The sequence below is a fragment of the Lissotriton vulgaris genome, chromosome 12 (genome assembly GCF_964263255.1).
Source record: "Lissotriton vulgaris chromosome 12, aLisVul1.2, whole genome shotgun sequence".
In the NCBI taxonomy this organism is placed as follows: Eukaryota; Metazoa; Chordata; class Amphibia; order Caudata; family Salamandridae; genus Lissotriton; species Lissotriton vulgaris.
This window is the reverse complement of record NC_141700.1, coordinates 726,003,432-726,147,610: the sequence shown is the minus strand read 5'-3', so window position 1 is coordinate 726,147,610 and position 144,179 is coordinate 726,003,432. Positions and strand designations below refer to the sequence as shown.

The 144,179-nt window shown below is 43.9% G+C and overlaps 1 protein-coding gene and 1 pseudogene across 1 annotated transcript; one reads left to right on the top strand and one right to left on the bottom strand.

The window, feature by feature from the left end:
* Positions 1-6,683: 6,683 nt before the first annotated feature.
* On the bottom strand, positions 6,684-6,777 carry LOC147678391 (U6 spliceosomal RNA; annotated as a pseudogene).
* Positions 6,778-32,382: 25,605 nt separating this feature from the next.
* Positions 32,383-142,637, top strand: LOC147678390 (beta-galactoside alpha-2,6-sialyltransferase 1-like). The gene is made up of 6 exons (XM_086945985.1): positions 32,383-32,460; positions 59,154-60,001; positions 60,731-60,828; positions 91,672-91,773; positions 92,779-92,953; positions 138,237-142,637. Exons 2-6 carry the CDS (start codon positions 59,191-59,193, stop codon positions 138,491-138,493), a joined length of 1,443 nt encoding a protein of 480 aa, XP_086802111.1. The 5' UTR covers positions 32,383-32,460; positions 59,154-59,190; the 3' UTR covers positions 138,494-142,637.
* The last annotated feature ends 1,542 nt before the right edge of the window (positions 142,638-144,179 follow it).

Genomic DNA, 144,179 nt, shown 5'->3' with positions numbered 1-144,179 from the left:
CTGTGCGATTCTCTGGCCTCTGCATTTGAGGAGAAAATCAGGACAATTTTGAATGGACTTTTGGCTTCCGGTCAGCCTGGCCCGTTACTGCCTTTCTCCTCAGAATCTTTCTATTCTTTGGATTCTGAGTGGGCCGACGACAAGGAAGGGCAACCTCAGCTGTCCTGTTTTCCCATCCCCTCTTTGAAGGAATTTTGCGTACTGGCCAATGGCGTCTCCTCAGGTTCACCACTTGACCCAATGCCACATAAGATCTGGAAGCCATTCCAGGCAGAGCTGTTTCCTCCGCTTTACACCATCTGCTGTCAGTCGTTGGCTACAGCTTCAGTCCCAGACAGTTGGAAGTTGGCCGTAGTAACACCTTTGCTAAAAAAGGCTTCTTTGGACCCTCTATGTCCGGCCAATTACAGGCCCATTTCGCTTTTACCATTACCGATAAAAATCATAGAGAATCTGGTCACAAGAGCCTTATCCAACTTCCTTGAAATCTACTCTTGTCTGGATGTAGCCCAATTTGGCTTTAGGCCGGCCCATGGTACTGAGAACGCCTTGGTCGCCGTGTTGGATGATCTGCGAACGCGTGTCGACATGGGTAAGGCAGCATTTTAGGTGCTGCTTGACATGTCGGCCGTGTTCGACACGGTGGACCACGCTGTTTTACTGGGCCGCCTTCGGAGAGCAGGTGTAACCGGCCTGGCTTTAAGCTGGTTAACATCCTATCTCTGCAACAGACAGCAAGCTGTGGCGTTGCCACCGTTTCGATTAGCCGTGCATCAGGTGAATCAGGGTGTACCTCAGGGGTCAGCGATCAGTCCGATCCTCTTCAACCTATACCTCCGACCCATAATAAGTTTGATAAAGTAATTCGGCATATCAGTCATCAATTATGCCGATGACACTCAACTGATCTTTTCATTTGAGGGCAAAGAGACAGTCTCGATGGACACCTTTCACCGGTGCATGTCGGCAACAGCAGAATGGCTACAACTCAATTCGCTTCAATTCAACGGGTCGAAAACCGAGGTTCTTCACTGCTCCCTGGATCGGCTTCCTCGCCCGCTGCCGGACGACTTTTGGCCAGCCTCTATCTTGGGCACGGTGACCGCTGCCGAGTCGGCTCGCAACTTAGGGGCCTTTTTTGAGCCTAGCATGCAGCTTGACGCCTCTGTCAACAGGACCATGGCGACTTGTATGGGCTTGCTTCGAGCCTTACGGAAAATCTTGCCGTTACTTCCTCTAGGAGCCAGGGCAGAAGTGGTGCGTAGTACCATCCTCAGTAAGTTAGACCACTGCAACGCACTGCTTCTGGGGGCTCCCAATATCCTGGAATCAAAGTTACAGAGGATTCAAAATATGGCAGCCAAATTGGCTTTATCTCACCCACGTTCTGCATCATCATCAGCAGCACTCTCTGATCTCCACTGGCTACCTGTCCAGCAGCGGATTCTTTTTAAGGCCTCATGCCTTGTTTTCAGGGCTTTGCATGGACTGGGACCAACGCTGCTTCAATATCTTTTCTCCTGGTACCAAGCCGCTAGACCCCTGAGGTCTTCTTCGGCGTTCCTGGTGATGGTCCCCAAGATCAACAGAGTGAGGATGGGCGGCCGTGCCTTCAGCTTTGCGGCCGCCAAATTGTGGAACACCTTACCTCTGTCGCTGAGGAGTAGGCAAGATCTGATTTCCTTCAAGAAGGATCTTAAAACCCACCTCTTTCCAAGAGCAATGTAGTGTATCACATCTGATGGATTGTTATGGTCACAGCGCCAGGATACCCTTTGGGTGGCAGTTGCGCTTAACAAGTATACATACATACATACATACATACATAGCGGGGATTTGTACGCCCTGTAATGTTATGAGTTCGATTATTCTTGAGGCCCCTGGCAGCGCCTTTAGGGGGGGCTGCCCTGCCTCGGTGTGTTTGTGGCATGCATGGCTGAGCGCGATGCAGCGGAGGAACAGGAAAGAGTGGCACACTTGCTTTTCCCCTGCATTCTTATTCATGAGCCTCAGTAGCAAGAATGATCATGCCGACAGTGACAAGGAAATCAGTTATGACTCTGAAATCGGCTTATTTGCAAAGGGTTAGCTGCAATGCCCAGTGACGACGAGTGAGCAGTCTCTTGAATGGGTTAGCACACATCTTAACGCTGCGTGAGGGCACCCAGGAGACACATTGTCTAGCTACTGGATTAGTGACGGCCTTAGTGTCAGTGAGGCTTGTTTGTTTTGGGATTTGTCCCCAGTCACCACCTGCTTTTCTACTGGATGATCTGCGTGATGCGTCTGGGCGCCGCTAGGCACACGAGGTGGTAATTGTAATCGCAGAAGGGTCTGTGGGGCCATGCGTTATGTAATTGGTGATGCCTCAGTTGGGCATGAGGTACTTATGATATGCGCCCTGCCACAAGTGTTAGTAGGGTACACTGCTGATTGAGTGGATGCATAAGGTGTTATGCTAAGTACAGTTCCTACCAGCAACTACGGGGTTGTTAAATGAGCTGTAGGTCATTGGCCCGATTGACCCAGTGAGTTAGGTAATCCCTGTGATGTCATGAAGGGTTTGGTAGAACAGGGTAATAGGGACAGATGGAACTAATTTTCCCTTACATGGACGATACGATGGGTAATTAAAATAACCTGGTATGGAGTCTCTTCGGTAGGGTGCATAGTGTGTCACTATAGGAGTGCGGTTGGCACATTACATTGGCGTGGCCTCTAGGATAAGCCGAAGTCTCTACCTAACCACCTACGGGGTGGCATGTGTCAGCTTAAGTGTGTACTCCCTCCTCCTATCTAAGCGGCGGGTTCAGCCAGGCTTAGGTGCATACCCTAGCCAGCCAGAAACTCCATTTACAACATTGGTAGAGAATGCCTAGGAGTTGTTTGCAGTCCATTCGCAGACGCCCCACAGGGAGATGTTTTAGGCCACTAGGTTTGTGTAGGGCTCTGGTGTGGGAGCCTGGTGAAGAGCTAAGGTCAGGCTAGGATGTCTTGTGTTTTCACCACACTGTTGAGTCCCAGCCATGAGGGAATTGTATCAGGGTGAGCTAGCTGTGGGTCAGGAAGCTCCTAAGCATCAGTGGCACTGAGCAGCTGACAGCCAGATCTGGTATCCTATGCAAAGGGCATCTGTTGGATTAGAGCCCTACTCCGAGGTACTGCCTTAACTGCTTGGAGGTCTGTTTGGCACCACCTTTTTATGGAAACCATGGTCTAGCGGGCTGCTCTGAGCTGAGCGTTTGCAGGCGTTCAAACATGCATTTGCCACTAATTTACTCAGATAACTGGGACAAGAAGTAAGGCGGGCTGGATAACTTTCTTCTACCTGCATTGGCACATCATGTTCCCTTTTTCTTGTCTGCTCCCTGGTATACTAGCAGAAGTTTTGTAGGGCAAGACCTCACTAGGGGGGTGACTGGCTTTATGTATTGGACAAATCCAATATGTTTCACATTTACTAACGTGGGAAAGTTTTCAGCTGCTGGTGCATAGTTTATTCATATGCACAGTATTATTAATTAAATTAATCTCTGTACGTAGTAGTGCAACTACCAGGCGTTTACGCACCAAGGCATAGTGCAGTGGTGAGAGTTGCCATGCTGTAGGATATAAAGTTTAAATACGACTGCCAGGTCCCGCGGGAATGTCCGCGATTTGGCCCCTTTCGGGTTTCAATCAACCTTCCTTCCTCTGTGGTTGGTAAAATGTATATCAGGAGCAGGGTAAGAAAGATCTCTGATCTAGCTGCAACATACCTGCGGGAACACTTGCTCTTCAAAAATACACAAGCTTCATGCTCCAACAAGCGCTATACACAGATAGCTGGGAAAGGAAGTAAGGCGGGCTGGATAATTTTGACTTCTCCCTTCAGTGGCACATCTTGTCAGGAGTCAAAGGTATTGCACTTCAGCCAGGCAATGTTAACACCCAGCCACTCCAAGCTGATTATTTAAGGTCATCTTGTGCCTCATATACACAGCCCAGTATTAGGCCCCTGGGTTGGTCAGCGTCATTAATCACTCAATTCAACTGAACAAGAGGTGTGACCATGGTTTACACTAGCAGAAGTTTGGGAATGCAAACTCCACCTAGGGGGGTGGCTGGCTGATTTTGATGGACTAGTCCAAAAGGTTTCACAGCAACTGCACGTAGAGAGTGTCAGTTACCTGTACATAGTTCTCGCAGATACACTGTATCATATTAATTTGAATCGCTTTAGTTGCAAGCAGTGGCGGTTCGTCCATTATGGGCGTTGGGGCGTTGCCCCACTAGCCAGATGACCGTCACTGTGCATTCGTGCACGCACCAAAGTACAAATATGAATCTTCTCAATCATGACACAATACCGGGAATACCGACAGTCATAATGATTTGGGTCGGACTCGGAGTCACAACAATAGTGTGACGTCATCGCGATCGTGGAAGGTGTGGGGGGCGGGCCTGTGGCAGGCTGGCAGCAGCAGCGTGGCAGGGAGGGCAGCAGCAGTGTGCACATTTAGGACAAGTCATTTTTATGACTTGCCCACGCCTGTGCACACACGCAGTAGCCCCTTCCCTCCTCCTCCTCCCCTAGCCGTCACACAGGCAGAGACCCGGGGGAGCCGGGTCTCATTATGGGCAGTATTAGCCCTGCTCTTTAGCCAATCCTGACGCAGTGGCGATGTTAATGCTGCACCAGGATTGGCTGAGTTACCGCGCTCTAGGATGGTGGTGCCGCCACGCGTGGGTGGGTGGCTGTGCTCAAAAGGGGGCGGGCTCTAGGAGGGGTGCTGCCAGATTATGTCCTCATTCCTCGTGTTTTCATGTGCTTTCACTTTTGGAACGTTACTCATGAAGCGGAAGCTGTGACTGAGCCCTTTCTCTGTGGACACCACTGATCTGGCGGATGTTAATGAGTCCTTAATAGTGAGTGAGAAGCTGGCCGACGTCACTGTGTACGGCAGCGGTGAGTGTAATGGCACAGCGAGTATCTGTAATTAACAGCCTGTCCCTTGCACTGCAGCAGGGGGCGGCAGGCGAGGGCCTGGGGTGGGGGTTCATACAGAAAAACAACGTCGTGCACACAGTCCGCTCCGCTCTGTATGTGCATATCACTATGGATAAGCGTGCGTGCAGAACGCACCCCCAATGTGTGCAAGTGTCTACAATTACCATCTGCCCCGCACTGCAGCTGGATTAGGGAAGGGAGGGGAGACTTCATACAGAAACAGCCGACCCCCCCCCAACCCCCACTGTGTGTGCGCCTGTTTGAGATCACATCTGTGAGTGCACGTGTCTGTAATTACAACCACCCCTGCACTGTAGCTATGGTATGGAGTAGTGCAGAGGGGGCCTTCATACAGTAGTACAGCCCGCGCAAGCCCCCTCTGCACGTCTGTATCAGACCGTGTGTCCTGCAGCTGTTATGACGTGTGTACGGGTCTAAAAAGTGCATGTTCTCGCGCGCCTCCATTCTCTGTAGATGTACATATGTATGTTTGTCTCCTTACACAGTAGATTATGGGTCCTATCACAATGCATATTTCGTTTGTGTGCGCTGTGTAGCTCTATCAAAATGTGTCTGCAAAACATATAGCGGTGTGTTCATAGGTAACCTATGTCATCTTGTTCGATGCAACACAGGCCCAAACGAATACAGGTTGGCACCTATGTTCACTTTAACTGCATTTACATGAGCCCCCTGGCTAGATTGGAGAGTTCCGCTATTTTCAGGCATCAAGTTAAGTGATAGAGTCGGCGCCAAGACTCGAGCAGCACATTGTGCCTTTTTTTCTCTCTCTAACCTCTGTTGCACTGCGTGCACAGTCTGTGTTTTTTACTTTCGGCAGTGCACATCCTATGCCCGTGTCTCGTGGTGTTTACCCCATGTCTGTCTCTGTCTCTTCAAAGCACATTGCGCACCTTCCTGCAGCGTGGCAGCCGGTAGCTGTCTCTTGGTACTTGTATTATCAGAAGGAGCTGCAAAGTGACGATATAATAAAACCATGGGGAGGAATCACACGTGGGCCTCTGTGGACACCAAAAGCGGTACAAAAGGGGGTGGTAATGGACGGAGCATCTGAACCAATCAAACACTCACACCCAGTCAAAAGATCTGGGTTTGATCCATCACCGTTCTTTAGCCCACTCTGCCACCCCAGTTCAGACATGGCTAGATGCAAATCAGTCTGACCCTGTGCCTCATGGGAACAGTCCAACCCGAACTGCCAAGCCATGCCTTTCCTGGACCGGAAACAAGCTTCCGAGGACCGGTTTCTGGGATTCCAGCCGTCTTCAGCCACCAGGCGCGCACAAACACTGAACATGGCACACATTCACCCCAGGGCAGCGCAATCAGCAGATCAGCAGAACATCTCCAACCTCCCGCCTTTGAAAACATCCTGCGTCAGTCAATAGTAGTACCTAAAAACACACAGATGGGAATATGAAAATACATTTACCTTGGTGACACTGTCGACCAAAACTATTTGTTCAATTAAAAAAAAAGCATTCCGTATCAGTCATGAAATAACTTCTCTAGTTCTATTCTTATGTTACATCTCGTCTGTGCAAGTGTCAAAATACCATAAACAAATATTTAAAAAGGAAAGTTATAGCTCCTTTTTTCGTGTCAAAAGAAGGACGTAATTATATTGGACGGCCGTTATGCAGCTCAGCCATACAGTGATAATTAATTGATGATAAATATTGAAAAATTTTCAGGATTTTGGTGTCATCCTTAGGCAGGGGCCATGCCAATCTCTATGGTTCCAATAAAGTAATTTTCAAACAATTCCTTACTAAGAGTGTCCATATCAAAGTAAAAACTGTGGGTATTACGCTTGTGGTACTTTCCTATCGAAAAAAACTAAGATTCTTAAAAGAAAATGTGGACGTAGGAAAAAACCTGCTTTACATCAATTGCATCGCAGGTGCACTATGTGTATGCAAGTTTTTAAAATGACATCCCTGCCCAGGCTGGTCGTACTGCTCAGCTGGCAAAACACGTGTGACTGCAAGACCTATAGGAACTACTATGGAGGAGATGAACTTCTGTTTAATTGCCATGGTGATGTTTAATACATTCGTAGGAAAGCAGTTAAAAGTGTCTCACTGAACTGGTTAATGTCTCATTCTGTGGTTAATTGTACCTCCTGAATCTAGTTCATAGTGTCTCAGGGAACTGGTTAATAGTTACTACTTCTTAATAGTGATTCTCTAGAAACTGTTTAATAGTGCCTCAAGAAATTGATTAATGGTGACTCAATTAACTGGTTAATAGATTCTAATTGAACTGGTTAAAAGTACAACTAAGTGTCTCAAGAAACTGGGTGACTGTTTCTGAGATATCTTGCTAATAGTGTCTCACAGAATATACAAAGTCCTGCAGAACTGGTTATTAGAATATCAAGCAATTATTTACGGGGAATAGTTTAATAGTGTGTCATGGTTTCGTTCGCTACTTAACACTCATTATCAACTTTTACGCCCTACCACTTTTAAATGTCACCAGCCGCCACTGTTAAAACCTCTGGCCATTTAAAAACGAGCCAGTGTCATCCAAGACATTCACATCTTTCTTACTGAAGTGGACTGAAGATGAAGGAGACGGCCCATCAAAACACCGGCCAGAGTTCACACAGCCGCCAGCCGCTGCCCAAGCCCACCTCGCCGCATTCGTGTGGTTGGCTATCGGCCCTCGAATGTCTGTGTGCGCGCCATGTCTATTCATATAGCGGGAAACGACCCGAAGGTGTAGGAGCGCTTGTTGCTTACACATTCAGGTACGGAGAAAATTGAATATTGTTTTATTTCTCACGTTGCTAAGGATGAATATTTAGGAATATATGACGTTACAACGAATTCCGTTGCAACGCATGCCTTTGCCACGCATGCGTTACAACGGAATTCGTTTACCACGCATAACATTTACCACAATTACTAGCGTGGTGACGTCATACGTCGTTAAGAGAAAGCGGAAGTTTATTTTCCGTTTTCTCTTAAACGACGCTGATACCCGACGTGACTTCAGGTGAGTTTCTTTTTTTGGGGGGAGACCCCCCCAAGCCCCCCTTTTTTTACTTTTTACCTTTACCACATATACCTTTACTACAAACCTCGTAGTAAAGGTATGCGTGGTAAAGGCTTTTGTGTTAACCACGCATGCGTTGTACTGCATGCGTGGTTAACGATTTCGTTGTAAAGGCTTCGTTGTAATGGCCGTTTCCCAATAGTCAATAAACGGCTTCTGCTGAAACCCAGGATAGAACCGGGAACCTCTAGCCTAACGCGCTCCGAACTGAGCTATCTCGGGCACTTTGATTTGCATTCCAATGATTGTCTATTCATATAGCGCGAGCTCGACCTGAAGGTCTTGGCGCGCTTTACATGCGCACCGGTTGCTTACACCTTCAGGCACGGGGGTATTACGTTGTTTACATTCATTTAATTGCCTATTTATATGACGCGAACTACACCGGAAGTCCTTGGAGCGCTTTACATGAGCACCGGTTGCCTGCGCATTCAGGCACGGGCAAAAGTGTATATTGTTTTATTAGGGAAACATCATTAACAACGAAGGCATTACCACGTGTAACGTTTACAACGAGGCATTTACCACGTAAACGTCTTTTCAACGCGTATGCCTACAACGATAGTCTTAACCACGAAAAAAAAAACCCATAGGATTAAAAAGGGGGGTTGGGGGGGTCTCCCCCCCCATAAAAAAACGATCCCGCCGTGCCATAGAAATCAGCGTCGAAAGAGAGGAAGCGGAATAAACTTCCGCTTCCTCTTTAGAACGTAACAACGACGTGGAAAAGATGATGAGGGGAAAACGAATTCCGTGGTAACGCATGCGTGGAAAAGGCATGCGTTGCAACGGAATTCGTGGTAACGACATATAACCGTTTTATTATTCACGCTTTGTAAGAGTGTTAAGGATGGTTATTTAGTCCCCAAACGGATTCTGCCGAAACACAGGCTCGAACCGGAAACCCTGTGGATCATCAGTCTAACGCTCTCCGCACTGAGCTTTTTCGGGCACTTTAATTGGCATTCCAAATATTTTTATAGCGCGAACTCGACCCGTAGTTCTTGGAGCGCTTTACATGGGCACCAGTTGCTTATACATTCATCTCTCACAGGATTACAAGCAGCTATGAGCGACCGTAATTCAGCCTGTGATCTCATCATTCACGTTAAGGCTCCAAGTGGTCCCTACTGCCCGGCGGGACAAAGGGGAGGGGGGACACCACGCACACCACCCCGCAGAGAACGAATCCCCAGATGGAGAGCCCCCGCAACAGCGTTAACTGCACTGCTGCCAAAAAACTCATCCCCTGCGCCCAGCCAAGGAAAGGAATGCACACAAACTGGCCTCCTGGAACCAAGTCCCCTGAGGGGAGACCCACACCGCTAAAGGTTCTTTGCCGCAGCCCCTCCACCGGGGCTGCAACCACTGCCGAATGCATTGCAGCTGGAGATGGGGTCGGGCGACAGCGCCGGAGCTGTGGGCTTCCGAGGCCCCCGGACCATGCTTTGCAGCTTTATATGGCGCAAACTCGACCCAAAGGGCATTAAAAGGCTTTACAGGAGAAGCGGATTACTTTACATTTTACAAAAGCTGATTAAGTTATTATTTTTTTTTTTCAGAGGCAGAATATCAGTGTGTAACCAAGGCCGGTACTCGAACCTAATCTCACAACCCAAGATTTGGGGGGGGGGGCATGTAAATTGATACTTGCATAGCGCACTACTCGCCCGCAAGGGTCTCAAGGCGCTTGTACGAATACCTTCGCGGCCTTGTCGGCCCTGCCCCAGGGCTGCGAGGCCTGTCCGGCCCTGCCCCAGGGCTGCGAGGCCTGTCCGGCCCTGCCCCAGGGCTGCGAGGCCTGTCCGGCCTTGCCCCAGGGCTGCGAGGCCTGTCCGGCCCTGCCCCAGGGCTGCGAGGCCTGTCCGGCCCTGCCCCAGGGCTGCGAGGCCTGTCCGGCCCTGCCCCAGGGCTGCGAGGCCTGTCCGGCCCTGCCCCAGGGCTGCGAGGCCTGTCCGGCCCTGCCCCAGGGCTACGAGGCCTGTCCGGCCCTGCCCTAGGGCTGCGAGGCCTGTCCGGCCCTGCTCCGGGGCTGCGAGGCCGGTCCGGCCCTGCCCCAGGGCTGCGAGGCCTGTCCGGCCCTGCTCCAGGGCTGCGTTGCCTGTCCGGCCCTGCTCCAGGGCTGTGTTGCAGGTCCGGCCCTGCTCCAGGGCTGCGAGGCCTGTCCGGCCCTGCCCCAGGGCTGCGAGGCCTGAGGGTTCCTTGGTCCTCAGCCCTCCCGGCAGTCTTGAGGGAGCTGCCACAATGTGCACCAGGGAGATAACGTCCCTGGGAGCCGTGCCAGCCACTCGAGCCATAGATATAGGTCGTGGGTTTCTCTACAGTAACACGTGTGCTGTTTTAACCAATGCAAATGGAAGGTCGTGACCTGCAATGAACTCTTTGACACCATTAAATATGAGATCTCTGTCTGAGGGCAGCTGCCCAGCTCCCGCAGAGGGGCTCAGACCTGCTGGCTTGGTACAACTGGGGATTGGCATCGAGCCCTTTACCAGGCCTGACTTGAGCTCCTGGTGAAGCCCTACAGAGGGCAGAAGAGCGGGCGCCGTGCCCGGTCTGTGGCCCCCGCTGGGCCCCGGGTCCAGTGCCGCTGCAGCCGTGCGTGTCAGCGTCAAAGAGGTATTTCATTACTGCTCCCGGCGGCAGTCTGTCTTCTCTGTCATCTCCCGGGACATTTATTACAGATGTGTATTTTATGTCTATTTTCCTTCGCTTGTAAAGATGTTTTTTTGAGTAAATGTGCATATCAGAATAAGCACACATTTTATTTAACTTGCCCATTAGATCGGTCCCATGAACAAGACGATGTCGGGCGGAGGAAAGAAACTCCACCCGACATCGTAAAAGGGCCCCTGGCGTGCGAGAGAGGGAGGGCTGGAAAGAAGAGTGGAAGGAAGGGCCCATGACAAGAAGAAAGACACTCAGACATGAAGGAGGGGCCAAAAGCATTAAAAGGTGGGTGCAAGGGAGAAAGGGCTGATGGATGGTAGCGTGAAACATCATCATTTACGTGGGTGGGTGGGTGAAAGAATGGCTGGAATGATTAAAGGCTGGATGAATGGGTGAATGGAAGTCTGGACGGATGGGTACATTGATAAATGGAGAGTGAAATGATAGACGGATGAAAACGAATGGATGTCTTAATAGGAAAAGGATGGATGAATCATTGGAACTGTGAGTGGAAAGATACAAGGATGCAGGGGCGCAGGAGACACTAAAATTCTGGGGGGGGGCAGGGACAACCTTGTGGATTTTCCATTGACCCTATACAAATCACCACCCGTTAAACAAATACATTTGCATCATTTTGAAGTGAAATATTGAAAAAAGCAGGCATGTAGTCACAGTTTGCATGTATGCTTTATTGTTGTTTACATTCACATAATCAGACCAAATGTTAAAAAAAAAATGTATATGAATCTTGCATCTTCATGCACCAAGCAAAAAAGAATGCTGACTTCGGGTGAGGGCGTCATGGTTGCAAGTGCATTATGGCTTGAAAAGTACCTGCTGCTGCATTCCTGGTCTCCAGAAATTTTCAGGCAACAATAAAAATGTGAAGATAACTTCGGTGAGTCTTTATTGAGAGACATCAGAGGTCTGAGTACTGGAAGTTTTGACTCATGGTAAGGTAGCCACAGTGGGGTAATATGCCCGCTACAAAGATCGTGTACCATGCAGATCACAAAATGCATATAATGTAAATAGGTCAGTGAGTTACTGCTTTTGTCTGAGAGATTCTTTTGCTATTTGCAGTTTATAAGTTAAAATCCTAACACTGAAAAGTGAGCTATTACCCTTCATCAAAGAGCTGCATGAAAACTGCAAGGTATAGATTAGAACGTTATAATTTTTACCCAGTCTTTCTTTATCCTAAAGTTTGAAAATAGGTTCATTAGGATGGAAATCAATTCTGATTATTAAAGAGAACCCCCAACCATGGTGTTATGTTTTAAATTCTGGGTTTGTGCTTCTCTAGTGTTGCAAAGCCATCTGTGCCCTGGGCACTCCCCAACTTTTTGCTGACTGGTACTGTTGGTACCTGACTCTGACTGACCCTGGCCTCTGAATAACCAGGCCCAGGGCCAGTGCTATGTTGAAAGAGACTCTTACAAATACAGGAAAAACACCTACATACAATAGGGTGCACTATGGGTTAGGGTACCTCCATGATTGACATGACCTCTCCTATACGGCCCTAGTACATAATAGGGCATGGGGATTGAAACTACCTTTAAGTCCCTAGTATATATTAGGGCATAGTGGTTTAGAGGCCAGCAGCCCTTCCTGCTCTTGCATGTGTGCTCTGCTGCAGCCTGAGGTCAGTTTAAAAGCAGACCCGTGTTGGAGGATTGCTTTTAAAATGCAAATTGTGCCCAATCTTGACTTTTGGGTTTAGGGCACTTACAAATTGATAAACTACAATGTTGGGGCATATTAGGTATCCGCAGGGGTTCCCCTAGGTGTCATAGGGGTTAGAGGTTAGGTACCTACAAGGAGGGCCCTTATAAAATGAGTGTCATATGCCCTGGGTTTAGTGAAATTGCACATTTTACTGCCTACATTTTTGCATAGTGCTTCCCAAAATCGGCTCTTGTGCTAGGAGCACTGTGAAGTGAGGATCTGCAATATTTTGATGTAATCAGAACCTCTAAAGTTTTTCCTATGTATTCTAGGGCTGGGGGTCCTGTAGGTATAAGGAGGATCCTTATACAGGCCCTGGTATTGGAGAAATTGGCCAGTTAATTTTTCCATTGCAGATCCCCAGCCCATAGGTCAACATTGCAAGAGGTTATTAATTAATAACTGGAGAAAGGAAAGCCATACAACTAGGATTAATGCGCTCAGAAGAATGTTAATGATAAATGCAACAATGTGGTATTGTTGAATTTATTCTAAAATGTACAGACAAGAAGTTATAAGATTTTCTTGTCTGCAAGCCACAATTCAGCCCTCTAGTGCCCTGCCTTGATTTGTCAGAGGTAAATAGATTGGCCTGGCTGTTTGAAGAGGTGATAAATGACCCCTGGAGTTAGGTGGCCTGTCTGAGAGTAGAGGTTGCTGGGCATAGGAATGCCAGAGCCAGGGGGCGTGGTAGTAAACAATGCTCTTCAAGAGAAGGAGACAAGCTGGAAAAATCACTTTCATTTACACCTCTCCCACAGCCGGATGGGGGGATTAAGGAGGAATTCCCATATGTAAGGGGAGTGGACCTAGGTATATGAAGCCATCCTGTAGGCTGGTTGAGTTAGATCTGCTCCCTCTGCTGGAAAATCAGCCATGATGAATTTTGGAGAAATGATGCTCTCTTTGGGAAAATTATGCCCGACTTTAGAGGATGTGGTCATAGCCTGGAGCATTGCCGTGCACCTCATTGGACAGGAGTGTCCTCCTTCTTGACCCAGAGAACTTGGAATAAGTATCTGAAAGGGACAAAGAATCTCAGATGATGCTGCTTCAAACTTGGAAGAAGAAGGGTCCCTGCTGAGGAATTTGATTTGAACCAACCAGGCTCTGGACTGAAGATTGTGCCTGTTGCACAATCTGGAATTACAATCCTATGGACTACCTTGCTTCAAAAGGACTAAAGAGTGGACTCCCTGCAAGCTGAAGGTTAACAGAGCTAACCTGGCCCACCAAGAATCCCCAGCCTGGAGAACTACCAGTGAATTTGAAAGGGTTTTGTCCAAGTGGATTGTGTTAACTGAAGTCCGTTTCAAGGACCATCTTGGAGATTCCAGACCCGTGGAGTAAGTTTTGAACACTTTGAGACCCTTTGGAAAACTTCAGGATGAAGTTCCAGAGGTTTGGAGAAGTTTGGAGCAACTTTGGTAAAAAGCTCTATAAGTGGACCGACTCACTCTGACCAGCCAAGCCGACAACCATCAACCATGAGTTGGCCTGCCGCCCAGGTTCTTCCGACTGAAAAGCTCCAGGGGTCCGACTTCTAGAGTTTGATCGGGCGTAGGTAGAAACCCAAGCTGGCGAACCCTCACCGAATCTGGCCTAGTGAAAAGCATTGAGGGACCCTGCAAGAAAAAGCTCTGCAAACATTTCTAATTCTGAACTTAGAAAAGGTGACCGGGCCAACCATGAGAGACAAGCCACCCACCATCAACTGTGTGCCAGCCTGCATCCCCGGCTCGTACCGCTGGAAAGCTCTGCAGGTTGGACTTCCATAAGTTTGACTGGGAGTTCGTTGCAAGGTAAGCTGGCGAACCCTCACCGAATCAGGGGTGGCTGAGAGCTTTGACGGACCCCGTGAAGAAAATCTTCAGAAAAGTTTCTAAGTCAGAACGTAAAAACTTTGACGAGACCTACCGCAAGGAGTAGCCCCTGCAGGGCTTCATCGTGGTCGGCCTGAAACTTTGACTTTGAGCAGGTCCAGCATGACCAGATGTACCAAAAGGGGATATACGTTTCTATGTGCTATATCGTGCAAAAAATGTTAAAAGTCATATTCCTGTTTTCCTGCATTGGATTTTTTTCATTTTAAAGAAAAAAATATTTTTTAATTTTATAAATTGGTGTTGGATTTTTATTGTGTTGTGTCTTAATTATCTACTGAATTGGTGTTTTTTAAATGCTTTACATACCTGCTAACAGCCAAGCTAGCAAGGGTTGAGCATGAGAATAATTTTCAAAGACTGGTATGGAGCTATATATTGAGGTAGTGTCCTTATTGCCGGGGACAGATCTACATTTGCCCCTACTATTAACCCACTTTCCAACATCCAGACCAAGCACTCTTAAACAATACTGTCTACAAGCATGGATGTAATGTGACTCCTACACCCTGTAGTTTTATTTAACATTTCCTATACACAGATTTACACACCTATGATTGACTGCCTCTGTGTAGTGTGAATGATGTAAAGTGTTGACACCCTGCACTGGTATGAGTGGCGCTATATAACTAATTGAATGCTTCTGAGGGAGTAGGTATGGAGATTTGGGCAGCACTATTAAAGGGTGGTAGTGAGGGAATTTGTTTCGGAGCTGGGTTGTTGAATACCAAGGCTGTCTATCTGATTTAAGCTCTTGCCTCCTTTATCCACCAACATACTCTCCCTCCACATTATCTCACTCTTCCAGGTTCTTTCTCATCTTTGCTTTCTCCTTTTTCTCTGTTTTCCATATTTCCCTTCCTCCTTCTGCCAACAACTCTTGATGCTTTTCCCTTGTTCAGTTTTGCAGTCTGATGGTTTAAATAATGTACCGGTCTCTAACAAAGAATACAGTTCGCCTCACCTGCAGACACCAAATTAAATTAAGCATCATTAGTTTGCAGCCCACAAAGTAAATACCAGAGTGGCTATTCTGGCCCTTTCTGCATTATATATCCTTCCTGAAGAGCAGATACACCCTTTTCTCTCCTTTCTGCAAGACACAAGGATCCTAGCCTTTTCCCTTCCCTATGGAAGGGAGAAGTGTGCGTGGCGATCGGTCTCTCCGAGTGCCAGGGAACCGCCCGCCATTGGAATATGGCGGGCAGTAATACAGTCATCAATGGTGTTGGGACTGTCAACGATGCGGTGATGTGGCAGTCCCACCACCATTATAATCACCCCCTGAGTTTAATGTGCATGCAAATCCAACATTACCAACCCCTGGTAAGTTGCACTACTACTGCTGAAAAAGTCCAATGAAGGTACCAATGGGCGAGATGGACTGGCCTCAGGGGTCTTGTGACCTCAGTGACAGAGTCACTGTCGCTCTAGTGTGTGCTTCTTCGTATGCCTGCTCGCAAGACTGGAGGTGAACTGCATGGATTGTGGTGGACAGGCCTTCAAGGTTAACCCACACTTGCCAACGTTAGGGTCCACCTGCTGGTGCTAAGACACCAGGGCTTCTAAGGTCTATCGGGCCTTCTAAGGTGTAGCATCGGAATGAGCTCTGTCAGGAGTGTGGTCTGGTGGACTGGTCATGAAGGCTGAAAATGGTGCTCCAGTTCCAAATTTGGCAGCTCTGGCCAGAGTGCCACATCCTACACCATACTGCCCCACTGGGTTAAACTGGGACTGCCTTCAGCTACAACCCAATTGTGCTGAGACTCAATTCAAATTATGCATTGGACAAGAGTAAAATGCTGCCTGAAAAAAAGTAACAACACCCTGTAAAAAGCAAACACCGAATGCAAGGATGAGCAAAGCATGTGAAATGTAAGCAGGAACAACAAGGTTACCTTAAATGTTTTAAACTCATTATTCAAAAATCAGTAAGTGATTTTGCCTGAAAAGTTCTGGACATGACTACAGGACTAGGAAGAGCTGTTTCAATGTCCATTGCTTATATCATTATAAAATATAAGCAGTTTGGTTTAAAAAAGACCAAATCCATCAACACAGAGCTGTGGTACACATTTTATATGCTAAAATAATTAAAACAGCTGAAAACGCTCATATTAAACGTTTTCCAGTCGACCCCTCAACCAGGTATTGCAGTCCCTTTATGAATGGTGCACTTCCCCACCCTGGGAAAACAATGTTGTTCAAAGAAAGAAGATAAAAAGAAAGTAGAGCTTCACTGGAAAACTCTGTAAAACAGCGCTAAGGTGCATGGGTGTAAATAACAATCTGGCCTGTCTGCTGACCACTCTTTATTGGCTATTTAATAATTTTTCTTATTTTGATACTTTGTTCTCTCCGTCCCGAGGTTGTACTTTGGAATAGAACCCTGTCAGAAAATTAGGACATTTCCAGCTAAAGTGTTCTGCTCATTTTTGGATCCATTTCACGGGGGAACGAATAAAGAAAATGAGAGGCAAGAGAGAGTATGTAACAGCTGTCTTTTGAAATCTGCACATAAAGATAAGCGAGACAGCGACAGAAAGAAATGGAGGAATAAGGAGAGAGAGGGGGGGGGGGGAAGGGAAGCTACCAGAGGCTGAGCAGGAGAACCGGACACTGCCCTTGCCTTCTCTGGGAATGACGGACAAGAGTTTTTTTCCCTTCTCTGCCCTTCCCAGACAGGCCAAGACTTGCGGCAGAATAACAAAGGGTAGAGGGTGGGTGGCCTATTTGACTGCAGGCTGGTGAATCACACGTCAAGTACAGGGCCATTAGGTAGCGCTTTCGCGCGCTAATGGCCCTGTGCATAACAGAAGGGAGAGGAGAAATTCTTTTGTCCCCTCGTCCCCCCCACCCTTGTCCCCTGTGTCCCCCCCACTCCAAAATCTGGGGGGGATATGTCCCCCACAGTTCCTACGCCCATGCAAGGATGGATGAAAGAGTGTAACGGTGAAAGGGTGATTCAATGGAATGCTAAAGGATGGATGAAATGGTGAGTGGATAGATAGTAGCATGAAAAGATGGAAAGATAGATGAATGCATGAAAGGCTGAAAGGATGGCGAGATAGATGGACAAACGGTGGGATGAAGGACCTCATCTAAGGTGGGTGTGGCTTAGTCTGTTCGCTCCCCTGATGGTATTCTATAGATGGATCAAAGTATGTGAGTGAGTTAATTTTTTGGCTACTCCCTTAAACGAAGCCTTTCACTCACGGATGTGAACACATGCAGACGGATAGCAGGCGAACTGGCAATGTGTTTCACTAGGGGGATAGCTAACTTTTAGCTAGGGGTGGGCGGAATCAGCGGAGCTCTACTCCATGAAATTCTGCAGAGATATCGAAAAACTCATTGAAATTCCGCGGAGTTCCGCATGTGCTGGGATGCCACTGGCTGGTCCTACTTGCATGGTGCAGCAATTAACACTGTTTGTGATGGCTGGTTGTGATTGCAAAAGTAACGTGTATGACACTCTGCAATATGCCTAAAACACATAAACAATCCTAGACAGAATAGAGTGCTGGTCCGGTTCAGCACATGATAAAACACAGAGGCCCAATTTACTAAGGAAATAGTGGCATGCCTAATTGTAAGAACGTATGAGAGCAGGGTTGGATTGGAATAAAAAAATCGGCCCAGTCACTGCTTTGGTGAAATTTTATTTAAAAAAAGGGGGGGGAGGGGGGAGATACAAAAAAATGCACAGATTCGTTTACACTGGTGACTGAAAACAAGTGAGTCCACTTCTGCTCAGGCCCCCTGCCCTGCTAGGTATGCATACAATAATGGGCCGGCTCTGCGAGGGAAAGAAAGTGACAGCTCTGCCTGTTGCTAAACGTGAGGTAATGAGCGCCCATCTGCCTCCAGAAAGGCCACTCAGACACCCACTGGGCCGTGGGCTGTATCTGAACAACAGCGGCACCGCCCAAATCTGCCCCCCAGACTGCTCCAAAAAGCAGCCCACAGTTGGAACTCGGCACCGGCCCCTCAGGCATTGCCCGAGTGCCCGCATTACCAATCCGACGCTGTATGAGGGCTTAAGTGAGGTCTCCACTCTCGCACTATAAAAGTCTCAAAGCAGCGGCGCAACGCATATTCATGCCACCAACAGAAAGTGATGAGGGTCCCCTCTCTACATCACATCACTAACGTTAGACATTAGACAGAAAGGGCACACCCTAAAGGAAATACCCCCTGACCCTCAGAGGCCTGCTTACGCCTTGTCTCGAAATCAGAAATCATCAAAAATGGATCTAAAATATTAACTTTGTGATTGAGGTCGCAGAATCCGTGAGCATTGACCAGTGAAGCTACGTAGGAATAAACTACAACTGGCCAGAAACAAAAGCGTAAACATCACAAGTTATTGGAGCAGGTCCATCTGAAATAAAATGAAATATGTTCCAACAGGACAACAGCGATCAGGTGCAGGGTACCTGTAGACTTGCACTTCCCTTTTGTACCTTTGCACCATCAGACAGGTATTTATTACTTGGAGCCCGGTTCCTTAGTATTACAGTTCACCTAGGGTACTTTACATGGCCAATATGGATGTATGTGATTTAATGCAAAAATGAAAACTGAAAAATCACTTTGGAGGAAACCATATCATGAAAAAAAATATTTTAAAGATATGCCATTTCAAGGAAATACAAATAAAGAAAATATTAAAGTGATTTATTTTGAAGGACAGATCATTTTAAGGAAACACAGTTAAATAGAGAATTACATAAAAAAACTGGAATACCTAAACGTCATTTTACTTGGAAATTCGAAATTATAATAAATCTACAATCGAATATGCATCAACAATTTTTTGGTTTGCTTATAACTTTAGAGCCATTTGATTTGATGAAACTTCAGAAATCTTTTTTTCATCTTCCTAAGCTTCTGCCTGGAGAGTTTCAGGATAATCCATCAAGTGGTGACCAAGAAAAATGGTGGCAGGGTCCAAAAACATAGGCATGCTCTCAGCTTCTTCAGGGACCAAACCACGGAAAATGCTTCCATCTCAATGACTCTCCAACACTTCTCTCTGGGGAGGAGCCTCATGCTAATGAAAGTAACAGGTTTTCCTTGACCATCATCATTGTTCTGGGATAGGACCAGTTCTTTCCTATGTTCAGAGGCATCTGCCACATGAACTGCTTGGTTTAATCTGGAGCTTTCAGAATGGGTGCTGAGCAGAATGTTAATTTCAGGGTGTCAAAAGAGTTTTGACAGCTCACTATCCAGTTAATGTTTATGGGCATATTCTTGGAAGTCAGTTCTATGAGTGGGCCACAATGGACCCATATCCCTTTCCAAACCTCCTGTAGTACCCAGTCAAGCCAACAACATCCCTTGGCTTGAGTCTGGGTGGTTGGAGCTACCCAGATCACAATGGTCTGGATCTCCGGTTGTAGGGGTTAAACCTGACCTCCGCCTACAAGGTGGCCCGAGTATTCAACTGTGCCCTGCACCTTTTGGCACTTGCTTGCCTAGACGGTGATGCCTGAACTCTGCAGAGCCCTCAGGTCCTCCCCAAGGTGGATCAGTCCATCCTGCCAGGCGAAGCTAAAGACAGAAATATAATCAAGCTCTGCTGCACTAAAGGATTCCAGCCCAGCAAGCACTTTGTTCACCAACCGTTGTGATGTCCAAAGGGTATAACAGTAAACTGATAGTGCCCATCTGGGATTGAAAATGCAGATTTTTCTTTGGCTCCAGGGACCAGACCTATCTGCCAGTACCCTGTACTCGTAATGCGATATTTGGCTGCCCCATACCTGTCAATTAGTTCATCAGCCATAGGAATTGGGTGTACATACGTTTTTGTCAGAGCATTGAGCCCCTGTAGTCCACACAAAACCTAATTTCTTTCTTTTCACCCTTGGAATGAGGCGTGGGGGCTAAAATAACTGGACTGGCCAAGGGATTATCTGAGTGTTCAATGACACCCAATTCCAGCATTTTGCTTACTTCAGCCTTAATGTTCCCCTTGACATGATCAGACTGCCTGCATATTTTATTTTTGACAGGTAGGCTGTCACTTGTGTCCACATCATGTGTACACCAGTTAGTCTGACCAGGGGTCAGGGAGAAGAGCTCAGCAAACTGATTTCGGACTTGCCTGCAATCAGTCTGCTGTTGGGCAGAGAGGGTATCCAACAAGACGACACCTTCAACTGACCCATCTTTAGGGTTGTTTGAGAGTTGGTCAGGGAGAGGTTTACTCTCTACTTCCTCATCCTCATCTGTGACCATCAGCATGGTCACTTCATCCCTGTCATGATAGAGTTAAAGGCGGTTTCCATGTATGACCCTCTTGGGGTTCCTGCATGTGTCAAAGTCCAGCAAATAGGTGACCTCCCCTTTTCTCTCAACGATAAAGTAGGGCCCAGTCTATTTCTCCTAGAGGGCCCTAGGGGCCTGAAGCAGCAAAAAACATACCCTTTGCACTGGTTGAAACTCCACCATGGCAGCCTTCTAGTCATACCAGAGCTTCTGGGGCTCTTGGCTGGCCTCAAGGTTTTTGTTTGCTTTTTTTCATGTACTCAGCCATCCTGGAACGAAGGACAAGCAGATAATCCACAATATCCTGCGTAGGTTTTTTGAGATGTCTCTCCTATTCTTCCTTCACCAGACACAATGGTCCCCTTACCGGGTGACCAAACAGACGTTCAAAGAGGGAAAAGGAAAACCCTACTGCCTTGTGTGGCACCTCTCTGTAAGGAAAAAGTATGCATGGTAGCAAGACATCCCATTTCCTTCTGAACTTTTTAGGGGGTCCACCAATCATACATTTCAAGGTCTTGTTAAACCTTTCAACAAGCCCATTCATATGCAGATGGTATGGGGTAGTTACATGCAGAGGATCTAATTGTTACGTCCTTGGCTGTGGTGCTGCTGTGCCAAGGACGTAACTATTACGTTCTCTACCCAGCAGTCAGAAATTCCTCTGCTGTAAACAGCAGAGGATTCCCTTTTTCTGTCAGGTTCGGGAGCTGGAGAAGAGCTTCTCAAGCTGCCAGAGGTATTTATTTTTCAGTGTAGTGACGAATGGCACGCATAGTGGCTTATGTCATTACACTGAAAGTGAAAGCGAAAGGAGCTGCACAACTAATTTCACTTTCACTGGCTATGTGCTCTCGGGGCTATCTCCGCCCAAGCATGTTGGCAAATAGGAGATGGTACCCTTCCTTAGTGGGTCCCTGCTTGGGGATCGCCGCAGGAGGATAATCCCCAATCAGTGATCCATCTACTAGGTACCAGGGAGGGTGAAGCAGCCCCTTGGCCAAGGGCTTTTGCTTCCCCCCACGTTTCTGGCATTATTCAGTTTTTCTGCCCCCCCCCCGGGGAAAGCACAGTAGACACCAGTGATTATTTTTTTGTTGGAAATTTAGGGATGGGGCTGCCCTAATTGGGCATTATAATCCCTCAACCACTCCCAAAATTGGCACAGTCTTTCTGCCCCTCCCCAGTGTAGATGGGTGCAATAGCCCCGGGTCTGCCCCCTGGGGGGCAGAAAAGCCCACTAGGCACCAGGGATTATTTATTTTTAATAATAGAGGGGTGGGGGCTTCCCACAATGGGCATGCCAAAGCCCTCACCCCCAACACAAAAGAACAGTCTTCTTTCCCCCGTGAGGCAGTTGGGGGTTAGCACCCCAATCTGTCCCGGGAAGGGGGGGGTAGAAAGCCCACTAGACACCAGGGATTATTTTTGTTTTAGATGTTAGTGGTAGGGGCTTCCCTAAATGTGCACTATAATGCACCCACCTCTGTGAATAATGTCCACAGTCCTTCTGCCCCCCCGGGGAGCAGATGGGGAAATAGCTCCTGATCTGCCCCCCAGAGGCAGAAATCCCACTAGGCACCAGGAATTAATATTTTTTAATAAAAGAGGGGTGGGTGCTGCCTACAATGAGAATGCCAATGCCCCCATCCCCCAACACAAAAGTGACAGTCCTTCTGCACCCCCAGGAGGCAGATGAGGGCAATTACCCCTGATTTCCCCCCTGAGGGGGCAGCAAGCCCACTAGGCACCAGAGATTATTTGTTTTGAATATGTAAGGGTGAGGGCTGCCCAAAATGGTCATGCCAATGCCCCACCCCCAAACAAAAAAGGGGCAGTCTTTCTGCCTGCCCTAGAGGGCAGATGGAGGTTATTACCCCCAATCTGCCCTTGTGGGGCAGACAACCCACTAGACACCAGGCATATTTGGCAATAGCCCCCAATCTGCCGCCTCGGGGGGAGGCGAAAGCCCACTAGGCACCAGAGATAGGTTTATGGGCATGTCAGGGAGCGACCCCTTAGGCAACTGTTGCTCCCCTTTTTTTGTGAACACATTTTGGCTTCTTCTGCTGCCGTTGGTGTAGATCAGCAATATGTTTAGGAACATCTGCTCCCAAGGGGGCAGAAAACCATTAGACACTAACAAAAGTTTCTGTGTGTGTGTGTGAACTGGAGTTCGGCTGATGGTCTGCGTTTACTGGCTTTTGGCTGGCTGTGTGTGAACCCGCATTTTACTGGCAGTATGCGTGGACTTGTGCTTAGCTGGTAGTGTGTGTGGACTTGCGCTTGGCTAGCCGTGTGCATGGACTGTTGTTTGGCTAGCAGTCTGCGTAAATGGCACATGTCTGGCGGTATACGTGGACTGTTACTTGGCTGGCAATGTGCGTGGACTTTTGCTTGGCTAGCGTTGTGCTTGGATGGTGTTTGGCTGGCGGTGTACGTGGATGGCACTTGGCTGGTGGTGTGCGTGAATGGTGCTTGGCTGATGGTGTGGCTTGCGTGGTTCCTCAAGCATTTTATTACTCAGAATTCCCCACAAACCTCACATTTTGCTAACAATTCACTCTTTCCTCTCTTTTCTGTGTGGAAAATTTGTCGGATCACTGCGATGGCACAAAGTTTGTACCACCCAGCTTTTCCCTTACTCTCCTAAAAAAAATAATACCTCACTTGTATGGGTGCCCAAAGCAGAGAACCTAACAACCTATACAATGAAAAACTGAGAGGGAACCAAAGTGAGTCCAATAGGGCAGTTTTTTTCATACCTTTTTAGGCTGACATAGCTTTGGGCAACCATATAAGTGAGGTAACATTTTTATTGGGAAACTGAGGGGAATGCTGGCTGGTGGGGAAATTTGTGCTGGTGCAGTGATCTCACAACCTTACAACACAGCACTGCAAACAAAATTGGACTTTTTTAGCTAAATTTGAGGTTTGCAGGGGATTTTTGGTAGAAAAGCATTGGGGGATCCATGCAAGGCACACCTCCCTGGACTCCCCTTTGTGTCTAGCTTTGAGAAATGTCTGGGTTTGGTAGGTTTCCCAAAATGGCTGCCTAGCCCGGGACCAGTAATGGAGATGCCCCCCTTGCAAAACAAGGTTGTTTTGTGATAGATAATTCTGATGACTCCATAATATGTTTTGGACCTTTCCCTGTCACAGGTACTTGGCCCACCCACACAAGTGAGGTAGCATTTTCATCAGGAGACCTGGAGGAACACTGGGTGGTAGGAAATTTGTGTTGTCCCATTGATCCCACAAATTTCCCACACAGAAATGTGAGGAAAATGTGATTGCTTTAGCAATATTTCAGGTTAGCAGGTGATTCTGGGTAAGAAAATGTTGGTTGATCCATGCAAACCATACCTCCCTGAACTCCCCCGGGTGTCTAGTTTTCAGAAATGTCTGGGTTTGGGAGGTTACCCTAGATTACGCCTAGCCAGAGACCAAGAATGCAGGTGCCCCCCCTGCAAAACCAGGTTGTTTGATGATAGGTAATTCTGATGTCTCCACAATATATTTTGAGCCCTTTCCTGTCACAGGTACTTGGCCCAACCACATAAGCGAGGTACCATTATCAGGAGACCTGAGAGGTATGGTTTGCATGAATCCCCCAATGTTTTCTGACCCAGAATCACCTGCAAACCTCAAATTTAGCTAAAGAAATCACATTTTCCTCATGTTTCTGTGTGCACACATTTCCTACCACCCAGCGTTCCCCTCAGTCTCCAGAGTAAAATGATACCTCACTTGAGTGGGTGGGCCAAGGGCCTGCTACTGGGAAAGGCAAAAACATAGAGATCGAGAGGATAGCACAGCGAGCTCAAAGCGCTATTTTTTTTTTAAAAAAATGAATTTTTAGGGGATTTAGCATTGGTCACCCAAACAAGTGCGGTATCATTTTTATCAGGAGAACAATGTGTGGTAAGAAATGTGTGCCGCTGCGTTGATCCCAGCCAGAAATGTAAGGGAACTGTGATTTTTTTCAGCTAAATTTCAGTTTTACAGAGGATTCTGAGCAGGAAAACGTTGTAAGATCTACTCAAATCACACCTCTCTGGACTCCCCCACATCTCTAGTTTTAAGGAATGTCTGGGACCTGTAGATTTCTCTAGATGGCCTTCGAGCCCAGGACCAAAAACGCAGGTGACTCCCTTTCAGAACCAGGTTGTTTCATGAAAAATAATTTTGATATCTCCTCAATAAGTATTGGGCCATTTCCTGTTGCAGGCACTAGGCCTATCCACACAAGTGAAGTACTGTTTTTATTGGGATATTGGGGGAATGTTGGGTGGGTGAAGTTTGTGGCTTCCTGCAGACTCCAGAGCTTCCCATCACAGAAATGTGAGGAAAATGTGGGTATTCTTTTTACAACATTTGAGGTTTGCAAGGGAATGTGGGTAACAGTACCTGGTGAGAGCCACAAAAGGTACCCCATCATGGACTCCTTAGGTGTCTAGTTTTAAAATATTGTCAGGTTTGCTAAGTTTCCCTAGATGCTAGCTGAGCTATAGCCCAAAATCCACAGCCAGGGACATTGCAAAAAAAAAGGGTAAGTTTGCACCGGAAAAATGTGATTTGTCCACCTTGCATTTGGACCCATCCCTGACACGGGCACAAGGCCCACCCACACAAGTGAGGTACCATTTATATCGAGAGGGGTGGGGGAATGCTGGGTGGGTGGAGGCTTGTGACTCCTCATGGATTCCAGAACTTTTCATCACAGAAATGTGAGGAAAATGTGCTTTTTCTTTACAAAGTTTGAGGTTTGGAAGGGATTCTGGGTAACTGAACCTGGTGAGAGCCACAAAGCCACCCCATCCTGGATTCACCTGGGTGTCTAGTTTTAAAAAATGTACAGGTTTTCTAGGTTTCCCCAGGTGCCGACCAAGGTGGGGCCCAAAATTCACAGCTGGGCACATTGCAAAAAAAGTGTCTGTTTTTACTGGAAAAATGTTATGTGTCCATGCTGTGTTTTGGGCCGTTTCGTGTCACGGGCTTTAGGCCTACCCACACAAGTGATGTACCATTTATATCGGCAGACTTAAGGGAATGCTAGGTGGGTGGAAGTTTGTGGCTCCCCACAGATTCCAGAACTTTCAATCACAGAAAAATGAGGAAAATGTGTTTGTTTTGATTTGCAAGGAATTCTCGGTAACAGAACCTGGTGAAAGCCACACCAGTTACACCATCCTGGATTCCCCTGGGTGTCTAGTTAAAAAAATGTATAGGTTTGCTATGTTTCCCTGGGTGCCGGCTAAACTAGGGCCCAAAATCCACAGCTAGGCACATTGAAAAAAAAGGATCAGTTTTCACCCCAAAAATATGATGTGCCCACCTTGCGTTTTGGACCTGTCCCTGTCGTGGGCACGAGGCCTACCCACACAAGTGAGGTACCATTTTTATTGTGAGACTAGGGAGAATGCTGGGTGGGTTGAAGTTTGTGACTCTCCACAGATTCCAGAACTTTCCATCACAAAAATGTGAGGAAGATGATTTTTTTTTAACAACATTTCAGGCTTTGCAAGAGATTCTGGCTAACAAACCCTGGTGAGAGCCACACAAGTCACCCCATCCTGGATTTCCGTGGGCATCTAGATTAAAAAAATATAGTTTTTTTTTAGGTTTCTCAGGGTTTTGACTGAGCTAGGGCCCAAAATCCACAGCTAGGCACTTTGTAAAAAAGGGTCAGTTTTCACTGGAAAAATGTTATGTGTCCATGTTGTGTTGTGGACCATTTCCTGTTGCGGGCACTAAGCCTACCCACACATGTGAGGTATCATTTCTATCAGCAGACTTGGGGAATGCTGGGTGGCTGGAAGTTTGTGGATCCCCACAGATTCCAGAACGTTTTATCACAGAAATTTGAGGAAACTGTTTTTCTTTAAAACGTTTGAGCTTTGCAAGGGATTCTGGGTAACAGAACCTGGTGAAAATCATACCAGTCACCCCATCTTGGATTTCCCCGGGTGTCTAGTTTTAAAAAATGTACAGGTTTGCTGTGTTTCTCTAGGTGCCCATGTTGTGTTTTGGACCGTTTTCTGTTACGGGCACTAAGCCTACCCACACAAGTGAGGTAACATTTAAATTGGCAGACTTTTCATCACTGAAATGTGAAAAAAATGTGCCTTTCCTTTACAAGGTTTGAGCTTTGCAAGGGATTCTAGGTAACTGAACCAGGTGAAAGCCACACCAGTCACCCCATCCTGGATTTCCCTGGTTGTCTAGTTTAAAAAAATGTATAGGCTTGCTAGCTTTCCCTAGGTGCCGACTGAGCTAGGGCCCGAAATCCACAGCTGGGCACTTTGTACAAAAAAGGGTCAGTTTTCACTGGAAAAATGTGATGTGTCCATGTTGTGTTGTGGACCGTATCCTGTTGCGGGCACTAGGCCTACCCACACAAGTGAGGTATCATTTCTATCAGCAGACTTGGGGGAATGCTGGGTGGCTGGAAGTTTGTGGATCCCCACAGATTCCAGAACGTTTTATCACAGAAATTTGAGGAAACTGTTTTTCTTTCAAATGTTTGAGCTTTGCAAGGGTTTCTGGGTAACAGAACCTGGTGAAAACCATACCAGTCACCCCATCTTGGATTTCCCTGGGTGTCTAGTTTTAAAAAATGTACAGGTTTGCTGTGTTTCTCTAGGTGTCCATGTTGTGTAAACGTTTTGCCTCATAAGAAACAGTTTAACACCTGAATACCACAAAAACTCAACTTCCTTTGCAAATGGTCTGTACTGCATGATACCGCCTGTGGCACGCTTAAACAACCTTTGATCCGTTTAAGTCACAGATTAGTTACAGCTGATATCTGCAAATTATGCAGTAGCTGGTAGATTCGATGGCAAACGTGGCAAATCCATAATTATACAGAACACACGCAGCGGCAGAATTGCCTAATTTCCGTAGCCCTACACAAAATGCCCAGGCCTCTCGAATTCATCATAAACATGGATAATGGCCTCATAAGTGTATGCCAGTAGACGAATGTGGAAAAAGTCTGACAATTCTAACTACTCTACTATTTGATATTTCACAGTAAGAACTCCACACTCGAACATGGATGCACTTTTCACAACTATTTACTTCCCTTGCGAAAGACTGACAAAAAGTTTACCACAAACCAGGAAAACAACCATGCAGTCCGAGCTCTCCCTATCACTGCTACTGCAAAGCTGGGAGTCAATCACTGTTGCTCCAGGTAACATGACGTGCTGAAACTGACGCATGAGTCACGGTCTTCGCCACCAACATGTTGTCTTAGCTATCATAGGGGCAGGATTCCCAGCTGTTTCTGCCACAAACACAATTGTGTTTATCAGGCAGACAATCTTTCATTTACATGTGTAAAATGCGTTTTACTCAATGCAGCAAATTCCTCCCATTAAACGAAGCTGCAAAGATCCAGTGAAAAAGTGTTCAGTTAACACTGTCCAAAAAACTGCAAGTATTAAAAGCGTCAAAAGCCATGCTGTTCACACCGCAACACACCTACTGGTTTCATAAACAACCATGTAAAGACTACATCTTGCGCCCACTACAGATTATGGCTAGATTTTGACATGTTTTTTTTTTAGAATTTTTTATAGTGCTACTCTACCCAAGGGGGTGTCAGAGCGCTAAATAAGCAAACCGAGAAACTCTAGTCTCGAGAAACCCATTTTAACAAGGGAAAAGCCGTGTCTCAAGAAATGCACGTAACAGGAGAACAGCAGCAAACCAGCAAGGAACATCATTTCACAAAATGAAACAAACAGCAAAAAGGAGGAGTGAGGCGACACAGTAGACAAGTAGGGGGGAGGGTGGAGCGGCCGAGAGCAGGCAGTGTTTCCCTTGCGGGAGCGTGCTACCATATGGCGCCGCGCACTCCCGCAAGGAAATCGCCAAACGGGCACGCGTTGCCATTGGAAGCAATGCAACGCATGCACGTTTTTGCCAGAAAAGCTCTCCCGATGGCTAAAGGTCTCCTTCCTATGCAGCGCATGCGTGCTGCGTAGGTGAGACCTAAAAAAGCATTTCACATGTATCAAACCCAAATTGCGATTCGGTAACCTGTTACCGAATCGCAAAATGGGTTTTGCGATTCGGTATTATATTAGGAAGGGTCATGTTTAGGGCATCCCTTCCTAATAACGAATCGCATCGGTATGTATGAATGTTATGCGACCAAAATGTGGTTGCAAAACATTTGCAAATGAGACCTCTTCACCTTTGTGAATGTTTGTAAAAACATTGTTAAGAGCAGGCAGTGGTCCCACAGACCGCTTCCCACTATTAAAAAAATGAAAAGAAAACTTTTCATTTTTTTTCTAAACTCAACCCGTTTTCCTTTAAGGAAAATGTGCTGCTTTACAGGAAAAAAATGCTTTATTTAAAAGCAATCACAAACATGGTGGTCTACTGACCTCAGCAGGCCACCATCCCTGTGTTTTTGGGCGATTCCTAGGTGGTTGCCAATTGCGATCTACCTCATTAATATTAATGAGGTAGGTTGGTTTGCGACCCACTACGAATCAGTATATGAAACTCTTGGAGTTTCACACATTGGACATTGAGATAACCTAATTGCGATTCTCAGGGAATCGCAATTAGGTCATCGCAATTTCCTATTTTGATACATGTGGCCCTTAGCCTCCACACATAAAAATTGGAAACCCTCTCTCTGCAGGCAGTGCTGGGGTTTCCAGCTCAGTGTGAAATAGACGGTTCGCTGGGTGAAGAGAGACATTATAGTGTGGCACATGATGGCATTGTTTCAGTTGGCAAATTTGCTTCTGCTGACGATCTGTATCTAATAGAAACATGCATGGGCAAAGCCAATAGGTCGGGCTATTTCAAAAGAGAACATACGTCTTTATTGTTTGCAGTTTACTGGTGTTATTGCATGAACAGGTGAGTGGATGAATGTGAAAATTAATGTAGGAAATAGTCAATGGTTTAATGGGAAAGTGATTGTAAGGACAAATGAGTGACTGACTCCAGACATTGATAATTGATGGGAATGAGTGCTAGAACGCCCTATATATATATATATATATATATATATATATATATATATATGTATGTATGTATGTATGTATGTATGTGTATATATATATATATATATGTGTGTATATATATATATATATATGTGTATATATATATATATATATATATATATATATATATATATATATATATATATATATATATATATATATATATATATATATAATTATCCCCGTCGTGGCAGTTCAGGAGGTGAGCACAGTCCAGGCAAGAGTGTCTAAGAAGTACCACAGTGGTGTTTTGGGTCCTTTCCCATAGATCCTCCAATATGATGATGGCAGTATTAGGACACATCTGTCACTACACACTGCCACCGCTTATGTTCAGTATGGAATTGGTTAGAATTGAAAACTTTCAATAAAGAACCCATAAAAAAAACATCTAACCATAATACACACTAGGGTTTGCCCCATCACTCAGCAATCCGCAGCACAGCATATGAAAAGGTCAACAGCTGCTGCAGATGGATCTTAACAGTGCTACTTGAGCTGATTCCACAGACTGGAACATGGAGGTGGCCCTCGGAACTGCAGGATAACGGTAGCTGTAATGTTAAAAACCTATCCACAATGTGGGGTAGACTTATGTGTGGCAAGCCACTTTTTGGATAGCCTACTGTGGTGTCCCTGCTTACATCTCTATGCCTCTCTTGTCTTTAGATGCTTTCTGAGAGGGAGCTGTGGAATCTGGTAACAGGAAAGACAGACCAGGTCCAGGTGATCTTTTCAGATGGGTTTCTTAAGAGACATGGAGATCCCAATCAAATGCTCCAAAGGTCTCAAGCCTTCTCCTCATACATTTGAATACCCACATTCCAATATCATTGCATTCCAAAGAAACATAAACATAGGAGAAATGCAAGTAATATAATGTGAAGGGTGCCAGTATTGCTATATATAATTACCACACACCTCACCTCTACAACAACAAGTTAACCTTTTCCATGCGTCACATGACCCACGGTGGGCGTGTGCGTCCGATATGCGCACGCGTCAAATTCTTGTACCGAAAGCGGTTAAAAAAGATATAAACATAACACATTGGTTGGAAGAATAACGAAACAAAGTCCCACTGTTTCTTGTTACATCAAACCATAAATAGTCAAATGAATCAATGATATGATGTACTAGATCACATCACTTCATCTCTCAAGTACTCAGGAACTCATATAGCTCTGTGCAACTTTCTCCTTGTGAATCCCTTGCTAGTTTTAGTTTCATTGGTTTTTGTCATTCCACTGTATATACCACTTAATCACATGCCTTCCCTCTGTACATAACTACTCCATTGAAGTTCCATACTCGATGACCTTCTGTCTCGACAGTATTGGTGAAGAGCTTAATAACCCAAAGAGGTTTTGTAAGTTTACCACTTCCATCCTTGCCCACTGCTGTTTTGATCAACATCCAATCACCAATGGAAATGTTAGTCTTTTTCACAGAATTCCTTTAATCAAAGTGTCTCTTTCTGTCTCTAATTTCTCATACACCAGTCTTCTTGCATTACATTTTACCATAACCTAAACTCATATTCAGTCACCCATGTCGCTTCCACAACTGTGCTAGGAGACCTGCCATGGAACAACTCAAAATGAGTGGTATGTGGTGTAATTCTGTATGTCTTAACTCTTTTATGTATCTCATCCCTCCAATTCATGATGTTCGCCTTAGCCAAGACGATGGTTTCCTTTAACACTCGATTAAATCTTTCCACCATCCTATTAGTCTCGGGATGATAGAGCTCACATTTCTTGTGCTTTATACAATGATCTTCAAGGAATGTTTTCATCTCCTTGGAAACCATTGGCACACCAATATCCATGAGTAACGTTTCAAGAAGACATTCCCTACTAGTGAGTTCCTTCAGAAATGTTGACAAATGCATGGTTTCTATACCCCTTGTGACACATATCTCTGGCCACTTAGAAAACATGTCTTTAACCACTATAATATACATGTATTGACCTTCAGCATAAACTGGTCCCACAATATCTAGAGGAATCTCTTTCCAAGGACCTGTGGGACACTCCCTGATTACCATGGGCTGAACTCTAGGTTTCCCCGCCTTTTCGCTTACTGCACACTGCATGCTGCACACAATCTCTCAATTTTTAGATTCATACCTGGCACCCAATACGAGGATCTTAACCTCTCTTTAGTCTTGGATATTCCCTGATGGCAAGTGTGAGCTAAATTAATAAATTACTCCATGAGAGTGATAGGTGGAACTAATCTTGTCCCTCTAAACCTCAGACAATTATTGGATGATAACTCATCCTTCACCGACCACTTTTTCTCACCACCTCACTGCCTTTTTTTCTGGGAAACCCAGCCCTTACAGATCAGACACATAACTTTTTTAAGAATCTCATCTGACCCCAATTCCACTTTTTTCCACCTCTCTTCTGAAATGATTTTATCTGCCCGAGATCCCAACTGAAAAGCACATTTTTTATTAGAAATTCACACCATCATGACTACAATATGCTAAAAACGATGTATCAGTTAAGATCACAGAAACAACAATTTCAGCCTTGAAAAGAAAAAGAAACTTTCCCTTTAAGACCAAGTAGTAATCACGGTTCTTTCCTTGGTAACACACTTCCCCTTTACTGAATAGTCAAAACACTTCCCCTTTAAGATTGAGAGGGGAAGTGGTCTTTTGCTTATTTTCTCAATCTGGCAAAAGACACGTAGGACAAGAAGCTCCAACCAGAACATGGGACAGCGCGTTGTTCATTGCAAAAGGAGGATGTAAGACTTAACTTCAACAGTAAGTGTTGAAAGTGTGCCTTTATTCTACTCCAGAAATTAGTGTGAAATTGTCTCTGATGTGATTAGTATCTTCTTGACTTTTGATCCTTCTGAAAGGCAGACATGTTGATGATTCTGCTTTTGTTGATGAAAAATGGCAGACTCCATTGTCAAAGATAGCTGCCTTCATGGTCTAAGATGGTGACTTCCATTACCTAGGATGGATTTGAGGGCAAAGGTAAACATGCTGGACAGGCTAACTTAAATGGATACTATAGCTAAAATGGAACCTGTCCTATATGTGTTTAAAATCCTAAAACTAAAAGAAAGAAGCGTAAAAGCAAGTGATTAAAATAATAGAACTATGGAGGAAAACAGTCATAACATTTCTGACATTCCTGGAACAATTTCTAAGCCAAATAGTTAAAAAATGATCACTGGATGTGTTTTTGGTTGATCTTGCTGATGTGACATATTCATTATACATTTACAGATAAAAGCACATGCCATGAATGTGCATTTGATGAAATATCAATTCATCACTTGTTACATGTTCAATAATACATGTCTTCAACCTGAAATTAAAACAGGGTCTCTGTGCCGAAAGACATAAGCCTTACAACATGGAGAAGCGGTAGATTCACACATATCATCAAAATGTTGTATTTGGAACATGAGGTGATAGTGAAGTGCAATATTGTGACATCGCAGCAGGCCATAAAGGAGGAGGGAATCTCTTCGATCTGGAGTGGATTCTGCTGGAAGGTGTAAGCCAACTCTATGGAGACCCTGCCTCAAACCACATTTCACTGGGCCCACAGGAGCTCAACAAAGCTCTTGGTCTCCCGCCTCTAGGAGAAGGGCCCATCAGCCCACAGATGAAGGACACTGGTGGCACCAACCAGTGCCTAAAGCATCCCAACCTGTTTCAGGCTTGCAGGAAGAGGTGGCCCTGTGGACTAAGCTACAAACTGAGCCTCTTCAGCACTTTTTATATCTCATGCGAAGAGGAGATGATAACAATGCTCTGACGCATTGCCTTGGCCCATCAACATCATGGCTGCTATTTTTAAATGGGCAACTCGACTTAGGGGGACCAGCCCAATGGTAATGCTGTGCTCTGACTGCCCCAAAAGCAACCTGGACTACATCCCACCTCTGTATTAGGGATTTGCTGAGAGAAGGAGCTGTTTTCCAGCATCCCAAAGGAATGGAAATGTTGTTATGGCTGTTGGGCAGCTATTAAATATCTCTAGAAGCATTTGTTGAATGATGAATAATGAAAGCTTCTATTCTTTCGGTGTCAAATGCATCCAAATTGTTATTTTTAAAGATGAAAAATGAATATATATATTAAACTCTATTATCAAACTTACTAACATGAAGGCAGCAGGTGAGGGAATACAGGGGCATCTTGATCCTTTGTATGTATCAAGGGCTAATTTTCCCTGCTCTCCTGAAGAAGGGTTTCTGAGGACCACAAGACCTCGCTGGGCTGCAGCAGCAGCACCCCTTCTGATAGAAAGCCTGGAGCCCCTCAGATTTATACATTTCTGATTTCCATCTTCAATGCCAGGGATGGCCCAGGGGAACTTCCTGCTTTCTCTCTCACATGGGGACAGGCTACCTGCCTTCTGCAGTGCGTCATGATCCCAGAGATTGTTGATGTGGAACTGTTGTTTTTAAGCACAGTCAAAGGTATGCAGTTCCTAAGAAAGGAAAGGGGTGGAAAGGTCGGGAGCAACTGAGGAGTCAGATCAGGGGATCTGATCCACCAGGAGCAATCGCCCTCACACACCCCGAGGCGTGTCATGCTTCATCATCGGGCAGCTCCTCGCTGGGCCGGCACTGCAATGCCCAAAGGGCCCCAGAGGTGGCTCTTTGCTAGAGTTCTTTTCGGTTGCTGATGTAAAGAGTGAGGTGCAGGGTACGTGTGATAAAGTGAGTAGGCTGATGTATAATTTGGTTTTATTGATACCTGGTATATATATGGTGGCTGTTTTATGGATATTACTGTTTTATAATGAATTTTATACTAATTTATTGTAAATTTGTATAACTGGATTATGTAACTTTGGATCATTTTGTGGGGTTCTTGTTGTAATGATAAACTCCAAATGCTTTATGGTTATTATTTTAAATTGTAAATGTCTTTTATGATTATGTGATCGAATAAAGACTATTATGACTTGACTTGGGTAGGCTGATGTGAAGTGAGGCTAAAAATAACTAAAGCTAATCTAAAAGTAAATGTAATATCTAGAATGCTTTGTTATATTAAAATAAAGTAATGGCCAGGAGTAATGGCAAGACATTGGGTCCCCAGTAAAAGTATGCTGAATTTGACCCGGTGTAGGTTTTATGCACCCCGGACACTTTCAGCAGTGCCTGCATGTTGTATACTTCCATTACGAGCATAAACTTGCAGGCGGAGAGGAGGCTTTCTTATTTTAAATTCCAGCTAACCCAAAACAAAGGCCAAAATAGCAAAGCAGCTTCAAGAGCTTGGACCTGAAGCATCAGTTACTCCCAGAGTGATGACCTTCGTGGAAGCATGAGAGGCAAAGGAAGGAAACAGTCACTAATTAAGATATCATCACGGTGCAACCAATGTGGCCACACAGGAATCCACTCGACAACTGAGTTTAGCAAGTTTTAATTATACATTTAGAAATAGGTCAATGTAACTCAATCTCAATATAATCATACAGAAATACAGAAATATCAGAACAAGTCTAAATCTCCCGAAGAGATGTACACTATATGGTACAAAGCAAATTACTAACTCTAAAATTATGGTGGAAACGATCTGGGGAAAAATAATTGTCCATTAAATGTCATCAGACGGTTCTCTGTAAGAAGCATGAACAATCTATCTTTCCCTACACTATTCTAAAGTGGCATCCTTATTCTGAAGAAATCCGTTAAAGGTACGTAAAATAAGGAAAGAAATGTGCCAGCAGTCAGAGTCTTTAGCAGAAGTACTCACACAATGGGTCTAGTAGCTTAAAGCCACTCAAACAGACGCATAGGTCTGTTCTCCATAAAAATATAAGATGGACTCTCTCTCCCTCACTAAGTACAGCACATAACATCAACTGCAGTCGAGCTGACACTCCCACGTGGCTTCTTCTTTGGTAATTTTCCAAAGCTCTGGCACAACTGGATACTTTCACACCTTTCCCACGTCGATAAGTTGTAATCTTCTCTCGTCCTTGGTCATTCCTCTCCTCTCCCATGAGAACTCCTCTCCTCGCTCGTTTATGTGAATCCCTCGGCTGACTCCTTCTCATACCTTGTTATCTAATGAGAAAAAACTTCTTTACTCTAAATAATGAAGCTTATACACACCTGCAGTGGAAACAAAATGAGACGAAGCATTCCACCGCGATGATTCATTCTATTTATACGTATGAACGCCAAATACTCGTTTGCACACATCCTAGTTAATAATCTCACAATGAGACATTTCATGTTAATTTCTTCCATCACATCAATATGTAAATTGTCATGTAATCTTTGTTAATCACATTCTATGCATGAATGTTTAATGTGGGGCACCTTACATATGCAATATCCCACTCCCATTAGTAGCATTAATTACACTGAAGATATTTGAGTGCTCCTAAGTTATTTCAGAAAGGCTCAATATTACACTTCCGTAGGGTCATTAGTCTTCCTTTTGTTGGAGTATCCTGGCTGAGAGCTATCTGGAGCCTCACACCTCAATGAAATGGAGGGTAAACAAAGTCACACAGCTTGTTATCACTTCACAGGTACTTAAGAGAGTTATACTTTTGGCTTTGTTCAGTCCCTGGAAATAACAGATATGTAAGACTGTAAGAATGTCAGATTTGTTGCTCTGTCGCAGTATGTACACAAATAACAATTTAAATACCTCTGTTTTGTTTTATATCTTTTGGATCACTGACATAATATCGATGTCAAAAATATAGAACTACAAAAATATCGAGTAAAAAATATAGAATACAAAAATATCAAATCCCTATCTCCAAACAGGTAAGTACAAAAATATCGTTGTCAAAAATATAGTTAGTCAAAATATCGAATTTTTTTAATGTCTTAAAAGTAATTTAAATGTAATATAATAATAAATATAATTAACTTAAACATACTTAAAATACTTTAATAACCTTAAAATTAATAAATAATGAATGTAACTTAAAAAAAAATTAATACATATAAACTATGGAACAATTACAAGCAAAATCCATAATAAATCTAAGCTTGAGTCTGGGTCTAAGCTTTTGCCCTGAATCGAACTTCTCATATACAAGGACAAGGGCTGATATCTATCAATATATACGGAAACTAAAATTAAAAAAAGCAATTTGTGCACAAAACAGTTGGCCCAAATATGGCACCATCAAAATCTGGGACAAGCACCTCAGAACTGGCAGTTAGCGATTTAAACCTGTTCCATGATATGTGTCAGCTAGGGAGTGAGGAAAATATGGGGACACAAGAAATAGTGGCGTTAAGTGGACAAAAGAAGCCAAGTACCCCATTTAAGCCTAAATCTAAGTATATTCCCCTTGCTGCACGGGATGGGCTTGATGCTTTCAGTGACGCAATGGTGCGACAAATTAAAAAGCTGGCTCAAAACAACAACGATAATAAGCGACAATACACAAACCAAGAGAGAAAACTGAACCAACTGGCAACAAAGTTAAAGGATGCTGAAGTGATAGTTCGGAATTCCGATAAAGGCGGGAATATTGTTCTGTGGCCCATCAAAAATTATCTTGAGGAGGCGCACAGACAACTGGATGACATCCAATGTTATGTAAAAAGCAACCCACAGAAATATAGGACCATGTTGGAAAATCTATGCAGGAATCTGGTGGCATGGAAGGGACTTGGTATGCTAAGTGGGGATGAGTTTAAGTACATAAAGAAGGACCACCCACTGGTCCCATACATATACTTTATACCTAAGGTCCATAAAAACATTACTGTACCGCCGGGAAGGCCAATTATTGCGGCATGTGGCGGTCCTCTGGAAAACCTCTCAAGGTATATTAACTACTTTCTACAGCCGCACATGAAATCCTTGAAATCCTACGTAAAGGACTCAAGTGACTTTTCGCGTAAATTAGAGGAGATCGTGTGGACACCAGACCTGCTGCTAGTAACATTGGATGTCAGCTCTTTATATACATGCATAAAGCATAGGGATGGCCTGCGTGCATGTGAGTACTATCTTAGCAGCAGGCCAATGGAATTAGCCCATCATACAAAAATGCTTTTGGAAATGTTGTCTTTCTGCCTTGACAATAATTACTTCATGTTTAATGGACAAATGTTCCAACAGGTTCAGGGTGTGGCAATGGGGGCCAGTTTCTCCCCAAGTTATGCGTGCCTGTTCATGGGGTGGTGGGAGGAACTGGTCCTCAGACGCAAATTTGAGCAGTATTGCACATCAAATATAATCTCATGGCTTCGTTTTATTGATGATCTTTTTATTGTGTGGCATGGTTCTGAAGAAAGCATTTTAACTTTCATACAGGAAATTAATGAAAATGATCTTAACTTGAATTTTACCTCTAGCATAAGTAAGGAATCGGTGACATTCTTAGATGTGCAGGTTTTTTTAATCAAATAGTGTTCTTAGTACTACCCTTTTTAGAAAACCGACGGCGGGGAACACTCTTTTACATGCAACGAGTGCCCATCCACAGCATTTGATCAAATCTATACCGTATGGTGAGATGCTTTGCATCCGCCGTATTTGTAGTAATAATGAAGATATGGTCATCAAGCAAAAAGAAAGCTTAATGAGATTTGTGGATAGGGGTTATAGTATAAAGACAATACAAACCGCCATAAGAAAGTCACGGCTAAAAGCAAGAGGAGAATTGTTAAAATACAACCAGAAACCAAGTCTATCACAAAGCGGAAATGCCAGTCCAGTAAGATTAATAATGACGTACTCAAAGCAGGAAAAAGAACTTAGGAGTATTGTCAGAAGAAATTGGCATTTTGTTCAAGATGACCCACTAATTGGAGAATTGATGCCCTCAAATCCGTCAATAACTTACCATAAAGGCTTGAGTATGGGCCCTATTCTTTCCAAAAATAGTGAGGAACATCTTGGCAAAGAACCATGGCGGCCAATCAGCAGGGGTTTCTATAAGTGTTTGGCATGCAAGGCGTGCCAACATGGTGTGAACACCAAGAAATACACTACTGTAATTCCAAAGACTACTAGGGAAATTAAACAACATCTTACCTGTAGAACTGAGTATTGTGTTTACATATTGGAATGTGATTGTCAACTCAAGTACATAGGACGTAGCAAGCTGCAGATCCATAAGAGGATTTTACAGCACCTACGCGCTATCACGAACAAAGATCAAAGCTACCCAGTTGCCAGGCACTTTGAGGCATGTCACAACAGTAGACCTCAGTGCCTAAAATATTATGCAATTGAATCTGTCCCGGTTACAAAAAGAGGTGGAGACAGAGAGGCCTGTATGCGTAGGTTGGAGACCAAATATATTCTTGAGTTCAATTCCAAATGGCCTGGAGGCCTCAATAGCACGGAGGACCTCCACACATATCTATAAATTGGACCAGGCACACCATAGTAAGATGCATGAGTAATAGACATATACTAACAGCACTTTAGTCAGATCGGAAAGAGGAATTGGATTATACATAGCATAATTTGCACATTTTTGTATTTATACTGTGTAAACTATATTGCTTTTTTTATTGAAAGGATATTTATATTTGCGATGTATAATATTGACGCAATTGATTTTAGCCGTCTTTTAGATATTAGGGTAGTTTTATCCAAGTGTCTTTTATGATTGCTGGTTTTAGTTGTGTCACCGTTTTCCTTTTTTATATTAGGTCGATTTTATGGTGTTGTTTTAATTCATTTTAATGGCTTGATTAATTGGATGCCATTTAGTGAATTTTAATGTATTGTTTATTACATCATGTACTGTATGAATTTAGCACTTTAAACTGTGTCTTGAAATGGATTTTATTGACATCTATGAAAATGTCCTTTTCCTTCTCCCCCAGCCGTAGATCCCTACAATTTTTTCCCCACTGTCAAGTCTTTGAAATCTCTATGCACCAGTCACTTTGAATATATTGCACTATAACATGAGGTCACTTTATAAGCTACTTAATGTATACTATCCCTGTGGCAATACAGGACATGCAAAATAGATATAGAAGCTAAATATGGCTATATGAATACTGAGACAATGATGATTGTTTGTAATACGCATTGTCAAGTATACCCAGTGACTGGACAATATTTCACAGTTGACCATATCTTCTGTATGGTTCTACGATATTAGTTGATCACTTTATGACTTTATCTATTATTATGCAATAATAGAAATGTATTGGTTTTTCCGCAGTTATGATTTTGAACACTTTCGGTGAGCACCTGTTTTAGTTTGAATTCTAAGACATTTAATGTCAGATGGATGAGATTAAAAGAATTTAGATGTGTTTTGGAGGTTGGAACCAGCGTTTATGCAGGTATTATCAATAGCGCTATGTGATTGTAATACGCTATTTTTTATTCCAAAACACTTTATAGACATTTTTAGTTACAATGTCTAAAATCAATATAAAGTCTTTTATTTATTTATACAGTTAGCAATGTAATTACAATTATAAAAGATATGTATTTATACTGATAGTATTTTTTCTATATCCATCAATTGACATGTGACTGCATTTTGCACTTCAAATAGGGTTGGGCACTTTGTAACGCCATGTGACCAAGGCCGCTGGGACGGCCGAAACGCGTCATGGCAGTCTGTCTGTTTGACAAATAAATGTATGCTGGTAAAAAGTTGGTCCTTGCCTCGTAATTCGTAATGGGGAGCGCAGCTGCTGCAAGGTATTGCAGATATATATATATATATATATATATATTCACTGAAAAAACCATAGGTTATAGACCATATATAGTTAGGAATTCGCATTTACAAAACCTTATTTTACTCACACAAAACCATTGAAATTCAATATATAGTTAGTTGCACTAACTATATATCGCGCACCCGCAATCCACTGCTGATGATGTCACATATTACATCATTCATGACATGGTCAGTGACATCACTGATGACATCACTGATGACATCTCAAATGACATCACTGATGACATCACTGATGACATCTCATTTGACATTACTGATCACATCACTGATGATATCATTAATGTGATAATACGATGAACCTCTTCAGAATCTAATATAACCTTAGATACAATCAGTGTAAACAGACACTCACAGACTGTCACTCATCCATGGAGTTACTCACACACCTAGTCAGTCATGCAAAGAATCAATCGCACCTCCATTTCCTCAACTATACAGTTATACAAACTTTACTTATTCAAACATATACTAACACATATTTACTCTCTTATACAATCCCTGATACAAGTTCACAATGATCCATACAGCCACTCACACATTCACTGGCTCTTATGCACAGTTATTTATATATGTCAACTCTCACATGTACTGTGTTTTACATATGTACTTACTTTGACATGTAGCACTGAGATACCCATTCACTCACCAATACACTCATGCACACAGTCAACCATCCATACAGCTGTTTCCACATGCACTTTTGAAACCATACATCTAGTGAATCAACTGCTCACACATCTATGCACAGAGTCATACACCTCCCAGCCACCCACACACACACTCAGTCTCCCATACAAATACTTGGGCAACCAATCAATAACCCATATAGTTACTCATATAGCTACTTATCAACACATGCAACAGTTTACAGAACAACAGACATAATGATGCACAAATTAAGACAGTTTAGTCACTAACCCATGCACTCAGTGAGACACATTTAATCACTCACTCATACAGTCAGTCAGGCACCTACTAAATCCTTCATCCAGACACTTATACATCCACTCATTCTTCAATATGTAAGACATATTTTAACTTTACAGAAACATACAGTCACTGGATGTTGTCATCAGTGATGTCATCAGTGATGTCATTTGAGATGTCATCAGTGATGTCATCAGTGATGTCACTGACCATGTCATGAATGATGTAATATGTGACATCATCAGCAGTGGATTGCGGGTGCGCGATATATAGTTAGTGCAACTAACTATATATGGAATTTCAATGGTTTTGTGTGAGTAAAATAAGGTTTTGTAAATGCGAATTCCTAACTATATATGGTCTATAACCTATGTTTTTTCAGTGAATTTTCAAGGTTTTGTAAATGCTAATTCCTAACTATATATGGTCTATAACCTATGGTTTTTTCAGTGAATTTTCAAGGTTTTGTAAATGCTAATTCCTAACTATATATGGTCTAAAGCCTATGGTTTTTTCAGTGAATATATATAGATATATATATATATACATACATATATAAACATATATCATCTGTATATCTATATAAATACAAACATAAATGCATGCATACATATACTTATATGCATACAGATGCATGTTATTTACATGAAAGTTGAAAAAACACTAATAAAAGCAAAGCTAAAAAGCCACCTCATTACAAACAGAATGGCTTTAACTTAAACGAGGGCGAGATCTATTGCATTTTCAATGCTTGTTTACTTTGGTTCCATCAAGAAGGCATTCAGATGTGTCACACATTTGCCATAAATTCTGAATGTTAGCACTCTAGTTGCACATTAGATCACTGTAGTAAAGCTACTGCTCACCAGGGACGTCTGCTGCTGGTATTCAAAGTGCATGTTTCAGTCTGCATGTCACAATTTTTTTAATGAAATAGAAGAGGATTTGAGAAGTCACTCAAAATGATCCCTAATTTTTCTTTCTGAAGCATTAATCATACTTTCTATGGCAAAATTAACCCCCTCATGTTGTTCCTTTTTAAATTGAGTGTTTTCAGACTTACCACTTCATTCCAATCAAGATGGCTTCTGGTGTGCCATACTTTTGTCATAAGTAAGACTGTTAGCGCTCTAGTTGTTCTTTAGAACACTCTGGGACATTCTGTCATTGGGCTATACTTGGGGTACATCTGGGTGATATTTGGGCTACATTTAGGCTCTTTTGTCTCTGGTGGCCATCTTGGGAGACTGTATGTCAGAATTTTTTAATGAAATTGAAGAGGGTTTGAGAAGTCACTCAAAATGTGCCCTAATTTTTCTTTCTGCAGCACTAATCATAATTCATATGGCAAAATATACCCCCTCATTTTGTTCCTTTTTAAATTAAATGTTTTAAGAGTTACCACTTTATTCCAATCAAGATGGCTTCAGGTGTGCCATACCTTTGTAATAAGTAGGACTGTTAGCGCTCTAGTTGTTCTTTAGAACACTCTGGGACATTCTGTCATTGGGCTATACTTGGGCTACATCTGGGTGATATTTGGGCTACATTTGGGCTCTTTTGTCTCTGGTGGCCATTTTGGGAGACTGCATGTCAGAATTTTTTAATGAAATAGAAGAGGATTTGAAAAGTCACTCAAAATGTGCCCTAATTTTTCTTTCTGCAGCACTAATAATACCTTCTATTGCATAATATACCCCCTCATTTTGTTCCTTTTTAAATTAAATGTTTTAAGAGTTACCACTTTATTCCCATCACGATGGCTCCAGGTGTGCTATACCTTTGTAATAAGTAGGACTGTTAGCGCTCTAGTTGTTCTTTAGAACACTCTGGGACATTCTGTCATTTGGGCTATACTTGGGCTACATCTGGGTGATATTTGGGCTACATTTGGGCTCTTTTGTCTCTGGTGGCCATTTTGGGAGACTGCATGTCAGAATGTTTTAATGAAATAGAAAAGGATTTGAGAAGTCACTCAAAATGTGCCCTAATTTTTCATTCTGAAGCACTAATCATACTTTCTATGGCAAAATATACCCCCTCATGTTGTTTCTTTTTAAATTAAATGTTTTAAGAGTTACCACTTTATTCCAATCAAGATGGCTTCAGGTGTGCCATACCTTTGTAATAAGTAGGACTGTTAGCGCTCTAGTTGTTCTTTAGAACACTCTAGGAGGCTGCAGTAGAACACAAAGGAATCAACTGACAGTCTCTGTCCTTGTTGGATGTACATGTTTTACTGAGAATGTCAGACTTCATTTTCACATGACTGAGAAAGATAATGTGAATTTACAGAAAATATGCTTTCAGTTTAGCTTATAGATCCCCTTCCAAACCACTGTGGGAAAATCATGAGATATTAGTTTTCTTTCAAACAATATTCATGATATCACAGCAGAAGGTTTTTTCACATGGTAAAATCACCTTAGAACCCACCACAATTCCTAAAACGAGTATGGTACCATCAACAAATGATTTATAATGTAACTAAAGTCCTAAAACCCTCTATTAACTACAATGCTTTTTAATGAGGTGCTATCATGTATATTGGTCCCAAGATGGCTGCCAACACTTCTTGGATGAAGTGCTGACAGCCAATCAGATCAGATGTGTGGTTAGGCTCCGCCCAGATATATATCTTTTTTTGAACCTAAATTACTCAAAATCCACTGGAGCACATATATTGAGACCTAGCAAAGGCACATCGGGCTAACAGTCCCTACAATTTTGCCAAGTTTCGTGCAAATCCATTCAGCCGTTCGAGCTAAAAGTGAGGCCAACCGCCCTATGGAAATTAACATGGGAAAAACGCGTTTTGGGACCCCCCTTTTTTCTCGCCCCCCCCTTGATGAAACCCCCCCAAATTGTCAGGGGCTGCTCAGAAACAAAATGTTCCATTTTCCTGAAAATTTCAGCCAATTCCGTCCACAAACGCCAAAGTTATTAGACATAGAATTTTCAAAAATCCCATAGAGAAAAAATCCTAACTATATATACCTACTGGCGACCGCCAGTAGGTAATATAAACATATTAACCAAAAATATACAATATTTTTACCGTAGGATAGCGAGAGGGTTAGTGCAACAGTAGAGAAAACATTGGATAGCGTAGGGGTAAAAATGACTATTCCCACTCCACAGAGAGCAACAGTAGGGAAAGCGTTGGATAGCGTAGGGGTAAAAATGACTATTTCCACTCAGGCACGGCCGGTAGTAGGTGTAACTGCAGGGCGGTGACGTAGGGAGGGGGAGGGGCAGGGTGGGGGATTGTAAAGTATGGATTACGGACTATAACAGGTAAGTAAACAAATAAATAAATAAAACGAATTTCGTTGTGTGCACTGCAACGCATTTGGTTATGCAGTGCAAGCAACTAAATTTTATTTATTTATTTATATGTTTACTTACCTGTTATAGTCCGTAATCCATACATTACAACCCCCCACCCTGCCCCTCCCCCTCCTTACGTCACCGCCCTGCAGTTACACCTACTACCGGCCGTGCCTGTTCCCACTCCAGTGAGTGCAACAGTAGGGAAAGCGTTGGATAGCGTAGAGGTAAAAATGACTATTCCCACTCCAGAGAGTACAACAGTAGGGAAAGTGTTGGCTAGCTTACTCATAAAATTTACTATTCCCACTCCAGTGAGTGCAACAGTAGGAAAAGCATTGGATAGCGGGAGGGTAAAAATTACTATTCCCACTACAGAGAGTGCAACAGTAGGGAAAGCATTGGATAGCGTAGAGGTAAAAATTACTATTCCCACTCCAGAGAGTGCAACAGTAGGGAAAGCATTGGATAGCGTAGGGGTAAAAATTACTATTCCCACTCCAGTGAGTGCAACAGTAGGGAAAGCATTGGATAGCGTAGGGGTAAAAATTACTATTCCCACTCCAGAGAGTGCAACAGTAGAGAAAGCGTTGGATAGCGTAGGCATAAAATTTACTATTCCCACTCCACTGAATGCAACAGTAGGGAAAGTGTTGGATAGCGGGAAGGTAGAAATTACTATTCCCACTCCAGAGAGTGCAACAGTAGGGAAAGCGTTGGATAGCATAAAGGTACAAATTACTATTCCCACTCCAGTGAGTGCAACAGTAGGGAAACCATTGGATAGCGTAGGGGTAAAAATTACTATTCCCACTCCAATGAGTGCAACAGTAGGGAAAGCGTTGGATAGCGGGAGAGTAAAAATTACTATTCCCACTCCAGAGAGTGCAACAGTAGGGAAAGGATTGGATAGTGTAGGGGTAAAGTTTACTATTCCCACTCCAGTGAGGGCAACAGTAGGGAAAACGTTGGATAGCAGAGGGGTAAAAATTACTATTCCCACTCCAGAGAGTGCAACAGTAGGGAAAGCGTTGGATAGCGTAGGCGTAAAATTTACTATTCCCACTCCAGTGAGTGCAACAGTAGGGAAAGCGTTGGATAGCGGGAGGGTAAATATTACTATTCCCACTCCAGAGAGTGAAACAGTAGGGAAAGCGTTGGATATCATAGAGGTACAAATTATTATTCCCACTCCAGTGAGTGCAACAGTAGGGAAAGCATTGGATAGCGGAAGGGTAAAAATTACTATTCCCACTCCAGAGAGTGCAACAGTAGGGAAAGCGTTGGATAGTATAGAGGTACAAATTACTATTCCCACTCCAGTGAGTGCAACAGTAGGGAAAGCATTGGATAGTGTAGGGGTAAAAATTACTATTCCCACTCCAATGAGTGCAACAGTAGGGAAAGCGTTGGATAGCGGGAGAGTAAAAATTACTATTCCCACTCCAGAGAGTGCAACAGTAGGGAAAGCATTGGATAGCGTAGGGGTAAAAATTACTATTCCCACTCCAGTGAGTGCAACAGTAGGGAAAACGTTGGATAGAGTAGGGGTAAAAATTACTATTCCCACTCCAGAGAGTGCAATAGTAGGGAAAGCGTTGGATAGCGTAGGGGTAAAAAGTACTATTCCAACTCCAGAGAGTGCAACAGTAGGGAAACTGTTGGATAGTATAAGGGTTAAAATAACATACTTATAAATAAACGACTTTTGTAATTATAAATAAATTAACTATTAAATAAATATAAACCATATACAATACCTATACTTAATTATAAAACACATGCTTAGCAAAATATATTTTACCTAAAATTAATGTAAAATAATACCATTTATTAATATTTAATTACCAATTATTAATTAACAATTATATTATTAACAATACAATTAGTTTTAATACATTATTAATTAATTAAATTTACTTTACTTCCCACCATATTTCCCTATAAAACCACTACCCATAATATAACACATTTATCCAATAATGAATTAATGAAAAATAATTAGCAAATAATTAAAATTAATTAACTATTAATTAACATTAATTACCAATTAATATAATTTATTTTATAATTCCTACTAATTATTAAATAATTAACCTTAATTAAATTACTCCCCACCCTATTCCCCTATAAACCCACATCCCGCTACAGAAAGTATATATCAATTAATCAATTAAATTTTTTTCTCCAATTAATTATTAATAATTAGCAATTAATTATAATTAATTAATTAATCCTACTAATTTTTAATCAACTTACCATAATTAAATTACTTCCCACCCTATTCCCCTATAAACCCACAACCCGCTACAGAACATATATATCAATTAATAAATTAAATAAAATTATTTTCCTATTATTTTCAAATAATTACCAATTAATTATAATTTATTAATTAATCCTACTAATTAATAATCAATTTACCATAATTAAATTACTTCCCACCCTATTCCCCTATAAACCCACAACCCGCTCCGGTACTAAAACATACAATTTTCTTATAAATTAATTTATTATTATATAAAATTAATACACATATAATAGTAATTATTTTAAATACTTAAATTAAACATATAAGACATACATAATAAAAAACTATAAAATAATACAAATATCGATATTAGTGTCATCGAAATTAGTAACATCGATATATATGCTATCGATATTACTAACTTCGATATTACTTACATCGATATTAAGAATTTCGATATTACTTACCTTGGGTCGATATTCTGTCCTACGATATTCTTGACTTCGATATTATGCTCCTTCGATATTTCAGACTCGATATTATGGTAGGTCGAAATTTCCAACTCGATATTTTGACTGTGTACCCTCCTAAAACTGTTAAAATATAATTTAAAACAGCATATATAACATCTGTGTTATCTAAGGATAATAAAAAAGTCAGAGCTGTCTCATGATTCCTAATTTTCTGTGCTAATAGTAACGGACAAAGGAATTGCCTTCTCTGGGGAGTATAGCATGTGCAAAATAAAATAAAGTGCTTACAGCCAGATTCATCAAAGGAAATTCGGCTCGCAAAGGGACAGATTATGAGAATCTGGTCCTTTGCGAGCGCTATTTTTGCATTTGGGATTCATCATCTCAAATGCAAAAATCGCAATTATAGAACTCGCTAAATGGGATGAATTGCATTTAAAGAATCTCAATTTGAGATTCATTAAAAGCAATTCATGAACCATTTAAAAATTGTGAATTCGCAATCTGGGGCCTCTATTTACCGTGAAGTCTAACTACGTGGTAAATAGCGAAAACTTAGAAAAATGCACTTTAGTGCATTTTTCCAAGTTGTATGTTACACACACACATGTCCTTTGGACATGCGTGTGCGCAACACCAGTGTACATTACCATTCCAGGGGTGCTACACAGTGTCCTTTGGACACCCTGGCACCCTTGAAATCGCTTCCTTATTTGCGATGCGCTATTTGCTAATCGCAAATAAGGAATGACTCCCCATTCATTCCTATGGGCCTTTAGGCCCATAGGAATGAATGGGGAGTCATTCCTTATTTGCGATTAGCAAATAGCGCATCGCAAATAAGGAAGCTGTAGGAATCGCAATAAATATTGCGATTTCTACATGAATGCCGTTTTGCGAGTCTTTAATAGCGATTCCTTAATAATCGCTATTAAGGACTCGCTTTAATATGTAAAACCATCACATGGACAAGGGGGGAGTAAGGAGAAACATGTGCATTGGATATGAAACGCTACCAGAAAGTGTATTGGTTTAAGTTCAAGAAAAGGTTTATTGAAAATATTAATATGATCACACAAAAAACAAAGTGTATTGTTTTAAGACGTAAACTTGTCAGCAAAAATGTTTGCCTCTCATTTAGACTTAACTGTAAATAAAGTGCAGGCTCTTCTTGGGGTTGCCGGTATAACTATTCATTTTGGGGTGTTACCCCCAGGACAGTGTATCTGGGAATAATGATAAAAAATAATTTTGATTCTTTTGGGGGAAACATTAATAAGGGTATCTGGGATGGGGAAATATTCAGGAGTGCCCATCTTTAGAAAGCTCAATTGTATATACCTGAGCCAAGGAATCTCTCAGCTGTTATCTAAATTCATACAATCTCTTAGCATTTCTCTGCAAAATTGGGCCTCTGTGTTTTTCTAAATTCTTGCCCACAACAACAACAAAGGTTGCAGTTTTACATGTTTTTCTAAGTAGCCCAGCACAGCTACCTCATGACAGAAAAGTATAGGGGTACCTTGGGGCACTGACAGCAATCACCTAACACATTTATTTTCAATTTTTTTACAGCATATTGCAATTTGTATATCTCCAGATACCAGCACCAAAAGAAACGACAATAAAACATTTACTTTTAAAAACATTAAGCAATTACTTAATTGGCTTATGCCTTATTCGTTTAGAAAATGTAAAAACTGCTTCTATCGACCATTGCTCTAACACTTGTTAAAAACTTCCAATTAGAATCCATATCAAAAGCATGGCCAAATATGAAAAATGATTTTTTTTCTAATGTCTTCCCCTCCTAACATACGTTTCCTCATCTTAGCTTTTTTGGGGCCACACTTCATAACACAAGATTTAGTGTGATTAGGTTTGAGCCCTAGATACATTAAAAGCATCAAGGAGGGATTGGAGTCCATTTGCTGCTCTCACTATGAAAAATAGCACTGTCCACATTTAGGAGGAATGGTATTTGGTGTAAGTTGGCCCTTGGAGTGTCCGTCCCCCCTTACACAAATACCCAGCCCATATACAGTAATAAGAGGAATAGGGCCAACACACACCAGTATCTGACCTCAATATTGGAGAGAAATTCTTCTGTTAGGTCACCATTCCTATTATAACGAACTCTAATGGATGTTTGATCATGAAGCCTAGTGAGCAGTGTGATAATAGCTCCATCAATACCCATCTTTGCCATAAGTGGCCATAATTGTGAACGATCTACTGTGTCAAAGACACATGTTAAATCCATAAAGGCTAGATGGACAGTCTGTTTGCGCCTTTATATATTTTTGGAATATTAAGGAGAGATTAGGGGTCTGTTCTGCAGTTCCTAGCCTTGGAGGAAACCCAAATTGAAAGTCTGACAGTGCTTGGGTCTCTGTTGCCCATAGTTCCAATTTGGACAAGATAACCCTGCCCAGAACTTTTACTGTGCTGTCAAGAAGGGAGATGGGACGATAGCAGTGTGGTTGGGTCTTGTCCCCATTTAAACAAAATGGCACAATAATAGTCTCCTGCCAGGTCTTAACTAGGGGTCCTACTATTCCACTTCTCATGACGTTAGTTTTTAGTGGGGCCCAAAATTGCAGGAGTTGCTGAGCAGTCCCTTAAAGCTTTCTCTGAGGGGCTGCTCTCTATAGCTAAACAATGTCTTTGATCTCAATTGAGTAGCTCAGAGCCATAGCTGTGCTCATGTCAAAGGGGGATTTTGAGTCCAAATTGAAGTTCTAGGGAGTGTGACAAAATATTTTCGAAAAATGAAATTGAGGTATTACCTCTTTCTTGTACATGCTCCAGAGAGGAGCACACATTAAGAAGATGTCCTTTGAGTGCAGGCTGAGTGTTTGGGAAATCTATGAAAAAAACACATGACAAATGCTAGCTAGACCCCTAGAAAGCAGGTATCTCCACCACAGTGATGGGTGCATCGAATAATAGTTCATTGTGATCTACAGAGAGTGCTTTGTATTGTACCTGCAGTTTCTCAGTTCTTTAAAAAGTACCCCAGTTGGAATAACTCATTAATATTCACATTATTATAATGTATATGTTTTCTGGCAACCGCACACATAGGGCGTAATTTGAGTCACTGTTTGCTGGTGCTCAGAACTTGCACCTAATTTTAAACACCACCACTTATGCTGCTAAATCTAATTTGGAAGCTAGCACAATATAGGGGTCGATTCCGATGTCGTTGGGAAGGGCTCCGAATCAGATTCAGTTTTGCCGAATCCGATCAGGAACCCTTGTTTCCGACCGAATTGTACATACTTCCCAACAACCGATTATGACGCCTGGAAACCGTCAGGGCTGACCGAATTGCTTCTGAAAGGCATTCGGACAGGTTGCGTCTTTCGGAACTGAATCTTACGCTCTATGGTTTCTGAGCAAGCTACTACGATGACTGATTTGGACAGCCGTTCCAATTCGGTTTTCTCCTGAATGAATCAGCTGACGGAATCTGTCTTTGGGGGCCCATAGTAGGCCCCCTTTTCAACCATGCACAGTGTGGCAGGCACCATGTGGTGCCCGGCACAGGGTGCAAGGGTTTCCCCAGCCACCCCTTTCTTAAATGGGAGCGTGTGTTCTCATTCGGAACACAGGCTCCCGTTGAAGTCCTGAAAGCATTCCGGAACCGATTCACTTGGAAAGCTTTCTGAACGACATCAGAATCAACCACATATTGTTTAATTATTTAAAATACATTGACAATGAATAATGCCTGCCGTACATGACATTAAGGCTTTTGGTGGCCTGGAATAGTCTGAATTGTCACTCTTGTAGGAGTGTGATGGTTAGTAGTTGTGTTGGTACTGTCATTGGCAATGCTGGCAGAGACAATGGGAGGTGCAAGCATCAGTGGCTTCCTGAGAAAGGCCCTGGCACTTAATTTCTATTGAACAAATTAAGCATTGAGGAAGACACGTGTCAGGAGTTGCTTTCAATTCATTCCAGGTTGGCTTGGATGTTATTTTACCAATCCAGAACTGTAATACTGTGCCTGGAGGGGTCAAAGGCTTTTGTCATTGAACAGCCGACTGTGGATAGCACTGTGCTAATCCTATGCATTAAGACTTTGCTGTAGAAATGGTAAAATACTTTTTCCCTTTCTATCTTGGAGTGGATGGCAATGTGCTAATCCTATCACTTTCAGAGAACAGCAGACATTTGAGGTGACAAATTCAGAGTGCCTCTGGTGTTTTAGGGGGTTCTATATAGGAGTTGCTCTCCACCCAAACTTGGGAACTACCTAGAGTTCTCTGCTTCTTTTTTGTATAATTCCACATGCTCCACCTGCTTTGTAAAATCTTCAAGTGGATTCCCATCGAGTCCAGTAAAACAGTCACACATGCGCTCGTCAGCAACAGACTTGACTACGGCAACGCACTCTATGCTGCCATCACCCAGAATCTCCTAAAGAAACTGCAGAACATCCAGAATGCCTCCACCAGTCTCATCCCGAACATCCCACGCTGCAGCCAAATCACCAGCCACCTGGGACATCTTCACTGCCTACCTATTAGCAGAGGAATTACCTTCAAGCTCGTCCCGCACGCCTACAAAGCCCTCCAAAACACAGGACCTGCGTGCCTCAACCACTGCCTCTCCTTCTACACTCCATCCAGATATCTCCACTCCGCTCATCTGGCCCTGGCCTCCATCCAACGGATCCACAAGACCACAGCTGGAGGAAGATCCTTCTCCTACCTTGCTGAAAAGACAAGGAACTCCCTGCCTCTGCACCTCAGTCAATCACCATTGAAGCCGCAATTCAGGAAGGACCTCAAGACCTGGCTCTTTGACTGAACCACAGAACCCCCCCTCACTCCCACTCAGCACCTAGAGACCCTCACAGGTGAGTTTATAAGGAACCTGATTGAATGATTGATAATCTATGTGGCACTCTATGCCTGAAAGGGTACTGTTTTGACTTATACTGGGTGCTTCCTTGTGTCTGGACAAAGCTAAACCTCTCTGAAGAGCTATAATGATAGCAAAACAGGTGTCAGGGGTTGTTTTTGTTCCTTCCAGGTTGGCTTGGATGGTATTTTACCAATCCAGAGCTGTGATACTGTGCCTGGAGTCATAAAAGGCTTTTGTAATGGTACAGATTGGCATGGATGACACTGTGCTAATCCTATGCTTAAAGACTGTGCTGTAGACATGGCAAAAGACGTTGTCCCTTTCTATCTCAGCGTAGATGGCACTGTGCTAATCCTATGCTTAAAAACTGTGATAGAAAAGCAGACCTTTGAGGTGAGCAAATTCAGAGTGTCGTTGGTGCTGTAGGGTGCTCTATACAGGAGCTACTCTCCAACTAAACATTTTTGTATAAATATATATAATAATATATATATGTAGAAAATGTATCCACTAACAAACAATGGGATACGGACAAACTCCTTGGTGAGATACCCAAAGAAAACTGTATTGGAGCGTTTAGAGTGACAAACTGTCAACGCGTTTCAACTGCTCATGGCAGCCTTGATCACGACAATGTCCGCCATGTTCAGGGTGCAGTAAATAATGACGTGTAACATAAACATAGAAATCATTTTCAGGTTAGGAGAAAAGGTGTGATAGACATAAAACAATTTCAATTTCAGTGATATACACACTAAATGAAATGGTATTCACTTACATAATTTCTTGTAATTCATTATTTCATATTTCCGTTTTTTCCAATGTGAGAAACTAAAATGCATAATGCCACATTTAGAAACTCCTGCTGAATATTTACTAATAGCCATCCATTCAAATTTCAGTACAAAATTAGAAAGATGCAGCTTGCTAAATATTTAGATGATGGACAATGATCATCCCTATAGAAACTATTTCATTAGGAATTGTATATATAAAAGGTGGGTAAAAACATAAAAGCAATTACAAGTAAAATACCCTTATCTTCAAATCTCATTTAAAAAAAAGTCAATCTAATATATATATATAGTAAATCAAATGTATACATCTAAATTCGGATAAGTTATCCATAAAAGAATCACAGAATAAAATATTATAAAAGTTCATAAAATACAATTTGGGTCAGAATACACAATACAGTCATACATTTAAAATAGACAGACAATGTGGAAAAGTGTGGCTCACTGGTTAGAAGCGGCAGACCCGGAAGCAGAGGTCGGCCCGGGACCAGGGTTCAATTCCTGACGTGGCAGGGTCTTGGGTCTATGTCCGCGGACTCGATAATTCTCGCCTCGGTGCCTACTCTAACCATGGGTTCCACTCTGCAACTCTGGGCAATAGCTGGCTTAATCTCCACAACGGCCCCTTCAGTGCCGGGGATGCCTGGCTTCACCTTGGGGATGCCCTGGAGGGACAATCTCACAGGGAAAGCCAGGACGGGTTCCCCAGCTGTATACAGCGGCAGGACACTCCGAGATGGAATCACAGTGCGCTTTACAAGTATACACATTTATTTTTTTATTTACATAGATCAAGGGATGGCAATCGAAGTCACTCTTTAAGACATCAATATAGTGCTAAAATGTAAGGAATGTTAGGTATGTAACATAAAAAAATAGGCTGACATAATCTGCCAAGTAGGCCCAACTATGTACACAAACTAGAAAAACATTTTATGATCACTTTACAGTAAAAGCAGAGATGTGCAAAAATCGCAAATTAAAAAACATAACATAGATAAAAAAAGTCAATAGAAAGAGGAGAACCTGGTTCAGGGGTATGCAGATATAGTTTGTAGGTGAATGGTAAACAAAAGTAAGTCCTATAATTGTTACCTGTGACAGTGCATTTTAAGCACAGTCTGGTACTTCTCGTTAATCAGTCTCGTATGTTTAAACATCTAAATGTGTGTTGGGTTTGCTACTATGGATGGCATTAGAAATGTAAACAGATACTGTATGGCATAAAACCACATTGTCAAGTGTACAGATAAAGTTAAAGGCATCCTTATAATGAATACTTTTTTTTAGCGAAAACAATGTTTGCAATGTTTGAATTCTAAAATCTCTATAAAATTTGCAAAAAAGAATAAAGAGAAAAGTGCATGGGTTAGATTTGCCATCACATGGGCATTTAGGTAACTTCTGGGACCAGACCCCCATTTTAGGGAAAGCAACCATAAAGCGAAAGGTGCCTATTTGCGTTCCAGTAAGGTAGAATCTATGTTATGTACTTGGTACTAGAAGGAGATAACTCTGGATACTTTGTTGTACAGGACCTGAAAGATACTTAGACACAGTAGATTTAAGGCTCTCTCTAGATTCCCTGTCGCCCACTCTTTTCCCAATAAGTATAGCTTTTAGTTCTTTCTTGTTGTCCTGTAGGACACCAGCAGGACCCTCAATACTAATGGTCCCATCCACTTTATTTAAGAGGCTCTTTAGGTATAGCAGCCATAGGATTTTCCCTCAGGGCTCGAGGGGTAGGCAATCTCTTTGGTACATTTAGTGCCAGCTTTACTCCATATGCTATGCCAAAGAGTGATGGGGCTTGCCTGAATACTGTGAATACTGTGATCACCAGTTCATTGTGAACTGTCTATATTGAATTTGAGTTGGGCACTGCCAAAAGACTGCCTAGGAAAAGGTTCTCCTGTGTCTGTAGGAGGGAAAAATTCTCCAGACCCCACAAAGAGGCCCCATAGTTGTCTGGGTATACTTTTGCTTTTATACAGGGTCAGAAGTTATCTGATAGGTTTTTCCCAATTTTGGCTGTGAATCTGAAGAGGGCTTTTTTTTGTAGAAATGTCATTTTCGCTGCTCTCGGCTATTGGCCCCCAGTGCCCACTACTAGAAATGTGTATGCTCACGTAAGTAACATTTTCAGTTGCAGCAACCTCCTCCCCCTTAATGTGGTGGGATCTCTTTTTAGCCCTCCCTTTCCCACATAGCATGGTAAAGGTTTCCTTTAGGTTAATTTTCTTGTGAAGGCCATTGCCTGTTTTGGAGCTCAGCACCACATCGCCTGCTTACAGGAGGAGAGGGATTGGGCGCTCACCTACTCTGGGATCATCCGCCTTACCCCTTTGTATGGACTCATCCACCAAATTGATATATAGCGAAAAAGGATGGGGGCAAGGACACATTCTTGTCAGAACCCGTGTGTAACTCTGAGGCGTGAAGTACATTTGCCCCTTGGTCCATAACGTACACATGCAGTTAACTGTGCATACAAGTGTGACAGAAATGTGACAATCTCTATAGAGGTGCCCATCTTAACCAACGACTGCCACAACTTTGCGTGATTTACCAAATCAAACTTGCTACTCAAATCGTCAAAGCATAAATGAATGTGTCTCTCTGTGGCTAAAGTGTATTTACTGATAAGGAGATGTAAGTTAACACATTGTTCCATAGTTCCCCCATCCCTTCCAAACCCGTACTGAGAGTCTGTTAGAATCTGATGATTCTCTGTCACCCACAGTTCCAACCTCTGTAGTCTGACTCTGCCCATTAGTTTGTCTTACAAGTCCAGGAGGAATATTGGGCGACAGCAACTTGTATCCCCCTCTGCCCTTTTTTAAAATTCGGAACATTGATACTCTTAGACCAGGATAAGGGCAAGTGTCTACTGCCTGACGCATTAGACACCCCTGTGTCAGTATAGGTGCACACAGGGATATACATGTCTTAAACATACCTATTAGACCCCCTTCCCTTGAGCAGACTTTTCTAAGGCAGTAATTACCTCATCTCGGCTGAATCGCTTTAAATGTGATTGCCCTATAAAAAAAAAAGATATAAAAAAATAATATATATATATATTTATATATATATATATATATATATATATATATATATATATATATTTAAATTGGAAACGTAAACTGGACATATTGCGAATATCAGTGTTCACAGTGAAATGGAGAAGGACATTTGATGGCGTTAGTTAACATATTTACCCAAAATGTGGAATTTGGACAGTCCCCGCCTGCATTACTACACCTTATGTTTGTGAGCCTTAGATATAGGCCTACCAGAAAGTTAAGGCTGATAATGGTTTACAAGGATATGGGAGTATAGCATTTTTATACTGCCTAGAAAGTCCTGCATCGTACGGAACATCTTAACTTAATTTACTGTTTGACTAATAGTTTCTTTAAATCATGCTTTGTCCGCCCTATTTAGTAAGCTTTAAAGAATAGTCTAGTTTGCAACTATCAGTATTGCTGACTTATAACCTCTTTTCTCTCCTAGGTATGGCTCCTGAATATTATCTCCAAAATATTGCTTGACCTTAATATAATGTTCAAAATACCATAATTGGCAAAATATTGTGGGACAGAATAGAGAGGTTAAGTATATAATTATTTTATGTTTCCAAATGATATTGGTGTTTACAATATAGTATTGTAAAATATCATAGTATATAATATTCTGTTAATTGCAAAATGTTAATATTAATGAAAAAGCAGAAAGATGTAGGCACATTTTGTGAGTCTCCAGGCAAAAGCAATATGAGAAACCACTGGCAGAAAAATATTTATAAATAAAGCCGTAGGCTAAGGGTCATTGCCTCATTGCACAGCCTAATGCTATAGTTCTAAAAGAAAGTCTGAAGCAGCTGTTTTCTTAACATCAGAGTTTGTGTGCAAAGTAACATGAAACGGTTCAGTGTCTGTAATCCACCAAACTCGCAGGTACATAAGCCAGAAGTGTCCTTGGTCATATCCCAATATTTTATAGCCAAGAACAAGTAATATTCCCAGTGTAAACTTCATATAAACGGCTCTCCTAGACTCAGGCTAGACTAAATCCAAATATGGTTCAAAGATCTTTGAGGCATTCAGCTTCTCATAAAACTTTAGTCAGCAATCAATCTTGCTGAAGCTCTGGCAAGAAATCATTACATTTTTCTAAAAGTTATCCGTAATAGTTATGAGGTTGGACTAGTTAATTAGGTTAGACATTTTCAGGTAGCCCGTGCATCACATCGCTTTCATGTGTGTTTAAAGTGTTGCTGTGATTGTATTTTTTTCAACCATTACAAGTTACACCATAATTCCAAGTATATTTGTGCTGTTGGACTGGTCTAGAGTCTACCCCAGTAGAGAAGATATTTAAGGCTGATTATAAACTCAGTGCTATACAAGCCATCTTTGAGTGTAAAACGTCCAATGGAGTACCAGAACCAAGGTGCAATAGTGTACAGAGGAAGCGATTTTTGATCTGCTGAAGTTTGTTAACCTGTATATGGCTCCATAGTTCAGCCCAGTATGTACTGAAGTATCTGTTTTCTAAGACTAGTTTAAATGGGGTTCCTCTAGTATTGGACTTATAGCGAAGGACTGCACTTGTAGTCAGGCTGATAAAAAGGGTCCTCTTTTCCCTTTGTTTAAAGCAAGACAAGTGACGGTCAATACACATCCCCAAGTAATCACAGGTGTCCACGTCGTGTAAGGATATGCCATTCATTTCCAAAGTTTATCTAAGCATGTGGTGTTGTAGGGTGCTCCATATACAAGAGCTGCTCTCCACCTAAAGTTAGGAACTACTCAGAGTTCCCTGGTTCAATTTTTGTGTAATGTATGTGGCAATCTAAGCTTGCAAGGGTATGGTCTTGATTTACACTGGGTTCTCCTCTGTGTCTGAATAAAACTATACCTCTCCGTTGAGCTCTAAATAGAGCAAAACATGTGTCAAGTCAGACCTATTTTCTTTGCCAATGCTTGTTTCTCCGTGTTTCTCTTGGAAAAGATAATGGCGAGGAGGTTGCCTTATGCACAGCTTTCAGTGGTATTCCCCCTCATCTCAGGTATTTGTCTGAACTGGTTTCTGTAGGAGAAAAACTTTAATTACCCCTCATCCATGCCTTTCTGAGATAAGGCTTTTTATCATACTATAATGTATACTTGGCTGCCAATGAAGTATCTTGTGTATGTGTAAGTGTGTGTGTGTGTGTGCATGTGCATGTGTGTGTGTGTGTGTGTGCGCACACACATGTTAATTATTTTCTTCCCATGTTTTGAGAGCCATCAGTGTTACTTACTACTAGGGAAGGGTGAAAGTTCTTACACTTTATAATGGAATCTTGATGCCCCTTACCTTTATAGTGGACATTTGGTCTTCAGGGGCATAATTCGGGTCCCCGCAGCGTCTGTGGCACAAGGAGGTCCCCAACTATGCAGGAGGCCCCCAAATTTGGAAGGGGGCCCCTTTCAGCCCCAGGAAAATGAATATGTGTGACATATGGGAGACTTGTGTCCCTCATCACATTCTGAAGGGGATAGGGGGCTATAATTTTGTCATTGCCTGGTGGTACCTTGTGGGGGAGACTTAAGGTCCTTTCCATTCAAGAAGAAACCCTTATAACTATTTCCCTTGAAAAAGAGCTCTTGACATCTTAGCCCTGTGTGAGTGACTGATGTCCCTGCTATCCAAACCTTGTACCTTTGATCTTACTCATATCCATAGTAAAATGTTCTCTAAAACATTCAGACCTCAAACGTATCTATAGTAAAAGCCCATCCCATTCACCAGCCCTGACTGCACCTCCCATGCAAAAAAGAGGAGGATTGCAGTCACTAAGACCTTTTCCTCCAGAATTTTACCTCCAGCCGAAGTATATGCTTGCAACCTGTTGTAGAGTATGATGCCAAGTAAATGCAAATAGGTCCTGCTGAGTGAGCCTAGAGATGTCATACTGTTTAGGAAAGTCTCTTATTAAAGTATTGAGTGCATTAGATTCCTTACTCTTGGGTGACGTCTTGTTGTCTATTACAGTTGAGACCTTTGAGGTGAAGCACTGTAAGGCAGAGCCTCTGAGGTCCACTACTGAGCATTTCATCTTTTGTCAACAGGTTTCTCGAGGGCCTCTGACTTGCATCTTGTCCAGCAATGGATCTCCTAAGATGGTTCCTGAGTGCTCCACGGCGGGCCAGCAGTGGGTGCCTCTGTGCCACCTTTTCCTGTTTGTGCTTGGCCGTCATGTGCTTGGTGTGCCTGAAGACGGGACTCATGCTCCAGGATAGCGCGTTGAGGAAAGCCCACCAACAGCATCACATCAAACCTGTGGCAGTCTCCATCATGAAGATCCTACGCAACATCCAGAACACATCTGAAGGCAACTTAAGTGTTGCTTCTGCCAGTGGATCCATTAATGTCTTTTCAAGTGGGACCTCTGCACCTAAACATCACTACCCTGCTGTTCCTGAGAAAAAGACAAGTAAAACTCCTGTTAGTTGGGGTGGTGGCTGGTTTAATGGAGTAACTCATTTTTCCCATGCGCTTATGAGTGTTTTGTCAGGGTCGCAACATGAACCAGTAATTGCCAGCTATGGGCACAATGCCCCCAGGAGGTCCTCCCACTGGGCAGTGTGGGACGAGAAGATGTCATCCAACCAACTGAACAAACGTTTGCAGAAGGTCTTTCTCAGCTACAGAGCTATGAACAAGTACAACGTAGTGCAGGGGGATCGCAGGCGGGGAGGTAACAGAAACCAGCCTACTGGGCATGAGCTGCTTTGCATGCTAAGAGAAAGAGCAAGTGTGGAGACCCTCCAGTCACACCAAGGACCAATCGACACAGTGGAGTGGGCTAAATACCTCCCTGTCCAAAACCTCGCAGAAGAGTTGGGTCCCCTGAAGAATTGTGCTGTGGTCTCATCAGCTGGGTCCATCCAGAGGTCCAGTCTGGGCAAGGAAATAGGTAAGATGAGCAGATGAGTACTGGAATCCCCTATGAATGCTCCCAGTTGTGAGAACAGGTCTGGGCCATACAGCCTAATATTTTGCAGCCAAAAACTCAATCTAGGTTTAACTACAAAGTCAAAGAGTGTGCTTCTGGTCTGATCCCTCTGTCATGCTGAGTTAAATGCGTTAGAATTTCCTGCAGGTGTATTTACCACCCATATCCCTGCAGTTAACATTCCACCTGCACATTATAAACAGAGCTCCTGTTAATAGGGGCGATGGTAAAACGAATCCACGAAGAACAGAGCTCTCAGATGCAAAAGGATAGCACATCCAAAAGGGAAAAAGGTATTCTAGCAGAATATAGAAGATTTACTATTGCCAGCAAGTTCATCAACTCCACGATATTGACTACCAACATATCGTCAAGATAGGAAATCTATACTTCCCTATGTATGTCATCTGAGTAGTGCTTAGTAATGGCAGAGCTGCAGTATGAAGCACAATAAAAAGATAACAACAATAATAATACTAATAACAAATTTATTATTACAGTTATCATTCTTATTAATACTACTGTCATCATTGTTTACTAGTACTTATCTTGGGTCCCCAATTTGAACGCTCTTTACCCTCCCATGGATATGACAAGTGTGATTCTAAAAGTACTCTATTCAGAAATGTCATAATCTTGCCTCCCCATTTACCATCCTGCTTTCCTTTCAATCCCACCCCACCATTCCAGATGCCCATGATGCAGTTTTGAGGTTTAACAGCGCCCCCGTGCTTCGATATGCAGATGACGTGGGAACGAAGACGACTCTCCGTTTAATCAACTCCCAGGTAAGGTGGCAAGGCCGCTGAAGTGACAGGAGTAGAACCACAAATCATCATTTCATGCCGTATTCAGGTAACTCCTACTTTATCATAAAGCTTTATGTAGCTGTGGCAAAACAACCAACCGGCAGCGTCAGGAGAGACCTTTTAGGGAATAGGCAAAGTAGGCTCTGGCCAGAGCACCTACCTTAATGGGAGCCACATTATTAAATATCACAGCATCCTCAGACGGTCTGTAGCTTTCAACTAACCAGTTTAGTTACTGACTTTTTTTTTTAGCCTACCCAGGCTTCACAGCCAGCATGACCCCCACCTGAGATATATAGAGGGATAAAGAAAAATACGTATTAGATTCTGGTTGGATTCTGAAAGTACTTTACCCTTTTAAAGTGCATAGACCCAACGTCACAGGCCTTTGCCTTTATGCAGCTTGTGCCACTTGCTGTGCAGTAAAGATTGGCATTGCGTGCTCTCTCTGTGACTGCATCCCCGTGGAGCTGCTGTCAGACCAGTGTGATAATAGCCTGAAGCCACCTGACTCTGAATACCAGTCCCATGCAACACAGGCAGAGCAATGAACAGAAGCACCCATCAGGACCCTCTGCCTGAATGGTCCTGGTAGACCAGCTGCACCACGCACACATGTTGGATAGGCTTGGTTGGACCACTAGTCTTTCTGCTCTTCTGGGACAGTCCACCTGGAGACCGCTTGTGCCGAGGTAGGGTCCGATAGTAGGCAGTACATAGTGCAGAGCAGCATTGTATGCTTCCTCCAAGATAGCTCTGTCCAAGTGGAGCTGCTGCTGGGCCAGCGCAATCACAGCCTAGTTCCATCTTACTCAGACTCCCCGTTGCTCACAGAGCATGCGTGGAAGTGCAGTAAAGAAAGAGCACCCTCGGTGTGCACAGGCTCATACGGTGAGGCACCAGTCCATGTGCGCCACTTGCAGCAGGTTTGCACAGGCCACTTGTGTTGGTTTGTTCTAGTGCTGGGCCCAGGGGTAAGCTGGCAACCAAGAGGGTGGTCTATGATCCATCCATAATAGTGGAGGGCATGAATGAGCTGAAAATGGATAATACATTCAGAGTTGGTTAGAGCGGGCGGGCCGCAATTATGTTTGGCCCGGGGCCCCCAAAATCCTTAGGATGTCTCTAACAGCTAGATTCATCAAAGTGAAATCGGCTCGCAAAGGGCCAGATTTTGAGAATCTGGCCCTTTGCGAGCGCAATTTTTGCATTTGGGATTCATCATCCCAAATGCAAAATTCGCTATTATAGAATTCGCAAATTAGCGAGGAATTGCATTTAAGGAATCTCTATTTGAGATTCCTTTAATGCAATTCATGAAACATTTAAAAATTGCGAATTCGCAATTTTAGGCCGCTATTTACCGCGAAGTCAAACCTCGTGGTAAATAGCGGAAACGTAGAAAAATGCACTTAAGTGCATTTTTCTAAGTTGTATGTTACACACACACATGTCCTTGGGACATGTGTGTGCGTAACACCAGCATCCAATATCATTTCAGGGGTGCAACAGGGTGTCCTTTGGACACCCCTGCACCCTTGAAATCGCAAACTCAACATGCGAATCTCTAATAGCGAATCGTACATTGATATGTCTTCCCATACATTCCTATGGGCCTTTAGGCCCATAGGAATGAATAGGGAGTTATTCCTTATTTGTGATTAGCAATTAGCTAATCGCAAATAAGGAAGCTGTAGAAATCGCAATAATTATTGCGATTCTACATGAATCCCGTTTTGCGAGTCTGTAATAGCGATTCCTTAATAATCGCTATTACAGACTCGCAAAACATGCCGATGATGAATCTATGTGTAAGTGTCTTTGACAAATTGAGGAAGGCGTATGGTATATGCAATTTAAAATACAAATGTACTCCACAGCCAAATGCTAAACAATGCATACAATAGCAAAATTGTATATTTGCAAGAAACGTAAGCAAATATTTTATAAATCTGCTCATTCTGAGTCCTTTGCATAATCTGAAACTGGGTGCATACAGTCTTTGGTCCCAATTTCACAATTCACGTGCAGCATAATGTGTGCTCAATCCCGTGGCATTTCCCTGTGCAGATCCCCCCCTGTTATGTCAAAATCATGTCATAAAGGGGGTGAAACAAATGGTCTTAACGTGCTGGGAAACCAGAACTGCATATTATTCCCCATTTCGACCTTGCAAACTCGTAAAACTCAAAATGATCTTTTAAAAGCTTACTTTATGGCCGGTATAAATGTATGGTTCTATATTTTGCTTTAATGGTTCTGGTAAAATGACAATAACAATAAGTAGATGGCTGAGCAGTTTGTGTGATGTCATTATTAACCAAGATGACATCACTGGCCCTTTAGACATGTTATCTCTTATGTACTGATGAAGCTCTGGGCCAACCTTTACAATTCTTTAAGTCAACAGACCTTTGCTGTAGCCTGAGAATGAAAGGGGTTACCCACAAATTGTAGTTCCATCGACAGTGTGACCAATGTGACTACATATTGAGAGTCTGAGTCCGTATCTCGAGTTTGAAAATTTATCAGAAGCTTAAAGCCACAGTAATATAAATCAATGCCAAAACATACTCTAGATACACAGAATTATCAAAGGAAGACCAAATCGACATACAATAGTAGTCCTTAGCAACAAAGAACACATCAAAAGTTCTGTAATTGCAATGCAGAAAATTAAGAATAAAGGGGCATATTACCAAGCAATAGCGATAATTATAGCTATTGCTTGGTTAGAGACAAAAATTTACCGCTGAGCTGCGGCGATTTTTATCGCAGATAAACCTTGGTATTACCAAGGTTTATCGCAAATGCGACAAAAATCGGCCGCAATGCATGAATATCGCTGAAAAGTCAGCGATATTCATGCATTACCGAGCTAATGCTCTTAGCCATGTTATTCACCGCCGATTGGATAACATGGCTAAGAACTGCTCAGGGCAGGTGTTAGCTTTTGGAGATCTTCACGCTTAGCGCGAATATCTCCAAAAGTTGGTAATAGGAGATAGCGATGTTAGCGACTGTTTCCAGTCGCTAACATCTTGGCACGCCCACTTTGCATATCATTAGTGATAAATATCACTGACATGCAAAGTGGGGCCCAAGATGGTCGCTATCTCCTACTAGCAGTCGCTAACTGGTGTTAGCGACAGCTAGGTAATAGGGAGATAATTTTATCTCCGCTTTCTTGGCTTTTAAAGCCAAAAAAGCGGAGATAAACCCCCTTGATAATATGCCCAAAAATATGATGAGTGGACGAACGGTTTCGATCTTCTCCCCATACATGCGAAAGAATTTCAGAATCTAGCTATCCCTACACTAAGTTAAGAATAAAGGAAGCTATACTAATCCAAAAGCAAAGAAACGTGTCAGCATAAGAACTTCTGTAAAAGTTCTGGAGACAAAGGATCATGCAGAGCATAAAGCCACGCGATCAGAAGTCAGGAGAGATCTAAAGGCCTCTAATCAGAATACAAAATAAGTTCACTAGTAGGAACCACATAGACAGTCCGAAAACACACGACATCACATTAATCAACATCATTATTTCCATTTCCCATGAAGAGTTCCAGCGCCTGGTACAATACTCCCATCTTCTTTTGATGATGATTATATTATGCGAATATATGAGGCCAAAAGTACACACATATACCTGGCCTTATCAATATGGCAGGGTGGAGCAAAATTATGCTATTCCAACACTTTCGATATCAAATGTAAAGAAAAAATGTGAGTCTTCCCTATTGGTTGAAATCTGTAATTTACATGCATGTTTGAAATACCGTGAATGATGGGAATATATTCACGTTTAATCATATTTTTGTGAGTTATGGGGTTTGAAACAGCCGTTCTGCAAATTGAATATCAAAAGATGTTTTATTTGAAGTGCCCCAAGTAAGGTGCATTTGCAATATTAACTCCTCGAGAGTGGTCCTATATAGAGAGGGCGGCCATTGGCTTGTAAGTGTGGTGGCCTCCAGCAGATGTTGAAGCTTGTTCTGTATTTTTATTAGAAGATTGTGTAATGTTTTAGGTTTCGGGACCTTATCTCTTGCCAGCCGAAGCGAATTTACCAAAATTCATGGTATTTGTAAGATATTACCTTTATTTTTCTTATAGAGCATTAATGCCATCTCGTGCTAAAATTGAAAGGTGCAGGCAGCTAATTCATATTATGCACACTTTGCCTATTTAATTTACAACATCATCAATTTTGAATATTTGGAAAACAGATGAATGGAATTTCAGAATGAAAGCAAAGGCACTGAATGAAGGCATGCCTAATGTGACTTCAAAATCTGCAAAAGTCTTTTTAGCCGTTTGTAGGAGGAGCCCACCAGACAGCCCAAGCTGCCAGGTGAAAATGGCCTATTGTCAGCTTACCAGATCTTATAGTGGGTTTAAAGCCCGCTCATTGCTTGCCATTGGTTGGCAGTATTATCACTCTTATTTGCCTTGTTCTTATTCAGTGGATTGCTTTGTAAATTTTGAGTTTGTCCATCCCCTGGAACATAACGTATTTATTTGTGTCCTTCCAGTGCTCAATTTTAGAGAGCTATTTTTCTTTTGCTTAGGATTCCACTTGCGTGCATGTGTTTTTCAGTTATCTCACTCATGTCTTCTTCTCCCCATCCTGCTCCACGTGGCACTCTCTTGTTTGCGAGCTTTTCTCTCCCGACTGCCCTCGCCTCACTGCACTCCACAAATGCATGTTTTCCTCCTGTATCCCTTGTGAGTGTCTCTTCTCTCCTGTTCCATATTGCTCTCTTTCGTCCATGTGCTCTCACCCACAACTCGTACTGCTCTCTCTCATCCGTATGTTTCTGTTCCTCACCCCACAATCCATGTTGCTCGCCCTCTCTGATCTGTGGTGTTCTATCCCAGTTGCACCCCCCTCTGCGTGCTGCTTTCCCCCATCCCCACTCATGAAACTTGAGGTCCTTTTTTTAGGTCGATCCGATAGCGGCAGCGCGCATGTGCTGCTTGCTTTGCGAAGCATGCAGTATTCAGTATGGTGTGGAAGCTCTGTGGAAGCTCCACCCACTCTCCGCCCATCTTTTTCATTGGCTTAGGTGCTCAATACTGCCTTCCAGTTGGTTTTAGGCTTGTTAGTCCCTCCTCATGACGGCCATGTCGTGATTTGTATCCTTCCATGGCTACTGGCCCCTTTACTACAAACACTATTTTCAACAAAATGCCTACAGCTCCGAACTCCCTTGGACAAGTTTGTCATATGTGCAAATGGTCTTATAGGAGTAGTATACCATTTAAAAATACGAAGCAAAGTGTAGCAGAGAAAGCTTTGTGCAGAAAAGACAGTCTCCCCACTACCAGTTTGCTTCCGTTATAATAGCATCTATTACCTTTCACCCAGAAATGAAAGAAGTGACCTAGTGACGAGCCAAATTTAAACTAGGCAACTAGAGCGGACATGGCAGAAAAGTAAAGCTTTCACAAGGATTCAACAACAAACGCATAAATTACAATTGCAAATGTACAAACAAATCTTACCTAAGACATAACCTAAAATAAACGAAGCACTTGAGAACATGTGCCTTCTCCAATTATTTCAAAATACAAAACTTTTACTGTAATTACTTTTTACTACGTATAGAAAATAACATATTGTAGAGATGTTCATGAACCAGACTCATTAATTCTTTTGTAGGAATGATTTTCTATTGGATATTATGCAACAAAAAGGTGTTGCAGCTTGGGGGGGGGCTTTTTATCTATCCTGTAGCTATTCGTCATGTTATGTATTCAATGCTTTACTCCGCTGCTTTCTGTTTCCATGCTAACATCAGTATGAGGCCGGGGTTTGCCTCACTCTACCATGGCCATCCCTTGGGACGAGGTCACTCCCCTGGTTTTAGACTGGAACAGGCAGGTCTTGTGGACGTTTGTTTCAGTGCTTTTTGTGTGCATATTGCTGTTCTGATTCGCGTTGCAGTTCAAACTTTGGGGCAGATTTACAAGCCCTTTGTGCCTCTTTTGCGCCGCCAAGGCGTCACTTTTGTGATGCAGTGGCGGTGCAAATGATGCGCCATGGTGCGGGCTATTTACAACGTGACGCATCTGGGAGATAGGCAACAAGCTGCTCACGAGTACACAGAGTACTGCAGTCACTTCCAAGGGAGAAGCCGTAGGCAACATGCTGAATTTGAGTGAACGATAATATGCTGTTGCTCTAGAGGACACCGTATAGGCAGCAAGCTGAACACAATATAACGCTGCTGCTTTCTTGGAGTAGTCATAGTCAACATACTACATTTTAGAGCATAAAAAAATGCTGCTCCTTTCTGAGAGAATTCCTATGCCACATGCTGAGTAAGTGCAGGGTGCCATGCTACTGTTATTGTGGGAGCACTGAGAGCAAACAAAATGGATAAGAGCACCACAGACTCTTCAGGGGTACTACTGTTATTGTGGGAGCACTGAGAGCAAACAAAATGGATAAGAGCACCACAGACTCTTCAGGGGTACTACTGTTATTGTGGGAGCACTGAGAGCAAACAAAATGGATAAGAGCACCACAGACTCTTCAGGGGTACTACTGTTATTGTGGGAGCACTGAGAGCAAACAAAATGGATAAGAGCACCACAGACTCTTCAGGGGTACTACTGTTATTGTGGGAGCACTGAGAGCAAACAAAATGGATAAGAGCACCACAGACTCTTCAGGGGTACTACTGTTATTGTGGGAGCACTGAGAGCAAACAAAATGGATAAGAGCACCACAGACTCTTCAGGGGTACTACTGTTATTGTGGGAGCACTGAGAGCAAACAAAATGGATAAGAGCACCACAGACTCTTCAGGGGTACTATTTACAGCCTATTTCAGAATCTATTTAGGATGAGTTTGTAGGTATGGCAATGAGGGTACAGGGTACTTGGTAGACAGTAGGAATTGCTCTACTCATGATGCCTGCGTTCTGAAATCATTTGTTTCTTCGTCTTTTTCAAAAGAAGGTTGAGAATTACATTCAGATTTAGTTTCCTTTCCTAAACCATGTTGGCAATTGCATTTAGATTAAGTTACATGTACTTTTTAGGTCAACCATTCCATTCCATAAATGTTTTAATTCAGTGATAAGACTGAAGCTAAACTCAAAATAACAACCACCCCTCTTCATTTAAAATATGTGACACGTTTACCCTAGCAAGAAACAAAAGTGTTAAAAAATTCAAAATTTTCAGTTCTGTATTTTAGCCATAATACGAAAAGTTTCCCAACACAGAAAAACAAGATGAATCTAGCAAGACCCATCCAAGACGTAAGTCTCTGAAAACACATAGTCTGCTTGGAGGACTCGTTGATATTTGAAAGCGTTTCCTCCCTACACGTACACCACTGCCTTATGATCCTTTTGAAAAACTATTCAGCCCAACCAACCTCATTCCTCCTCCATCGCTCAAACACTATCGAACAAGTTACTTACCTTCGGTAACAATATAGATGTAAGAGACATAGATAAGTTATGGATTCCTCACCTTAGAATTTACCCCGGATGTGAGACTGGATCTGGAAAATCATTCTTCAGCAGTAGCCCTGGCGTCGGTGGGTGGCGTCGGTTGACTCCGCATTCGTCGTTGGCGTTGCGGTTGCCGGAATGACGATGAAAATCTACTTAGATGCCGCCCCTGAGCGCTGACGTCAGTTCTTTACACGACATTCCATGCCAGAAGCGCAGAGCCATGCCAGACATTATTATTATTTATTATTATTTAAGAAGCTTATAGAGCGCACAGCTACCCCCAGAGGGGGTGTCCCGGCGCTACAGATTACATACCAACAGAGAGAGGAAAGCTGCTTTATGAGGTAGTAAACAGCCAGGTCTTGAGTTTGCGGCGGAACACTAGCTCCGACTCAATGAACCTAAGATCCAGTGAGAGGCTGTTCCAAAGCTTGGCAGCAACAACTCCAAACGTTCTGCCCCCGCTCCTGGCACGGCGAAATCTAGGTACCACCAGGAGACGTAGGCTGTTAGATCTCAACGATCTGACAGATAAAGATAGTTTGAGTCTCTTACTCAAGTAGACCGGGCCTAGTCCGTTGAGAGCACGGAAGGCAAGGATCAGAGTTTTGAACTGGATGCGACGGGAGATGGGAAGCCAGTGCAATTCTTTCCGGTAGGCTGCTACAGAGTGGCGGAAAGGGATATTTCCGATCAGTCTTGCAGCTGCGTTTTGCACAACTTGTAACCTTTCAATAAGGTAAAGGGGGGCGCCAGCATAAAGACTGTTGAATATTGACCACTGGTGCACAAAACTAGGGCCCTGAAAGGAAGCCCCTTACCCTAGAAGTCAGTTCGCAGAACGGGGAGGATAGGTGGGGTGGTGAGGAATCCATAACAAATCTATGTCTGTTACAGATATATTGTTACCGAAGGTAAGTAACTTGTTAATCTGAAAGAGACAATTAGTTATGGATTCCTCACCTTAGAATAGATACCCCAGCAATACCGACCCCGGAGGTGGATCTGCGAACCAAGTTCACATCAGAAAGTCCTGGAGAACTGAATGGCTAAAGAATCAGTCTCTCCAGACATGGCTACCCAGGCAGTAGTGCTTGGTAAACAAGTGCAATTAAGTCCACGTAGCTGCATGGCAGATTTCATTGAGGGGGACTCCACATCCCAAAGTAGTAGTGGCTGCTGTCGCCCTGGTGGAATGGGCGCGCAATCCCACTGGAGGTTACTGTTTCGCTAAGGAGTAGCAGATTTGCATGCAAAGAACGACCCATCGTGAGATGGTTCGGTTTAGCACAGCCCAACCTTTCTTGGCGCCCACGTAGCCAATAAAGAGCTGATCATCCACCCAGAATTGTTTTGTGTGATCCAGATAGAATGAAAGTGCACATTTTTTATCAGGAGGGTGGAGCCTCTTCAACTCGTCAGAAAGATACGGGGCGGAAAGAAGGTTGGCAAGGTGATGGTCTGTCCTATGTGGAAAGAGGTAATCACTTTGGGAAGGAAAGAAGGCCTAGTGCGAAGGACAACTTTGTCCGAATAAACAGCCAGGAAAGGTGGTTTTGACTAAAGGGCAGTGTGGGCCAGGGACATCAGACACACTACAGGAGGTGGGGCCAGCATTGTGGAAGGCAGGCACAGCCCTATTCAGGTCCCAGGTGCAACTCCTCTCACCCATCTACATGCAGATAGCTCTATTCAGCCCTGTGCTGCCTCACCCTGTCTCCTGGAATCCCCGAGCCCCTGTCAATCAAACTCCAGACAAGAAATACACAACCTAGCAGAGGCAGGCTTGGACAGTTAGGCAAGAAAATACCTACTTTGTAAAAGTGGTATTTTCAAACACAGAATGTTAAAACCAACTTCACTAAAAGATGTATTTTATCATTCTGAGTTCAGGCTTACTAAACTCGAATTTCTACCTAGTTCCCTAGGTCAGTTAGGATTATATGAGGTTATAATCAAACTGCCCATTCTGGTCTATGGGGAACAGATAGCCGTGCAATAGTGAAAAACGAAAATGGCTGTAATTCACTATAAGGACATGCCACACACATCAGGGCAAGTCCTACCATTTACATGCAATGCACCCTGCCCTTGGGCCTTCCTTAGAGGTGACTAATATGTAGAAAAGGGAAGGTTTAGGGACTAGCAAGTGGGTGTACTTGCCCAGTCAACTTGGCAGTACTAGACTGCACACAGGCTCAGCAATGGCAGGTCTGATACACACTTTACAAGCTGCTCCGGTGGGTGGCACAATCAGTGCTGCAAGCCCACCAGCAGCATTTGATTTACAAGCCCTGGGCACACGCAGTGCACTGCACTAGGGTCTGACAGTAAATCAAATAGACCAATCATGGAGTCAGTAACCCGTACATCAATTTACAATAGGGAGAGCATATGCACTTTAGCACTGATAAGCAGTGGTAAAGTGCCCAGAGTCATAAAACAGCCAATAACAGGGTGGAAAAAATACAGGAGGAAGGCAAAAAGTTCAGGGATGACCCTAAAAAAAGGGCCAAGTCCAAAATGCACCATTTGCAACCTGTTTAGAAAAAATAGAAGACGCAGGACCAAGGAATTAGTTTAGTCCAGACTGGAGGAGATTAAGGCATCAACAGCTGTTTATCTACTGATAAGGGGCACATAAGAGAGGGCTTTGCGATTAGAACATAAAAGAACTAAGCATTTGGCTACCCTGGCCATAAGCTGCACGGTGAAAGATAGACTAGAATCCGGCAACACACCTAGATTTGTAATGCAAGTAATAGAAGTCAGGGATGTAATGCAAGCCCAGCGGAGTGGGGTCCATAACCGTTCAGAATCCCCCAAGTCAATCGGGGGGCCCTTAGTGCCCCAAGGCAGATGAATAGCTGTGAGATATGAGAGACCCGGGGGGCCCTTTTCACATTCTGCAGGGGAGCCAAATCACGTTGCATTGTGCCACTGTTTGGAGTAGGTAAAGGTCTGAATTCGTCGAGCTACCAGTTAGGACAATTGGATCCAAAAAGGAAAATCTTGGTCTTGTCAGAGTTCTCCTTCAAAAAACTGCCATTCATCCACTCAGCTACCATCCATGCGCAGAATCCATAAGATCTAATCAAAGCAACGAGGAGAGCCATATATATGCCAAACAGAGTGGCACTAAGGGATGATAACTGAGGAACACCGCAAGAGAGATTAAAATTACCTAAATGAACGAGGGACAAGAAAACACAATTAGATCACTCACAAAAGATGAATTCATCCCAATGCCAGATCAGCAACCCCAAAATCCATCATGTGAGACCATGTAAAATGCTGAAAGGATGTGAAAAGTGACTGTCCGCCCTGGTTCGATATGATTCTGAAGTCCTTAACTACGGCTTAGAGCACAGTCTTAGTACTATGAAAAGAACAAAAACTAGATTGAGCCTCATCTAGCAGCTAGTTGCCTTCCAGATATGCTGTTAACGAAGAATTTACATATCTTTGTATTAAATTGGTCTGAAATGGCAATAATGAGATGGGTCTAAAGTTAGAGAGAATATTTGGGCCTATGGAGGATTTCTTGGCAAGGGAAATTATAAAAGCTATCTTCCAGGTGATAAGAACTTCTGCCTCCCTGAGGGATGTATTGCAAATTTCCAGAAGCTTTGGCACTATGAGATCTTGGGCCAGAGCTAATATTTGTGGCAGCCAGTAGCAAGAAAGGTACTCAGCTGTACTTTATCTTTGGGTTACAATGATCAGAAGGTGTGCCAGACATCCAGTAGTTAGTAAAGTGCTCAGCTCGTTGGAAATTATCAGATCCTTCCGGTGCTCCAACGGAAGGTTCACAGGGTGAGCTCCCACCAAAATCCTCCTTCCAATGCCACCCTGCCGGAGATAAGGGCCTGGGGAGCACCTGTGAGCTCTGATGGAACCCCTCTGGACGCTTCAGTGCTGCGTGCCGGATCCAGAGCATCGAACATTGCTGATTTTGGCTTTCAGCAGCCGATGGGCACGGAGATGTTTGCGGCCCTCAAGATGTCGGAGAAGGGCTGTGTCTAGCGGCCGAGAGAGACCCATTGACACCGGAGGCCTGCTTTCGAGAGCGGCCCGGAGCCTGAGACGAACGGCAGGAGCGATGGAGTGGCAGGAGAGCCCTGCCAGTGGTGCATCGAGGGCAGACCCTGGGCTGTGGAGGTCAGGACACAGTGGTGCTGTGGGTGCCTGAGCCTGGTGGGAGACCTGACTTTGTGGCATGGATCCACGTATCCCCCCTTCCCACAGCTGGAGCCCAGCACAAACTTAAGATCAGCCCCGGGATCCTGATTGCCACCTCTGCCCACCACCACCGGGCTTCTACCCCTACGGCCATCTCCAGCTTGGGGATCCCTCCAGTCCCAAGATCACCGCCCATGAGTGCAGCAGCACCCTGAAGGCCTGGCTGAACAACGGCAAGACGATCAGGCTCTGTAAATATGTAATATATAATTGTCCAACCCTAATCACTTATTTAAAATTAATCTTGAGTGAGTTTGCAACTTGTATATATTTAACTCAACCACTAGCATGTGTAATAGATTTTTGTCGTACTACCATTCTTATGTGAGTTTAGAGTTTATCTGTTTGTATCTTTTCTGTTATTCATGTGCCATGAAATCCTTATGTAATGCAACTGATTCTATTGTAAAGCTCTCTAACACCTTTGGGTAATGTTAGCGCTATATAAAAACACATAAATAAATACAATTCTGACAATCATCCACTAAATTGAAAAGGACCAGACTCAGCAACAAGTCATAACATTAATTTGCAGCTTGGCAACCTCAGTATCACTACTTTGAGGATTGTCAACCAAGGGAGGAAGTTTAATGCCAGTGCTGTCAAAGTCCAGTACCAATCTTGTGATATCATCTTCTTCAGTAACACGACTATTGCTGAGAGAGAACTTCTTCATGCCTTTGGAAGAACATGCAGGAGAGCTGCTGAATGATCCCATTATTCATTCTGTGCCTCATATTGCAATGTTTGCCAAGAGTCCATCTTTCTTTTTCGCACAGGCGTCCAGGATATTGAAATGATCAGCAAAGTGTCTGTAAATGGTATTTCTGCCACATGCTTTGCAACCCCTTTGAAGGGGCAGGCAGTCTCTGGAGTTGGGAAGACAGTTTCCATAGCAGGTTCTGCCCCTGTCCTCCTTTGATACTGGGTGGCAAGAGTGGTTGATGCCACAGATCAACCCGGATCCACTGCTCGAGGACCCTCACCATGGTCAGAATGTCTTCCAGCTTTCTCAGTCAGTCAAGACGTTTTTCTTTGAAACTGGACAGGGTAAAATTAATGTACAGGCGGTGTGACCTCCAGGAACTGAACGGTTTCTGAAAAATGCATGGCGAGTTTGCTCAGTATTGGTCTAGCCTTTTGCTGAGAGGTACTAATTTGGTCATTTCCAAGTCCAGAAGGAACAGGTGGTGTCGCTTGCACATGAAGGGTTAAGCAGAATTTTGGCTACAAAGAGTTTTGTTCATCAACAAGTCTTGTTCCCTTTTCTTGATTGATTGGTAGAGTACATGTTTGGCAATTGTCACACTTGTTAGTATACCTGAGTAAAGGTAAACCTAATAAGCCTTTGCAGATGTCTCAGATCCCTACTGTTGTGGGGTCAAATATGTTGCTGTTGATTCCTTTGCATGACCCCCTCACACCAATATCTTCTGGTAATCATGCCTGGTTCCCCTGCCTCCTAGTACTGGCGCTGCTGTTGTAACACCTGCTCTGAATCACATGTTCTCAACAAACAAAGCTCCAAAGGTTGTGAAATCAGAAAAAGTTTCTCCCTATAGCTGGAAAACATTATGTGTTTGTGCTAAGTTCATGGCCTCCTGGCATGACAAAGTAACCTCAATTGAATGGTTTGGTTGAGTGTTTCATGGTCACATGGAAGAATTGGAACACCGACCTGGAAGCCCAGACCTAGTGTGTTATACCGTACTCTAGGAGAACTTTCGTAACACTCCTCACAGTATTGCTGGTTTCAGCTGAACGACGGTTTGAGAGAAAGGTAAGGGCAAGGATTCTACAACACTTCTCATCAACTCTATTAAGCTGCTCAAAAGTGCAACTAAGGTTTTTGTTGAGGAATACCAGACTGTGCTTATAAAAGAAGAGCAGGTTAATTTAATCTCTGTCATAGTAACATGACTTGGAAAGATCCCATAAGGGTGCTTAATTTGTAAAAGAATAAGCGTCAGTGTGAACGTTTTGCACAGAAGTAGTAGCCCGCACTATTGAATGTTGCAGTGCCGAATACCAACGCTGCATAGTCTTGATTCCACCTTACACTGCTTTCATCTAACAACAAACTCTTTCTGCCCACTTATCTCACTCTTTTAGATTATTTTTCATGGCTGCTTTCTTTCTTTGCAGCTGTTTTTTCTCTTTCTCTTCCCTCTCCTTTCCTCATTTTATTTTGTTATTTTCTCTCTTACTCTGGATCAAAGTCTAATGAGGAGAAATGAGTGACAGTTCCCAAACATGAGTACTGGTGGACCCCACCTGCTACTAGAGCTCACATTAAGCTCTGGCAATCCTCCATTTGATCACAATCAATATCTTATTACCAATGTCTTGAACAGGGGTGGGCAGAGTCTGCGAATTCGAAATATGCTGAATTACGCAGAGTTGCCCCACAATCCCAGTAGAATTCCTCGAAGTTCCACTCTACCCACTTGGCACGATTGTATGCAGCATAGGCTCTCAGTGATTAGTGTTTCTTTTCTGCCCATGCTCTGACATGCCTTAGCAGCGCCTTCTTGCGCATGCTCCTGTGAGCCCCATCTTGACCAGGACTGGGCCGACTGCAAGCCAACGGCAAAAGCGACTATCCCCAAACCTACAGCCCTCGAGCCATTCTACCGTCTCCGCAGCAGCTCCAACTGTCCCACTCAGAGGCCCGGAGCAGCTCCATGACTTACTCAGTCATCACCCGTAGTTGGTGACTTAAGTGAATCGGGTGGGGTGTAGTGTCCTCCGGCCGGGTAGCGGTGCAGTCTACCGCGCTCGGAGGACTCCATCTAGCGCCGGCGTGTGTCGTCACGCGCCGGCTATAAAACAAATGGGCGTGGCCCGGCTCCGGCATTCGGGACCACATGGGTTGCAAACTAAAGCCGTGTCCCTTGTTTAATTGCGGCCGCAGTGCTAATTTAATGCACGTGCGCACCGCATATCACACTGGCAATGAGGCAGTAAAGAGCCTGAGTGCATTATTTTGAGTGCTTTGTCCCCAGCAGTGGTTTAGAGCCTTTGATCTGGGCCATATAACCACAGGGGAGCTGCATCCTCTGCAGAGACCTGCTGTGTTGCACCTGGCTGGCCTGCTCCTGTTTGTTGAAGACCCCCCAGCCCCAGAGATTGCCTGGAGAGGTGAGGAATTTTCCCTGCACGCCCGGCCAGATCCCAGCCTCTTGGGCACCCCACTTTTCAGGGAAGGAGGACGTCTCAGTGAGGCCTGCACCCCAGGTTACAGAGGGAGGATCGGGCTGTGCTTTCGTCACCCTCGGCCAGGTGACTGCTACTAAGCCCAGTAGGGCGGCCGAGCACGTGCCGCGAAGAGTGACTGCGACTGTGCTAGGATGGCGTCAATCCCGGCTATTGAGCTCTTTGTAGTCGATGGCGCCCCCTCTTCCCTCGCCCCGCGGTGGAGGGACTGGACTGACCATCTCCAGATTTACTTTGAAGGGGCAGGCATAGTCCGGGAAAGGCGCAGGGCCCTACTCCTCCATCTGGGAGGCAAAGAAATCCACTGTATCTACAAAACCCTAGTAGAGGCCACACCCAAAACATATATGACGCTGCTTTATGCCCTAAACGCACACTTTGAGCAGATGGCGAACAGAGACTATGAGTCTACGTCAAGGACAGGTACCCCAGGAGTAAGTTCCGGCTTCCATTCGAACACCAGCCATGGACTGTCATCCGCCGCACCAGCACCCTGATAACAGCCAGAAGAGGAACAGAAGAAATCACACACAACATCTCTTTCTTCAAAAGGGTACATGCTGGAACTCCTGAACAGCCGTTAGCGGACAACCTGGACCCCAGACCACGTCTTCAACCAGAAGAGGAAGGACCGGGTGGTAACCATGGGATGATCCCTGCAGAGACTCCAGACATGTCCGGCCATGGTACCCCTGTGCTGTTTGGAATGCCAGACAGAACCCAGCCAACACCTCCAGAGGGTGAAGTCTCACAAGAAATGACCCCATCATTGCCATCTTCCGGGGGAGAAGACAGATACGACCTGAGACGCAACCCGGCTCCGTCCTCCCACCTGGCAGGGTTCATGGTGTGATGAACCAAGGACTGGACTCTCCTAAAAACTGGTAACAGATCTACGCTGTCAGTATTTTGTTTGTTGTTTAATAAAGGTTGGAAGGAATGTAGGGGCATATTATCAAGGGGGTTTATCTCCGCTTTTTTGGCTTTAAAAGCCAAGAAAGCGGAGATAAAATTATCTCCCTATTACCAAGCTGTCGCTAACACCAGTTAGTGACAGCTAATAGGAGATAGCGACCATCTTGGGCCCCGCTTTGCATGTTAGTGATATTTATCACTAATGACATGCAAAGTGGGCGTGCCAAGATGTTAGCGACTGGAAACAGTCGCTAACATCGCTATCTCCTATTACCAACTTTTGGAGATATTCGCGCTAAGCGTGAATATCTCCAAAAGCTAACACCTGCCCTGAGCAGTTCTTAGCCATGTTATCCAATGGGAGGTGGATAACATGGCTAAGAGCATTTGCTCGATAATGCATGAATATCGCTGACTTTTCAGCGATATTCAAGCATTGCGGCCGTTTTTCATCGCATTTGCGATAAACCTTGCTAATAGCAAGGTTTATCTGCAATAAAAATCGCTGATGTGCGGCGATAATTTTTGTCTCTAAACAAGTTAGAGACAAAAATTATCGCTAGTTGTTGGTAATATGCCCCAGTGTCCTCCGGCCGGGTAGCGGTGCAGTGTACCCGCGCTCGGAGGACTCCATCTAGCGCCGGCTTGTGTCGTCACGCGCCGGCTATAAAATAAAGGGGCGTCGCCCGGCTCCGTCAGTCGGGACGACGCGGTTGCAAACTAAAGCCGTGTCCCATGTTTAATTGCCGCCGCAGCGCTAATTTAATGCACGCGCGCACCGCATATCACATGGGGGTCAGATGAGAGTGTGGGTCATATAATATTTCATTAGTGCACAGTTTTGTTTGTTTATGCTGCTGATACTGGACACTTCGAGGGCGGGGGCATTTCTCATGCTGGGGCAGATGTGTTCTGTAATACTGCTGTGTTTTCTACTCTTGCTACTTAATGCAGTATTTTTTGGTATTTGTCAAATAGCACTGTTTTAGTATTATATATTATGTTTCTAGCTTGTCACTTACCCTAAGGCTCGAAGAAGGACTAATGCAGTTTGCATGACTTCAAAAAGCAGTGTATGATTACCGATCTTGAACTCGTCCTAATCCTGGCTCCCGAAGGAAGGGATGATTGCTTTGGGGTGGATCTGGTGAAACGCAGGCCTTCGTCCCTTTCCGCCCTCTTCTAAAAACAGGCAACTCCCATTAGCTTCTCTGCGAATGACAATAACTTGCCAGGAACCTAAGTTCAAATTCCGAAGCCCTGAATTTTCGAAATTCATGAGCTTTGGATTGCGTCCCCATCAATGCAAAGTGTAAAACCTTCTGGACAAAAAAGTGAAAAACCAAGGAGTTTCCTGTAGCTTCAAGGACAGTCACTACATACGGCTGTTTTGCCTTCTGGTAAAGTACCCTGAGACTTCATAAAAGCCTTGTCACTTGTTATTTGATTTTCATGCATATTGTTGCTTGGTGGAAGACAGGGATATTTCTGCTACCTGACCACAGAGGTTGCTGGAGCTGCGAGGAAGGTCTCCGGGGCTGCAGAGTCAATAACAACAGCGCAAGGGATTATCTGTTGTTAGGGTAGGGGTAGGTGTGGGGGAAAACTCTGCCATGCAGCGGAAACTACGGGGCATATTACCAAGCAATAGCGATAATTATCGCTATTGCTTGGTTAGCGGGAAAAAGTTACCGCTGAGCTGCGGCGATTTTTACCGCAAATAAACCTTGGTATTACCAAGGTTTAACGCAAATGCGATAAAAATCGCCGCAAAGCATGAATATCGCTGAAAAGTCAGCGATATTCATGCATTACCGAGCTAATGCTCTTAGCCATGTTATCCACCTTCCATTGGATAACATGGCTAAGAACTGCTCAGGGGCAGGTGTTAGCTTTTGGAGATATTCGCGCTTAGCGCGAATATCTCCAAAAGTTGGTAATAGGAGATAGCGATGTTAGCAACCACTTTGCATCTCATTAGTGATAAATATCACTGACATGCAAAGCGGGGCCCAAGATGGTCGCTATCTCCTACTAGCTGTCGCTAACTGGTGTTAGCGACAGCTAGGTAATAGGGAGATAATTTTATCTCCGCTTTCTTGGCTTTTAAAGCCAAAAAAGCGGAGATAACCCCCCTTGATAATATGCCCCTACGTTTTTTTGCTGGACTCCATGCTCCCAGCAGAGTGCAGAGTTAGAAAAACGCAGCAAACTCCGTTGACGGAGCGGTGCTCACCGTCCATCCTTAGTCTTGATGCCCACCCACCATGTGGAAGCATGCCACAGCATGACTTAGAATGTGCTATACTTTCAAAGTTTGAATGGTGGGTCCTGCATAATGCCACCTGATGACAAGGACACCTACCTTGAAGATGTGCACATGGACAATGACCTCATGACTATTGATGTCCCTAATTTACCTTCACCTGACTCTCGAAGCTCTCCAGCTCATTCTTCAATGTGCCTCTTCCTCTTCTGTCACTTCACTTTCAATCTCCAGCCATCCACACAGCCACATCTATCCCTTGGAAAGACTTACTGTAGTCATGAATGATACCAGTTGCTGTTCAAGTCAGTGGCGGCTTGTAATGTGCAGCTGTGGTGCACATGCACTCTCTCTTCCACTTGCACACACATCACACACACCCATCCACATGTTCACTCACACACACCCATCCACATGTACACTCACTCACACCCATTCACAAGTGCGCACACATACATCCACCATTCACAAGCACATACACACACCAATTTACAGCATACATGTGCATATATAGATAGATTCATAAATACACACATGCATTCAACATTCATTAAATACTCACCTGCCACGGCAGTGAAATCGGGTGGAGGGAGTGAGAAGCAGAAGCCCCAGTTGTTTCCTGGAGGCTTAGGGCTAAGAAGTAACGGAAGGAAGTTCTCGCTGCCTCTGCTCATTGGCTGACCTTGTCATGGGCCAGCTATGAAAGTGTTGTGTAGTTCCTACTAATCCGTAGGATCTGCTCATTGCTTGGACAACAAAAACTAGGAGCTTTGTGTCAAGATTGATTCCGGACAACCCCACAGGATATGTTGGCCTAGCTCGCAGTGCCACTGTAAGCCCCCCTAATCAACCAGGGAGCAAACCGTTTTTGGCAACCACTGAATATGACAACCCTGATTCTTCAGGAATCGTGGAAACAGTACAGAACCCTTTGCTCAGTCATTTTTGCTCACTTGTTCTCAGACAAATTACAGAGCATACTCAGTGGGACATTTTCAATAATATTTATTAAACCAATGTTATTTTTGCATAAAATATGTGCACTGCCATGATTAGGACACAGAAGCAAATAAAGGAGATTACAAACACCAACAGAATATACAGAAGAGACATTTCTGCTGTGGTGCTAAAGCAATAAATATATGCAGGAACATATGTAATGCAGTAATCTAACATACTCCTACGATGCAGACCCTATTCTAAGTGTACCTTGAGTGTGTGTAGGTGTAGAGCCAAGAATCCCCCCAAGGGACGATCCAACCCCATTACCTGATCGGATAGAGTGAAGGACCCCGTCTTGATCTCGAGTTGGACACCCCTCATGGAATGTCAGACCGGTGCAAGATGATTTCTCAACATGTAGGGACCTTCAATGTCAGCAGAAGGGCCTCCACTGACAATCTATTGGGAGGCCTATTATTTATAATAAAAAGCAGACTTCACGATGTGCGCACTTGATTAGTGATGTTATGGATATGTGGATAGTGCTGTTGCCCCGTGGATGAAGATAGGACGACTTTTGTACCTAGTGCGTAGAGAGGCCTAGTACATGATGTTCTAGGCATTGTGATAATGTTGTGCGAAGCTGGATGTGTAAACAAAGTAGTTTCAGAGAAACTAATCCAACATTTTCATACATGAAAATGTGGGCAAAAGGTCACTGCTGAAATGTTATTTTCTAGGACAAAATAAGGAATAATCTGCCTTGCAACATGGGCCTAACTCGGGAATATAACACCCACTCCTCATCCTGAGGGTTGATTTATAATAGCTATCTAAAGAGCCAGCATATCAGCTTATCATAAAAAATGGAAAAAAAGGTAAAAACCACTCTTAACATTGTCTTAAAGCAAGCTTCCATTTAAAAATGTTCATAAAAAGCTTGAAAATCATTATATTGTTTGGAATCCTAAGCACTCGAAAAGCCATGGGGCCTAGCAAAATAAAACAAAAATGGTTTGGTAAAATTAAGTTTACAAAACAAGCAGAATTGGTACCACACGGAAAAGGCCAATTATTTCATGTGTTCTGGGTGGCAGACACAACATTGTTGTTGTCCAAAATGGCAGATGACCATCCCAGAGGCACACCCCGAAGTAGATTAATAGAGAAAAGGGGATTCCATCCAATTCCCACAGCATTTGCTGAGGGAGAGACTGCATCTTGTATGCATATTGTAGAGCTGTTGTCCAAGTCACTAGTAGGCAAAGCATCCCAGGGTGGCTCAAGAAATGCATTAATGAGCAACGGAAGACACTGGGGACAACAATACCCATGGGCCGTTAACGGGGCCAGTAGTAAATCAATGTCCAATAGCTGAACCAGTTGTGAACCTCACATATGTTTAATATGCATTTGTGGCCGCAAAGCAGTTAGAAGCATAAAGGTTGTATGCAGTTAAGCCAAACAGGCCTAAGGGACAAGAACTAGTGCTCGTGCAGTTCTCGAAGTCGAATTGTGCCAATAGTGTGAACCATGTGCTCACAGCATCATAGCACCAGCATGGCTGTCTCTATTCCAAATTGAACTGGGATGTCCATTGCAGATTAGGAAAAATAAAGCCAGGATTCCTGCCAAAAGTAGCAGGACAAGCGGGAGTCCTCCAAAAATGCTTCCCAGCTTGGAGTATATAAATGATGGAATAAATCCAAAGATTGTCTGAAAGGTGCTAACCAGTCCAGAGCCAACACATTTGAAAAAATGCACTATTCCTCTAGTATCAGAAATTTTAAAGATATGATGGACTTGCTCCCCAAAATGCAGTGGCAAGTTAGTGTGGAGTAGTGTCTGTATCTCCGACGAGGACCTAACAACCTGGAGATCAAATGTCTCCCATGCCTAAGTTAAGGTCATACCTTTTGAAAAAACATAGCTTTCAGCCTGCTCAGGGAGTCAAAGCATATGTTGGAAACATTTATCAAAGGCCACAGCGCTGCCTCCCTAATTTTCCGTCACCAGATAAGCGATGTCCGGTTCCATTAGAGAGCAACCTTGATCATGCAGCATCAAGTAGCTCCCATTCGAGAGCAGTTTGAAGAACGTACATATAACGGCAGCTGGAAAAACCTTCAGATAATATGGCAAGTTCGCAACAGAAGGATTACATGCCCATGAAGAGAAATGTCCTTGCAAACTAAGCATCCACTTAGGGCATCTAAACAGTCGGAACCACTAAGAAACTCTTCTGTGTTCCCTTTCCTGCTCTTAAACGTGAACGGTAACTCCCAATACTTGTGCACACAACCTTCCCCTAGCACTTCGTATCTGCCTACCTGTTGGTATTGGAGACAATATTGGAATTGGAAAGTCGTGACCGGTAGGGTGATATAACCATGGATAATCCAGCCTGTGGATTGAGCCTAAGCTACAGTGAAAGGTAATTGCTCTAATTTTTCAATGTGCAACATGGGGTACTTTGCATCTCTGCATGCCATAGTTATCTGTCTTTCTCTCAGATCGTAATCATAAAACAAACTAGTGGTGTTGATGTAACGCAAAGGCACATTGTCAGAACATGGCATTTGCAATGTCCAGCTCAGCATTACGCTGGAACGTAACTGTGACTCTCCATGTTGTAAAATAGACCTGTCCTGTTGTATTATGTCAATTGCAGAAGACACAATGTTGCAATGTTCTGGATGATAAATTGGTCATACCATTGTCAACCACAGCCAAAGCCTTTTCCATATTTACCCTGTCGATCTGGCACAATCTCCCTGTAGTTTCCCGCTGATAAATCTTCCATAGCTCGTTATATATTCCATACAAGAAACCCTTTTGCTGTGGGTTTCTGGGACCTAGTAAAATATCCCTGAGATCCAGGTCATCATCCAGAAGGGACAAGTGTTGTTTCACCCAGGAAAATGTTGAGGTCTTTAGCCAATCTAGGCATAACTTCCCAACACTATAAGATGTCACCACCCCTGCCTGTTCTTTTTGTACATAGCGTAGGTCAGGCCTGTTGATCTTAAACCCTCAATTGTTACTCAGGAATCTAGACTGACATCTGTCAGTGTATAGTGGCCAAATCAACCAACCCTGCTGATCGGGGTCTGATGTATTGTATGATCCATTACGGAGAATGACATCTAACGTATCCTCACTGTATTTTGTGAATTGTTTCCAATTTTCAAAGCCAGCAAATGTGGGAATGCGTGGTATGTTAAAATCTTTTGCTTTAGCCAAACCAAGACAGGAAGTCTGTTCCACTGTTTTATTGAGGAAAATCATTTGATGTGGTATGAGGCATGCTCTAAAAAATAAGCCTCTTTTCCCTGAACCTGCCAAACTTTTGCTCCCGCGATAGATTTTGTGTCTTTTGTGTCTTTCCAAAAGTCGAAACCCTGTATAGACAGTTGGTAAATAAAGGAAGCAGAGTAAATCAGCTTGGTGTTTGTAAGCATATTCTTCTTTGCTGGTGTAGGTCAAGTCTATAGTAATAAGAGACTGGGCGTGGTGTGTCAAAACCAGAAAAATATGCAAACTCTTGTGCAAATGTTTTCAAAACTACCTTTTGGTGGTGGTGTGCAGTGTTCCCATTGGGTGTAGTTGTAAACAGCACGTGGGATACTAGCTTTGTGTAAAAAATGGAGACCATAATGTTGATATCACCAAACTTACTTGTACAATCATACAATTTCTCATTAGAAAATGCTGCTGATTGCTCTAGTTCTGAAAGAAAATTATGCAGAGTTTCAATGTCTCAATAATCCGAGAATGTCACTGAGGTGATGATATCATTTAAAGAAATCTTAAACAAATACAGGATTTGCAAAAGTTCAGTAGGACCATATACATCATACAATACCCTGTCCCAAACTATTCCATCAGGAACTGGAACCGCTGTAATGTTCACCAGGGACAGGTCTCTCATTTCATGGTGCAATTATGCATGTGGTTTGAGTTCCAAGTTCACATGTTGGACTGCAGAACATTCTGGGATATAATGTCCTTTCAGAATTTGGAAAAAGACAATTACAAACCAATCCAGAGTACCAGTAAAAGTAATCCAATGGTAACCCTGAGATGTTTCCAGGGAGCAACAAGGTATGTATTTTTCAGCCAAAGATAGAGAGAATAAACTTGTAGCTAGAAAGGGGGGATGGTGTTGGCAGTTCAAGTTCACTTGGATCCAATGAAAAGTTGTCATAATGAATGAAGTAGCCAGATGCCATCCGGTCTCTTTTTTGGCAGCTCAGCAGGTTTTGTAGAACTGGGAGATGACTTGATCTGTGGCATGTTGACATAGACATCGTCAAGTTGTCGAATTGAAATTTCTGTACTCGTTGACTGTACAGTTGTCATTGTTTCAATAGGAGGAGTATCATTTCACTATTGTTAAATGCTTCTTGCTGCTCATTTGATAATAAAGCTTCCATTTGAACTTTCTGCACAGTAGTGAGAGGAGATCTGCGGCTACCCAGGAGCCCATGCGGCCTACTGTTGAGTATCGGCCACATAGTGTGGTTTGATCAGATCGATGGAGACAAATCTTCTGTCTCAGTGACCGGCAAGAGGAGAAAGAAGTACAGTTCTGGTACCTTCGACAGCCAGGACTGGTACAGGCCCAAATTCTATCTTGCCCATTGTTTTTCTCTGACCTGGTCCCCAATTTTCAGGACTCAGGTAGGTTTTGCTGATACTGCTTTCACTTCTGCAACAGTGGTACGTTTCACTTGGACGTTGCTTTGTAAAGCTCTGTATTCTTTTAGGTTCTGTAAACCATCCAAACCATCATTGAGGTCACATGGAGTTTATTCGCCACTGTGCTGACACTCTCGAGGTCTGGTACCCACAATCTCACCCCAATCAGGATCTCATAGGGCATACAACCCTCCAGGGATTTTCTTGGCATGATGTTGAGTGCCCTCTGGATCCCATATAGGGGATTGACCCAACTGCCACCCAAGCCTAATACCCTAGCTGTTAATGATTGCTTTAAGTCCTGGTTCTTCCTCTCACTAATAGAATTTCCCTCTGTATGGTAGGGGGAGGAGTACCGCAAGGTCACACCCAAACTTCCCATGGCTTCTTTGTAAGCCAGAGAGCTAAACACTGGATCCTGGTCAGAATATAGTTTGCCAATTGCTTATGTACCGGTAAAGACTCACAAATCCGCTATAAAAGTTCAAGGCGTCAGCCAAGTGCTGGGGCATAACCCTTCGGAATCTAGAGCATGAATCTACTGCCACCAAGATGTACTTGTACACCCCGTCTGAGTGGAAAGGGCCACAGTGATCCAAATAGACACAAGCAAGAGGGTTGTCTGAGATCAATGAAGGTGTTTGCGGTGGACGTGCTACGGTGGAGCTGTTCATCTGCTGGCAGATGTTGCATTTAAGGACAACGTCCTTGGTCTATTTAGTGAGACCTGGCCACCAGTAGCGCTGCTTCAGTAATGAAACTGTAGCAGTAATCCCTGCATGTGCTGAACCCAGACCCTCATGTGCAGCTAGTATCAATCCCAATCTGTGATCAGTGTTTGGTGTTACTCTATCCCCCATTCTTGGAATCTGAGCATACAGAATATTTTGAGCACCTAACTTGTAGGAGTACTTGAGTGGAAAGCCTTTCGGTGGCGCTGAGCTGTTGTGCATGGCATTGATAGCTATCATAGTTGTTCCATCTATTTTTGTCCTAGAACGAGTAATTGCAGCAATGGCAGCAGTTAGCACTGTTGCCTTGGTGGCTTCATCCACCATTGAATTTCCTTCAACAGGAACACCAACATGCTGATGATTCAATGTATTAATTACATGAGCCCGTGGCAGGCCTTCTTTCAGCTTCGCCACTTGTTCCCAAAGCATCTTGTGCTTGATTGTATAACTCTTCGAGTATCGAAACCCATTTTGGCACCAATAGTGAACATATTCATTATAAAACTTGACACATTAAAATGAATCACACACAATAAGTGTGGGGAATTCGTGGTCCTTATTTTATAGTGCCAGTATCAGGGCTTTTAGTTCTGCCAACTGTACAGTGCAATCCCCTAGGGACTGTGTGTGTGGTATTCTCGGAAGAAACTTTCTGTCTCTCATGATCCCTTTTACAGTTGCGCCTGCAGCAGAATATTGCTCTTTCGATCCTATGGCTGGTTGAGCAGATCCAGCCATATAAATGATACATTCATATCGATCTAGAGGCAAAATTTCATTTGGCAGAGGATACTCTTGTTTGTACTGCAGGAATGCTTGTGTTTGTAATGTAGTTTCCAATCTGTAATCTACATCTGTTGCAGTGAGAGAGTTAGCCCATTGAATCTGTCCCGAATGTAGAGCCTTAGCATTCGGAATGCTTGCTTTAGTAACCGCCTCTAGGGTCAGTACTGGGGTAACAACAATTATGCGTTTTCGCTGAGCCAGGGCTCTCTCTCTCATTACAGCCGTCTGTACAGCTGTGTACAGATGTGATTTTTATGTTATAGGTACCGTATCACCTTAATTGAAAGTGATGTAGGTATACCAAGTTGGACCAGCGACTATGCAAATCACCAGGTTAGTAGTGTTGACACGTCTGTGTAAATGCCTTGAAGTGAGCATGTCAGCTTGTACGGAAAGGAAAATGACAGTATGTTCCTGTGTCCAGTGTTGTACTGAAAAATCAGGTCTTATTAAATCGTAGAATGGTCCTACCCTTTCTGTGTAATCCAAAATGTACGTTCTGCCAAAATTTAAAAATCAAAAAATGGATTTTAGTCTCTTTAGAGTTGTTGGACGTTGGAGCAATGCACATTTTTCAAAGAAATGTTTTGCCAGGATTTTGCCTTCACTGATAACTCGTATCCTAGAAACAGGACACTGAGGTGGGCCATTTTTTAAGTTAAATTTGTAGCCCAGGTAAGCAAACCCCACAATTATGTTGTTTACTATAGCCAAATGTTCCATTGATTTGACGTCTGTCAGATAAATATCATCTACATAGGATACTGCCTCCTCATCAATACTTTGAAGTAACTCCGTTACCCTGGCTGAAAACAGCCCAGGGCTATTCTTATACCCTTGTGGCAGGTGACAAAATTGCTGATGAGACACTTGTGCCAAAAATGCCTTAAAATATGTACTACGAGGTGCTATATTCTGGCAAAAAAAATCCATTTGCGATATCTAGTGTTGTTTTGTATTGCTTCTGCACGATGTTATGCATTAGTGCAGCACTCTGTGCATTCTGTACTGCAAATGTGCATGTCGATGCATTCAAATGTCTGTAACCTAAAACAAAATGATATGAATCATCTGCTTTCAATACAGGAAACAAAGCATTATTCATAGATGACGTGCAAGTCTCTATTACACCCTGGTACTCAAGTTGATCTAAGATCTCTCTGACTTGTTTCACTGCTTCTTGTTTAATCGGGTACTGTCTCTGGGGTTGTGAGATAATTTTTTAATGGAGTCACATGATGAGCAGACTCATCATCCCAACCAACATGATTGCGGTACAGAGCAGGCACTTAAGCTGATGCCCATTCCTGCGCGAATACATTTTTAACTGATTCTGCTACGAGGTCGGAGAAAGCAGGTAAAATTACTTCTTCCCCTTTTGGGCAATCTATTACGAACTAAGGTGGCCAATCATTTTCTGCCAAAGAATACGGTGACCCTGTGTCAGGTCCTCCGAAAAGAGACACTTCACTTCTCTTTGTATGTCTCCTTCAATCTGAAGCATTTTTCTATGTAAACTATGTGGGACACTTACTCTCGAATCAGGTGTTTCCACCATGAAATACTCACTCAGCGCTACTACTTCCAGAAAATCCATTATGATCTGGCGAGCTATTGTGACTTCTGCTGCGCTGTCCTGCATTGTCATGGCCCATTCCCTGTTAAGAAGCAGAGTCCTCAGCAGCCTGGGCATTTCTGATCTTTATCCCTGCTACTTTTTTATTTTTGAATTGAGGTTTCGTAGTTTTTGTTTGTCTTCTTGTTTGATGATATAGTCTGAAGTGCAATGTGTCTCTCTGTTTGGATCTTTTCACTCTTCTGATCTTTGCTCCCATCATCCTTCACTCTCTGAGGTTTTCTCAGATTGACCCTGAAAGGAACGAGAGGAACATGTATCATTACACTGATATCTGTCAGGCTTTCTAATGTTATCACGGTTTCTGAGATTGTATCTCTTCAGTGTGTTCCTGTTGAGAGACCCACTCCGTGATTGTTGTTTATTTTTTTAATATTTTTGTGTGTTTTGTCCCATTTCTTCTTGGAAGAATTGGGTGCTTGCTTAGAGTTATCCTTTTCAGAATTACTCTTAATCACTGGTTATCCAAGTCTGGGTCCCAGATTATCTCTTCCCAAGGAAGCGTATGTTTCTGCGATAATCTTAGGTAACTCCCTCTCCTGTTGTATAGAAGAGAGTTCCCTCAGGCTTTGGTATATAGCCATCGTGGCTCCCTTCCCTTTTATGTTACTTAACATAATTGCAGAAACCTGGGCAAAATTGCCTATTAGTTTCAACCCTAAGTGCAGGGCAGATTCTGCCCCGTACTCATTCTGTATTTGTTTCAATACATCTGATATTACCGCTATTGAAGGGATACCATGAGTTCTGGTGTAAACGGCAGCAAAGATTGTACCCAAGAATGGAATACCTCTGTTCTGAATGCTTTGTGTGACTAAACCATGAAGCCACCCGTTGTTGGGAGGCCATGTTGTAATAATTTCATAGTCACTGCCTGTCTGCAATTTTCTGAAATATTTGGCGCATCTGCTTGCACTTCAACATCCTCTCTATGTTCGGTCATTGTAAACATTGAAAAGGTGGTTTATGAAAATTAATTTATTTGAGATTTAAGTTTTGATCAATATGGGAATATTCTTTACTTCTTCAAGCTTCATAAAACCTTCAGCCGAAACATAGAACGTACCTACTCAGCTGAGGTGAATTCCCTATTACCACTACGGACGTCTCTGGTTTAATGGGAGCAGAGAGTATCTAAGAAAGCACTACTGAACTACTCATATATGGCTGTTAAATAAGTACCTAACCAACGTTTGCAGCGCCATGTCGTGTAGTTCCTACTAATCCATACAATCTACGCATTGTTTGGGCAACATAAACTAAGGGCTTGTTGTCAAGGCCTATTCTGGACACCACCGCAAGATATGTTGGACTCTAAACCAGCTAGCTCACAGTGCCACTGTAAACCCCCCTAATCTACCAGGGAGTGAACAGTTTCTGGCAACCACTAAACATGACAACTCTGATTCCTCAGGAATCATGGAAACAGTACAGAACCTTTCACTCAGTCACTCATGCTCACTTGTTCTCAGAGAAATATACAGAGACTACACAGTGGGACGTTTTCAATAATATTTATTGAACCAATGTTATTCTTGCATAAATTATGTGTGCTGCAATGAATAGGAGACAGAAGCAAATAAAGGAGATTACAAGCCCCAACAGAGTAAACAGTAGATACATTTCTATCATGGTGCTAAAGCAAGGAATATATGCAGGCATATATGTAATGCGTAATCTAACATACTGCTACGATGCTGACCCTACTCTAAGTGTACCTAAAGTGTGTGTAGAGCCAAAAATCCCCCAAGGGACGATCCAGCCCCATTACCTAATTGGATAGAGTGAAGTACCCCACCTTGGTCTCGAGTTGGACACCCCTCACAGAATGTCAGACCGGTGCATGATGATTTCTCAGCATGTAAGGTCCTCCGGTGTCAGCAGAAGTGCCTCCTCTACCAATCTATCAGGATGCCTATTATTTATAATAAAAAGCAGCCTTCGTGATGTGCGCAGTAGATTAGTGATGTTATAGATATGTTGGTAGAGCTGTTGCTCCGTGAATGAAGATAGGACAACATTTGTACCTAGTGCTTAGAGAGGCCTAGTACATGATGTTCAAAGCATTGTGATAATGTTGTGCGATGCTGGATGCGTACACAAAGTAGTTTCAGAGAAACGAATCCAACATTGTCGTGCATAAAAACATGTGCAAAAGGTCACTGCTGAAATTTTATTTTCTATGACAATGTAAGGAATAAGCTGCCTCGCTACACCGGGCCTAACTTGGGAATATAGCAAGAGGAGCACCTTCCTTGTCTCCTCATCGAATGGGATGGGGTCAGTGAGAGTTGCTGACCCCCCTCCATTCTGGGTCAAGCATCACTGATGGACAGTCGGATCAGGGCTTAATCACTGATCGCCTGACCGTGAAGGAGTGAGACGTCCTTCTAACCGTATCCAAAGTGATCGCTCAAGCGGCACTTTACGGACATCCTACATTTTGCTCCACCAGCCGGTGGAGAAATTTCACGCATTAAATTTCACGCATTCACTGCGTAATATATCGTGATTGAACCCCGGGTCTTGGATGGTGTCGGCTGACACATCCCCACCCTTCTGACTGCACAGAATTAGACGCAGCAAGACTCAAAAGCACCAGGTTGTCCACCTGCTCTTTAGTCCTGATGAAGACCCGCTACGGTTGCGACAAAGCCAGCACCATTTTATAGGGTTGAAACGTCGACATTGTGCTAACAATCAGTCCATACCAAGTTTCAACGACAATAGTAGAAAACATATGTACTTGCTGAAACAAATTGATGTCGCATTTTGGACTGACCTTTATTTGTATTTATATATTTTTGTTTTGATACGCAGTCAACATCACCTGTCACTATTATTCAATCAAGCACGTCTTTGTTATTTGTATGTTCATGTTAATTCTGTTCTGGACAACCCTTTACCAATTTTACCAATGTTATATCTATGTCAGAATTTCTAAAAATAAGAATATTTTGGATTAATTTCAAAACGGTGTGTGTTCCTTCCTTCCTTCCCCCTTTCTCCCTCAACAAGTAATTCTGTCCCAGGGTGAATATGTATTTTTAAAATAATTTTGTGATATGCATAGTTAGTTCTGCCTATAATTTAGGTGTACAAAGAAATTGACTTTTTCCCAACAGAGCCATTGTCTTTGTTTAATAAAAAGGTGGAGGGGCAGGCCCCCGCTGCCTTTAACGACGGGACGCTGATGGTTCAAGTCAAGGCAGGATGTAGAGTCATCACAAAACACTCTCTCTGTGCTCAACAGTGACACCAGTTCTGCTGGAGAGACAGGGCCTCATTCTTCATGGGATCAAAGATGAGAGAGCCATGAAGATGAGCAAACGCAACACTGGCCTTCTCCTACAAAATCCTGCTAATTTGATCTGAAAATACTGTACCTAGTGTATTTAAACATACACAGTAAAGTTCTGTTCCACTTCACCTGCACTTGATTTTCATGCCAGTATTTTGTTGGTCTCTGCAAAGGCAAGAGCCTGATAAATAAACTGTGTTCTAGTGAAACTGCTTAATAATAGGAGTTTTAGGGGCTCAGAATGGCACCACTTGGTGACAAAATTACAGAATACTAATTCTGTTCAGGATGGGCAGATACTGTAAATTAGTGGAAAGTAGGAGCTTATGCATCTTGTGTTGTCTGTGTCAGTCTACTGGGTTTTCCTACCTATACTCAAAAGTGTGTTTTCACACAAAAGAACCTACATACAGATATGCATGCATGCAGACACAGAGACAGATCCATGTTTGCACTCACACAGATTTAGACAATTGCTCACGAATAATGCGCTGTAGTTGATCCACACTACTGTCCTATGAATATCAGTAGCTGCGGCCTATAGTTTATCAAATTTCAAGTCCAGTAAATATGGACCATGATGTGCTGTGTAATTCATTGGCAGGTGATGGCGTCTGAGAGGCACAGGTTCCTGGACAATCCTCTATATACCGATGGGGTTCTGGTGGCTTGGGATCCTGCACCGTACTCTCTGAACCTCAATGAGGTGAGTCGCCTTCGCCTTCGCTAACCTGCTGCTTGAAACCAGTCTAGGACTATCTTGTTGCAAACAAATGCAGTGGTCCAGGCTTTACTCTTATTTTCTTGTAGGTAGCTGGAATAACAGGATTGGGCAAAACAAAAGAAGTTGGATGAAATGCTTCAAATATTCTCAGCCACTTGTAATTACTCTCGGCCACATTCTAGACCATTGTATTGTTCACTTGTGCCAAAACAGACAAGGACTTCCATATGCAAAACAGTCTTAGCTCTACCCCAAAATAAAAGTAGTGCTTGACCTGCTAGGCCCTGGCTCATCTGAACAGTTATACAAGCTACTCCAGACAAGCTTCAGTTTTGTTTGCAGCAAATAGCATTTTGAGTCCTATGGCACAGTCAACTATGGGGCCCACGTCTGGGCATACCAAATGAACTTCGAGTACTCACTGAAAATAACAGAAAGAGATGAATGAAAGTGCCTCAATTAATCTCAGGCATGGCTTTGTCAAGTAGTGTTACTGCAATAGGAAAGAGCATTGACTCTCAGGCCTTGTATGCATTGGGAGAGATATGCAGGGATATCAGAACAGGAGTGGCATTGTATCACAGCACTGCAACAATAGTCAGTGTCGTATGCATACATTTTTGCCGCCAACACTGCAACACATAATTAAGCAGTTCTGCAGCTAGAGGTGGGGAAATGCCCGTGGTCAGGATGGGGAGGGGAGTAGGGGTACAGAGGTAGCACCCCCTTAAAAAAAGACAAAATTACAATTACTGAGGGGCAAACACCGGTGTCGAAAGTGTCATGTTTGCCCTGCTGTGAAATATCTGCGAATCAGCACTGAGCTATAGATCCTGAATGGAACGTTGAGTGGATTATGGGTACCGCAGGCAAAAGAGTTGCACTTGTAGCCACCAGAGACAATATAGCACTATATGCTGCCAACTTTGGAGGGTGAGGTGGGTGATAAGATGCTTCTGACCCTTTCTTGTCCTTTTTGCCCATCAGTGGTTTAAGGAGCCAGATTACCCAATCTTCACACAATACAAGGAATACAGACAGAAGCATCTGAACCAACCATTCTACATCCTACACCCCCAGGTCCAATGGCGGCTGTGGGATATCATCCAGGAGAACGCAGCTGAGCCTATCCAAAGGAACCCACCTTCATCTGGATTTTTGGGTGAGAATGGATAGAACAATGAAGCTCATCGCTCATCCGTGATGGCATTGAGGGGTCTCGGGCTGTAAAGGGCATTATTTGTGTCCCAGCATATGAAGAAGGAGCTGTCTCGGGGAGAGTTGAGTGTCTCAAGCCTATGCGTAGAGATGGACATTTTGTATGAGTTGGACAGCTTATGGGTGCAAATTATATCTCAGTCCAAGGGGAGGAGTTTAGAATCTTGAGTCTGCAGCACAAATGGGGGCAAATTTACTGGGACAATGACTTGAGATCAGCATTTTTGAACTATTTATGAGTTCACCATGATGACGGGTAGGGGGTTGGGGGGGTTGGTCTCCAAGTCTTATGAAGTGAAGTTCAGTCTCTTGTCATTGGGAAGTTCAGAATCTCAAACATATGGGGAGTTGGCTTTGTTCCACTCTGTTAAATGTCAATGCCAGCTTTCTATGGGCAGGAAGGAGTTTGGTCCTATGACGCTTCAGACCAATGAGGCAATTTTTGTAAGAAAGTGGGCACCTCATGAAAATGGGGTAAGATGAGTGTGGATGATCCTATGGGGAAGCCGGCATTGTGAGGCATATCACGTATATGTGCAGAGCTCTGACTATGAGGCCTATGAAGTGGTGGGGCATTTTAGGCTTATGGGGACAGGCTGTCTTTTACCCAAAGGAGTCTGGGAATGTTGCAGTCCAAAGCAAGGGAGACGTTGGGCATTAAAGACATTTAGTGGTGGTTAGCATCTGGTGTCATCTCTGGCCTATGGATGAGCAGGGCACAGGGATAGACTGTCACACAATTATGTCCTATCACCTTTGATGCTGTTTTGTGTGAGTGGCAGTCCGCTGGACCGACCACGCCGATGCAGCTTTTTGGCCTGTGTAGGAGGGGCACATGCAGTTCTTGCTCCGTGTGTGTGTGTGGAAAGCAGCTGAACTACCTATGGGTGATGTACCCACTTTGTGTGTATGAGGGATGGCTGAATTGTTCCTTCTGATGCTATACCTGCTGTGTGTGTTGTGTGTCTGTGAAGAATGTCTGAGCTTTTTGTTAGCTGACAAGTTTTTAATATGCATTTCTGGGGGAAAAAATGATGTTCGCAGTTTGCTCTAGGTGAGGTTTACATGCCACAAAAATAACACATTGTGTGACACATCCTTGAAGCAAAAAGGTGGCACAATACTTAGGTGGCCAGACTCATTTTTAGATCTGTTTTTACCTATAGTTCTCATTTGTTTTACAATGGGCTGTGGCTGTACCCATGGGGGTGTTTCTCTCACACCTCACTGCATTTGCTTGTTTGTGGATCATTCTTCTTCCTGTGGAGTACCTGCGTTGCAATTAATGCTTGAGGGACTATTTACATTTCAATCGTAAACTAAATCATGACATATTTAATACTGTATCCCATAAATAAATTGCATATAGATTTTTTGATTTTGTATTTTCACAACAGCAGACTATATATATATCCCAATGGAACTATCATAGGAACTGAGATCCCCTGGGGCCTGAATAGGGATGCTGAACTGCATGTACATCTCTAAGTTTCTAAATCTACTGCTCAGAGTCACAAGAATAAACCTAATGAAAAAAAGAAAAGAGGGCAAGGAAGAAACACCTTGACCCATAGACCTCTTGGGTGAGTCTCACAGGGACCCCCTAGGACCCAAAAAGCATTTCTTTTAATGTTTAGGCGGGCGTCATGTTCGATCCACGAAACCAGCTCAAAAAAAAAGCACGGACTTCCAAGCTTTGTTTAATATAGGCCCCGGGTGGGCCAGGTCCCGGGCATGTGCAAATAAGTAGGAAGGGGCGCATGGGGCCCCCTACTAGAATGCCTAAAGCCCCAGGGACCGCCACCACCCCAGAGCATCTTACTATATTTATGCTGGGTTTGCCCTGGGGACCACTGCCTCTCCAGGGCTAATGCTTTAATGATGCGGGGGACTGCTTGGCCCCCGGCAACCCTTGGGTCCATTACCTCCCCTGAGCACACTGTGTTTTTTTTTAAAGAAATGCGAGGGAGGCCCTTTGGCCTCCCCTGCTGCCCAGAGGACCGCCACCTCCCTGAGGCACAAAAACAATAATGAAGGGGGTCCGTTGCAGACCACCAGACCCGGTGACCACCACCTCCCCGGGGCTTACCTAACAAAGGAGGGGGCTCCACTGCCCTCCTCCAGGAGCCCTACTTGGCCCTGCGGCCTACCACCCCCGAGGGCCGGATCCTGCACTGTCCAGGGGTGCCCACCCATGCAACATTACAGTTTGTTATGGTTTGGTTGGAGCACCGCTCCCACCCAGTCATAGCAAACTCTGCTTTGCTTTAGGCAGGCGAGAGCTCACAAATGCTCTCGCTTGCTGAATACTGAGCACTGTCTGTTTTCCTGACTGCTGGGAAGCGAGCTGGGAAACAAACATTGCTTTGGGATCCAGGGAGCTGCATGTTCCGCAGCTCCCTGGGTCTCAGAGCAATGCCGGCTCCTCCAGGAGAAAGACAGCGGGCAGGGACTGTGGGGGCCTTTAGGCTCCCCTGCGGTCCCCAACATTGGCAGTGGGTGCCCTGGATTGGGACTAAGGCACCCACACTACAGGCCGAACCATGGGGGATGGTGTCCTTGGGGCCCGGGAGAGGGACCCCACAACCCCCTCCCATGTTTTAAAAAAAATACAATTAAAACAAATGGGGCAGGCCCAGGGGGATGGGGTCCTGGGGGCTGAAAATGGCTGGGGAGGCTGCTCAGGCCCCCCTCCCTTCAAATAAATATATACACAAAAAAGAAGGCCAGGCCCCGGGGGATGGGGTCCCTGGGGCCAAAAAAGGCCCAGGGAAGGGGGGCCACGCGGCCCCCCTTTAAAAAAAACAAATGCAAAATAATTTAAAAAAAAGAAAGACCGGGCCCCAGGGAATGGGGTCCCTGGTGCCAATATCGGCCAGGGAAGGTGGGTGTGCAGCCCCCCCCCCTTTATTTTTTATTTTTTAATGGGGCAAGCCCCAGGGAATGGCATCTGCGGGGCCCAAAACCGCCCAGGCAAAGGGCGACCACGTGCCCCTCCTTTCTAAAAAATAGAAATAAAAAGTGAACAAAGCATTATAAGTAAACATTACTCCGCATTATATTAAAGGAAGGCCGCAAATTGGCGCATTGTTGTTTTCCCGATATGATTTCCACAGCCTACTGAACATTGCCGCAATACCATGCCTCGATGTTTTGCAGACGTGATTTCCACGACCATTCACACTACCTCTGTGTGCACCCTACACACTGCTTGTCGCAATACGGTGCATTGTTTTCCCGATGGGCTTTCCAGAGCCTACGCAACCATGCCGCAATACCTTGCACCGTTGTTCTGGGGACGTGATTTCCATGGCCAACGCAACATTTGAACTCCCTGCCTCTGCACCATACAGACTGCTTAAAGTAACTCCACAGTATACCCTCTTATACAATTATTCTCTTTTATTCCCTTACTCCTTTCAACTGAGTCACAAACACTTCCTAGTTTCAGCCTTCAACTGCCAATCAGATGTCAGAATTCTCAAATATCGATATCTGTAAAATTTGATATTTCTCAAAAACTACTGAACGGATTTACCCCATTTAAACAAAAGCGTGCTTTCTGGACCAAGCTCCTTCTCCCTGTCAAATATAGCTTAATTCTGTTCAGCAGTTGGACCTGTAGCCTTGTCTAAAGTTTCTTAAGGAAATTGCATGGAGAAAACACGTTTTGAGATCCCCTTTTTTCTCAGCCCCCCTTGACCAATCACCCCCAAACTTTCAAGATAGGAGCTGATCTAAAAAGAGAAACTTTTTGGAACATTTCGTAAAGATTCGTCAAACGACGTCAAAGTTATAAGCACATCAAAAAATGATTTTCCTAAGGAAATGAGGGCCTAACTATAACTACCTACTGGCAACCGCCAGTAGGATATATATATATATATATATATATATATATATATATATATATATATATATATATATATATATATATATATATATATATATATATATATCTATATATATATATATATATATATATATATATATATATATATATATATATATATATATATATATATATATATATATATCCATGACCAAAGACCGTTCATCTCTACTCCTGACAGGCAGGAATACCAAAACCATCCCAATTAGACCTAATTGTATTACAGCTACTGTAGGTGCAACCTCTATTAGGGATACTCCCTTCAGAATAATACTACAGTATAGCCAACAACACAAAAAGATTGAGTCTATAATCAGGAAATACTGGCCCCTTGTATTGTGTGATCCGGTCATTGGTGGTAACTTACCGATGAGACCGTCTATCACATACAGCAGAGGCCGCTCTGAGGGATGAACTCATCAAAACTAGCCCTGAAGTAATAGAATCCACTGACTGGCTTAAAACTCACAGCGGGTTCTATAACTGTAAAGTATGCAAGGCCTGCAAACAGGGTGTAAATACTAAATCATACATCTCGCCATTCGACCACAGAAAACACAAGATCAAACAGTTATTAACCTGCAAAACAGAATTTGCAGTGTATGTGTTGTCTTGCCCCTGTAAACTTTTGTACGTGGGGAGTACCAAACTCCAAGTACATAAACGTATCCTGCAACACCTCAGGGCTATATCCAACCAAGACAACACATACCCGGTTGCAAGGCATTTTAAATCTGTGCATAATTCCAACAGTCGAGAGCTTAGTTTCTTTGTAATCGACTCGGTACCAGCCAGTAGAAGGGGTGGTAACCGTGAGGAAAAACTGCGTCAGTTAGAAACGAGATACATTCTTGAGCTCAATACCAAGCAACCCACAGGTTTAAACATGACTGAGTATTTATCCACCTGCCTGTAAACCTCCTTATGCCAAACGCTCCGGCATTAACATGTATATTTGGTTTTCTGTTTTCTCTGTGTGTTCCATAGTTCAAACACCTCTTTACTGCTGATGTTCCAACAATCATCTCGTCCATACAGTAACTCTCCAGGCTCGTACTCATGTTGCGGGTTGTCTACATGATGTGTGTGCAGTTTTTAATCCTAATTTTATACATATTTATATTGTAATTTATATTTATATGAACTATAGGATGTATTTATGAATTTTATGAGTAATGAGCATACACACACATCAATACGAGATCATCCTATGAAGATCTCTGTGTTCAACTAATGTGGGCAACCATATACTCCTTGCAACCTAACCAGCCACAACAAGAGTGCAAATACAATGAGATCATCGCAAGAGAATAGAGAGATTGGGACTATGTAATTGCTCAACGAGTACAACTATACAATGTAACAGATTCTTATCCTCGTGTGAAACTGCATTGCCAAAATCGTTTTTATTGGGGCTCCAAATTTCTGTATATATTATATATTTTTTATAGCTGTATATATATTCATCTTGGGTATTTATACCGTTACTTACAACACTTTTGCGCATAATATCGAACCAATTTTGGGCTCAAAATTGCAAATACTCTTGTGGACATCATTGCGCACCTACAAGTAATAACCTGTTTTTTGCACTTGCACCAGCACTTTATTGAATAAGATAAAAAAAGGTCTTTTTTCTCTTATTTATGTCTAACATTGCACTTTATCACGCTAAAATCTACTTTTATCAACATTGGTTTTATGTACTTTTTTTTGACATATGGAGTTAAAAACCCAAACGATTGAAGGTTTTGTTTTAATCAAACTCTTTTATGTCCATGGTTACGTTTATCTGTTGTACTGTGCTGATGTCATCACTACTGGCAGAGTACTTAAACTAATCTGAATCTTTACACTGTGTCATGTGATCAAGGTCCAGGGTGGGACCGAAACGCGTCGTGATGCTTGAGCACCGAAAATAAAGAAAAGCACTTAATTGAGGTCCGTGTCCGTATCTTTCTTGAACTACTGGGATTGTAGTTTTGTGTTTGCTGATACGGAAATTGCAAGATATATATATATATATATATATATATATATATATATATATATATATTCACTTAAAAAACCATAGGTTTCAGGCCTTATATAGTTAGGAATTAGCATTTAAAAAACCATTGAAATTGCTCCTATATAGTTAGTTGTACTAACTATATTTCGCGCACCCGCAATCCACTGCTGATGATGTCACATATTACATCATTCATGACATGGTCAGTGACATCACGGATGACATCACTGATTACATCTCAAATGACATCACTGATGACATCACTGATGACATCTTATTTGACATCACTGATGACATCACTGATGACATCATCCAGTGACTATGTGTTTCTGTAAAGTTTAAATAGGTTTTACATATTGAAGAATGAGTGGATGTATAAGTGTCTGGATGAAGGATTTAGTAGATGCGTGACTGACTGTATGAGTGAGTGATTAAATGTGTCTTACTAAATGCATGGGTTAGTGACTAAACTGTCTGAATGTGTGCATCAGTATGTCTGTTGTTGTGTAAGCTGCTGCATGTGTTGAATAGTAGCTATATGAGTGGCTATATGGGTTATTGATTGGTTGCCCAAGTATTTGAATGGGAGACTGAGTGTGTGTGTGGGTGGCTGGGAGGTGTGTGACTCTGTGCATAGATGTGTGAGCAGTTGATTCACTAGGTGTATGAGTTCAAGAGTGCATGTGGAAACAGCTATATGGGCGGTTGACTCTGTGCAATGGTGTGTTGGTGAGTGAATGGATATCTCAGTGCTACATGTCCAAGTAAGTACATATGTAAAACACAGTGCATGTGAGAGTTGGCTTATATAAATTACTATACATGAGAGCGAGTGAATGTGCGAGTGGCTGTATGGATCATTGTGTACTTGTATCAGTGATTGTCTAAGAGAGTAAGTATGTGTTAGTATATGTTTGAATAAGTAAGGTGTTGTGTGTATAACTGTATAGTTGAGGAAATGGAAGTGTGATTGATTCTTTGCATGACTGACTAGGTGTGTGAGTAACTCCATGGATGAGTGGCAGTGTATGAGTGTCTGTATAGGTGTATGAGTGCATATGATAGTGTTGTATTGATGAGTGACTGTATGTATGAGTGATTCTATGGGTGAATGAGTGAATGTGTGTGTAGACCTAGGAATCAGTGAGTGCGTATGTAGTAACTGGTATTGGTGTGTCAATGGTTTCAAGAATGGTAGCCTGTATTTAACACTGGGTGTATCAAAGATTATATTAGAGTGTGAGTAGGTGCATCGTATCACATGAATGATATCATCAGTGATGTGATCAGTGATGTCAAATGAGATGTCATCAGTGATGTCATCAGTAATGTCATTTGAGATGTCATCAGTGATGTCATCAGTGATGTCACTGACCATGTCATGAATGATGTAATATGTGACATCATTAGCAGTGGATTGCGGGTGCGCAAAATATAGTTAGTACAACTAACTATATATAGGAGCAATTTCAATGTTTTTTTAAATGCTAATTCCTAACTATGGGGTCGATTAGGATCGCGGACGGACTTGAGTCCGTCCGCGACCCCTGAGGAGGAGGGAACGTCCGCATGGTCTGCGGCGTTCCCTCCGAGCCGATTAGGATGTGACCGCCAGGGTGGCGGTCACATCCTCTATTTTTAACATTGCGGCGGGTGCAGCTACAAGCTGCACCCGCCGCAATGTTAAAAATGCATGCATTGCATTTGCATGCACAAAGCGGCAGGCACCACGCTGTGCCTGCTGCTTTGTGCACGCAAATGCAGGGGGTACCATAGGTACCCCCCATGTGCACCCCCCACCCCACTTTCACCCAGGGGGCCCGCAACGGGCCCCCGAAGTGAAGGTCCGTATGCTTTTCCACGGCGGAAAAGCCGCCGTGGAAAAGCATGCCTTTTACGCCATCCTAATATGGCTGGCGGTGTCTGATAGACACCGCCAGCCATGTTACAGCTTTTCCGCCGCGGTCGGAAGGCGACCGCGGCGGAAGAGCTGCGGACGGAATGCCAGACCCACCAGCCATCCTAAAATGGCGGTGGGTCTTTCGAGGCTCCACGGCGGTTTTCCCCGCATCCTCCGGGCCGGCGGTGGCCTCCGCCGGCCCGGTGGATGCGGGAAAACCGCAATCATAATAAGCCCCTAAATAAGGCCTGAAACCTATGGTTTTTTAAGTGAATTTGCAAGGTTTTTAAAATGCTAATTCCTATCTATATAAGGCCTGAAACCTATGGTTTTTTAAGTGAACTTGCAAGGTTTTTTAAATGCTCATTTCTTACTATATAAGGCCTGAAACCTATGTTTTTTTAAGTGAATTTGCAAGGTTTTTTAAATGCTGATTCCTAATTATATCAGGTGTGAAACCTATATTTTTTTTCAATAAATTTCAAAGGTTTTGTAAATGCTAATTCTATTAGCGGATAACGTTTATATATGTTATTATCCTTCTGGGACCACCTGAGCAGCCATCTTGTTTCTCAGGAGAAGTGAGGCACAAGAGAGCACAAAACAAGAGTGGAAAACACGAAAAGGGGGCAGGGTTGAGACCACCTGACCCCCTAGCCCTTCTCAGGGGGTCCCAGAAGGACCACCAAGTGCAAAAAAAAATTATTTTTGTTTTAAATCGCGGGGTACGGGCACAGTACGCGTACCGTAGGCGTACGGTGCTCGTACCCCGCGATTTTTTCTATTTTATTTTTCTTTTGCCCTCGGGGTTCTTTTGGGACCCCTGAGAAGGGCTAGAGGGTTGGGGGGTCTCTCCCCTGCCCCCTTTTTGTGTTTTCCACTCTTGTTTTGGGCTCTCTTGTGCCTCAGTTCTCCTAAAAAACAAGATGGTGGCCAACATTTCCTGGTTTGGACAGTTTGGAATGTTGACAGTCGACTGCCAGCCAATCAGAAAATCGCTCGCGCACCTTAGGGTACGCGCACGTACGCGTACGGTACGCGTACGGTGCGCGTACGGTGAGCGCATATAGATATATAATTTGCTCAAATTCAATTTTCTCAAGAACTACTGGAGGGATTTTCACCAACTATAGAAAAGGCACTACTGCATACCAGAAAGAGGGCCCTCCTTATCCTTCAGCCTCTGTAACCACAGAAGGAGACGCCCTTCTCTGTCCTTAAGAGTCTTGGTGGAAAAGTCCTGCAAATCTTACACTTGCCTACCTCATGTTCTGGATAGAGGCAGCAAATACACTTCTTGTGAGGGTCTTCAGAGAAGAGCCGCAACTTCCCACAAGAAGCACATGGTCGAAAAAGAGATTTTTTACTTGAAGACATCCTAAAAGCTGAGAAATCCAAAAGGAAGTAGAGAAAACTGAGCAGAGCTCAGGGAGACTCCCTCACACGACGTGCGGTAGAAAATCCGAGGGCCTCAGCCTCTGGGGAGAAGGTTTTAGAGGGTGCTGATGCCTGATTGGCTGTAGTTTGGACTATCATAACAACATGGGTAGGCTTTTGAAGTGCCTTTTTCTTTTAATGAAATTCTATGTGTTTATGCTAACCGATGGTACTTATGAGTATTTATGGTTTTTGGGATGTATGTAATTATATTTTTATATACATATATGATATTTGTTATTGCTATTTTATTTACCGTGGGGCTCCCACTTCGACAACAGGGAATATTCAAGCAGGTGAATCTATAAAAGACACCCCAATACTGGAGAATTAAAAATACAAAACATTTACGATTTAATTGTTCACAAATAGCTTAAACAACACACGACAAACAAATGAGCATTTTATAAGCTTTATACACTGTCTCCAAAAACAAATGTACCAAAAAAACAAAGGTTGTTGAAAATTTCACAAGCTCCACGCGCTGGCTACAGGTACTGAATGAACGAAGGTTTGCTGATACAAAGCAAAACTTGCAGCAGGAGTTTGCGTATTGGCAAAAATATACACATAAACATGACACACAAAAAAACGGACAAAGGTTTGCTGATACAAAGCGAAACTAAAAGCAAGGGCTTGTTGTACTGCCGATAATATTCACATAAACAACACAAATAAAATTAATGAAAGATTCGCCAACACGACAAAGGGTGAAAATAATGAAAAACAGACTGAAACACAAAAAGAACCATACATACTCACAGGTGAAAGGCTACAGGAAATACAGGTATGCTCTATGGGGAGCAACTAAATGTGAAAAGGAGGAACATTTAAACTAGAATAACCACATATAAGCAAGCCTTTGCCAAGGACACTTGAAGTTACCAATTAAAAGCGATGGATGGGCTGTAAGATCAGAGTGAATACAGCATGTCTCAAAGAGACAGCACATGCGCTGCCCAGGTGAGTCCTAAAAAGGATCTGCAGACTAAGCGGCCCGAATTGGTGCTGTACAATTGAACAGATGTTGCTGATATTACTGTTTCCAGGATGGACCGTGATGAGGTGTTAAATCACTGTTACAAAGGTGAAGGTGAACAACTGATATTATATGTTTTTTCACAGTTTTAGAACATCTTGAACTGATTTTATAGAGTTATTGTAAAATAATCCTGATATGTTATGTGTATATATTTATGGAACTTACTTAAAACAAAAATGCCTGGGGAAAAAACGTAATGCAGGGCCCATTAAGGCCCTTTTTATGCCTTTTCTGGTTTTGCCAGTTGCAATATGCACCGAATTCAAAGTATTAAAATAATCCTAGTTCAAAGCAGAGAAAACATTGTATCTGCAGGTATCTAGAAGTATGACTTCCTCATCTTCTTCATTACTAATGAAGATAGCAGGTTTTGTTTAATTTACAAATCTAAAAGTACATTTACACACACTTTATTCACCCACCCAGCCACTCACACCCCCATTCACTCGCCCATACAGCCTTGCAATAGAGCCACTCACTCACCCATACAACCACTGATGCACCCACTCATACTCCCACACTATGTTATGTTAATATATTTGTAAAGGGCATAGCTGCCCGGCAACTGGGTGTCCCAGCGCTAGTCTCAAGAAAGGCGACTGTAAAAGATAAGCAGAAGGACAACAGGAGAGATTAATCAGAGAACAGCCAGGTCTTCACGGCCTTCCTGAATGCCCAGTGGTTCTGAATGAACCTGATAGACAGAGGAAGTGCGTTCCAGAGAGCAGGTGCTATGGTGCGGAAAGTGCGTCCTCCTGCTCTTACTCTTCTGACATGTGGGACACATGCCAAGTTGTGGTAAGCGGAGTGCAAAACCCATGAGGGCAGGTAAGGATTGAGCAAATTTGACAGAATGGGAGGCCCCATGATAGGCTAGGATTTCGTGTGCAGTGCACAGGATCTTGAAATGAATCCGCTTGTCCACAGGGAGCCAATGCACTTATGGATAAAGCTAGAGACTGAGCATAACTTAGGGAGAGAGAATAGCAACCTTGCCGCAGCATTTTGGGTTAGCTGGAGTTTTCTAAAAACTGTCTTTTTAGATCCTAAGTACAGGATATTATTATAGTTTATTATTGTCTATTGTAGAGTTTTGTATAGCGCTAGCCAGACTCGAAGGTATCGGAGCGCTTTACAACAAGGCTTAAGGCAACATATGAAGGCAATTGTAAAGACATTGATTCAAGGCGTAATTGTCAGTCAGTCAAAATACTCTTTATTCGATTTTTGTTAAAATCATAAAAGGACAATATACAAATACAGTTTAAAACATCAATTGATCTGATTACTAAATTTCAACATGTTAATTTCATTTCACCAAAAAGAAAATTATAAAAGTTAAGAAGTTATTACAATTGTTAAAAATTCTCCTTTAAAATCCAAGTTTCTTGATCCGAATGCAGCTGTTAAGTAACATGCAAGAAAATTATAAAAGTTAAGAAGTTATTACAATTGTTAAAAATTCTCCTTTAAAATCCAACTTTCTTGATCCGAATGCAGCTGTTAAGTAACATGCAACACTAAACATGGTGTAGGTATCTGCCATCATTTGAAGAAAAATTAAAGCTGGCCTTATTTGGGTAAAACCAACGGCTTTTAAGACAGGAAGTAGATATTTTACCCTCTCCTCACTGTAAAATCCACAGAAAAATTTGAAGTGGAGGGTGTCTTGTACTGAAAATTGATCACAGCCACAAGGTGGTCCATCTTCGGGTTTTGACCACACAGTAAAATTTCCTAATGAATAATGAATTAAGTTCATCCTGAATTTTGTAAGTAAGAGTCTGTGGAGTGGGTTAGTCACAATTTTTAAATACGGTTCCAAGGAGGGAGTGGTCGTTAAAACTATGTGCGCCCTTACAATAGGTTTCCTCAGTTCTGATTCCTCTCTTACCATGCAAGCCCTCTCCCGGAATGCCTGCTTGACCCATCCAATGTCCTCCCTTTTGATGTTAATTGGGTCATTAAAGAGTTCCGGTCTCCCCAGCATATAAAAAGTAGATTTAATATATTTGAGCCAGGGGATTCTCATGGCATTTTCCCTTGTGATAACATCTTTAAGAATGGCATGGTTTAACGTTAGCTCGGGGTTCAGCCATGTTTTAGTCCAGAAGAGTAGTGGGGCTAGTTTTAATTTATCAACGATGTAAGGCAGGCCCATTTCTTCATGGATCGAGAAGGTGGGTGTGGAGTTTGGGACAGATAAAATATTCCTAATAATACCATTTTCCACCCTCTGTATTTTTACCAAGTCTGCATATCCCCATATAGCAGACCCGTACATAGCAATTGGGACGCACTTGCTGTTATATATTTTAATCACTGCCTCCATTGGTTTAGCTCCTAGTCTTTTTGTGAAGGTCAATAGAGCTGAGGATGAGCGTGCTAAGCTAAGACTCTTTGCTTTAATCTGGGGAACCCAGGACCCTCTTTGGTCAAAAAGGACCCCCAGGTATGGGAAAACTGGTACCCTAGAGAGAATCTCGCCCTTACAGATAAAGGATTTTTTGTGCAACATGTTTACTTTACGACCCACAATCATAGTATGGGACTTGGAGACATTAATTTTTAAATCTAAGTTCTCCATGAAGGAGCCGAAACGGTCCAGAAGGGCCTGTAGGCCGATACCGGTTCGTGCAATTAGAACGGCGTCGTCCGCGTATAGGAGGGCTGGTATCTGTTCTCCTCCTATACGCGGTACGTCAGCCAGTCCTGCTTCAAGGTATTTCCCCAGCCCGTTAATATAGATGGTAAAGAGAAGGGGGGCCAGGATACAGCCCTGGCGCACCCCCTTCTCAGATTTAAAGCTGTCCGTACACCTTCCGTCCCTAGTGGCTCTTATTTTAGCGTTAAGGTCCTGGTGTAACTTGGTAATAAAAACCACCAGGCGTTCTTCCATACCCATCTCTAGAAGGATAGTCCATAACTTACTCCTGTTCACCAGGTCGAAGGCCGAGGAGAGGTCCATAAAAGCTAAATATACTGACCCCTCCCCGGTCACCGTATACCTGGAAACCAGGAGGTGAAGATTGGAACATTGTTCCAGGGTCCCTCTGTTCTCACGAAATCCATATTGAATATTTGAGAGCCCCCCATGCTGTTCTAAATTTTCCCTTAGTTTAGTCAGTAAAACTCTACCTAAGATTTTAAAGGTAGAGTCTATAAGAGAAATCGGGCGGTATCACCCTGGGTCCTCCCGGTTTCCCTTCTTAAAAATGGGTACAATAATAGATGTTGCCCATGTTTCAGGGAGAGTGCCTTCGTTTGTTAAACTGAACACTCTGGCCAGTACTTTACTCCAAAGTGTTGGGCAATATTTAAAAAAGTCCGCCGGCACTCCATCAGGGCCAGGTGCCTTGTTTTTTGTGGATTCCATTATGGCTTTATAAACCTCCTCCTCCGTAAACTCTACTGTGGCTAGCCGGTGGTCCACCTCATTAATACCTGTGGTTTCAGATCGGTTGCCTCCATATATATTACTAAAGTGCTGTACCCATTTCTCGTCAGGAATTACACAATCTGTTGGCAGATTGCTATCCCCAGAGAAGAAAGGATGATTAATGATCTCCCAAAATTGTTTGCTGTTTTTGAGAATGTCTACATTAAGAAGATCATTCCAAGCATTATTTTTAATCTCGTTTTTCCTTGCCTTTACATTTGCCTTATAGGCCCGCCTCAAGTTTGAGATTAATTCTTTATCTCTGTCCTTAGCCTTAAGGGCCAGTTTCAGGTCTCTATGAGATTTTGAACATTTGTGATCAAACCATTTATGAGGCTTTGTAGGGTACTGTGGTAAAGGTTTTGTGAGATCCCTGGAGGTTTGTGCACAAATGAAGTTAAAAGCTGTAATAATTTGGTGATTCGAAGTAGTTTGATCCAAACAAATTTGTAATGGTCCCTCAATTTTGGGGAGTAAAGTGTTCATAAACGTTTCCTCCACAACCCTGCCCCATTTGAGCCGTCTGCCTTGATCACTGGGCACCGCCATGGTGCAAACCCGGGATTGGCCCACTTGTTTGCGCCATAAGTCACTCCAGTGTATCTCAATTGACAGAGGGTTATGATCGCTATGGGGTGAGACAGTTACTTTATAGTCTCTCGCCTTTAGGATAAGGCCTAGGGAAATGAATATATAGTCAATTATTGACCCATTGATTGACCCTTTGAAAGTCGGTACCATCTCATTTGTTACCAATTTAAATAATTCATACATGTTAAGACTAGCAAGCAATAAATCAAGTGCCTCCCCTGTTTTGGTATGTTCAAAATGAGGGATGTCAGCTCCATTTGGGGCCTCTGCATCACCTGAGTGGCACGGCAATTTACATTTATGGCTATTGAAATCGCCCATTAAAAAAATGTCAAAAGGAATATGTGTATTTTGACTGTAGTTTTTTAAAAAATTCTCCAAATGATCCACATGGTCAGTTTCAGTTTGTCCTCCCCAGGCATTATAAAAATTAATAACAAGTATAATACAGCCTGGTGAAACTGTCCAATTTTATTGCCAAGATATTTGGGGAACCTGCGTTCAGCTGATTAAAAGTCCCTGTTAAGTCTAGAGAAAAGAGTGTAATAAGCCCCCCTTTCGCTCTCCCAGCATTACTAGGGTTTGCTGGTGTTATAAAGCTTAAGAAACCATCTAAAAAGAAGGTAGTTGAGGTGTCCCAGGTTTCTTGGAGAGCTATCACCTTATGTTTAGAGATATGTTTTACCCATGTTGGGTCTGTTTTTTTTGCTCTCATTCCTGCAACATTCCAGGTCAGGAATGTACATGGGAGTGAAGCCACCATCTCAGAGTTTACTTTTATTGGTGTCGCTAAAGGGGCTGATAGTCATTTGTATTCAGGTCAGTTAAGGGATTGAAGCGGTTTACCAGGTCCATAGTTGGGCCTGTGTTATAATGTGTAGGTGTGTTTAGTCTCGCTTTCCTGGTTACTATTTGCCACCCCTTTCCAGCTCGTTCTATGTTGGTATTTACATTCAAATGTGGATTGAAACGGGTCTGGGGGGGATAGAAGAATCCTAAGGGAACCGCCCTAAGACTATCATTCTCCCGTATATCCGATCCATCCCAAAACAAACTAGTCGGGCAATGAGCATTATTGAAGTTTATCACCACACAATCGCCTTTCACATTTTTGACTCGCTTTCCCACCCACCCCACCCTTCTCGCCACAATAATACTGGAAGATGTGTTAGAGTCACCGCTACTAGATTCATCGCACCATTTTTTTGCTTTTCCTATGAGTATAGCAGTGGATTCCACCTCACCTTTTCTTAACGGGGGCACCCCTATAAATACGGCTACAAAAGGTACTACCGCTGGGGGCAAATTTAGATGGATCTTACTTTCTAAATAGATAGGCTCCCGTGTTAATGGGGGGACCTCATGTGGGGTGGTGGATATAAGTGGTTGAGGTTCTACACTGTCTAAAGTCATGGACTCATTAGTAGGCACTAGTAATGGCGAAGGAGTATGCTGTTCACTTTGGCATTTTGGGCCCATTTTATTGCCCTTAGACGTGCTATCAAATTTTCTCACTAAGTCGTCTATCAGGACACATTTTTTTAGCAAACCTTTGAGGCATGTGTTCATAGTGTCAACTGTGTCCTTCGCAATACCCACTAAAAGGGGTTCAATTCGTTCCTCGAAAAGAGCTTCAAGATGGTCCTTCAAAGTCTCCTCCATCCCATTTCTAGATTGTGGGTATCCCTCACCCTTCTTTCTCTTTTTCGATGATGGTTTTGAATTACCAGGTGAGTCCAAAGGCACTATGGGTAGCAGTGTTTGGGATGCGCAGGCTTGGGGTAAGGTAGAAACAGTAGCAGTAGTGGGTTTCATAATAATGACATCAGGCTCTAGGGGGATGGCTTGTACTGGGGTTAGTGCGGTTGTGGAGGGCAACTTAGCTAATAAGCCCAGTTCTTGCTGTGCTGTGGCAATTTCTTTAGTTAAAGCCCCAACCGCAGAGGTGAGATAGGACATGATAGAATCAGATTGTTTTGCAACCTTTGCCTTTTTCCCCCCATCGTCTGTGGTAGCTCCATTTTTGCGCTTACCCATTTTTGCAGAAAATGTACAGAGGGTGGCCCAGCCCTGCCTGGTCCTGCCGTGGACTGCCCTAGACTGTCCCGCCCTTGTCCCGGGCTTCTCCCGCGCGCGACTCGCGGGGCGAGAGGGGGAGTCAGCCTTTGAGTGGCGCCTCCGGGCGCTCTCGGCGCGTCACAGGCGCGCTACTGCCCCAGAGGCTGCTGGGGAGTGTAGTCTGTCTCTCCCGGTCTGCCTCCCGGCGTCGTGACCTGCCGCCGTTCCCCTCACGGCTCGCTGGCAAGAGGCAAGAGTTCTGGTAAGCCCCGCACTGCTCTGGTGTTCCCAAGCCGTAATTGAATATTACAGTAGTCCAACTTTGAAAGGATGGTGTACTGAATAATTACCTGGCGGGCGTGGGAGTAAAAAAATCCTAGAATAGGTGTGAGCCCACGGTGAAGTTCAAAGCAGGCGCCTAACACCAATTTTGCCTGCGCTTCAAAGGGCAATGCATTGTTGATCCAGACAACTAAATAGTTTACCACTGCCTTAGGCTATGGGGTAGCTCCAAGAAGAGGGCCACCAATGGTTGCCATAATGGTGGATTCCTCTTCCTAAAAAATGAATTTCAGATTTACATGAGTTCAGTTGTAGGCAATTGGCCACCTTCCACTCTACAACAGCCACCATGCCACTTTGAAATTTAGCCAGACCCACAGTAGGATTGTTTGAAAGAGAGATCACAAGTTGGGTATCATCAGCATATGACGCGTGAGCCTCTTCGCTTTCACAACCTGAGCCACTGGTTGAATATAAATGTTAAATAGAGTAGGGCTTAGGAACCCTGGGGAACACCATGTCCCAGAATGTGTGAATGAGAACTATGTGGGGGGTAAACAACCTGAAAAGATAGCTCAGAGAGAAAGGAGGAGAACCAGGCTAGTGCAGCTCCGCCAATGCTAATCTCTTGTAAACGCAGAAGTAAAATATCATGAGACACGGTATCAAAAGCGATGTTTAAGTCAGGCAGAATCAGAGCGGAGGATCTGTTTCATCTAGAGAGCCATGGAGATGCTCGGTAACAGCAAGCAGAGCCGACTCGGTCCTGTGTCGTGGCATGCAACCATTCTGAGAAATGTCCAGTATTTGGTTAGTCCCCAAGAAATTTGTTAAGATGGTGTTAATATGTGTCCAAGTGATTTTAGCGAGAAATGGCAGTAAAGAAATGGGATGAAAAGTTTCTGGTTTGGAAGCATCCAAAGTGGGGGTTTTCAGAAGGGGAATAACTTTGGCATGCTTCCAAGAAACCTGTACAGATGCTGATGTCAAGGAAAGATTTATCAGCTCAAGACAGAGTAGACAAAAACAATCCTGAAATTTAAGAAACAGATCCGGCTCAAGTGGGTCAGCTGGTGAGCCCATTTGACTTTGTTGCAGAGAATCTGTAGCTCTTTGTAGGACAGCAGAGAGAGAAGGTGGTGGCGTGGCGGGGGTAGCTAGTACGAACCTCTAACCTTAAATCCCTAGTATCAGAGGTAAAGTTGGAATAAATATATTCTACTTTACTAATAAAATACTTTGTCAGTCCTCGCATTGGACGTTAGAAGCTATACAGGCCTTAGCCGCAGATTCAGGCTTCATGAGACCATTGAGGAGGTAGCAGATTTTTGCAGGGTTACTTTAAAAAAAATGTATTTGCAAACTACTAGGCTCTAGATTTCTGAATCAGTTTATAATATGCCTTAATGGTTGCTCTCTAAAGTGTTTTTATAGAAGGATTGCAGGAGCATCTCTAGGTGGATTCGAGGACCTTGGAGTTTTTTCTGGCCGAAATCAGTGTCTCCTTGAGCCAAGGGCTGGCCGGTGTTCTTTTACTGCAAGTCGATCTAACAGGGATACACATGTCAAGAGCATGAGTACGCCAGTCATGGAAGAGACTATTTGCTGCCTCAGCATTAGAGATCAATTATGGTCACTGTATTTGAAGAAGATCTAAAAATGTGTTGGAATCGAGCTTGTGCCATGGGTGTTTAGAAATAGGGTCAGAGTAAGAGGGTTGTTTAAGGCCTTCGAAGCAGATGGACGTAGAAATAAAAAAAAGATCTGTCCAAGTCATAGGGAGACGGGTATAGACTTTTAACAGGTAAAAGTTGGAAAAGACAGGGTCAAGGAGGTGCCCTGCTGAATGTGTGGCATCAGAGACATGTTGCATCATCTGGAACACTGCAAGATCATCTAAAAAATTGGTGATATCGTCATTTTAGCAGGCATCTAGATGAAGATTAAGATCACCCACAATATTAAAATTAGCTGACTTAATGGTTAGTGTGGAAACCAAATTAATTAGAGCCTCCCTAAAGGACTTGAATGGGCCAGTAGGTAGATAAGTTAGCAGCCCCAAAAGGTAAAATTACTATTAAGCGCAATTTTAAAGAGAGCGCTTTAACAGTCGGAGATACTCACGGAATTAATGTTGCAAGTATAGGACTCTGTAAAAATACAGCTATGCCCCCACCTCTACCACTAACTCTAATAAAGTTCTTCAAATCATAGCCTGGGGAAGAGCAAGAACTGGCTCTGCTACGGCGTCCTGGGTAAGCCAGGTGTCCGTCAGAAACACAATATCTGGGGTCTGATCCTGAACCAGGTCCAACACCTCGGCATTGTGCTTGATCATGGAGCAGCAGTTCATGCTGAGGTGCTTGTATTCTGTGGCCTGGGAGTGCAGCTCAATAGTAGGACCAACAATTCTGGTCTTAAAGCCACAGAGCTTGCAGTGGAAAGGTCGCCCACGCCCATCTGGGACCCAGCCATGCTTATTGCAAAGTGTAGGGCTAGTTCTGAAAGAATGAAGCTCCATCTGAGAGTACACCAACCTGTGAGCATTTGTAGAGGCATAGTGGCTGGACGAGCCTGCCTCAGGTGCTCCTTTGGTTTTCCAATGGCTTGCTCACTGCACGCGTCGGCGCTGCAGCTTGCATAAAGTTCCTGGGGGGTTCGAAAGGCTCCTCCCGGGCTCGCCTATGATTGGACAAAAACAATCAATCAGTGCACAGCAATGCCATCAGGCAGAGATACCGACAAGGTACATTAAAAAGAGTAAAAAATTTGCAACACAATAATTTGCAGTAGCGTCTGATAAAGATATTATAAATCAACAGTTTAAACAGTACATTAAAACATACATCTAAAACAGTAATCAGGCAAGAGATGAGCGTGTCCACTCTGTGGCTCGCATAAAGTACCCGGTGAGCTCAACAGGCTCCTCTCGGCCTTGTCTCTAATTGGACAAAAACAACCAATCAGCATGAAGCAATGCCGTCAGGCAGAGAGGACTTTGAAAAGAGCAAAAGGGTCGCAACACAAGAATTAGAAGCAGCATCTGACAAAGATCATCTAAATCAGCTGTCTAAACAGCACATCTAAATTATACATCCATAACAGTTGTAAGGCAAGAGACGAGTACGTCCGTGCTGCAGCTTCCATTAAGTAGCCCAGGGGGTTAACAGGTTCCTCCCCGGGATCACCTCTGCTTGGACAAAAAGAACCAATCAGTGCGAAGCAATGCCGTCAGGTAGAGATGCCGACAAGGAACTTTAAAAAGAGAAAAAAAAGTCCCAACACAATAATTAGCAGCAAGGCCTGACAAAGATCACCTAAATCAGCAGTCTAAACAGCACATATAAAATATACATATAAAACAGTAGTCAGGCAAGACAATAGCACTTACATACCCATTCGCACATCCATACCAGCACTCACATGACTACTCACTCACCCATACAGCCACTCACACAGACACTAACTCTCCAAAACACCCACTTATACACACATTGACAGTTCAATACAGCTACTCAAACACCTTCTCACTTACCCATGCATCCACTCAGACACTCACTCACCCATACAGCCACTTACATACCCTGTCACTCATCCATGGAGCCACTCACACAGGTACTAACTCACTGATACAGCCACTTGCACAACCACTCACCCACCCATACAGCTACTCACACAAGCACTTATTCTTCCATACATCCATTTATACAGCTACACACTCACCCATACAGTCGCTGACACATCCACTCACTTACCCATACAGATGCTCACGCACCCACTTACTCAACCATACAGCCACCCACCCATTCATACGGCCACTCACCCACCCATACATCATCGCATACACACTCACTCAGCGATACAATCAGTGACACAGGCATGCACTCACCCATACAGCAACTTGCACAACCACTTATTCACCTATACAACCACTCACATACCCATACAGCCACTCAGACAACCACTCACACACAGACTTAGACACTCTCACAGCCTTTCAGATGACATATGTTAGAAATAGTATCACTCATTAGAAGTACAAAAAGAATAGCATTTAATTTTTGCAGTGGCTCAGTATATATCTTTTAAACTCTGAAATATTTACAAAACATATACACTCAATGGATGATATCATCAAAACAGTGCATTGCGGGGCGTACGTTATAGTTAGCTCAGGTAACTACAACTGCTGAATTTCAGTGGTTTTGTACAAGTGAAATCTGAGCCTAACTATAACGCTCTGTAATCTTTGGTTTGTTCTGTGAATTTCTAAGGTTGTTTTTTAATTCCATTTCCTAACATAAAAGCCGTGAAACCTTTCTTTTTTTCAGTGAATTTCTAAGTTTTTTTTATAAATTCTGTTTCCTAACTATAACTGCCCTGTAACTTTTCTTTTTTGTGTAAATTTCTATGGCTTTTTAAATTGTATTTGCTTAGTGTAACCTGTGAATTTTGAGAGTAGGTGTGTGAGTGGCTGTATAGGTCAATTAGTGTGTGTGTGTGTGGCTGTATTGCTCTGTGAGTGGGTGTGTGAGTTGTCGTATGGGTCTGTAAGTGGGTAAGTGGTTTTGCAGATGTGTGAGTGCATGTGTGAGTAGTGTATGAATCAGTCAGTGAATGTTAGTGGCTGTATGGATCTGAGTGGATGTGAGAGTAGCAGAATGGGTGCATGAGTGGGTGTGTAAGTGTATTTGTTGGTTTGCCAGTAGCTGTGTGAGTGACTGCACCATAACGAAACCTCACCTCCTCCTTTATCCTATCATTTCTACCTAACTGAGGTACTTACTTCTGTTTAATTACTAAGAACTACCTCATTGGTTAAATGCCCAGTGCGTATTCCACATTAAATCTGCATAATGGAAAATGAGCAAATATTTACAGTGATCTTGTGTGCGTTTCATAAACATTAAGGATATAAGGTATGTGCTGAAACTCAGTTAAGCACTGCCCAGGGATACACGGTTTATATTGCAAAGCAGTGTGCAGCTCACAGGGATACAGCATTTATGATATAAATGAGAGAGCCTCTGACCAGGATGCACATCTCTACTAGCTATCAGGAAGCAGCTGAGTGGAAAAACTAGGGTCTATGCCAGAAATCAGTGAGCATAACACAAAATCTCTGGATGGCAGCTGTTCAAGCAGATATTGATTCAATTGGCCATAAGCTTGAATGACACTTGCAAACAGACACATTTAAAACATTCGTATACACTACAGAATGTAGACTGCAAACCAAATCATAGAAAAGTATAATTACACTAATAATGTATTGTACTAACATTGAATTGTATTTGTTTATGCTGGAATTTCAGGCATGTATAACACATACTAGGGCTTACTATAAATGCAGTTAAATTCCATTAGTTAAATTCAGAAACCATACAATTTATACCATGCAAAGACATGATTAAATTATTGCATTTTGGGACAGTATCAGTGGATGCTTCCTGGGCCCTATGACGTGCACCTAACCTACACTATCATGGTAGAGCAGCCTGCCAGGACAGGTAAGCCCAGTCTGATAGATTTCACAGACCTGCCATACAGTACTGAGCCATTTCAACTCCTCCACGTAGAACACAGTCAGAAATGGGCCATCTCGAGCAAGGTGCCGGTCCCACAGCTGCAGATGGCGCTGACCTCGTGACTTCCCTTCCAGCAATGGCATCTGGTGCGCCTCATCAAGCCTGCACAAGTGGCATCTGTGCCTCAGGACTGGTGCCTGCACCTTGCACATGGCAGTCCTAGGTTCAGATTTGCCTTAATTGAATGTCTGCATCCTCTACTAAGCATACAGTATAAGCCTTCCCCACCATGAGCCACAGCCAGTTCACTTTCGAAGGACCTACCAACTGTATCATTCTAACCTCCTTCCTAAATGCTGCAACATTCACCCCTCTAGGGATGGTAGGCAGACTACAAACATGATATCACTTACTCCTTTTCCTTCTGCCCCAGTCCAGCCACATTAACAATTCTGATAGCTCGGGCTTTGCAGAGAACTGTTGGCCTTGCCAATGCTTGTTCAAGGTTGGAATTGCAGAGAAAAACACGTTTTTTTTCTTCGGCAAGCCCAGAAAGTTAGGATCCTTTGTCCTTTAAAGAAGTGGAGCTTCAACTGGGGCACCTGCTATGTTTATATTTGTAAGTGCTTCCCATTGAGATTTAATTTCTATTAAATGAGCATCAGGCCAGAAAGGAACCACATCTGCCCATTATCCAACAAGAGTCCACAGTTTTGCACACAATGTCTACCTGACTAGAGGCCTCTCTACTGGTTAATTAGTAAGCGCTACCTTGTTGGGAAAATGTGTAGTGTGTATTTCGCACTACAGCTGCGTAATGGGCCACGAGTAAATGTCTCCTGTGACAGTGTGTGTATTTCGGCAAAGTTGCTATTCCTCTTGCGTCTTTAGCCAGAATTCTGTGATAACATGAATCCTCTTATAGAGAAGACAACAAGATGAAAAAGAGTTAAATTACCACCAAACAAGGACAAGGGTCCTTCCTCTTAAATATGAAGAGTTGCTTTGTTTGATGGAGATGTCCTCAGATGCCTAGGCATCAAGAGCGTGTCGCCAAAACCAGTGGGAAACTCCCTGGAGGGACTTTTGGTAAGCTGTCTATCATCCTGGCAAAAGGCATGTAGACCCTTCCATACTACTAAGGTGAACAGGGCGAAACGGGCAAAGCTTCCTTGTGGTTTGTACATTTGCATACTTGAAGGGATTTAATGGGATAAACAAGGACCATGCTCTCACCAGGACAAGAAAGAACCCACTCATCACAGTCACTACAGATTGAGCTCCAATAGATTAACAATGCATTCACCTCAACAAAGGTTTTGAGGTTGTTTTTTACAAATGGAATTGCAGAGAAAACACACCTGCTTTGCCTTCATCAAGCCCAGAAAGCTAGGATCATGTGTTCTTTACACAATTGGGTCACCTGCTATGTTTATATTTGTAAATGCTTCCCGTTGAGGTTCAATTTATGTGAAATGAGCATTAGGGCCAGAAAGCCAGCTGAAAATATAGTGGGGGAGGCTAGGCTGATTTTGACCCTGGGGATCCTATCCCCTGGGGCCTGGTGAAACATTAATATGGTAGAGGGGCCTGCCAAATACTGGAAGGGGGTCACACGGCCCCCCCACCCAAGCTGATTTCAGCCCCGGGGATCCCATCCCCCAGGGCCTGCCCTCTTGCTCCTGGCTGCCATGGAGCCCACCTATGGCATCCAGCAACCAACGTTGGGGACCACGGGGGGAGCCTAAATACCTGTGGTCCCTGACGGCTCCCTGCCTCCAGCGGGAGCCAGCATTGCTCTCACATGTAGGGAGCAGCATAAATGTGGGAGCAATCGTGCATCTATAGAGAAACAGATGCAAACTCCGCTCCAAGCGAGCGGGAGCAGTTTTCCTGCTCGCTGGAAGTGGAGTAGCTGTTTGCTCTCACTTGGCAGGAGCTGTCAAAGTTTCCACCAAGTGACAGCTATGTCCCGGGGTGGGCACCTCAGGACATAGGGAGCCGGCTCTGGAGTGGCGGTCCCCAGGGCCATTAATGGATCCATGAAGGCGGTTGCCCTGCCCACTCCTTTCATTTTCCATTGCCTGCCATAGGGAGTGGCTGGTGCCTCAGGCCAAGAATGGCCCTCTAGTATTAGGTTACAAAGCCCTGGGAAGGTGGTGGTCCCCGGGGCCGTACATGGCCCGGGAGAGGGACCGCACTTCCCCTTACCTCTGTTAAATTCATGGCCCCAGAGAGGTAGTGGTATCCCAGGCCCTTAAGGGCAATAGAAGAGGGCCCACGTGGCCCCCTCCTTTTTTAGAATAAAGCCACAGGAAGGTGGTGGTGCCCGGGTCTCATAAGTGCCTCAAAATGAGGGCCTTACAGCCTTTCTGTTTCTTTTTTCATCGACCTGCCCAGGCGAGGTGGCTGTTCCCAGGGCCAGGATTGGCCATAGGGGGTAGTGGCCTTGTGAGCACCCTCCCCTTATTTCAATTATAATGAAGCACCCAGGAACTGGCCCACCTCGGGCCTATGTGTAAATAAGCGTGGAAGACCATGCTTTTTGTTTTTTTTTTCAACAGAAATTCACATATCTGTCCGATTTTACCTGCAAAAATAAAATAAAATGCTTTTATGCCCTGGCAGAGGCCTTAGGTGACCCCAGGGCTGGGCGTCAAGGAATTCCTATTTTTCCCCATTTTCTTTATTTTTATGTTTTATTTTGGAACTCGGCTGAGGGTGAGTTCCAAGATGGCTGCCAACACTACCTGGTTGAAGTGCTGGCAGCCAATCAGATCTCTGCAAGAGATCAGAAGGATTTGCAGATGGTTTGTGCCTCTAGATATACAAATTTGGATTTTTTTAATATGTCAAAAACTATAGAACAGATTTACACCAAATAACAGAAAATCTACTTTCTAGACTAAGAGCTACCTATTTGGTGTAAAACGTCCAGCAGTTCTGGCTGTATTTGCATTCAAAATCCCTATGAGAATTAACATGGGGAAAACACGTTTTTTATTTTTCTTTGCCCCGCTAGATGGATCACCCTGAAACTTTCAAGACAGCAGCTAAAGTGAGAGTCGTATCAGTTTTGAAAATCTTGTGAAGGTTCATCAAACGGGGCCAAAGAGTTATTGGCAAAACAAAAAAATGCCTTTCCTATGGAAATATATATATATATATTCTCTCTCTCTCTCTTTCTCGCTCTCTCTCCATTTTAGCGCTCTCAATCCTCTGCAGTACAGTCTTGTCTCACAGGCACTTTACACATGTCCCATTGGATGTTCTCACCATCACACAAGTCATAAATTTTTTTAACAATGCTCTTTTTCCTCTATCTTTTTTTTTTTTGTTCCTCTATCAGCACACTTCACACACTCTTTTTATGATGCACAGAGGCATGCATCCATGACTAAACCTTACCTTTCTGTAAAGGGTGTTTAAAGTATAGAATATTTGACCTATTGCACTAATGAAAAGAGAGAACGATTTACCATTAAGAAATAATTAGAGACACCTTTTCCCTTCCTTCCTTCTACTTTAGGTGTGCCTGCATTTTATTGAACCAAAGTTGAACGGCATTTATTACACCTTGATCACTGGTAGGTAGTTATAGTTAGGACCTAATTTCCATAGTAAAAGCATTTGTTCTTTTGTCAATATCATTGGCGCCGTTTGACAAATCTTTGCAACATTTTCAAAACTAAGGGGGCACTTAGGTCAGCTTCTGTCTTGAAAGTTTTGGAGTGATTCGTCAAGCGTGGGCATAGAAAAAAGGGGGGTCCAAAAATGCTTTTCCTCCATGTTCATTTCCATAGGAACCTGTTGATGCAGCTACAGCCCGAACTGTTGAGCGCAATTACACCAAATTTGGCAGAAAGGTAGCACTTGGTCCAGAGTGCACTATTTTTTGTTAAATAGTGTAAATCCATTCAGCAGTTTTTGAGAAATTAAAAAATGTATATATGTCCATATATCAACGCAAAGGATCCATGAACACCCCCCCCCCCGCCCGATCTCATGCCTGAGATCTGATTGGCTGCCAATAATTCTAACCAGAAAGTGTTGGCAGCCATCTTGTGACTCAAACTGAGTCACAAGCAAAAAAGGTGGAAAAATTTGACAAGGGAACTCGGGAGCCCACAACATTCTTTAAAAAAAAAGAAATTCAGCAGGATTCGCGCTGGGTGCGTGAATCCTGCCAAAATGTTTTTAAAAGTGAAGCAAGGCCCCCCATGCTTCGTTTCTTTTAAGCCCCCGGGTGGGCCAGGTCCTTGGGGCAATGGCAATTAGGACTACCACCTCCCGGGCTTTAACTACTAATGGGCGGGGCCACATGGGCCCCCCAATCCCCGGGAACCACCACCTCCCTGGGGCTTTATTTTTTAAATAAAAGGCATGGGGGCACCTTCCACCCTCACGCAGCCTCGGTGACCACCACCTCCACAGTCTATATTTAAAAATTAAAGTGTGGGGTGGCTCAAGCCCCCCACACTGCCCCAGGGACCACCACCTCCCCGGAGCACAAATTAAGAAAAGGTAGGGGTCCGTTGTGGACCCCTTACCCCAAGGACCACCACCTCCCTGGGGCTTTAAACATGTTGGAGTGGGGCCACGTGGCCCCCCCTCCAGGAGCCCTTTAAAGCCCTGGGATCACCCACCCAGGGCCGGCTCCAGTAATGTACCCCTCGGACATTGCAGTTTGCTATGGCATGGCAGGAGTACTACTTCCACCATGCCATAGCAAACTCTGCTTTGCTTCAGGGAAGCAACGGCATGGAAAATGCTCTCACTTCCATGAAGCGAAGCAGAATGGTTTTTGGGCAAAGAGAGCTGCATGGTTGCAGCTCCTAATGCCCAAAAGCAATGCCGGATTCCGCAGGAGGCAGGGTGCCGGCAGGGACCGCGAGGGGATTGGGGCCCCCCTGCAGTTCCCAACAAAGAGGCCAAGCCCCCGGGGATGGGGTCCCTGGGGACAAAATCAACCTGGGGAGGAGAGCCACGCAGCCATCCTCCTATCAAATAAAAAAACAAATGAAATGTCCAAGCCTCCAGGGATGGGATCCCCAGGGCAGAAAATGGCCTGGGGGAGGTGGGCTGCTTGGCCCCACTCCCATAAAAAAAACAAATGGTTAAAAAAACAATGGCCAGGCTTCGGGGATTGGTTCTCTGAGGCTGAAATCGGCCTGGGAAGGGGGGCCACACAGTCCCCTCCCCTTTGTAAAAATTATAAATTTAAAGGCATAGCCAGTGGGATAGGGCCCCTGGGGCATATATCAGAATTGGGAAGGGAGCCCAAGCAGATCCCCTCCCTTTCTATTTAATAAAATATTTTTTAAAGGGTCAGACCCCAGGGGATGGGGTCCCTGGGGCCCAAAACACCAAGTGAAGAGGGGCTAAACAGCACCCTTTCCTAAATAAAAAAAATAGACAAACCGACAACTCACCGGAAACCCTGCCACCTATCCCCACTACTCTGCACCTTTCTTACGCTTTCTAAGCCTTTATTCCTCTTTCGGCACCTTTTGTCCTCTCTTGTTTTTTTCAGCACTACTCTTGCCTCTTTCTGCACCTCTCTTGTCTCTTTCTGTACTTCCCTTGCCTCTTTCTGCACTTCTCTTGCCTCTTTTTGGACTTCTCTTTCTTCTTTCTGCACCATTCTACCTCTTTCTGTACTTCTCTTGCTTTTTTCTGCACCTCCCTTGCCTCTTTCTGCACCTCACTTGCTTCTTTCTGCACCTTTCTTGCTTATTTCTGTACTTCTCTTGCTTCTTCTTGCACCTCTCTTGCTTTTTTCTGCACTTCTCTTGCTTATTTCTTTACCCGTCTTCTTCTTTCTGCACTTTTCTTGCATCTTTTATCACTTCTCTTGCTTCTTTCTGCACCTCTCTTCCCCTTTTTGCACCTCCCTCTTTTCTTTCCGTACCTCTCTTGCTCTCTTTCTGCACCTCTCTTGCTTCTTTCTGTACCCCTCTTGCCTCTTTCTGCACCTCCATTTTGTTTCTTTCTGCACCTCTGTTACTTCTTTCTGTGCCTCTTTTGCCTCTTTCTGCACTTCTCTTGCTTCTTTCTGTACCTATCTTGCTTCTTTTATCACTTCTCTTGCCTCTTTACAGGGTTGTTAGAGTTAGGAATTAGTATTTAAACAACCTTAGAAATTCATTGAAAACATCCCACATGTTTCAGGGACATTATAGTTTGGGATTAGCATTTAAAAAACCTTAGAAAGTCACTGAAAAAAACACAGGTTTCAGGGATGCTATAGTTAGAATTTAGCATTTAAAAAAACCCTAGATATTCACTGAAAAAAACACAGATTTGAGGGACGTTATAGTTAGGCTGACATTTCACTTGTACAAAACCAGAGAAATTCAGCTGTTATAGTTAGCTGATCTAATTATAACTTGCGCACCCGCAATGCACTGCTGATGACATCACATATTACATCACTCATGACATGGTCAGTGACATCACTGGTGACATCTCAAATGACATCACTGATGACATCATCCACCTAATCTCTAATGCACCTACTCATACCCCAATATAATCTATCATACACCCACTCCAAATTTCCGACTACCATTCTTGAAACCATTGACACACCAATACCAGTACGTACATACCCACTTTCTGATTCATAGGTCTACATACACATCCACTCACTTACCCATACAGGCACTCATACAGCCAGTCACTCACCAATACAGCCACTGAGATATCCACTTATACACCGATACAGCCACTCATACACAGTCAGTCATTCCACAGAGCTATTCACTCACCCAAACAATCAATCACACAGCCACTTACTTACCCATACAGAAACACATACACTCATTACTCATACAGATACTCACAAATACCTACTCTCCATACAGTCACTGACACAAGCATGGACTCAGACAAACAGCCACTCTTACAATCACTCACTCACACATTCATTCACTTATATACTCCAACACTCACATATACTGCCTTTCACATATGCAGTTACTCACCCATATACCACTCAGACATCTATTCTCTCACTGACAGCCATACACACACTCACCCGCCCATTCAGTCCCTAACAAACGCATTCATAAACCCATACACCCAGGGATTCACCTACTCATACATCCTTGCAGGGAGTCACACACCCCCTTACCTATCCACAAACTCAGGCACCCATACATATACTCAGACAACTAATCAATAACCCATATAGACACTCATGTACCTACTCACCAACCTTTGCAGCCACTTGCACACCAACTGACAGACTGATACACACATTCACACAGATTAGTCACTCTCCCATACATTCACTAAGAAATGTTTAATCACTCACTTATACAGTCAGTCATGCATCCACTAAATCATCCATATAGGCACTCATAAAGCCACTAATTCTTCGAATACACATTGGCGTATAAATAGGTATATATAATATTCACTGAAAAAACCATAGGTTTTACACCAGTTATAGTTAGCTGGTCATTTTGCTCATACAAAACCATTGAAATTCCCCCGTTATAGTTAGTTGTACTCACTATAACTCGCGCGCCCGCAATCCACTGCTGAAGATGTCACATATTACATCATTCATGATATGGTCAGTGACATCACTGATGACATCACTGATTACATCTCAAATGACATCACTGATGACATCATCCATGTGACAATGAAATACACCTCATCTCACACTAGTATAATATTTTTCACTCACTGTAAAATAGAAAGTGCCCTATTTCAAACCTTTGACACGTCAATAGTATTTTCTAAACATCCACTCAGTGAATCATAGATCTATACACACATGTAATCACTTACCTATAGATTCAGTGTTATATGCAGTGAATAATTAACAGAACACTAACAAATATACTTATACCCCTATTTCAACATTACACACCAGCACACATTGTATTCACTTATAAAGACATCCTATTGACTTATGCAAACAATGGATCATACTTACATTTAATCACCTGCACACTTGTACAAACACCATTTCATCTATTTATCTATACACTTAGTGTGTTATAAAATGACTATTCGAAATATTCAGTTCTCCATACAGTGACTCATACAATCACTAAGTCTTAGGCTCACTTAATTAAATAGATATAACTGTAATATACACTGCTTTTTTATGCAATTGTAATGAGATATACTATTGAGAGACATATTTAATCACCACCACACCCATAAGCATATACACTCACTGAAACAAGTGTTATAACATGTAGTCTTAACCTCATTTACCTAATGAATGAACTATTCACACATTTTAGGCAATTACATACCCCCCACCAAACCACATAGACATTCATTTACCCATACAAATACTCAGTTAAGAAACCAATAACAAATATAGGGCCCGATGTAGGTAATTCCTATTTACCTACTCTTAAATACCGAATCATACCGATTCGGTATTGAAGAGTAGGTAAATAGGAAGGGGGCAGATGTAGGTAATTCTTATTTTAGAATTACCGAATCTGTAAGATTCGGTATTTACTGATTCGGTAAATACCGAATCGGTATTTCCTATTGATTCCTATGGGCCGTGAAGCCCATAGGAATCAATGGGAAATACCGATTCAGTATTTACCGAATCGGTAAATACCGAATCCTGCAAGGGTGAACGGGGTGTCACTTTGACACTCTGTAGCACCCCAATTCCAGGCTTGTGTGCCATGTGGCACACATACATGCCCTAAGGGCATGTCTGTGTGTCACATGGCACAGGTGTACATGCACAGATGTGCATGTACACCTGAATTCGGTATTTTACCACCCAATTGTATTGGGTGATAAAATACCGAATTCTGAAGGCCTGTAGCACTGTAAACAGTGCTACCTACATCTGGGATTAACCGAATCGGTAAAATTACCGATTCGGTATTTTACAGAATCAGTAAATTTCCTAAAGTCTTCCGAGAAGAATGGTACCTCACTCATGTGGGTAGGTCTAGTGCCTGTGACAGGAAAGGGACCAAAACGCAAGGTGGACACACAACATTTTCACAGTGAAAAATTACCCTTTTTTTTCCAAAGTGCCTAGCTGTAGTTTTTTAACTCTAGCTCTGCTGGCACCTAAGGAAACCTAGCAAACCTAAACATTTTGGAAAACTAGACACCCAGGGAAATCAAGGATGGGGTGACTTGACTGGCTCTCACCAGGTTATGTTACCCAGAATAACTTGCAAACCTAAAAAATTGTCCAAAAAAACTAATTTTCTCTCATTTCTGTGGCTGAAAGTCCTGGAATCTGCGTGGATCCACAAAGTTCCACCTACCCCGCATTCCCCAAAGTCTTTCGAGAAAAATGGCAACTCACTTGTGTGGGTAGGCCTAGTGCCCGTAGGAAACTGCCCAAATCGCAAGGTGGACACACCACATTTTCACAGTAAAAAATGACCCTTTTTTTGAAAAGTGCCTAGCTGCAGTTTTTTAACCCTAGCTCTGCCAGCACCTAGGGAAACCTAGCAAACCTACACATTTTTTTAAATTAGACACCCACGGGAATCCAGGATGGGGTGACCTGACTGGCTCTCACCAGGTTCTGTTACCCAGAATACCTTGCAAACCTAATAAATTGTCAAAAACTAGACACCCGGGGAACTAGGGAGGTATGATTTGCATTTGCATGGATCCCTCAACGTTTTCTTACCCAGAATCCCCTTCAAAACTTAAATTTAGCAGAAAAAAATTACTTTTTCCACACATTTTTGTGTGGGAAAGTTGTGGCATCACTGGATTGACACAAATTTCTTACCACCCTGCGTTCCCTAGGGTCTCCCGATAAAAATGGTGCCTCACTCGTGTGGGAGGCCCAAGTACCAGCGACATGCAAGGACCCAAAACTTATTGAGGCGACATCAAAATTGCCTATCACAAAATGACCTGGTTTTGCAAGGGGGTCACCTGGATTTTTGGCCCCGTGCGCGGCGGCCATATAGGGAAAGCTACCAAACTCACACATTTCTGAAAACTAAACACCCAGGGGATTCCAGGGAGGTATAGCTTGTGTGGCCCAGATCTTTGTACTGGGGTGAATGTAAGACATTGTTCTGCATTCTGTCCATCAACTGTGTTTTTTGCAATTTTCACCCCGAGTGGGCTGGGTATGCTCAGACGTGAGTCCCAGGCTCTCCATATCACTGGAGTCAAGCTATCCAGGCTGAAGAAGGCTGATAGTCAAAAACCGGTCCTTGGATGCTTGATTCCGGTCTAGGAAAGACATGGCTTGGTAGTTCGGGCTGGACTGTTCCCATGAGGCACAGGGACAAGGCTGATTTGCATATAGCCATTGTCTGACCTAGGGTGGCGTGGAGTGCAAAAAAACGATGGATTTAGGCCCAGATTTTGTACTGGGGTGAATGTAAGACATTGTTCTGCATTCTGTCCATCAACTGTGTTTTTTGCAATTTTGATGTCGCCTCAATACGTTTTGGGCCCTTGCCTGTCGTGGGTACTTGGGCCTCCCATACGAGTGAGGCACCATTTTTAGTAGGAAACCTGAGGAATTGCTGGGTGGTAGGAAATGTGTTGTCTCTTTCTGCAGCGTGAACATTTTGGCACAATAATTCAATGAAAATGTGACAGATACATTTTGGGACGTTTGCAGGACATTGTAAGATAACTTGTGGGATCCACAAGAGAGACATCACCATATACTCCCATGGGTATTTAGTTTACCACAATATCTACAGTTGGTAGGTGATTCTTAGATGGAATGTCCACCTTGGCAGAGAGATTAAAAAGTAAGCATGGGCGAATTTTGCGAAACTGGCGTTCATGAATTTGCGTATTTGTGAACTCGCAATCCGCAAAATCCGCGAATACTCGCGAATTTGCGGATTTTATTTTTGGTGTTCGCAAGGGTTTCTGTCAGTTCGAGAGGGTTTTGTACAAGTTCGCAATTGCGAGCTTACTTGTCGGCTCGCAACGGTCGCAACTTTGTTGTTTCTACGTCTGGTTCATCATCACAGGTTCACAGCACCCTCTGTTTCACCACTGCCACCCTCTGATTCACCCATGCCACCCTCTGGTACATCACTGCCACCCTCTGATTCATCACTGTAGATTATGGGGGGGGGGGGGGAAAGCAAGCACACCTGCCCTGCTTCAATTGACATGAATTATTTTGGGGTTGATTAATGTGTCACTGAATTTAAACTTCCTGTCTGGCACCTGCTTCCTTATCTGTAATTTGCTTTCTGTTGCAGTGCAATTTTTTCCCAGGACCTTTGTGGCCTACTTGTAGCTATTCTATGAGCCTGCTGTGAGGGTCAGAGCAGGGTCATAGAACTCTACAGGGAATGGTTACTAATGATGACTTTGAACTTTTGCACCTGCTGAGTGCTTTCAGTTTTGCAAAACTCGTTTTTCTGAGAACATCAACTGTAATGCCCCAAACAAACGTAGGCAACTGAACTCTGGAGGGGCCCCTCAGCAAGCACTACAGGGAATGGTTACTAATGATGAGTGAACTTTTGCACCTGCTGAGAGCTTTCAGTTTTCCAAAACTTGTTTTTCTGCAGAACAGCAATTGTAATGCCCCAAACAAACTTACTTGTGAAAGTTGATTTCTAATCCAAAAGTGATCCAAAGAAAGTCAAAATGGCCTCAAATCCAAAAAAGTGCAGGCAAATGTCAACCTGAGGAGTTATTCTGATAAAAATCATCATTTATGCTGCTTGCTGGTGGATTTCTTGTGCAGAATTGCAAATTTTGTAATTTCGCGAGTGCGATTTTGTTGCTGCCCGCCGCATCTACATGTTCGCAATTGCAAACTCTCGCGATGCGTCGCCAAACTCCCGCGGGATCCCGCAGCAAGATCCAAAATGGCGCAACACTCGTAAAATATTGAGAAAAACAACTCGGCAAACGCTGAATGACGGTAAGTGAACGCCGCACGCCGCAATATTGTATCACCAAGCAAAAAAATCCGCTGCGTGCAAATTTGCGGATTTTCGGTAAATTCGCAAGAGTTCGCGGATTGCAAATTTACCGAAAATCCGCAAAATCCACGAGCGGAACGGATTTTCCGCCTATGCTTATTAAAAAGACAAAGATGACTGCACATCCATCTATCCTCAAGCACACACCCATACTGGTTGGATTTGGCTGGAGGTCGCGTGATGGTTCAGTATATAACATTTTATTAACAAGAGGTTCCACAAAAATAAAATACACTGTCAATAATTGAAAGGACAAAAAACTGAACCCCCACCCCCACCCACCTCGCCGGACACACACTCGATGCCGTCTTCTCATCCAGCAAAGACATCGCCTTCAGCCACGCCACCGGACTCCACTGGACGGACCACAGCTGCGTACACTTCAGCTTCAGAAGGACCATGATCCACCACCACCAGCTACAGGTTGCACGAAGAAGCTGGAACAAGATCACGGCCGACCAGCTCACCGCAGCCCTGAACCAGCACCCTCCCGCCAGCTCCGCGAACCCCAGCCAGGCCGCCGACAACCTCACGAAGTGGATCAGCAACTGCGCAGACGACCTCGCCCCACTGAGGACCCCGCCCAGCAGACCCAGCAGCAAGAAAGCATCCTGGTTCACCGACGAACTCAAGAGCTCCAAGAAGAACTGCCGAGCTCTCGAGAATGCATGGAGAAGAGACCCAACACCGGACAACATGACCACCCTCAAGCTCGCCACTCGAAAACACCATCAACTGATTCGCGCCACCAAGAAAACAGCATTCAAGGAAAGACTGGACAACAACGTACACAACAGCAAGGAACTCTTCAACATCGTGAAAGAGCTGTCCAACCCCAGCGCCGGAATCAACGACATCACCCCATCACAAGACCTCTGCAACTCCCTCGCCTCCTACTTCCACAACAAGATCGCTGACATACACAACAGCTTCAGCACACAACCAACGCTCCCCACGACCGCACCAACGCCCCCCACCACCACCCTCAGCACCTGGACCCCAATCAACACCGAAGACACTATCCGCACAATGAACTCCATCCACTCCGGATCTCCAACCGACCCCTGCCCTCACCACGTCTTCAACAAAGCCGACGCCGCCATCGCACCACAGCTACGGGACATCATCAATGCCTCCTTCGACACCGCAACCTTCCCTGAGAGCTGGAAGCACGCCGAACTCAGCGCTCTACTAAAGAAACCAACAGCAGACCCCACCGAACTCAAGAACTACCGCCCCATCTCGCTCCTCCCGTTTCCAGCCAAAGTCATCGAGAAGACAGTCAACAAGCAGCTGGCCGCCTTCCTCGAGACAAATGGATCCCTCGACCCCTCACAGTCGGGCTTCAGGGCCAACCACAGCACCGAGACCGCCCTCATCGTTGCCACCGATGACATCCGTGCCCTGCTTGACAACGGAGAAACAGCGGCCCTCATCATCCTAGACACTGTCTGCCACCGCACCCTAGTGCAACGCCTCAGGAACGTCGGAATCCAGGAGAAGGCACTGGAATGGATCATCTCCTTCCTCGCTGGAAGAACACAGAGAGTCCGCCTACCCCCGTTCAGGTCAGAGGCCACCGAAGTCATCTGCGGCGTTCCTCAAGGCTCCTCGCTCAGCCCCACCCTCTTCAATGTCTACATGAGCCCCCTTGCGGCCATCGCACGCCAACACAACCTCAACATCATCTCCTACGCCGACGACACACAGCTGATCCTCTCCCTGACCAACGACCCCGCCAGAGCCGACCTACACGAAGGGATGAAACACATAGCCGAATGGATGATGACCAGCCGCCTGAAACTGAACTCAGACAAGACGGAAGTTCTCATCCTGGGCTCCTCGCCCTCCGCTTGGGACGACTCCTGGTGGCCACCCGCCCTGGGCTCCGCACCCAAACCAACAGACCACGCACGCAACCTGGGCTTCATCCTGGACTCCTCCCTCTCCATGACCAGACAAGTCAACGCTGTCTCCTCGTCTTGTTTCAACATCCTGCGCATGCTACGTAAGATCTTCCGGTGGATCCCCACCGAGACCAGGAAGACGGTCACCTAGGCCCTCGTCACCAGCCGTCTGGACTACGGCAACGCCCTCTACGCCGGAACCACCGCCAAGCTCCAGAAGAGACACCAGCGAATCCAGAACGCCTCAGCAAGACTCAGATTCGACATCCCCAGACTAAGCCACATCTCCAGACACCTGGGAGACCTGCACTGGCTCCCGGTCAACAAGAGAATCACCTTCCGCCTCCTCACCCACGCACACAAAGCCCTGCACAACCAAGGCCCGAGTTACCTCAACAGCTGCCTCAACTTCTATGCTCCCAATCGCCACCTTCGATCGACCAGCCACGCCCTCGCCGCCGCCCCGTATCCGAAGAGCCACAACAGGAGGAAGATCCTTCTCCCACCTGGCCGCCAAGACTTGGAACTCCCTCCCGACCCACCTCCGCCTGACCCAAGACCACCTCACCTTCAGGAAGCAGCTCAAGACCTGGCTGTTCGAGCAGTAGCGGACCCCCCCCCTCCCCAAGCGCCTTGAGACCCTCCGGGTGAGTTGTGCGCTATATAAATGCTATGATTGATTGATTGATTGAACCAGTGACTCGCAGCTCGTGAGCTGTAAAGCCACGTCAAGGCCCAACGCTTTACAGGCCATTCATGCACCTTTCATACATGATTCACACAAGACCATTTATACCACCAGGCACGAAATCAACACATTACAACATTCACAAAAAGGGACAAGGTACCATGCTGAGAAAGACAGAAAAGACAAATATTTCTAAACCACCACCTATTCTTCAAGCACACAGACATGCTGGTTGGATTTGGCACGAGGGTGAGTGATGATTCAATATTTAAAGTAGTATTAACCAGAGATTTTACAAAAATTAAATGCACTGTTAATAATTGAAAGGACGAGAAACTGAACCATTGTCTCACAGCTCATGAGCTGTAAAGCCACGACAAGGCACCAACCGCTTTACAGGCCATTCATACACCTTTCATACGTGTGACGCATACAAAACCATTCACACCGCCAGCCACGGGTCCATCACATTACAACACTCACACCAGCTGACAGCACCATTCAAGGGCCCATCACTTTCACATGCCCATATTCCTGACACAGCAACCACACCAGCTCACGGATTGCATGGAGTTGCGTTTAGCTAGCAGTGTGCATAGTGACAAGCAGCAAGTCACCACTCTCACACTGCCAGCCACGCACCCGTCCACGCACACCGTAAGCCAAGGGCCAGCCCACGCACACAGCCAGCCAAGCACCAGTCCACGCACACCACCAGCCGAGCACCAGTCCACTCACACCGCCAGCCAAGCGCCAGTCCACGCACACCACCAGCCAAGTGCCAATCCACGCACACCGCCAGCCAAGTGCCAGTCCATGAACACCACCAGCCAAGCGCCAATCCACACATACCGCAAACCAAGATCCAGTCCACGCACACCGCCAGCCAAGCACCAATTCATGTACACCGCCAGCCAAGCACCAATCAACGCACACCGCCAGCCAAGTGCCAGTCTACTCACTACCAGCCAAGTGCCAGTCCACGCACATCGCCAGCTAAGAGCCAGTCCATGCATCCCGTCATAAAGTTTTTTTAAACAAGAAAGAAAACACACACCAATTGCAACTAAATACAAAACTATAACTGCATAAACAACAGCAGTAACTAAAGACATCATTCTATTGCCAAACTTTAAACTAAACAACTATATAAAACCATACAGATCAGGCAGTACACTATTAGACTCATGGTTGCTCCCAAAAACTCTTGAGTATGATACAATCTGAAACATGTGGTCACACACAGCCTAGGATTAGAAGGACAATTGGCACAGTGCATTCAACTCTCCTTCCGCACACCTCTTAGCAAGCAGACTCTACATCTCTTACAGGGATTGTTTTTTTTGGGCGTGGGAGGAATTAAATCAGGAAAGTGGCAATCTTTCAATCTAGCCACATCCTCCACCACTCCAACTCTAGGAACATTTGCCTGTTCCACAACAACAAGGCTGCCTATCACAGACTCCTGAAACTGAACAAAAGTCAACTTTGACGCATGAGAACACTCCTTGCACACAACAAAAGCATTGAAAGTGGCTAAATTGAAGAGATGGATGGCCAACTTCTTATACCAAATGTAAGCCTTACGAATAGCAGTTTAAGGTTCCAACTTCTGATCTAATCTATCAACGCTACCCATGTGCTTATTGTAGTCTAAAATGCACACAGAGTTGTGCACTTCAGCAATCTGACCCTTAAACAGTCACAGGTGAATTACTCTCACGGTTTGAAGTCAGCATGTACACATCCCTTCTGTCCTCAAATTTCACAGCTAGTAGATCATCACTACGCAAAGAACTGCACTGTCCCCTCTGAAGCTTTTTGCAAACAAGCTCTTTTGGATAACCTTTACGGTTAGAGCAGATTGTGCCACAAGCAAAGTGTCCACTTTGAACAATTCCTTAAACAATTGCACAGCAGTGTAGAAGTTATCTAGTTACAAATGGTGACCTTTGTTAAAAAGTCCTCTAGCAAGTTCCCACACAATTTTCTCTGAAACTCCAAAAGTGGACGGACAATCAGGGGGGTCAATTTTTGAATCCCTACCAGTGTACACCCGGAAATTAAAGACATATCCTATCCTACTCTCAGACAACATATACAGCTTAATTCCATAACATGACCTCTTGCTAGGAATGTACTGTCTAAAAACCAAACAACCTTTGAACAGGACCAAAGATTAATCAATAGCTATTACTTTCTCTGGAGTATAGATCTCTGAAAATCGATCTACAAAGTGATCAAGAACAGGCTGAATTTAAAAAGACGGTCACAGTCAGAGTTATCTCGTGGCAACGCCAAAGCATTATCAACAAAATGCAGCATCCGAAGCAAAAGTAAATACTGATCACAACTCATAATTGCAGGAAATATGGCAGTTGCCATCAAGGGACTGGTAGACCAATATGAAGCCAGGGACGGCTTCCTTATCAAGCCTATCAAAGAAGTCAAACCCCAAAACTTCTTCATCTCATCCAGATTTGTGGGAGTCCACCGGTAGCTCTAGAGCAGGGCCTAGGTCTTGCGCTGTTGTCCATCAAAAACCTGTTCAGCATACAAATTAGTCTGCTAAACAATCTCACCCAAAAATACATAATTCATAAACAACTGAAAAAACTGTATAGGCAAAAAAAATCACTATCCACTTTACACCCTGCATCACCACTAAATGCAGGCTGTATCGGCTGTACCATGTTTGGATCAACCCAGAGTCCAGCACTTCCAGTAGGAAGCCTAGCAGCCTAAGGCTGCAATCCAGATGCCTTTTGCACCATCAGCACATCAGTGTCCTCCTCTTAAACAGGCACTTCATCCGCACTGAGAGTAGCTTCATCCACACTGAGAGTAGCTTCATCATCCGATGATTCCACGTGGAGAGAAACCTCAATACCTGAATCTTCCCCTCCCTACTCTCCCTCAGATGCACTGTCAGTCTCATAATCCTGCTCAGAGGATGATTCAAGAAGCAGACCAACCACCTGCTGAACAGTCATTCTACAGCTAGCCATAATGCTTACTAATACAGGTAACTTATCAAACAAGTCAAAAACAACAAACCCTTTGTAAACAAAATGTAGCTTTATCACCAAGACCTTTATACTCCAACACTATACCACTCACTTGCCAGAAGCAGCTAGACTCACCACCACCTACTCTGCACAGACACAGTAAGGACCAAAAGTATCACTAAAAAAGAAAAAAAGAGAAAATTACACAAAAGACAATGCAAAACACATCACAAAGAATTTCATGCACAAAACACTATCTAAAAATACTGCTGCTATTATGATACCAATATATCTAATTTGGAGTAAATACAACAAAAATGTTTTTCTTACCAAATAAATGCAAATACGCAAAACTGCAGAACAGCCACTGCCGAAACCGCAAACAGGAATCAAAAGCTTTACACTTGAATAAAAAGGAGGAATAAAAGCATAACAATCACATATGCAAAAAATGCACCAGTCCACATGCAATCCACCAGCCAAGCTAAGGGGTAGGAGGGCCGGATGTACGTTGTTACGACGTGTGGTATTACCACGCGCACCGTTACAACGCGTATTTTACAACGCCAGTCGTTACCACGACTTGTGCTGTAGGGGTGCGGACTTAGGAATAGTTTAATTTACTATTCCAACACCAGCCTACGTACAGTAGGGATGGTGTTGGATTAGTAAATCTACTATTCCTTGTCCTTTATCGCCCTCCAGCGCAAGTCGTGGTTACGACTTGCGTTCTAAAATACGCATTGTAACGGTACTGCGGGGTAACATCCAGGTCGTAAAGGATGTTCCCCGGAGGGCCTAATAATATAAATGAAATATTCACCCCCGTAAAAGGGGAGCAACCCGTGCCCAAGAGGCTACTCCCTAGCACCAACATTTAAAAAACCCTGGTGTCTAGTGGCTTCTGGGGGCAGATGGGCATAAAAACATACTGCTGATCTGCCACCCAAAGAGGGCAGAAATGGCCCCAAACATTCTGCTAAAAAGAGGAGCGACCCTTGCCCAAGGGGCCGCACCCCAACATACCGGAAAAAAACCCTGGTGGCCTAGTGGCCATATAAAAAAAGAAATTGCCGATCTGCCCCCAGGGGGGCAGAAACGGCCAAATTAATGCTCCCAAAGGGGAGGAACCCTTGCCAAAGGGGCAACTCCCCACAAATTAATCCCTGTTGGTCTACTGGATCACTAAATAAAAAATGGTGAGATCTGTCCCCATAGGGCAGGGGTCTTCAATCTGTGGGGCGCGACCCCCAGGGGGGTCGTGGAGTCCTGGAAAGGGGTCGCAGATTGTCAGTTTGCATTAGTGGCATCGGGCTGATTGAGGGTGGTCACGGCAGAGGCCTAATTCACACCGAGGGGTGAAAAACAACAAAGCCTCATTAACAAGTAAAAGGTCTTTTAAAGACCTGTGAAGTACTCGGGTGCGGCTTTGTGTGTGTCCCTGAAGGTGTTTAAGCCCGGCTCACATACACGAGGAGGGCAAGGGATGGGGTCAGAGGAGGGTGGCTGGGGGAGGAGGCTGTAAAGCACAAACCCTCATACTTGGCGCCTGTGCGGGAGAAATGTGCCTGAGAGTCTGTTCTTCAGGTGAGATGTTTTTACAGCCTGTCCGCCCCACCCCACCCCCAGCAGGGAGGCACAGAGATGCCCTCCCATGAGAGAGGAAGAAGACGCAGAGAGATACTGCCCCCACCCCCACACTCCTCCCCCATGAGAGAGGCACAGAAAAGGTGGGTGGATGAATGGATGAAAGGGTGGATGGATGAAGGATGGCTGTATGGATGGATAAAAGGTTGCATGGATCATGATGGATGGATGGATGTGTGAAAAGGTGGGTGGATGAATGAAGGGTGAATGGATGGATGGATGGATGAAAGGGTGGATGGATAAAGGATGAATGGATGAAAAGGTGGATTGATGAAGGATGGATGGATGGAAGGAAGGATGAAACGGTAGATGGATGAAGGATGGATGTATGGATGGATAAAAAGTTGCATGGATGAATGATTGATGGATGTGTGGAAAAAGTGGGTGGATGAATGATGAGTGGATGGATGGATGGATGAAAGGGTGGATGGATGAAGGAGGGATGGATGAAAGGGTGGATGAAACCGTAGATGGATGAATGATGGATGTATGGATGGATAAAAGGTTGGATAGATGAAGGATGTATGTATGGATGGAAGGAAGGATGAAACGGTAGATGGATGAAGGATGGATGTATGGATGGATAAAAGGTTGCATGGATCATGATGGATGGATGTGTGAAAAGGTGGGTGGATGAATTATTGGTGGATGAATGGATGAAATGGTGGGTGAATGAAGGATGGATGTATGGATGAAAGGGTGGATGGATGAAAGATGGATGTATGGATGGAAGAATGAAAGGGTGGATGTATGGATGAAGGATGGATGGATGGATGTGTGAAAGTGTGGGTGGATGAATGATGGATGGATGGATGGATGGATGGATGTGATGAGGTCTAACAGGCGCATTTATGGTTGTAGATAGTTGTTGATGTTGAGGAGTACCAGTTTCTAGAAACTTTTGTTGGAAGGGGTCCTTAAGATTAAAAAGGTTTTACAAGGGGGTCTCTGCATCAAAAAGTTTGAAGACCTCTGCCATAGGGAGAGAACAGAGAGCCAAAAACATTGCCCCCAATGGGGGGCGACCCTTGACCAAGAGGCCACTCACCAAAAATGTAGTGGACAAGTACATTAAAAAAAATTGTGAGATCTGCCCCCCTAGGGGGACGCAGACAGCCAAAAACATTGCCCCCAAGGGGGAGTGACCCTTGCCCAAGGGGCCACTCCCCACAAAATAATCCCTGGTGGTCTTGTGGGCAACTAAATAAATAAATAAATATGGTGAGATCTGCCCCCCCAGGGGCAGACTCCCAAAAATAATGCCCCCAAGGGGAGTGACCGATGCCAAAGGGGCCACCCCCATAAATGTATCCCTGGTGGTCTAGTGGGCCACTTTAATTTTAAAATAATGGTGCGATCCGCCCCCTAGGGGGCAGACACAGCCAAAACATATTGCCCCCAAATAGGGGAGCAACCCTTGCCTAAGGGGCCGCTCCCCAAAACACAAAAAGGGCATACAAAAAGATCCCTGGTGGCCCAGTGGGCACCTATACTTATACATAATTACATGTGTGGCCAATCTGAACAAAATAAATAAATTTTGCCCAAGGGGCAGCTCCCCAAAACAAAATGGCCATTTAAAAATATTTAAAAAATCCCTGGTGGCCTAGTCGGCACATATACATTTACATTTTCATTTTATTTTACGTCGATCTGCCCCCCCCCCCCCCCCAAGAGGGCAGAACAAAGTAAAAACATTTTTCCCCCAAGGGGCCACTCTCTAAAACAAAATGGCCATTTAAAAAAAAAATCCCTGGTGGACCAGTGGGCACCTATACATTTAAATAATAAAATTTGTGGCCAATCTGCCGCCCCCCCTAAGGGGGACAGAACAAAGTAGAAACATTGTTTCCCCAAGGGGAGGGACCCTTGCCCAAGGGGCTGCTCTCCGAAACAAAATGTCTCTTTAAAAAAAAGGCATTCCTTCTGCACGATCGCGCCCAGGCGCGATCGTGCAGCAGGAATGCTTATTTAAAAGACATTGGAGGAAAGGAAAATCCTTCCTTTCCTCCTATTCCTTTTAAAAAGTACCCCCACCCTCCTCGAGGAGAAACACACCTCCTCTTCCCTGGATGCACTGGAAGCAAATGGCTTACAGTGCATCCAGTATCCTCTAATGACACCAGCTCTCCTCGAGCGCTGACGTCCTTAGATGAAGTGGAGGGAGGGGGCGGGAGGGAGGGGAAGGAAGGGCATCCCTGACTTCCCCGGTGGGGACAGCTTTAGGGGCAACCCACGGGGGAAGCGCTTCCACTGTGGGTGGGTGCTAGGACAGCCGAGAGCTGTCCCACCCACACACCACCCATGACGTCGGATGGCTCCCGGCCGTCTGACCCACAGAAAGGGTTAAAAAACCTTAGATATTTACTGAAAAAAACCACAGGTTTCAGGGACGTTATAGTTAATCTGACATTTCAATCATACAAAAACAGAGAAATTCAGCCATTATAGTTAGCTGAGCTAACTATAATTTGTGCCCCTGCAATGCACTGCTGATGATGTCACATATTACATCACTCATGACATGGTCATTGACATCACTAATGACTTTACTGAAGACATCTGAAGTGACATCACTGATGACATCCCTGATGACATCATCCACTGACTGAATGTTTCTGAAAAGTTTAAAATTATGTGTATATATATATATATATATATATATATATATATATATATATATATATATATACATATATATATATATATATTTACACATACATATTTTTATTTTGTATTTTTCCCAACAAACAGTCCAAATTCAGCGCGCACTGTCGCACAGCAGGTGCCAGATGTTGAGGTCGGACTTACCCTCGCAAACAATATTTCATCAAGAAAAACACTGCACTCCTCAAGTCTTCGTTCCTTAATTAGGATTTATTAAGGCACAATTATCACCACCACCACCACCTACAAGTTTCGACCAAGAAATGGTCTTGTTCATGGTCTTGTCCATCCTCTGTTTCATCTTTTTATAGTTCAGCCATATTATCCCGTTATGAGGCATTATGGGACTTGTAGTGCTTTGTTACCACAGTTCGTTTCTGGTTATTCTGTAAACGGTATGTTATGGGGATTGATACATGTTGTACTGCACATACTATAAGTTCAATCCATTTTGGATTGTTATCAGTCTCTCTTAGTGAGTTTATTTTGTATGATCACCCTTTAAGTGGATGCAGATTGTCATGATGTGTGTTGTCTAGGTTACACTTTATATTGATTATCTTGGCATAGTGCTGCTAGATCTGTGAGTTCCCAACGGGACCCACCTTTTCTGTATGTTGCTCGTTGGATGTTCATGTAATGATGCTTCATCTCATTAGAATGAGCCACATTATTCATACAGATATTGCCGTGTTCAATTTTCACAGTCTGTTTTATTGTCTGTAGCTTGTTCTATAGTAGTCTATATTCTAGTATGTACTCAGTTGATTGTACCCCATCCAATCATCTCCATGACTATTACAGAGCTCAGTGCTCAAGCAATTAGTATCTTTCGTTTTGTTTCACCTCTGTTGATCCTTGTTATAAATGAATGTATAGCTCTTCATCCCCGTTCAGGCCATGCAGAGTCTTTGTTTTGAAGCTGATGATCAGTCGTGATTCAAGACTTCTCAGTTTGAGTGTTCAATTGCCTCTTCTTTCATTCTTTGGGACTGTAGCAATGCCCAAGTATCTGATGTTTCGCCAATTGGTCATGTGCTGAGTGTGTATGTGTTTCAAAATTGCATAGTTCATGTCTTCATTCTGAATTACCCTTAGATGCTCTATGATTCTTTTCCTCAAAGGACAAATTGTGCATGCTATAACATACTCTATGCACATCTCTAAAAGCGCTCTCTCTTTTTTCAGGAATTTTCCTGATGCTCTCCCTTTGTGATGTGGTGCATGTGTACGAGTACATACCTTCACGGCGTCAGATGGATCTCTGTCACTACTACGAGAGGTTCCATGATGCGGCCTGCACCTTGGGTGCCTACCATCCACTGCTGTTTGAGAAGAATCTGGTGAAACGCCTGAACCAGGGCTCTGATCTGGACATCATCCTACATGGCAAGGTGACTATTCCTGGCTTCCGCACCCTGAACTGCTCCCGGGCCAGTGGCTAGGACAAGTGGAGCTTTGAGACACCTGACACAGGGCCTGTAGGACTCTCACCAAGGGAGCCCGAAACAATGGGATCTCAGGTAACCCGCTTTAGAATCTTGTGGACTTCCAGAAAGGAAGTCAGGAACAAGAGATTCTGTAGCACCTTGAGGCCTCTCTTCAAGGGGACCCAGAAACACTTTTGCGCCAAACCAATTGCAGTGCCTTGAGGGCTACCAGAAAGGGAGCCAGAAACAATGGACTCTGAGGAACCGACTGCAGGACCTTGAGGCCTTCTAGAAGGGGAACCAGAAACAATGGACTCTGAGGAACCTACTGTAGCACCTTGAGGGCCTCTAGGAGTGCCAGAAACAATGGACTCTGAGGAATCTATGCAACACCTCAAGGACTCTTGCAAAGGGACCCAGAAACAGTAGGACACCAAGAAACCCAGTGCAGCGCCTTGAGGACTTCCAGAAGAGGTGCTATGACTGTCACCTGGACTGGAGTATGTTGCACCAGAGGACTTAGACAGTGCCGGTCAAATGAACTGAGAGCCAAATGACTCACTCAGTGAGTGAATATCAAACTTAAAGGGAGTCTGAGATGGCATCTTACCTTTAGGTCTCCGGGGATTATCGGAGCTGTCTATGTGCAGTATCATCTGAGACAGGCCAACTTCACTCAGGTTTGAGCAGATGGGCAGTCTAAAGACTGGTGAGGCGATCATTAAAAAAAATAAAAGTGGGCTTTTATGTCCGTGCCCGTAACAGCCAAAAGGCATGATGAGGTGGCCCGACTCGCTGTTGCAGTTGTGGCCATTAAAATACACATTTCGACCCTCCGGTGCTTACACGTCCTGGGTAACGATCTGTCCAGTTGCGGCCGTTAAGAGGAGGGTCTGGGGGGAGAGAAGCATCATATTTCCTGCATTTGAGCTCGTCACACTTAGGGGCCGATTATGATCGCGGACGGACTTGCGTCCGTCCGCGATCACTGAGGAGGAGGGGACGTCCGCATGGGCTGCGGAGTCCCCTCCTGTGCGATTAGGATGTGACCGCCACCCTGGCGGTCACATCCTCTATTTTTAACATTGCGGCGGGTGCGGCTTCAGGCTGCACCCGCGGCAATGTTAAAAATGCAGTCATTGCATTTGCATGCAGAAAGAGGCAGGCACCTCGCGGTGCCTGCCGCTTTCTGCATACAAATGCAGGGGGTTACCATAGGTACCCCCCATGTGCACCCCCCACCACCCCTTCACCTAGGGGGCCCGCAACGGGCCCCCGCAGTGAAGTTACACATGCTTTTCCACGGCGGAAAAGCCGCCGCGGAAAAGCATGTTTTACATCCCATCCTAATCTGCCTGACGGTGTCTGAGAGACACCGTCACCAGATTACAGCTTTTCCACCGCGGTTGTAAGCCAGCCGCGGCGGAAAAGCTGCGGACGGCAACCAGGACCCACCAGCCATCCTAATGTGGCGGTGGGTCTTTGGTCAGTCCGCTGCGGTTTTTCCGCATCCTCTGGGCCGGCGGTGGCTTCCGCCGACCCCGAGGATGCGGAAAAACCGCAATCCTAATGAGCCCCTTAGTATCTTCTTAATACTTTATTCGGTTTTTAGTGATACAAAACCATAAAAGTTCATAAAACATACAATTTACAGTGCGAATTATAAAAAAACACTTAAAAAAACCCAGATACATTTAGGTGCGGTCCCAATCATAAGAATTCATTTCCACTCCAGGGTTGAGACAATATCAGAGTTAATAGGAGTTCAAAAAAAAGGAAATCATAATGCATTTTGTGAGTCCTGCCAAATGGGGTATGGCTTGTGAAGAGTAGGAGAACAGAAGTTTTTGGGATAAAAATCATGTAAGTCCCATAGGGATATTGGGCCATCTCTTACTTGAGGTGGCCATGTTTTTAGGTAAGGGACAATATTACTGTCTCTAAATCTCACAAGTATCAGGTCCCCGGCAATATCTTTGGGAAGGGAGCCCAACCAGCCCACCCTTCTGACACTCCTTATTGCTCCGTATAAATTACGAGGCAGTGGCCTATTTTTTGACAGCCAGAATTTGGTTTTATTAACCCTTTCCATGCTGATGACGAGCTCAGCTCGTCATGATGCACGGTTGAGCTGTGCTGATGACGAGCTGAGCTCGTCATGAAACAATGAAAATGGGCATAGTCCAGCACCGGAGGGGAAAACACCTAGCAGCGAAGGTGTTAAGTAGATCGTGTTGCCTCTCAGTTTTTCCCGGGGGGAGAGCAGGTACACCTGCAAGAATGCACACGTATGGGGCCGCTTCCGGTGGTAAATGGATAGAATTAACTTTGTTGTAACCTACACTGGGTGCGGTTAGCTGGGAAGTGAAGACTTTAGCGGGGGGTTTAGCTATTTTTTGCCCTGGTGCACTGAGGCCAGCAAGTTGTATTTGAGGCCTTTTATCCTGCACAAGTGGTTAGAGCCTTGGTGGGTAAGAGGTGACTTGGGGCGATTGGATATGTCACCGCGTTTGTCGATTAGCGGGTTTGACTTGATGGCTTTCTCTAATCCAGAGAGCCTATCCCTAACATGTTAATTTTTTCTATCAGCGGAGCTATCATGGAGCTAAGCAGTTGTTGGATAAGGGGTAGTATTTTCAAGTGGGGAGGAGGTGTTATGACCTCTGAGTAAATCATTGAGGAATTAGCAGTGGATGGGCTTGAGCACAGTTTTTGGGTTTTGGGGTCGCTTCCTCCTTGGTTGGCACCATTATATTTCCTTTTGGTAGATGCGACCTGAGGGGGTTCAATTATTTGATTTTTTGGGTTGCAGGTATTGTTAAATAAGGTGGGGGGTCTAAAAGTGTAGCCTTGGCTGGTAGTATACTAGCGCTTGTTGGCGGAGGGGGAGTTTCCAGTGTGACATAGTTGGTATTGCAAAGCAGGTTTAAATCATCTAACAGGGAGAACGTTTGCCCAGTACCTGCTACGCTAGTTAGATGTTCCCCCTTGGAGGTCATGGTGTTAGGGGGATATGGAGCAGCGATATACTAGAAAGTCCACTAATATGAAGGCTAATCGCTAAAAGGGGGTCTGGGCCTTCATACTAATATGCCTTCCGTGTGGCAGCCAAAGGGGGTGGCCCGTCCCGTCCTTATCCAGCCTATGAGGGCCGTAGAGGGCCCGCCCTTTGCCCGGGCTTCGCCCCGGGCTTTGTCCCGCGCGCGTCCCGCGTCGCGGATATAGATCGAGATTAAATCACTTCAGGCGGGCGGGCGGGAGCGCCGAGGGAAGAGGCAGCAGCTGTGAAGCAAAGAGCCTGCTGGTCCTCGCAGTCCCTCGGCGCCTGGTGCAATTCAAGTCCTTTTCCCCACAACACAGCCCACACAGAGTGACAAGCGCTATCAAAGTGCAGGCGGAGCACAGGAATCCCACGTCGTTCTTCCCGGAGCAGCAGCACACCGTGAGCTCGTCACACAACAGGGTATTGCACATGGCCTAGGGGCAGAGACACGGTCTAGTCTGGGCCTAGTCATCACTATTCATCAATGCCCCTCTGGGGGGAGGGGGAGGGGGGCAACTATCATTCTTTGGGGGAAAAAGTGTTAAAAATAACATCAAATCTCAAGGATTTTACATGTAAAGTAAGAGAAACTGTGATTAATCCACAAGATAAATAGAAGCCCTGTATCATTTCATCAAGTTTACAGCCACCTTATTGATTTGAATGTATTGTGCATGTTTGAGATATGTGACATCCCTTCAAACAAGCATTTGCAATGCAATAGGTCTCGCATTAGAAAGTTTGAGCTATTGGTATTGTAAATGACAATTTTTTTATTTATGTTTTGGTTACAAAAATAGCGAAATTAATAGCTTTGTCATTTACAATGCCAATACTTTTAACTTTTGCAAATGTGACACCTATAGCATTTGTAATGCAACATGTTTTGTATTTACGTGACATAGATGTATTGATATTACAAATAACAATGGCTTTTAATTTTTTTTAAATAATTAATACTTACATAAAAGTTATTGTAATTTATAATAGCAATAGCTTAAACTTTTGTAAATAACTTTTGTGAAGATTATGTTCAGTGTATTTTATTGTGACGAAAATCCAGGAACAGAAGTGAAATATTAACATTTTTTTGTGACATTTGTAATAAAGCTTGAAACATCGAAAGAACATATTTGAACCAGTTGTTGTTGAATGGTTGCACAGATTGATGCTGTGGTGGTGCTGAGTGATGTAGTGGTGGCGACGAGTGATGCTGTGGCGTTCAGTGATGCTGTAGTAGCACATAGTGATGTTGTGGTGCCCCTGAGTGATGCTGTGGTGGTGCGATAGACAGATAGAGGGAGGGTGATAGATAGATCGAGGAAGGGCGCTAGATAGATAAATAGAGTGAGGGCAATAGATAGATAGAGTGAGGGCGATCGTTAGATAGAGTGATGGCGATAGATAGAGTGAGTGCGATAGATAGACAAATAGAGTGAGGGCGATAGACAGATAGAGTGAGGGTGATAGATAGATAGATAGATAGATAGATAGATAGATAGATAGATAGATAGATAGAGTGAGAGTGATAGATAGATAGCTAGAGGGGGCGATAGATAGATAGTGGGCGATAGATAGATAGAGTGAGGGTGATAGCTAGATAGATAGATAGATAGGTAGATAGATAGAGTGAGGGCGATAGATAGAGTGAAGGCGATAGATAGATAGAGGGCGATAGATAGATAGAGGGCAATAGATAGATGGAGTGAGTGTGATAGATAGATAGATAGAGATAGAGTGAGGGCAATAGATAGATAGATAGATAGAGTGAGGGCGATAGATAGATAGATAGATAGATAGATAGATAGATAGATAGATAGATAGATAGAGTGAGGGCGACAGATAGATAGAGTGAGGGTGACAGATAGAGTGAGGGCGATAGATAGATAGAGTGAGGGTGGGCGATAGATAGATGTGTGTGGTTGTGTGTGTGTGGTTGTGTGTGGGGTTGTGTGTGGTTGTATGTGTGTGGTTGGGTGTGGTTGTGTGTGTGGTTGTGTGTGTGGTTGGGGGTGTGGTTGGGGGTGTGGTTGAGTGTGGTTGTGTATGGTTGTGTGTGGTTGTATGTGTGGCTGTGTGTGGTTGTGTGTGTGTGTGGTTGGGTGTGTGGTTGTGTGTTTGTGGTTGTGTGTGGTTGTGTGTGGGGTTGTATGTGTGGTTATGTGTGGGTTATGTGTGGGGTTGTGGTTGTGTGTGGGTGTGTGTGGTTGTGTGTGGTTGTGTGTGGCTGTGTGTGGTTGTGTGTGTGATTGTGTTTGTGGTTGTGTGTGTGGTTGTGGTTGTATGTGTGGTTGTGTGTGTGGTTGTGTGTGCTTGTGTGTGGTTGTGTGTATGGCTGTGTGTGTGTGGTTGTGTGTAGTTGTGTGTGGGTGTGTGTCGTGTGTGTGGTTGTGTGTGTGGTTGTGTGTGTGGGTATGGTTATATGTGTGGTTGTGTGTGTGGTTGTGTGTGTGGTTGTGTGTGAGATTGTGTGTTTGGTGTGGTTGTGTGTGTTTGTGTGGTTGTGTGTGGTTGTATGTGTGTGTGTGCGTGGTTGTATGTGTGTGTGTGGTTAGAGAAGGAGGCGGGTGGAAGAGAGCAGCAGATCAGCACAGGAGAAGAGAACAGGGAGTTAGAGAAAGAGGTGGGTGGAAGAGAACAACAGATCAGCACGGGAGA

Excerpts from the sequence above, each read along its gene's own strand:
- LOC147678390 (XM_086945985.1), top strand. The coding sequence starts at position 59,191 with ATGGATCTCCTAAGATGGTTCCTGAGTGCTCCACGGCGGGCCAGCAGT. Across the intron at positions 60,002-60,730 it reads CAGTCTGGGCAAGGAAATAG|ATGCCCATGATGCAGTTTTG; the intron begins GTAAGATGAGCA and ends CCACCATTCCAG. Across the intron at positions 92,954-138,236 it reads ACCTTCATCTGGATTTTTGG|GAATTTTCCTGATGCTCTCC; the intron begins GTGAGAATGGAT and ends CTCTTTTTTCAG.